Raw genomic sequence first — 144,179 nt, forward strand, 5'->3', positions numbered from 1 at the left:
TACATTTAAAAAATCACTTGATGTCATTAGTAAATGCTTTACGTTTGTCCCACCGTGAGGCTGTTTTTGCTGCACCTTGAGACAGCCCCATTACATGGATTATTGCACGGTTGCACTTCAGAGTGGGTGAACTACTTATTTTGTATCTCCCCTTTGTGCTGTTTGGCTGGCGGCCATGGCGCTCATAGTGTGAACAGGCACAACAGCATGAACTCGATCAGCGGTAAGGGAGCGCTGGTCACATTGTTCACAGTTACCTACTCATAGGCATATTTATACTCTGTTTGCGCCGAATGTACGTCAAAATGTTTGACGCACATTCGGTGTAAACCGTGCACCATATTTAAACTTTGACGCCCGAGCCTGCGGACGTCAAAATTCCTCTGTGTGAGTCATTTTTTGGATGCGTGAAACTGCCTTGCGGTAATGACATGCAAGGTAGGCATTCCCGCCCAAAAAATGACTTTAAGGCCTGTGCACCTTATTTATACTCCTGTGTCATTTTGACGCACAGGAGAGGGCGGGCCTTAAAAAACGTTTCACAGCCTGATGTGCACTGTTTTTTAAAGTCTGGGTTAGGGCAGGCGTTAAGGGACCTGTGGACTCACTTCCATAGTCTCTGACCATGGAAGGAGTCCAGAGGTGCCCTTCCCTGCCCCCAGGGACACCCCCTGCCACCCTCGGCCACCCCTGGAGGACACCCATGGATGGGGGGACCCATCCCAGGTAAGTATTTTTTTTTTAAGTGGCATAGGGGGGCCAAATTTGGGCCTTCCTACATGCAACTGTGCCTAATGACCATGCCCAGGGGACAGAAGTCACCTGGGCATGGCCATTGGGAAGGGGGGCATGACTCCTGTCTTTGCTAAGACAGGAGTCATTTCAATAGGGGTTGTGCGTCAAAAAATGGCACAAGTCCGGTTTGAGGCATGATTTTTGCCTCAAACCTGACTTGCACCATTTTTTGAGGCATAACCCCCATTTTCCCCTACGCCAGCACTGCCTGGTTTGAGTCTTTTTTTTTTACTCTGACCAGTCTGCAGCACCAGCTAACGTCATTCCTTAAATAAGGCCCCCGCCTGGTGCGTAGGAATGGCGTTAGCCGGCAGTGAAAATTTTGACGCAAACCAGCCCCGGCGCTAGTTTGCATCAAAAAGTATAAATATGAAACTCAGAGTCAATTCTTGTGGCTCTCAGAGCCAATACTACAGTATTCACGGCACTTGGGAAAACTCAACCCATAACGCTTTGCAGGGCATTACTTTCACAAAACATTTTTGCTCATAACTATGGTGGTCCTAGGACAATGGGGTCTCCACCAAAACATTCACGACAACATGCTCTTTCTTTCTACATCACATTTGGGTCACCACACTAGGTTAGTGGGGACCCCAAAATAATAACCCCTCCCACCTTTTAGTGTCTGTTTAATTTTTCTTATGGCTGGAGCTTTTTATTTTGTAGCTGAAAATAACTTGTGATTTAAGGTGCTTGGTTGCAATATTGTTGTTATAGTTCTGCTATTGCAGAATATGTGTAAAATGCTATTTTGTTTAGGAACTAAGGGCCAGATGTAGCAAAGGTTTGCGACTCGCAAACGGGCAGAATCGCAATTTGCGACAGTGCAAAATCGGAAATTGGATGCAAAAAGCCCATTTCCGACTCGCAAAAAGCGATGGGACCCGTTTGCGAGTCGCATCCGTTGCGACCCCATTTTGCGACCCGCAAACACCAAGTCACAATTTGCGAGTCGCAACCCTTATGCAATTGCAACTCGCAAATTGCGACTAGTCGCTAAAAGGCCATTTTGCATGTCCCATTTACCACGAACTCAGAGCAGGTGGTAACCATTACCAAAGTATAAAAGGAGACCCAGAAGGCATCTGGGTTACACAAGATGGCGGAGATATACCTGATAGCAGTGAGAAGGAGAGTCCACGCAGCCCAGCAGAGGAGGAGGAGGGGCCACAGACAGGAGAAGATATATAGGACAAGGCAGACTCTTTTTCAGCAAACTGAGGATGAGATCTAGGACAAATACCGCCTTAGCAGCGCAGCCTTCCTAAAATTAATAGATTTACTCAAACCACAGCTAGAGCACCAAACTCTGCGTGGCTCCGCCATCCCTACGCATGTGCAAGTGCTATGCTCACTGCACCTCTTGGCCTCAGGGAGCTATCAGGGGGTCATTGCTGTGGCAGGTGGGGTATCCCAAAGTGCAGTGTCAAGGTTCCTCAGGGCCTTCCTAGATGCCTTAGTCACGCACATGTCCCACTTCATATACTTACCAAGGAATGAGGCAGAAATGAACAGCACCAAGCTGGACTTTTACCGCATTGCCCACTTTCCCCATGTCATAGGGTGTGTAGATGGGACACACATTCAAATATGCCCCCCTGCTAATCTAGAACACATTTTCCGCAACAGAAAGTGTACCCACTCACTCAATATTCAGGTTGTTTGTGACGCCCATTATGTCATCACTGACATTGTAGCTAAGTTTCCAGGCAGTACCCATGACTCATACATATTTAGGCATAGTGGGATACATCAACGCCTGGAACGTGGGGAATTCGGAGACGGTTACCTCCTAGGTAGAGCCACAGACACTTGCAGACATACACACAGGTCACTGTGCACGACAATCTGGACTTCCTAACAGTGTGCTTTTGTGCCCAACAGGTGACAGTGCATATGCTCTCAGGCCTTGGATCATGACTCAGTTTTTAACACCCAGCAATGATTCAGAGAGGCAATACAACAGTGCACATAAGAGGACCAGGAACCTCATTGAGCGCACCTTCGGACTCCTGAAGGCAAGATTCAGATGCCTCCACCGCAGTGGAGGTGCCCTCCAATACACCCCCATTACCTCATTTCAAATTGTGGTCGCATGCGCCATCCTCCACAACATAGCCACCCGAAGTGGGCTACCTCTCACCCCTGCAGACCCAGATCCTGATGATGAAGAGCAAGAACAACCACATCGCCATCATGGGGATAGGAGTTTGGCAAATCAAGGCAGACTGAGACTGGAACACAATATTTTGGACGGTACGTGTCAACTCCAACCATACTCACCTATTAACCAAAAACTCCATTTGTTAAGTGGCAAAAAAATAACTGTTTTATTAGTGTATTAAATCAACTATTCACAAGTGAAGATTGTCCATGGGCAGTAAAATGCCAACCAGGCATGTGGCACATTAACGTCATGTGCCACATTTAATGGTCCAGGGTGATCTCTAAGACCTTCTGCCCCTCCTGTGTGGTTTCTGGAGTGTTCTGCTGCACCTGTAAGCAATTTTCAAGGTAATCGCAATTTGCGACACCTACTCGCTAATTGCGAGTTCGTTTTTTGCACACTCGCAAAAAGCGACCTCGCAATCTGCGGACTCGCACACTGCGTTGCGAGTCCGGGTGCGAGTCGCTATTTCGGAATGTTTTTTTTCCTTGCATTACAAATTGCGACTCGCATTTTGCGAGTCGCATAAACTCGCAAAATGCGAGTCGCAATTTTTTGTTTTGCTACTTCTGGCCCTAAATATGTTGTTATATTGTATCATTTATTGTCATATTAATTTTGTGGGGTTAAGTCCTTCAGGAGCTAATGATGTAGTGACATGACTGTGTTTCTTACAAATACTATTTTCATTTTGTTGTCATCAAAGGGCTGTTCTAAGCATTATAGTCTTACAGTCATATCAACATATTAACCTCTTCGCTGCCAGGCCTTTCCCCACTCAGATGCCAGGCCTTTTTTTGGCTATTTGGGGCAGTTCGCGCTTAGGCCCTCATAACCTTTTGTCGACATTAGCTACCCATGCCAAATTTGCGTCCTTTTTTTCCAACAATTAGGGATTCTAGAGGTACCTAGACTTTGGGGGTTCCCCTGAAGGAGACCAATACATTATCCAAATTACAGTGACAATTTCATTTTTTTTTTTTTAATTGAAAAAAGGGCTGCAGAAGAAGGCTTGTGTTTTTTTCCCTGAAAATGGCATCAACAAAGGGTTTGTGGTGCTAAAGTCACCAACTTCACAGCTTTCAGGAACAGGCAGACTTGAATCAGAAAACCCAATTTTTCAACACAATTTTGGCATTTTACTGGGACATAATCCATTTTTATGATTTTTTGTGCTTTCATCCTCCTTCCAGTCAGTGACCGTAATGGGTGTGAAACCAATGCTGGATCCCAGAAACCTAAACATTTCTGAAAAGTAAACAAAATTCTGAGTTCAGCAATGGGTAATTTGTGTAGATCCTACAAGGGTTTCCTACAGAAAATAACAACTGAAATAAAAAAATATTGAAATTGAGGTAAAAAAACAGCAATTTTTCTCTACGTATTACTCTGTAACTTTTTCCTGCAATGTCAGATTTTTTAAAGTAATATACCGTTGCTGGTGGCGGGGATATATATGGCTTGTAGGTTCATCAAGAAACCTAAGTATCCAGAGCCAATAAATGAGCTGCACCTTGCAATGGGTTTTCATTCTATACCGGGTATACAGCAATTTATTTGCTGAAATATGAAGAGTGAGAAATAGGTAACAAGAAAACCTTTGTATTTCCAGAATGGGCACAAGATAAGGTGTTGAGAAGTAGTGGTTATTTGCGCAACTCTGAATTCCAGGCTGCCCATACTAGCATGTGAATCATAGGGCATTTCTGAATTACACGTCTTTTTTACACACTGTCTCACATTTGGAAGGAAAAAATGAAGAGGAAGACAAAGGGCAATAACACTTGTTTTGCTATTCTGTGTTCCCACAAGTCTCCCAATAGAAATGGTACCTCACTTGCGTGGGTAGGCATGATGCTCGCGAGAGGAAACGCAGCATGGACACATCACATTTTTATATTGAAATCTGATGTGTTTTTTTCAAAGATGTAGATTTTGGCCTCTAGCTCAGCCGGCACCTAGCGAAACCTACCAAACCTACACATTTTTAAAAACTAGACACCTAGGGGAATCCAAGATGGGGTGACTTGTGGGGCTCTCACCAGGTTTTGTTACCCAGAATCCTTTGCAAACCTCAAAATTTGGCTAAAAAAAACACTTTCTCCTCATATTTTGGTGACAGAAAGTTCTGGAACCTGAGAGGAGCCACAAATTTCCTTCCACACAGCGTTCCCCCAAGACTCCCGATAAAAATGATACCTCACTTGTGTGGGTAGGCCTAGTGACCGCCACAGGAAAAGCCCCAAAAAACAACGTGGACACATCAAATTTTCCCAAAGAAAACAGAGGTGTTTTTTGCAAAGTGCCTACCTGTGGACTTTGGCACCTAGCTCAGCCGGCACCAAAGGAAACCTACCAAACCTGTGCATTTTTGTAAACTATACACTTGGGGGAATCCAAGATGGGGTGACTTGTGAGGCTCTGACCAGGTTCTGTTACCCAGAATCTTTTGCAAACCTCAAAATGTGGCTACAAAAACACTTTTTCCTCACATTTCGATGACAGAAAGTTCTGGACTATGGGAGAAGCCACAAATTTCCTTCCACCCAACGTTCACTCCAAGTCTCCCGATAAAGATGATACCTCACTTGTGTGGGTAGGCCTAGCGCCTGCGACAGGAAATGCCCCAAAACACAACGTGGACACATCATATTTTCCCAAAGAAAACAGAGGTGTTTTTTGCAAAGGGCCTACCTGTGGATTTTGGCCTCTAGCTCAGCTGGCACCTAGGGAAACCTACCAAACCTGTGCATTTTTGAAAACTAGACACCTAGAGGAATCCAAGATGGGGTGACTTGTGGGGCTCTCACCCGGTTCTGTTACCCAGAATCCTTTGCAAACCTCAAAATTTGGCTAAAAAAACACTTTCTCCTCACATTTTGGTGACAGAAAGTTCTGGAATATGAGAGGAGCCACAAATTTCCTTCCACCCAGCTTTCCCCCAAGTCTCCAGATAAAAATGATACCTCACTTCTGTGGGTAGGCCTAGTGCCCGCGACAGGAAATGCCCCCAAAACACTATCTGGACACATCAAAATGATCAAATACAAAACTACCTGTTCTTGGAGGGGGCAACCTGCATTTTTGGTCCTCGGCTCAGCAGCAATCTAGGGAAACCTACCAAACCCAGACATTTCTGAAAACTAGACACCCGAGGAAGTCCAGGGAGGTGTGACTTGCATGGATCCCCCAATGATTTCTTACCGAGAATCCTAGCAAACCTCAAAAGCTAAAAAATCACTTTTTCCCACATTTCTCTGTGGTATCACTGCACCGGGACACATTTCCTACCACCCAACGTTCCCCTCAGTCTCCCAGAAAAAATCATCACTCACTTGTGTTGGTGGGCCAAGTGCCTGTGACAGGGATGAGCCAAAAACATGTTGAAATTGAGGGGGAACCAAAGTGGGTCCAAAAGGGCAGTTTGAACGTGCAGCAGAATTTTTATCAGTATAGATGGGACCATGTTGGGTGGTAGGAATTTTGTCGATTCCAGCAGATTCCGGGAGGTTCCATCACAAAATTGTGAGAAAAATGTGTGATTTTCAACAAAGTTGGAGGTTTGCAGGGCATTGTGGGTAAGAATGGTGGGGGGGTGCATATGAAGCACACCACCCTGGAATCAACCAGATATTTAGTTTTCAGTTGTGTCTGGGTCTTGTGGATTTTTCTATATGGCAGCGTCCCAAAGTCAAAAAAGTGCAGCCCTCACCATTCCAAGATGGACGATTTTGAGAGTTACCAAGCTCTCATGGCCCAAATGTAAAACCAAAACCCAAAATTATTAAATCTCTTCTTGCTCGCCGCGGATAAAATGTTTTTATTGTGCGGGGGGAGATCTGAAAGACTTTTACTCCCTTCAGTTGGGGTGGAGGCATTACCAGGCCCATACAGGTTGGTAGCCACCACCCCATTATTATTTTTTAATTCCATGCCATCTAGTAGACTTTCTGACCCCCTGGGGTGTAGATCAGGGGTAATTGCCCCATCTGCCCACTTGTGGGCAGAACAACTTTGGCCCCATTTATTTGGTGCGGGGGTATGGCCATACCCCCAACCTCTTATTTTGAAAAAAAAATCCCTGGTCTCTGGTGGGCTTTTTGCCCCCCTTGGGGGTAGGTGGGCGTTTCAAAAATAGGCTGATCTGCCCCCCAGGGGGGCAGATATGGCCAACAGTAATGTGCCCCCATGGGGAGCGACCCTTTTCCAAGGGGCAGGCCCAAAACAAAACACACAAACCAATCCCTGGTGTCTAGTTATATTAGGCCGATCTGCCCACGGGGGGCAAAAAGGGCCTATAAGCAATTTGCCCCCCAAGGAGCGACCCATGCCCAAGGGGCCGCTCCCCTTATGTTCATTTCCTCCCCCCCAAAAAAAATTCCCTTGTGTCTAGTGGTTTCTGTCCCCGGGGGGGCAGGAATGGACTAAAAATAATTTAGCCCCCCCAAGGAGCGACCCTTGCTGAAGGGGTCGCTCCCTAAACATAACACCAAAAAAATAATCCCTGTTGTATAGGGGGTTTTCTGCCCCCAGGGTGGGCAGAAATGGCCTAAAAATTATTTGCCCCCCTGGGGAGTGGCCCATGCCCAAGGGGGTCGCTCCCCTTATGTACATTTCCCCCCCAAAAAATCCCTGGTGTCTAGTGGTTTCTGTCCCCCCTGGGGGCAGAAATGGCCTAGAAACAATTTGCCCCCCTGGGAAACGGCCCTTGCCCAAAGGGCCGCTCCCCTTATCTCCATTATCAAAAAAAAAAACATTCTCTGGTGTCTAGTGGGCATTTCTGCAGCCCGATCCCATTGCAATTGGGCAGCAGAAATGCTTGCAGAGACATGAAAGGAAAAGCCTTTCCTTTCCTTTCATGTCTCTGCTGGCCCCCTCCTCCCGAGCGGAAGAGAAACGCTGATCATTTCTCTTCCGCAATGCGCGATGAGAGGTGACCTCTGATGCGGTCAGCATGCTTTTGCGTGCTGACATCATCAGATGTCACTGGGGGATCGGGCATGGAAGGGGAAGCAATTCCCCTTCCAGCCCTGACCTGTGGGTTGTGGGGGGCATCCCTCAGGGGGAGCCCTAGCGCTACCCCGAGGGCCGGTATATGGACGTAATGGTTACATCCATGGCGCCACACGGGCGCAGCCATGGACGTAACCATTACGTCCATGGCGCCAAACCGGTTAAAATATTCATGGCATGGAAACTTGTCGCATAATGCTTTGCAGGGAATTACTTTTACAAAACGTTTTTGCTCATAACTCAACCTGTGGTGGTCCTAGACAATGGGACCACTTTTAAAACATTGGCCACAGTGTGCTCTTGCTGTCTACATCATCACTGAGTTCCCACACTATGTTAAAGGAAACTCCAAAATAATAACCCCTACCACCATTTGTTATCTTTTTAAGCTTTCTCATGTCTACTTGTTTTACTGTAAGAAAAAGCTATGTTTTATTGCCTTTTTTTGTAGTTTCAATGTAATAGTTTTTCTACATTTAAAAATGTTCTTTGCCCTATAAGGGCTAAATTTATGGCACCACTCCATTAATTTCTCTCATTCTTTTTTCTTGTGGTTAGGCTCTCTATGGGCTGATTGTATGGTTTCATAATCATGTTTCTTCCAAATGTTATTCTTCTTGTGGTGTTCTCTAGGGGCTGTACTGAGGATTGCAGTCAAATACTATAATATTCACGGCACAAAAACCCACCCCGTAATGCTTTGCAGGGCATTACTTTTACAAAACGGTTTTGCTCATAACATCCTGTGGAGGTCCTTGGACAATGGGATAATCTTCAAAATGCTCTTTCTGTGTACATCATCTCTGGCTCCCCACACTAGGTTAGTGGGGACCACAAACAACTCCTACCATTCAATGGGCCGCATTTAAGAAAAGGGGCCCTGCATCCACTGCAGGGCCCCTTTTCTTGGGCTCCTCTGTGCCTCACTATCACCACCATGTATGCTCCGTATTCAAGATACGACACACTATGGCGGTAGTTAGAACAATAGTGTCAACATTTTGTATGTTATTGTGGCGCTTTGCTACACTAGCATCAAAAATCAATCCAATGAGTTCTATTGATTTAAATGGGTGCGTCATTTTAAAGCCTGCTCTGAGCAGGCATTACAAATGACAGAAAAAATGGCGCTGTTAAATTTCACTGCGCCATTTTTATTTGGCCTCCTAATGTGGGAATGCCTCCTTTGCATACATTATACCTGGCGCCTTCATAATGTGGTGCAAGGGTTTACAAAGTGATGCAATGCATGTATTGTGCCACATTGTAAACATGGTGTGGGGAAAAGGCAACCTTAGTGCCAAAAAAATGAAGCAAAGGCAGTGCTAAAGTGGCACAAGTGGCTCTTAATCTGCCCAATGACTTTTACGTTTTCTCATGGCTAAAACCTTTGTTTTACAGCTGGGAGATGCTTTGTTTTAAAGGCCTAGGGGCAGATTTAAGAGCCCCTAGCGCAACCTTAGCACCGCCATTGTGATTTTTTTTTAATGCTAAGGCGGAGCTAAAGTGGCATGTTCCCTGCACCATATTTACAAAGTGGCGCAATGCATGCATTGCGCCACTTTGTAACCCCTTGCACCACATTATCCCTGTGCGAGGCATAATGTATGCAAGGGGGCGTTCCCCGTTAGGGTGGCTGAAAAAATGGTGCACGAACATCCAAGAGATGTCCTTGCACCAATCTTTCAGCACTTTTAATACCTGCACAGAGCAGGCATTAAAAGGGGGCTTCTATTATTTATAATGGGCCCCTATATAATCTGCAGTAGTAGTACCGAAAGGTTGGCGCTACTCCTGAAGAGTAAATCAATAGTGTAAAAAAATTATGCCATTGCCCCCTACCCTGCGCCTTGATGCACCACATTTTAAATACAGTGGACACATGGTGGCAGTAGAAGGGGGCACTAAGGGGCGCAAGGAAAGTGCCGCTGCACTAGGTGCAGCATTACTTTTCTTAAATCTGCCCCCTTGTTTGTAATATCATTGCAGTAGTCCTGCTAGCCCCAAAAACACTGTCTAGGGGCTAAGTATATGTTCACACTGCAGTACTTGCTACTGTTTTTTTATCATGGGCTTAACCCCTCTTGCAGATAACAATATGGTTACATGACCATGGTGCATATTTATACTTGGCTTGAGCTGTTTAAGCATAAAAAATGTTGACGCTAAAATGGTGCATAGCTAACTCCATATTTAAATTTTGACGCAAGACCCACCTAGCATCCAAATATAGGTGTTAGCAGCATATTGTGGATGACCCAAACAACCTTACGCTCATTAGATGCAAGGTAGGCATGTACACACAATTTGATATCATGCTAACCCCCTACTGCCTTATTTATACCGTGGCGCAAAAACGGCATGCATGGAGCAGGCAGACCAAAATAATTGCGCTAAGCCTGCTTAGCACCATTATTTAAAACCTGGGTCTGACCAGGCATTGGGTGACGTGTGGACCCATTTCCATTGCTAAACACGATGGAATGGGCCCATAGATGCCCACCCCTAGCCCCAGATATGCCCAGGACCACTCCATAGAGACACCATAAGATGGGGGACCCCATCCTGGGTAAGTATAGTTACTCTGCATTATGGCCTTGTCCAGGAGACACTGGTCCCCTGGGATGGCCATTGGGGTGTTGGACATGACTCCTGTCTTTAATAAGACTGCGGTCCTGTTTGGGTGGTAGTGTGTCAAAAAATTACGCTAGGCTGGTTAGAGGCATATTTATTAGCGCTAACCATCCTAGCATCATTTATGACCCACAGGCACGGTTTCCCCTCCCGCCCCCCAGGCTGGCGTCTTTTATTTAGACGCTAGCCTTTCCTTTGCACCACTGTGCGCCATTCCATAAATATGGCACTCTGGCTCTATGGAATGTTGCTGTCAGGTACTATGGATTTCGGTGTAAAACTGTTAGTGCAATTTTGGGGCAAAATCTGTAAATATGCCCCCATGTTTCTTACAAATGATATTTTTGTTATGGCGTTGTTTAGGGGCTGTTTTGAGCATTACAGTCTAACGCCAAAAGTATATTTCTGATAAAGTTTTAATGATAATTGCATATTTTAATAATCTCTCCTCATTACAATTATGACCAAAATTCAGGTCCACTTAACATCCTTATTACAGGGAGTGCAGAATTATTAGGCAAATGAGTATTTTGACCACATCATCCTCTTTATGCATGTTGTCTTACTCCAAGCTGTATAGGCTCGAAAGCCTACTACCAATTAAGCATATTAGGTGATGTGCATCTCTGTAATGAGAAGGGGTGTGGTCTAATGACATCAAACCCTATATCAGGTGTGCATAATTATTAGGCAACTTCCTTTCCTTTGGCAAAATGGGTCAAAAGAAGGACTTGACAGGCTCCGAAAAGTCAAAAATAGTGAGATATCTTGCAGAGGGATGCAGCACTCTTAAAATTGCAAAGCTTCTGAAGCGTGATCATCGAACAATCAAGCGTTTCATTCAAAATAGTCAACAGGGTCGCAAGAAGCGTGTGGAAAAACCAAGGCGCAAAATAACTGCCCATGAACTGAGAAAAGTCAAGCGTGCAGCTGCCACGATGCCACTTGCCACCAGTTTGGCCATATTTCAGAGCTGCAACATCACTGGAGTGCCCAAAAGCACAAGGTGTGCAATACTCAGAGACATGGCCAAGGTAAGAAAGGCTGAAAGACGACCACCACTGAACAAGACACACAAGCTGAAACGTCAAGACTGGGCCAATAAATATCTCAAGACTGATTTTTCTAAGGTTTTATGGACTGATGAAATGAGAGTGAGTCTTGATGGGCCAGATGGATGGGCCCGTGGCTGGATTGGTAAAGGGCAGAGAGCTCCAGTCCGACTCAGACGCCAGCAAGGTGGAGGTGGAGTACTGGTTTGGGCTGGTATCATCAAAGATGAGCTTGTGGGGCCTTTTCGGGTTGAGGATGGAGTCAAGCTCAACTCCCAGTCCTACTGCCAGTTCCTGGAAGACACCTTTTTCAAGCAGTGGTACAGGAAGAAGTCTGCATCCTTCAAGAAAAACATGATTTTCATGCAGGACAATGCTCCATCACACGCGTCCAAGTACTCCACAGCGTGGCTGGCAAGAAAGGGTATAAAAGAAGGAAATCTAATGACATGGCCTCCTTGTTCACCTGATCTGAACCCCATTGAGAACCTGTGGTCCATCATCAAATGTGAGATTTACAAGGAGGGAAAACAGTACACCTCTCTGAACAGTGTCTGGGAGGCTGTGGTTGCTGCTGCACGCAATGTTGATGGTGAACAGATCAAAACACTGACAGAATCCATGGATGGCAGGCTTTTGAGTGTCCTTGCAAAGAAAGGTGGCTATATTGGTCACTGATTTGTTTTTGTTTTGTTTTTGAATGTCAGAAATGTATATTTGTGAATGTTGAGATGTTATATTGGTTTCACTGGTAATAATAAATAATTGAAATGGGTATATATTTTTTTTTTGTTAAGTTGCATAATAATTATGCACAGTAATAGTCACCTGCACACACAGATATCCCCCTAACATAGCTAAAACTAAAAACAAACTAAAAACTACTTCCAAAAATATTCAGCTTTGATATTAATGAGTTTTTTGGGTTCATTGAGAACATGGTTGTTGTTCAATAATAAAATTAATCCTCAAAAATACAACTTGCCTAATAATTCTGCACTCCCTGTACAATATGACTGTTTGAACAATCTTGATATGTTTGGGTGGCCATTCTAGTTTATTTCTCCTCTTTGGCTGTGTTGTGTCTTTTTTTTGTCAATTGTGTTATCCAGCTAGCAACTATAATGGTTGAGCGGTGAAAGTGGTATTCTATTGAAATTAGCATGGCAGATTTAAATTAGGTTGCTAAATGGCAACAATTTCATTTTTTGCTGCAGGTGGAGGAAGAAGGAAAATGGAAGTGCTTTAGTTATATGCAAAGAACCATGTGGCAGGAAAGATAAAATTATGAGGCAGGGTTGACTGATTTATGTGGCAACCAGTTCAGACATGTGGCAACTAGTTCGGAATTGTCTATTATGCCCTGGAATTTAGCAGGGCTTGACAGGAAGCTGGGAGACCACGAGTGGGTCAACTACTTCAATAACCATGATATTTGTCTTTTTCAGGAGACTTAGGCTGAGGATCAATTTTTTATAGATGGGTTTCTATCATACTGTGTTGAGGCTCAACCAGCAGAGAGGGGCTGATGTCGTGCTATAGGGGCCTACTGGTATTGCTAAGCAAGAAACTACAGTGTGATTACTCTGTATTAAAAATTGGCTCACCCGATTTACTGGGAGTACAACTTATATTTGATTCAGATTTCAAGATTACCATAATTAACGTTTATGCTCGGTCTGTCCCACGGTGTCCAGAGTCTTAGACTCTGGCGCAGCTGTCTGAATTCTTGGATACCTTACACACTCTGACTCATTTAGTGATTGCAGGAGATATGAACTGTACTTTTGAACCTTCCTGTCTAAATAGTGGTCTAATGGATGAAGAAGATGAACTTTGGGGTATTCCACAACTAATGAATTAACAACAGTGTATTCGTTTATGTGCTGCTTCCCAGTTGGTATCCCTCTGCTTTAAACATGGACTTAGGGCCTGCAATGCCTGCAATCACTCTGATTTGAGCACTGCGCCGACCTTTAAGCGAGGCATGTCCTCTAGTGTAATTGATTACTTCTTCTTCGTGGATGACAGGTTATGGCCTTCCTCAAAAGATAGGAAGGTGGATTTACGTTATGAGAGCGATCATAATCCTTTCCTCCTCACCATGCACAGTGATGTATTTAGGAGATCACAGAATGACCATCGTACTGTGGTCCCAGCACCACTGTTGGGTAATAGTTTTACTCAGGTCTGCTGGCCAGAAGTGCTGTCCAACCACTTTTTGATAAAAGGGATTTATTAATTGTTTGTTGATGTAATGGCTGTATATGAGGAGTACGAAGTTAATAACATTCCCATTCTTAGTATTCACGAAGACCTGTTGAAGAAATTGCAGAGCTTTTTTTCATAAAAAGACCAGCATTAACTATTTTGATGGTAACTCCAAAAATAATGTGTGGTTTAACAAGGATTGTTCTAAGGCAAAGTTAGCATTAAAAATAGCTATTACGACCCGTTCTCAGGGGTGATACAATCAGCTAGACAAGCTTATAACAAGATTACAATACAAGCTAAAAAAAGTTGGGACATTCTGTTAACGCGTCCCTTTATGACTAATTTACTCACTTTGGGACTCGTTTTAGGCCAATGAATCTTTTGACCCTGATTGAAGACACCTTAGGACGAGATAGCTAATCAACATGTCAATCAATATGTCAATAATGTCATCAAAGTTCACAGTAATACGACAATTCAAATTAATCAAAGACATTTAATAGAACTCGCAGACCACCATGACCTTTCAGTCATGAATAACCACACCAGTTTAGTATGATTTTGTGAAGTTCATTCCCTATTGATCACAATTCTACTAATAAGTTTATTAGTCTCAAAACCAAGAAACACAATAGCATAGTCACAATATGGCAACTCTGATAAGATTACATCAAAGCAAGAATCAAGAATATTAGAACATAACACGGCGTCAGCATAGGTTATCCTTAGCAGAGTATCATTAGCGCATCATTCAACAAAGCATAGATTCAGTCATTTGTCTATTTGCATCGGTTTAGTGAACCCCTCTTCTAACCTCTGATTAGCATTGGCATGTTGGGCTTCATTCAAAACAATTTAGTAACACCAATTTGGAAAACATCTAACTATGGTCTCTGTCAAAATAAGCAGTTGGTACCTAGAAAGGAAAAGCAGACAATCACAATATCATTGTCATATAGTTACCCTCCGTATTTGGGTCAGCACTCAGGTTCGGTCTTCGTCCTCAGGACATCAGTTGATTTGCCATCAGCCGGGAACTCAGCAATCAGGTAAAAGGGGCACTTCCCTCATAAGGAGGTAAAGTGTGAATGGGCAATATAAGCAAGAATGGTTTTAAGAACCAAACACCAAAGTCTCTATGCAGAGTGATAAAGGGGGTCATTCCGACCCCGGCGGTCAAGGACCGGAGCACCGCCAACAGGCTGGCGGTGCCCCGCAGGGCATTCTGACCGCGGCGGTTTGGCCGCGGTCAGACCAGGAAGACCGGCGGTCTCTCGGCGGTTTTCCGCTACCCTGGGAATCCCCCATGGCGGCGCAGCTTGCTGCGCGCCATGGGGGATTCCGACCCCCTCACCGCCATCCTGTTCCTGGCGGTTCCGACCGCCAGGAACAGGATGGTGGTGAGGGGTGTCGTGGGGCCCCTGGGGGCCCCTGCAGTGCCCATGCCAATGGCATGGGCACTGCAGGGGCCCCCGTAAGAGGGCCCCACTTTGAATTCCAGTGTCTGCTTTGCAGACACTGGAATTCGCGACGGGTGCCACTGCACCCGTCGCACATCCTCCACTCCGCCGGCTCCATTCGGAGCCGGCTTCCTCGTGGGGAGGGGTTTCCCGCTGGGCTGGCGGGCGGCCTTCTGGCGGTCGCCCGCCAGCCCAGCGGGAAAGCCAGAATGGCCTCCGCGGTCTTTCGACCGCAGAGCGGCCATATGGCGGCTCCCTCCAGGCGGGCGGCTCCCGCCGCCCGCCGGGGTAAGAATGACCCCCAAAGTGTCTGGGTCATAGCAAATCACATCAGCATCTCCCTAACTCTCTCTCCTATTCTCTCCTGTTCTGCTTTACTTCCTGGTGTCAAGGGTTTTCATCCCTTTTTCATTGTACATTCCCCTAAATTTTGGTTGGACGAGGGGTTGCACTATCTTTAACCAATTGTCTTCAAATTAGCTCATCATATTTGTCACCCCATAACAGTTCTCATGTATTTTATTGGTCCTTATGATTGACCTCTTTAGCGGGTGGAATGTCCGTTATGATTTCATACTCTTGTGGTCCTTTGCACATCTTCAGTCAGTGGCTCCATTGTCTGTACCGGTTCAGGTGACCTTGTACCTGCTACTGGTTTACAGTGTTGCATTCAGCTAAAATGTTTCTACAAGCAAGTTGAATTTCATGAGAACGGATCTACTACAGTTACATTCAGCTTCTAGTTTGAAGAGAACAAGAGCTTATGTCCTTCAGCAAATCAGTACACTGCACGTTAGAAAAACACATTTAATATGAGAGTCAGGCATCTAGGCCTCGACTCATGCTAACTAAGGTCTAATGATTTATTAGCAAACTTTAGCATGTGGGTTTTCAATATTAATGCAAAATCACATTTTTAATAAAGCATTTCAGAATTATTAGTCATTTCATTAGTCTCTGTGTATATTGGCGGCCACTCCCCGTGGGCACCTGTCAAGCGCACGTTTTAGCAAAACATTATTAATACATTTTCTATGTGCCATTATTACATATTAGTTCATAATCATTTCATGTTAATATTGATTATAAAAGCTACGCTCTCTCAGTCCCTCCTCTGATGACACTTGTCATCACACAAACCTTTCCCTTTTCAACCTTTCACTTTCCGCATTATGCGCATTTCAACATCTTGCCCTTTGTGTGAGCTTTCCCAAATTTCATTAAACATTTTCTCCCTTTCATTTTCTTTGTTTCTTTTGTTTCGTTTTGTCAGATTTCTTTTTATTCTTTCATTAACTTTGCATGATAACCATAATCCCAATAAACAAATCAGGACAATCAATAGACCCCCTAATATTTTTGCAAGAACCCCATTCCAAATATTACTAAACCAATTCCCTACTCTGGTAATTCCTTTCCCAACTTTCTCCCAAACTCCAGGTTCCTTTAGTTCTTTCAAATCTGCACTATCTCTTGTTAGGTTAGGAAGCATACCTCTAATCTTTTTGCTGTTATCTGGTATGAACGCACAACAATGGCGCTCATTAAGCATCTTACAGACTCCGCCACTCTTTGCTAAAAGAATGTCTAAAGCAAGCCGGTTTTAAAGAGTCATAGCTCTTTCCGCAGCAAGTTCAGTATCCATCAGGAGTATAGCCCCTGTGAAGTTTGTCAGCATGTTATCCACAGTAGTAGACAACTTTCGAATCTTTATGGAGTTTAAGATAACCACTACTGAAGGAATTATTGCTCCAAATATGTCACCAACGACATCAGCCGCTGTCTCTCTCTTTTGTCTAGCATGTTATAATTCAGACATTTTAGGAATTTGCTTTAAGTCATCAATCTGGTAGATCTTTGGGAAAACTATTCCCAAATAACATGTCCCATACCATCCTTTAGGAAGATGGTAATAAGCATTAAGTCCACATATATAATAGATCCCAGAGTTCGCTGGATCCTGGCCATTTAACATGAATGTCCATTTACTCTGAAACAAAAACACATGCCTGCATTCACTTGTTCCCACAAATAAAGGGGGTGATTCTGAAGCCGGGGCCAGGGTCGGCGGCAGCACCGCCAAGAGGCTGGCGGTGCCCCGCAGGGCATTCTGACCGAGGCGGTTCAGCCGCGGTCAGAAGAGGAAAACCGGCGGTCTCCCGCCGGTTTTCCGCTGCCCTTCTGAATCCTCCATGGCGGCGCAGCTCGCTGCGCCGCCATGGGGATTCAGACACCCCATACCGCCATCCTGTTCCTGGCGGTTCGCCCGCCAGGAACAGGATGGCAGTATGGGGTGTCGTGGGGCCCCTGGGGGCCCCTGCAGTGCCCATGCCAATGGCATGGGCACTGCAGGGGCCCCCATAAGCGGGCCCCACTTTGAATTTCACTGTCTGCATTGCAGACAGTGAAATTCGTGACGGGTGCAACTGCACCTGTCGCACCTTCCCACTCCGCCGGCTCAATTCTGAGCCGGCGTCCTCGTGGGAAGGGTTTTTGCACTGGGCTGGCGGGCGGCCTTTTGGCGGTCGCCCGCCAGCCCAGTGCAAAAGCCAAAATACCCTCAGCGGTCTTGCGACCGCGGAGCGGTATTTTGGAGGGGGGAAGTCTGGCGGGCGGCCTCCACCGCCCGCCAGACTTAGAATGACCTCCAAAGTGTCATGCTCAGATTTCGGCCTATATATACAAACCCTACCTACATGTAAAGCATCTATAGCCAATTTGCCCTGTGTCTTTATTGCTGTGAAAGCATAATCATTTGCAAGCGTACGTTATTCTAGCCCCTTTTCTAGCCTTTCCTTTAATGCCCTTCGTCTATCATCAGTATGATCTAAGAAGCTCTTCTCTACAGGTGTTAGTAAGTAGGTTAGAATATTGCGGTGCGCATAAGCTGTTCCAAATGTCAGTGTTGGCTCAAAGAAACCCCATACTAATGTTATGCTATGTTCTTTAGCTAATTTGTTTAGAAACTCTATCACAGGCACAAAAGAAAATACTACATCTAAGTTAGAGTAGAAGTATTGCACATGTTCTTGATCATAGAATCCTGTTAATAGCAAACTACAGCTTATCCCATAAGTTAGAGGCAGACTATGATAAGTAACCCCTTCTTGCACTGATGAAGGAATCTTTGTGCGCACATAACAGTTCTTTGCATCCATTGTGTCAACATACTCATTCAGCAAGCGATAGAAGACATTAGTAGATATTTCCCCTTTTGGATTAGTTCCCTCATGCAAGTACTTTGCATCCTGCTCAAATTCTCCCATGGTGTTAATGTAGCTGTCTCAGGCTTTGAAACATTGTTAGTCACTTTCTAATCTATCCATGGCTTTCCCACAATCAAACCTATAATTATTATTGCACACACAATACCTAGCATGGCACTCAACCAACCACACATCCTACCCTTTTTACTATTACTTTTAGTGTAACTCATGATCTGTAAAGAATCAGATAGCAGAATAATACAAAGCAAACAATCAACTTGAGGACGATATAAAAGCTTTTTTTTTTCAATGTAAAGTCTCTTTTTCTCAGCAAGTATTTACAGCATTCACTTACTCCAGGACCCTTTTGTCAAATCAGGTTTAGCAGCTTGTCATAATTGTTTTTTCAGAGTCAATTCAGGTTATCATTGTCACATCCGGTAATTTATCAGTCTCTTTTCTCAGCTTTTCAGCTTTCAATTTAAATTTCAATTTAACACAGTCTCTTTCTAAAGTTGAATTTAGGTGCCGTAGTATTGACCTGGTCCCTCCCGATCAAAACAATACGCCAAGAATTCTTGTTGCCATTCAGCTGATGTTGCATACGCCCATTCAGGACCTGCGTACCTTCTGTTTGCGACTCTCTTTCTTTTCAGTTTGCATTCACTCTGCAACTCTCCTTCACTGAGATCCTCTTTTCTGGTTGTGTCAACTTCTTCCTCTATTGTTTCACTAGGGATCACTTTCTCTATTGCAGCTTGTGGCTTCGGCCAGTTATCTCCTTTATGAGTTTTCTTCCTCTTTGGCCTTTCAGAACGTTGAACAGTGCCCTCCTCTTGTGCTATGGTGTTTTCTCTTGATGGACCTGTAAGTGGCTCAGGAGGAGTCAGTGCACTTTGACCTCTCTCTGCTTCTTCCCCCTCGCCTTCAGTGTCTGTCACGGGCTCAACTTCAAACCTGTATCCGTCTGCTTCTGGGAGAACCTCTCTTTGCGTTGGTTCCCCTGTTACCTCAGCTGAGATAGGCTCACTGTCACCCCTCTGGAACTCACTTTGAGTGACTAAGCCGTCCTCAGTGGGCTCTCCTTCAGTCTCACTTTCCCTTTGAATACTCTCAGGCCCTGAGACTTCCTTCTATACAGCTGTTGTTTTGGACACTTCAAGTTCCTCATCAGTTGGACACGTCACCTTCTTTGTGTGACTGGCATGTATCCAGTTTGGAAGGGCTGCACATTTCACAGCAGAGGTTGTTGTCAGTATTACTTGATGTGGCCCCTTCCATAGCGGCTCCAAACACGACTTCCTCACGTGTTTCTTGACAACCACCCAGTCACCGGCTTTCAGGGTGTGACTTGGATCACTTATCGGTGGCAATGTGGTAGCCTCCACCTGGTGAGAGAAAGAGCGGACCACATCAGCCAGACCCTTGCAGTAGTCCAACACCATATCATCCCTGATATTCACAAGAGCATTTGCTTGTACTGCGGGCAATTGCATAGCTCGACCCATTAGAATCTCGTGTGGAGATAGTCCTGTTTTCTTGTCAGGTGTGTTTCTCATTGACATCAGGACTAAGGGCAATGAATCTGGACACTTCAAATTGGCAGCTGCGCACATTTTTGCCAATCTCGACTTCAAGGTACCATTAATCTGTTCCACTAGTCCTGATGCTTCAGGGCGATAGCTACAATGCAGCTTCTGCTCAATGTTCAATGCAGCACACCAGAGCTTAATCACCTCATTTTCGAAGTGTCTGCCCCTATCTGATTCTAAAGAGATCAGGAATCTGAAACATGGTATTAACTCTCTAAGCAACAGCTTTGCTACTGTGAGGCTGTCATTTCTACGTGTAGGGTAAGCTTCAATCCAGTGACTGAAAACACATACAATCACCAACACATACCTCAGTCCTCCACACACAGGCATTTCAATTAAATCCATCTGCATCCTGCTAAATGGACCGCCGGCTCTCCCAACGTCGCTCATATTTACCATAGTCCCTTTTCCTGCATTCATCTGCTGACAGATGATGCACCTGTGACAGATATCCTCTGCAGCTTGTCGGAATTTTGGATTGAACCAATCGATTTTAAACAACCTGATCATTGCATCTCTCCCTATATGGGATTGGCCATGATAAAACCTCGCAAACTGTGACAAAAGAATGTTTGGCAAAACCATTTTCCCTTCCTCTGAGACAGATAAGTCATCAGCTCTTTGTACACATTGCATTCTCTGCCAGGAGCGTTTCTCCTCTTTGCCGGCACATCCCTGCAGTGATCTCAGCTCATCTAATGTATCAACAACTCTTTATGGAAAGTTTAAGCATGTTTCATTTGCAGTTTCAGGTAACAACTCCCACTGATCGCGGAACGATATACAGTTCAATGCGCAAAACCTTGCGACTTGATCTGCATAGCCGTTTCCCATTGATACAAAGTCTTGTGACTTAACATGAGCATTGCATTTCACCACGGCAATTTCAAGAGGTAACTGAATCGCATGCAACAAATCCTTAATCTTTTCGCCATTTTTTACTGACGAACCAGAAGAGGTCATGAAACCCCTCTGTGACCATAGTTGGCCAAAATCATGTACAATTCTGAATCCGTATCTGCTGTCAGTATAGATAGTGACTTTCAGATTTGTAGCTGTGCGGCATGCCTTAGTAAGGGCAATTAATTCAGCCACTTGAGCAGAGTACACTCTTTCGAGCCAGGAAGCTTCTAAAATACCGGTGATTGTACACACGGCATATCCAGCTCTCAGTACTCCTACTGAGTCTCTCAAGCATGAACCATCAACAAACATAATGTAGTCATTTTCTTCCATTTGGGTATCTTTGATGTCAGGTCTTGATTTGGTGCATAGTTCTATTACCTCAAGACAATCATGTTCTACTTCCTCACCATCATTAAAGTCCGCATTTTCAATAGGAAGTAAAGTTGCCCGGTTCAATACAGTACATCTCTTGAGGGAAACATTTGGTGACCCCAGTATGATTGTCTCATACTTAGTTAACCTAGCATTTGTCATATGCTGTGTCTTGGTTCGGGTTATCAGAATTTCAACTGAATGGGGAACCATTACTGTTAAGGGATGTCCCATAACTATGCCTTCACACTGTGTGGGGCTTTGACCAACTGCTGCCACTGCACGCAAACAACCCAGTAAGGCTGCTGCGACTGGGTCCAAAGTAGCTGAAAAATATGCTACTGGGCGGTTTGCACCTCCATGGACCTGTGTTAAGACAGACAAAGAACAAGCATCACGTTCATGACAAAACAGTAGAAAGATTTTTGTGTAATCAGGCATACCTAAAGCTGGTGCCCTGCACATACATTCTCTCAATTCCATGAATGCCTTCATCTCTTTGTCGGACATGGTTATGGTACCCGGGTCATCCCGGACCTCCTTGCCTGTCAGTTTCACCAATGGTTTAGAGATAATCGAGAAGTTGGGAATCCAACGGCGACTGTAGCCCACCATTCCCAAAAACATCCTGACATCTCTCTTTGTTGTCGGGGGATTCATCTGCAATATGGCTGTTACTCTTTCTTTGGATATTTTTCTCGACCCCTTCTCAATCATGTGACCTAAGTATTTCACCTCTTTCTGACAGTATTGCAGCTTCTTTGGGGACACTTTATATCCATTCTTTCCCAAATGGTTCAGTAAGGCAATTGTGTCGTACCTGCAGTCATCTTTTGTTCTGCGCGCAATTAGCAAATCATCAATGTACTGCACTAGAGTCGAACTGAAAGGCAGTTCTAATGACTCCAAGTCCTTCTTCAATATCTGATTGAAGATGGAAGGCGACTCAGAAAACCCTTGAGGAATTCTGCACCAACTGTAAACCTTATCCAGGAATTTGAAACTAAAGAGAAATTGGCTGTCCTCATGAGGAGGCACTGAAAAGAATGCTTGAGACAGGTCCACAACTGTGAACCATTCTGCATCACACGGAACCTGAAACATAATCACAGCTGGATTTGGCACTATTGGGCAGCATTTTACCACAATCTCATTTATTTTCCTCAAGTCTTGCACAATTCGAACTTTCCCACAAGGCTTTTTCAAACCCATTATTGGTGAATTGCACAGGCTACTCAGCACTTCATTCAGATCCCTTGCTTCACAAAGTCCGCAATTATCTGTGCTACCTGAATGAGGACATCTTGTGCCATGTGGTACTACGGTACCTGAGGAAACACTGCATTCGGCTTTACCTATACTTTGACCGGTTCTACTCCTTTTATCAGTCCCACTTCTTTTCCTGTCAGGTCCCACACTTTCTCTGTTACTGTTCCCTGCAACTCGGGTGGCAAGTCAAGTACTGTAAGCATCGGGAATAAGGTTATCAGAGGGTATTCTTCATTTGTGGTCTCCGTCTCTAACTCTGAAAACTGGCCATCGTCCCCTTCATCATCACTGTTTGTCTGCACTTCAATCCCTTCATTTGAACATGTAATCGAACATCTTGTTTTGCACAATAGGGGCCTGATTACAACTTTGGAGGAGGTGTTAATCCTTCCCAAATGTGACGGTTATACCACCAGCCGTATTACGAGTTCCATAGGATATAATGGACTCGTAATACGGCTGGTGGTATATCCGTCACTTTACCGTCACTTTTGGGATGGATTAGCACATTCTCCAAAGTTGTAATCAGGCCCTAAGGGGGTCATTCTGACCCTGGCGGTAAAATCCTCTAGGGCCAACGACCGCGGGAGCACCGCCAACAGGCTAGCAGTGCTCCCTTGGGCATTCCGCCGCGGTCAGAAACGGAAAACCGGCGGTGTACCGCCGGTTCTCCGCTGCCCTGGGGAATCCTCCATGGCGGCGCAGGGGATTCCGAGCCCCATACCGCCATCCTGTTCCCGGCGGTTTTGGCCGCCAGGAAGAGAATGGCGGTATGGGGCCCCTGGGGGCCCCTGCAGTGCCCATGCCAATGGCATGGGCACTGCAGGGGCCCCCGTAACAGGGCCCCACAAAGATTTTCAGTGTCTGCCATGCAGACACTGAAAATCGCGACGGGTGCAACTGCACCCGTCGCACCCTTTCCACTCCGCCGGCTCCATTCGGAGCCGGCATCCTCATGGAAGGGTGTTTCCCACTGGGCTGGCGGGTGGCCTTCTGGCGGTCGCCCGCCAGCCCAGCGGGAAACCCAGAATACCCGCGGCGGTCTTTTGACGCCGGCCAGGGTCGGAATGAGGCCCTAAGTCTCTTCCCAGTAGGGATACAGGACTCGAATCACAGACTACAAATTTGTGTAATCCCTGGAAATTGCCAATCTCAATTTGGACCGGGTCTGTAATTCGGTTTGTCAGGAACTGATTTGCTACTCCTACCACTCTTATGGTACGCCCTGAAAGTGGCAATTTCGGAACCTCTGTACTTCTGACTGTAGCGCGTGTAGCTCCTGTATCAACTAGGAATGAAACCTTATGACCCATTACCCTTCCCTCTACATAAGGACCCCTCTGATCTACCTCTAGGGATGCTGCAAGCCTACACTCTTCACTGTCTGAACAATCATCCGACCATTCATCGTTTAATCCATCCTCACCACGCAATGGGAACTGTTGTACTGTGTTATTTTGATTCATTGTTTGGCCTGTGACCTGTTGAGGAAGCATCACCTGTTGCTGTCCAATTGGAGCTAATGGCATTTGCAATTGCTGTCTAGGTACCATGGGAACCTGCTGTTGTACCTGCTGCATTTGGGCTGGTTGAACACGCAGCATTTGTATTTGCTGCACGACCTGTAACCCCTGCATCTGAACCATGTTATTCTGGAAGTTCGGATTTTGGCCCCTCATCTTTGGACCCCTCACATTTTGGAATATACCAAGATAATTGCTTTGTTGAACAACACCATCCTGTACCACCATTGGGCATTCTCGCTTCCAATGCCCCACGCCCAGCACGTGTGACATGGTGACACTTTTCTCATCCCCTGCACATCGTTTTGAACCACAACAGTATTTAGGTCTGGACCACGGTTCACAAAACCTCGACCTCTACCTCTCTGTTGTGCCTGAAACATGCCATTTCCTCGCGGTTGCTGTTGTACCACCTGCTGTATTCCATTTCCCTGCATCCCTGCTTGCGCTGCCTTAATCTGCATCACATTCTCTTTCAACTTTCTCTGCTTCAACTCAATCTCGTCAATACAGTATTTTGCATACTGCAATACCTCATCAATCGGCTTTGCTTGCCAACAGATCAAATTATTTTTAATCATCTGACTAATCTCTGGCCTCAGCCCCTCAACAAACCTGAACACAAGATGATTCATGTCTTTTGGCTCAATGACCTCAGTGCCACTGTAATGTTTGAATGCTTTCAACAATCTCTCACAGTAGGCATGAATCGATTCTTTGGCCTCCTGTGAAGTTCGATCGATCTTCTGCCAGTCTGTCACTTTCGGCGACACTTTCTACTTCAAAAACTCAATCACTTTATGATAATACTTCATCACCTCCTCAGATGGTGCTCCAGTCACCTTATCCCTTGCCGGTTCCTATGTCGGCCAATCCACACCTCTCTTGCATTCAAGCCATAAGTCAGGTGGAACTATATTCTCAAACAGGGTATTCAAGTCCTCCCAGAGACATTTCACAAGCTTCACAAACCTATCTGTCCGTCTGTTGGTACCATTCTATTGGCTTCTCCCTCAACCTGGGGTAGTCATTTGTGAATGACAGGATGTCACCCCTAGACCACGGTACATGGACTAGAACCCCTCTGGCTGTTTCTCTCATTGGTAACATTTGTATTGTACTCGTGTCTGGTGTGGCTTTAGTCTGCTTTGGTTCCGGATCAACTACCTTTTCTTTATCTCTTTTCTTTGCACATCTGCCTTCCCATTTCTCTAAGGCTCCCCAAATTTGCGCACTTTGCATTATTTCTTTAAGATGCGCTTTCATTCCGGTAGACCTCATGTGATCAAACTCTTTAGAATCAAAGTCTAATCTGTAGCTTCTTTTCAAATGTTTAGTATTCTTAATATCTATGCCGTATTTGTCTGCCAGGTTTGCCAACCTCTGATGCACCTTGCCCACTTCTTTAGTGATTTTTGGGCACAGATACCTCAATTCTGCTTCTGTGTATGACTCTAATGTGTTCACCCCCATTGTTCCTTCCACTAGTTCCTTAGCTTCTATACCCAGTCTTACAAAATTTAAGTATTCATCCCTCCCTGACCTCTCTGCGGTCACTGCAGTAGTCTGTGAAGCGTTGAGCTTTTCTAACCACTCATGCAATTGTTGCGCGGAAAAGCCTTGTAACGAAATGTTTCCTGACTGCATCAATGGTGTCTGTGTCATATTTGTACTCATTATTTGTGGGTGTAGCACACCTAACCCTGCTTGCCTCATTGTCTCCAAAGGAGTCCAAATCGGACTAAGGTCTAACAAAGACCTGAGTCCTTCTGCTGTCTGTTCTCTTAGTGTCATTACTTTGGGAGTTCCTGTGAACCCTCCTCTTATTGCCTCTTGGGTCATTACTCCCTGATCACACATGCCAGGCTTACCCTGCGCATACAGCGGTACTGGTGGACCGACAGTAATTGGCAATGATATAGCAGCTGGTGACTGTCTGGGTCCCAAACCCTGTGGAGCATTAACTCCCATAGCTTGATTCATCATTGGTGCTGTAGCTACTGACTGCGGTCCTGCAACTGCATTGTAACTCGGAATCAGCTGTTGCTGTGGCAGCAATTGCGGAGTTGGCTCAATCTGCACTAACTTTGATCTCGCATATATCGGATCAGACGGCACCATCAGACTCGTATTTGTTTCCAGTACTGGGACGTCTGGATAAATCCTTTGAATCTGTGGTGGCTGCAACTGTATCTGCGTCTCTGGTGCAGTGGGTACACTGACACCATTCTGTATCAAAACTGTATTGCTTGTCTGCACTGTACTCAAGACGCCCTTACTCTGTGCTGGTTCTTCTGAACTCGCACTAGTGCCCTGTACGTTATCATTTATGGCATATGGTGGCAGGCGATAATGTAACAACTGATTAAGAAATTCTTCGTCGTCTGAATCATCTTCGTCTACCCAAGACCTCTGAGTCTCTTTTGACTTACTAGAGCCCTTGTCTGTCTTGCAGGTGGCTTTCTTTCCCTGTGTCTCATCTTCCTGGGTTATTGCTGGAAACAATTTAAGTCCGTCAACTATTCTTCTTCTCCACATCCTGCTCTCATTGTCCCATCTAGCCTCAGCTAAAGTCTTTTCTGCTCTTTTCATTCTCCTTTCACATTTCTGCTGTCTTTGTCATATGGCCATTAAATCCCAGACTGCTAATGCCTCATACTGAGCTGGTCTCGGAGGTGACTTTTGTACACTTAACATCCACCTTAAGTTCTCTAAAATTCTTGTATTAAACGTTCCATGCTCTGGAAACGCTAAACATCCTTCCTTCTCCGTTAATTTTCACCACTGCTTTGTCCAAAGACATTGCGCAACTCCCTTTTCCTCCATTACAATATAGGCTGGAGTACCCTCAGGCAATGTAGGCTCCCCTTCACTCGCCATAATATATGTATCTTCGTTCCAAGCACTTTTTGGCGCCTTAAAAAACTTCATTTTCGTGTCTTTTATATTGTTTAAAATCTAATCTGAAAGTGACTTTAATTCCCAGAACACTCTTCACCTACCTTTCTCAACCAATTGCCTCTCACGGGCGGCTGCCAATCCGTGTGCAACCCCTCTCAGCAACTGACCTATCCCAGCGCGGCACCACTGACGTCAGACTCACACACACTGCAGCTGACAAAGTCTTGTGGCTTGTCCTTCTCACACACAAACTAATGCAATATATTGCGAGCACCTTCAACAACAATAACTCAAATTTGCCGGTTCACTACAGAAAGGGTAACACAATCGCTTCAGAACTTTATAGAGATTTCACTTGAAGCCTCGGCCGCTACACTCTCCTTCTCAGCTCCCGCACTCGCAAGCAGAATTCGACCCGCAAATCCCACTCTCAACTTGTCAATGGTTTGTTCTAGTGCACTTTAGAACTTGCTAAATCTCCATCGAAGGTTTCACTCACACAATTTGACTCAAACTCGACTTGTCAACCACGCCCGATTGACCTATCAAACCGCACAAATTACAACATAAACCCGAGTGTCTTCTACACTTGTCAATATACTCAAGAGTCTTAGACCACGACGGGTCCCTACATCACCAACAACCACGTGGATACTTTTTTAGCACAAAGCGCCACACTCATATGAAGTTCGCCAACTTCCCTACTCTCATACTGCGGAGTACGCCCACTCCTACTAAACCAACATTACCTGGCCTAAATCCACACAATCTTCACATATCACCTGCAATATGCATAAGCTGAGCAAGCGCAAATTCTACACCAGACATACTAAAACGCCAAAAACATACCCAACTCACTTAGTCAGTCTCTGAGATTCCTGGAAAGTCATGGTGAATTTAGAAACGCATCATACCTCCAATTTGCATTATCTCGAAAAATAAATTAAAACAATAATCCTCCCTCCTAGTGCCCCAAAGGGCCTAAACCATCGCTCTGCTACAAGAACTGTTAACGCATCCCTTTATGACTAATTTACTCACTTTGGGACTCATTTTAGGCCAATGAATCTTTTGACCCTGATTGAAGACACCTTAGGATGAGATAGCTAATCAACATGTCAATCAATATGTCAATAATGTCATCAAAGTTCACAGTAATACGACAATTCAAATTAATCAAAGACATTTAATAGAACTCACAGACCGCCATGACCTTTCAGTCATGAATAACCACATCAGTTTAGTACGATATTGTGAAGTTTATTCCCTATTGATTACAATTCTACTAATAAGTTTATTAGTCTCAAAACTAAGAAACACAATAGCATAGTCACAATATGGCAACTCTGATAAGATTTAATCAAAGCAAGAATCACAAATATTAGAACATAACACAGCGTCAGCATAGGTTATCCTTAGCAGAGTAACATTAGCTCATCATTCAACAAAGCATAGATTCAGTCATTTGTCTATTTGCATCGTTTTAGTGAACCCCTCCTCTAACCTCTGATTAGCATTGGCATGTTGGGCTTCATTCAAAACAATTTAGTAACACCAATTTGGAAACCATCTAACTATGGTCTCTGTCAAAAGAAGCAGTTGGTACCTAGAAAGGAAAAGCAAACAGACAATCACAATATCATTGTCATATAGTTACCCTCCGTATTTGGGTCAGCACTCAGGTTCGGTCTTCGTCCTCAGGACATCAGTTGATTCGCCATCAGCCGGGAACTCAGCAATCAGGTAAAAGGGGCACTTCCCTCATAAGGAGGTAAAGTGTTAATGGGCAATATAAGCAAGAATGGTTTTAAGAACCAAACACCAAAGTCTCTATGCAGAGTGACAAAGTCTCTGGGTCATAGCAAATCGCATCTGCATCTCCCTAACTCTCTCTCCTATTCTCTCTCGTTCTGCTTTACTTCCTCGTGTCAAGGGTTTTTATCCCTTTTTCATTGTACATTCCCCTAAATTTTGGTTGGACGAGGGGTTGCACTATCTTTAACCAATTGTCTTCAAATTAGCTCATCGAATTTGTCACCCCGTAACAGTTCTCATGTATTTTATTGGTCCTTATGATTGATGTCTTTAGCGGGTGCAATGTCGGGTATGATTTCATACTCTTGTGGTCCTTTGCACATCTTCAGTCAGTGGCTCCATTGTCTGTACCAGTTCAGGCGACCTTGTACCTGCTACTGGTTTACAGTGTTGCATTAAGCTAAAATGTTTCTACAAGCAAGTTGAATTTCATGAGAACGGATCTACTACAGTTACATTAAGCTTCTAGTTTGAAGAAAACAAGAGTTCATGTCTGTTAGACCTGACAGCCTTAGGGTAGTCACCCCTAACTTTTTGCCTGCCTCCCTCCACTTTTTGGACACTGTTTTTGCTGGTTTTTAGACTCTGCGCACTTTACCACTGCTAACCAGTGCTAAAGTGCATATGCTCTCTCCCTTAAAACATGGTAACCTTGAATCATACCTGATTGGACTATTAATTTACTTATAAGTCCCTAGTAAGGTGCACTTCATGTGCATAGGGCTGGTAAATTAAATGCTACTAGTGGGCCTGCAGCACTGGTTGTGCCACCCACTTAAGTAGCCCCTTTTCCTTGTCTCAGGCCTGCCATTGCCAGGCCTGTGTGTGCAGCTTCACTGCCACCTCGACTTGGCATTGAAAAGTACTTGCCAAGCCTAGAACTCCCCTTTTTCTACATATAAGTCACCCTTAATGTGTGCCCTAGGTAACCCCTAGAGCAGGGTGCTGTGTAGGTAAAAGGCAGGACATGTACCTGGGTAGTTATATGTCCTGGTAGTGTAAAACTCCTAAATTCATTTTTACACTACTGTGAGGCCTGCTCCCTTCATAGGCTAACATTGGGGCTGCCCTCATACACTGTTGAAGTGGCAGCTGCTGATCTGAAAGGAGCAGGAAGGTCATATTTAGTATGGCCAGAATGGTAATACAAAATCCTGCTGACTGGTGAAGTCGGATTTAATATTACTATTCTAGAAATGCCACTTTTAGAAAGTGAGCATTTCTTTGCACTTAAATCTTTCTGTGCCTTACAATCCACGTCTGGCTGGGCTTGGTTGACAGCTCCTTGTGCATTCACTAAGACACACCCCAAACACAGGGTACTCAGCCTCACTTGCATACATCTGCATTTTGAATGGGTCTTCCTGGGCTGGGAGGGTGGAGGGCCTGCTCTCACACAAAGGACTGCCACACCCCCTACTGGGACCCTGGCAGACAGGATTGAACTGAAAGGGGACCTGGTGCACTCCTTAGCCACTCTTTGAAGTCTCCCCCACTTCAAAGGCACATTTGGGTATAAAACAGGGCCTCTGCCCTACCTCATCAGACACTTGCTGGAGAAGAAACCTGAACCAGAAACTACATCCTGCCAAGAAGAACTGCCTGGCTGCTCAAAGGACTCACCTGTCTGCTTTCTACAAAGGAGTGCTGCCTTGCTGTTGGCCTGCTGCCTTGCTGAACTCTTGTCTGGCTGTGAAAGTGCTCTCCAAGGGCTTGGATAGAGCTTGCCTCCTGTTCCCTGAAGTCTCAGGACCACAAAGACTTCTCTTTTTCACTTGGACGCTCCGTGCGCCGAAAATTTCGACGCACAGCTTGTTCCGCGGCGAGAAAAACGCCGCACACCGACGCTGATCGACACGACGCCTTCGGGACGACCGGAAATCCGACGTACGGCTTCGCAAGGACAACGCCGCCCGACCTTTAGAGGAGAAATCGACGCGACGCCTGCCGTGAGATCGTAATTTCGACGCGCAGCCCCGCAGAATGACGCGCAGCCGGAAAACAAGCAGGAAAATCCACGCACAGACCCGGGACATCTGGTAATCCCCGCGATCCACAGAAAGAGACAGTCCGCGCGCCGGAAAACGACGCCCGACTCCCCGCGTGAAAAATAACGACACAAGTCCGTGTGTGCTGGGGAGAAATCGAAGCACATACCCTTTTTCCACGCATCTCTTCTTTTGTGGCCCTCTGAGGAGATTTTCCACTCTAAACCAGGTACTTGTGCTTGAAAAAGACTTTGTTTGCATTTTAAAGACTTAAGACACTTTATATCACTTTTCAGTGATATCTCTACAATTTCACATTGCAACTTTATTCTTTTTGACCTACAATTATCCTGATAAATATTATATATTTTTCTAAACACTGTGTGGTGTATTTTTGTGGTGCTATATGGTGGTATTGTATGATTTATTGCACAAATACTTTACACATTGCCTTCTAAGTTAAGCCTGACTGCTCGTGCCAAGCTACCAGAGGGTGGGCACAGGATAATCTTGGATTGTGTGTGACTTACCCTGACTAGAGTGAGGGCTTTTGCTTAGACAGGGGGTAACCTGACTGCCAACCAAAAAATCCCATTTCTAACAATGTCCTTCAGCAAGTCATCACACTGCACGTTAGAATAACACATTTAATATGAGAGTCAGGCAGCTAGGCCTCGACTCATGCTAACTAAGGTCTAATGATTTATTAGCAAACTTTAGCATGTAGGTTTTCAATATTAATGCAAAATCACATTTTTAATCAAACTTTTCTTAATTATTAGTCAATTTCATTAGTCTCTGTGTATATTGGAGGCCACTCCCCGTGGGCACCTCTCAAGCTCACGTTTTAGCAAAACATTATTAATACATTTCTATGTGGCATTATTACATATTAGTTCATATTCATTTCATGTTAATATTGATTATATAAGCTACGCTCTCTCAGTCCCTCCTCTGATGACACTTGTCATCACACAAACCTTTCCCTTTTCAACCTTTTACTTTCCACATTATGCACATTTCAACATCTTGCCCTTTGTGTGAGCTTTGTGTGAACTTTCCCAAATTTCATTAAACATTTTCTCCCTTTCATTTTCTTCATTTCTTTTGTTTCGTTTTGTCAGATTTCTTTTTTATTCTTTCATTAACTTTGCATGATAACCATAATCCCAATAAACAAATCATGACAATCAATAGACCCCCTAATATTTTTGCAAGAACCCCATTCAAATTATTACTAAACCAATTTCCTACTCTGGTTATTCCTTTCCCAACTTTCTCCCAAACTCCAGGTTCCTTCAGTTCTTTCAAATCTGCACTATCTCTTGTTAGGTTAGTAAGCATACCTCTAACTTTTTGCTGTTATCTGGTATGAACGCACAACAATGGTGCTCATTAAGCATCTTACTCTGCCACTCTTTGCTAAAAGAATGTCTAAAGCATTAAAAATAGCTATTACGACCCGTTCTCAGGGGGCGATACAATCAGCTAGACGAGTTTAGAACAAGATTATAATACAAGCTAAAAAAAGCTGGGAAGATTCTATCTGGCAAAACTTGGTTAATGCAACCAAACACAATGACAATGCGACATTCTGGAAGTTATTGTCCAAATAGACAAAGAGGGGGATAGAGCACCATAAGTAACCATATTCAACCTGAGAGCTGGGTGAATCATTTTTCCGAACTCTACGCCCTACCCTGTAATCTCCCAATTCATGAATCCTTTCCCCCGCTGTGGGTTAGAACGAGTTATCTTTCGGATAAACCAAGACTAGATTCTTTTACTTATGAAGATCCAATTACCTTCACCTTGGAGGAAACTAAAGCAGAAATTAACTCTCTAAAATCTGCTAAAGCTCCAGGCCCAGATAAGACTCCGGGGGATTTATATAAATCTGAACCAATAGTTTGGTCCTGGTACATAAACCTAATTTTGAACAAAATCGCAGCTGGGGGCCCAATCCTGAATACTTGGAAAGGGGCTGAAATAATTCTGATTACTAAAAGGGCGATGTGAGCTCCCCAGCTAATTATAGACCTATCAGCCTTACTGATAATCTTCAGAACGTTTTTTGCTAAACAGCTTTTGGGAAGTCTATTAAGTTGGGTTCAAGACCACCAGGTGCTATCCCCTCTAAAGGCGGGTTTTTGCTCAAAACTCTGTATGGAAGATCAGGTCTTTAGGCTGAAGCTTTTATATTGGAAATATATAGTCCTTGCCAAGCAAAATCTATATGTCGTTTTTGTGGACATTCAATCTGCTTTTGATATGGTCCATAGAGAAAAACTATGGGAAGTGTTGGATAGAATGGGTACTGCTATCAATATAATCCATTTATTACAACGGTTACATGAGAATATATATGCTCAGGTGAGATGGGGCAATGAGGGAGAACTAACAGAACATATTCCCATTCAGAGGGGAGTTCGCCAAGATTGTGTCCTGGCCCCAGCCCTATTTACTTTGTTTATAAATTAGGGGGTACAAGTCTTGTCTACTTGTCAGAATGATGCCCCCTCCCTAAACGCACAGAAAATCCCTATTCTGCTCTTTGCAGATGATGCTGTACTTATTTCTAAGACCCCAATGGGTCTACAGATTCTTGTTGACAAGTTAAAATTATACTGTGCGGACTATGGCTTGGAACTGAGTGCTAGTAAAACTAAATTGATGGTATTTAGTTCAGGATCAATTAGGAGATGTACCATTATTCTAGATGGGACCCCTCTAAGCAAGGTTAGATCAATAGATTCTCTGGGAGTGATGATCTCAAATAATCTACAATGGGAGGATCAGATTAGTAAAAGTGTGGTACTTCTCAAGTATAGGTCGGGCTCTATTCTGCGTTTTTATAAAAGCTCTCTAACAAAAGCCGTATCTCCGGCCATTAAGATCTATTTGGCAAAGGCGCAGGGCATGGCCACCTACGGTGCCGAGGTGAGGGAGTTTTATAATAGCAATAGATTGTCTGTGGGCGAAAATAATTTTGCCAGGGCTTTACTTGCATTCCCTCGTAGCACACCGTTGATCCCGGCTTTTCTGGTCCTCCGGTTTAATCGCATTGCTGATTTGATAGCCCTGAGACCCTTACTCTTTTGGGTAAGGATCTGGACCACTTCTGAGCTCATTATATCCAGGGACTCACTACTTGACCTCCTAAAAAGAACGAATACATTTTCCATCCCATGGTTCAGGCATGTGTCAAAATGGTTTTGCATTCTGGGGCTTGAAAGCTATTGGGAGAACCCACAGAACTTAGAGAAAAAGCACAAATTGTCTTTGGAAGCCGCTTATTGGTCTTATGTAAGAAACAACCTCCTCCTTTGCACATCACATGGTCGGCTGACTAATCAATTTCTTGCTTTTAAGTGGTATCCCCAATTCAAACCTTATTTAGATCTTATACCTGACACACTAGGGAAGAGTTTGTATGCTCGTTTTCGTTTTGGGTGTTTACCGCCGCAGACGTTAAATGGCAGTTGGGGATCGTCTCTAACATCTGACTTATGTCCTGCCTGTTGTGACAGCATCGAATCTGTTGAACATTTTATGTCTTTTTGCCTGGCATATTCTACTCCCCGGTGCAAGTGGATTTGTACAATTTGCAGAAATTTAGGCACAAGACAATGTCGCACTGCTTTAAGGATTTTGAAAAGTGACCATTTCTGCGGTTAGCAAGTTCCTTTTGGCTGCCTTTTTATTTTAAATCTTTGTAAATAAGTATGTTGTGGGTATGAAGTGGGAGGGTTCACATTTTATTGTAATTGTTGGATGATTTTTTAATTCTCCCTATGTTCTCAACTATTTATGATTTTAAACTGTTTTATGGTTGCTTTGATGGGTATGTTGATCGAATATAGCTTGCGCTTATGTGGCAAGAAAAGTCCAGTTATGAATTTACATTGCCAATAGCTCCAACTCAAGTAAATGCAAGAAATATTGCATTGCGAAAGCTTGTTTTACAACTAGCTTATGTGCCTTTGCTCAGCTAAATAAATAATAAGTTGCCTGACAGAGGTGCAACTAATACAAACAAATGTTATAAGAGTCCACAGACAATGATCTACAGACCTAAGTGTCTGGAACCTAATCTTTGATGCTATCCCAAAATTAAAGCCCCAGAAAAATGCTTTAATGAATTTAGCTTCACGCATGGCACAGCACGATGTCAAAACATAACATGGTTCAGGCCTCGTTTAAAGTTAAGATCAGCTTGGGTTTAATCTAACAGCATGACCTGTGGGGACTTCAAAGAGTCTATGGCCCTCATTCTGACCTTGGCGGTCTTTTCGCGAGACCGCCGAGTTACCGCCGCGGTGAAGACCGCCGACCGCGGCGGTATGCCGCTGTGCGCATTCCGACCGCTGGGAGCGTTCCGCCGGGAAACCGCCAGCAGCCACACTGGAGGTCGGCGGAAAAGTGGAGACTGGTCAACCTCCACCGCCACGCCAGCAGAACACCGCCCACAGAATTACGACCCACATATCTGTGTGGCGGTCTTCTGTTGGCGGTGTTCTGTTGGCGGTCACCTCCCCATGGCTCCCGTCGCCTCCCGGAGGACCAACGCACAAGGTAAGTTGACCGTCCGTGAGGGGAGGGGGAGGGGGGGTGTTGTGTGATGTGGGCGTGCATGGGGGTGTGCGTGTGAGTGTGTAGAGGGGGTGTGTGAGTGCGTGTATGCGGGCGGGGGGTGCTGCTGTGTCTATGGGTAATGTGTGCTGTTCGGCAGGTGCGCATGTCTGCATGTATGTGTGCGGGTATGTGTCCCCGTTGTGTATGTGTGTGTAGGGGGTGTGTATATGTGCATGTTGGGGGTGTGTGCATGTCGGGGTGCATGTATGTGCATGTCGGGGTGGGGGTGGGGAGGGGGTTCGTACCACCTCTGGGGGGTGGCAGGGGGGTGGAGGGTGTGGGGGGAGGACTCGGGTGGGTAGTGGGGGGTGGGGGAGACCCCTATCAGTGCCAGGGAAGGAATTCCCTGGCCCCGATAGTGCCTACCGCCATGGTTCGCATGGCGGTTCCCGACCGCCAGAAACCGCGGCGGTAGGCAGGGTCATGATACCGTTGGCGGTCTTGGGACGACCGCCGGGCCGGAGTGCGCAAACTCCAGCCCGGCGGTCATGACCGCCGTGGCGGTCGGAGTGGGGAAGTGGCGGTCGATCGCGGCGGTGACCGCCGCGGTCAGAATGCCATTTTTCTGACCGCCGGTCTGTTCGCGGTCCGACCGCCGCCTCTCCGCCGACCGCCAAGGTCAGAATGAGGGCCTATTTGTCTTCTCCGGAAGAGGAAAACAAACATGTTATCATCAGCTGTGTACATGATAAGGTATCAAAAGCACTTTGGTGGAACACAGAATGAAAATTGTAGAAGACCTAGTCCCCTTTTTGTGCCATTCCTGGCTGTCCAGGTCTTCTTCTGTAGTGTTTTGATATGAACATAACATTGTTTCTTTTTGCATCTATCCTTTTTTCTTTATTTTGATCATAGATTGGGCCCTGGGCCATTTTATAAGCCTGCTGAAATTTTATGTTGTTTTCCTTTAGTTGTATGCATTCAAAGGATCCACGAGCCTAAGCAAAAAGGGAGAAAAATAAATACATATAATTTGTTGGCAATGGCTGAGGGTTCATCAAGTAGAAGAAAGTAATGTGGATGGTCTACTTTAATATACCTGCCAAATGCCTGTTATAAAAAATAAACCTTAAATTGATTAATGGGATGATTATCAAATCTGGTGCCAATTTGTAAGTTGATTGATTCATTTGTTTTCATAATTATCTATTTGGGGGACTTCTCAGTTTGTTATTTATGGATGCAGGTTGGGCAAAATGCAACTTCTCACTGTGTTACTGAAGAGAAGAAATCGAGCATCTTTTGACAAAATGCAGAAGGGATCGAAGTGAGTCATTTAGAGTTTGGCCTGCCAACTCCACTGCAACCCTGCCCCACTTGAAGGATAGGGAGCCCCATGTTTCCAGATGGCGGCTCCTCATTTGCAATTCATTGGTATGTCAGGTTTCGGGCTTCAGATAATGCAAAGAACATAGGCCTACATACGTCACCACAACATTTAAAGCATCACAAAGTCTGGTACACTACAAGTGCCAGGCATTTAATAGCATATCACACTTGCATTGTTTCTAGAATAAGCAGATCAGAAGCCAGGAAATTGTGCAGAAAAGGCCTATGATGGCTGTCCCATTAGAGATCATTGGACAGGATTTCCAGTTCAGACTGGTAATCAGAGTCAGAGGAAAAGAGAGTTGTTCAGTACATCTTTGCCTGCCAATGCTTTGTTATTTGCTCCCAACTTCCCGTGGGTTTGTTCTGCAGTTTTTGGCTTTTTTTTCTCTTCTTTCTGTTTCCCTTGCATAGTTTGTCCTGTTAGTGATATGTCTTGCTTCTCTGTAGGTGTTTTCTAGCTTTGCTCCTGAGTTGCCTTATCTGGGGTGTCCTGGATTTGAAGCCTTTATCTTGATGGGCTTTGGAACTTCATACAACATACCGTTGTCCAGATACTTGATCCATTTTACCTGTAACCTGCTATCTATTTACCAGATGAGGCAGAGTTCTCTATGTCCCAAGTATTTATTATGATCCAAAATTATCTGACTGCTGATGAATGCTAAGGTGATCGTATTAATCAGCTTGTGCCCACACGCACTTCTGAGGCACGGACATTGACTTTCAGCAAGTACACATGGCCATTAGTGCACCAGCAGGTGAGAATCAAACCACTCCTCCTACCTTAAGTCTTAAAACAGCTTCTGCAGGGCAGATGACTTAAGTGATATCCAACAAATATTCAGGTGATCCTCTATCTCACAGTGTCAAAGTCTCAGAATCTTTCAGTCATACGGCAAGAGATGTTGCTTTTACCCTGCTTAACCAAAGATTCTATGGCTTGGGTGACAACGGCTGCTAATACTTAATTATGATCAGGTCCTTTACCAATTGATGACTATCTTTGGCAAGGTGCAATCCACCTTAGCAGCACATACACCAATTCTTACACTTCAATAAGGCAATAATGAGCTAGGATGGTATATTAGCCCCTTTCAGCAGTTAAATGTAGAGACTGTTCTGACTGGTTATACTGCCACTCCAGCACTCTATTATGACTTAAGAAAAGAGCTAAAAGATGCCTTAGCTATAGTTGCTTGTCAGCCTACTGCAACCAGTGCATTAATAAACCGAATTCTTCCAATCAATGTAAAATACACCATTAATCTAATCTGAATAAAGAGATTATCTACAACATATTTGCAAGACAGTATCAGTAGAAACTCAGAAGTGACTCCTAATAGGGAAGAGCCTGTGCAGGTAGGATACGTGCTTAAGACCCATATCCAAGAACAGAAAAAGAGAAGAAGGACAGCATGGCCCAGTTTATTAAGTGAAAAAGTAGAATATTTTATATATCAGTGTTGCAATCTGGTGGGAGGCAGAGAGGCTCACCCCTTCCCTAGAAGACAGACATAGGGCAAGTCTACAAGTGACCCATCTTTCTACCACAACAAAGATGCATTTCCACATTTAAGTGTTACTACGTCTGAGGGGGCAGACACAGTCTTTGCCTTAGTTGATCCTGGGGTGTCTGGTTGGTTCATGATCCTCACATTTTAGACAATGACTTTTCCAACCAAGGGAAGAGACTGTTCCCTAGAGATTTAAGGCATTTACAAAATGTCCCTCTATGGAGGGCTAGTAAATAGGGAGACTATTCTGATGGTTATGGCCACATCAAATAGACATGTGGAACCATACACTTTGATGACATTGATGCATTTGCCTTTTCTTCTGTTTATAGAAACCACTTGGTTATGAATGACATAACCCCTTGATTATCTGACAAGAGCCTTCTACTATGTTTTTGTCTCTGCATTGTAAAAATACTTTCTATATCCCCAAACTAGAAAGAATGCTGCCTTCAACTTGCTTCATTCTAATAAACACCACAGAGCAACAGTTATAACAAAAGACAACATTAGAGGAGGAACTCTTACTCGGAGGATATGGTGATTTGAGGGATGTCTGCCCTTAAAAATCGGGCAAACATTTCCTCCTCTGTAAACAATATGACGTGCTATTGTTTTTGTTGCTGGAGCAAACATTCCTCATGAGCAAATGTGTCCCTTGACAATGAAGGAGGATGAAATGATATGTGAGTCCCTTCATGAGAACCTAGAGAAATGATTTATTCATCACTGTACATCACCTGCTGGGGCACCTCTTTTCTTTACACCAAAATCAAAGGGTGAGTACCAGGAATCCCCATCTAAAAACTTAACATTTCTCCTCTTATCTGTTTTAATGCTCGGATACAAGCAGCAACAATCTCTTCAATGCCCCATCTGAAAGGAGGATACACCTGATAATGATGAATGGAAGACCACTTTTAACAAGCGTTATGGACATACGAATACTCTAACATGCCCTGCTATCTTCATAATACCCTTGTTGTCTTTTGACATTTAGGCCCATATTTATACTTTTTTAGCGCCGCATTCGCGCCCCTTTTTGACGCAAAAGGGGTGCAAACTTACAAAATACAATGGTATTTTGTAAGTTTGTGCCGATTTTGCGTCAAAGAATGACACAAATACGGCGTTAAAAAAGTATGAATATGGCCCTTAGTGAATGATGACAGGTCAATTAGACACATTCTCAGTGGTAGAGTTAGACAATATATTAGTTTTTCTTAGGAACCCCAACAACATTAAGGTCATTTGCAAGAGCTTCTGTTTGCTTGAAAAGTGTGAATTTGAAGTTTCACACATCATTTTCTTTGGGTACAAGATTTTAGGAGATGAGTCTAGCATGTAATATATTAAATTGAAGGCTATTTGTGAGAGACCCAACCTACAATAGTAAAAGACATTTCATTAATTCCAACAAGTCTTTTTTATTGCTTTGGCTGTAGCTACAACAATGAATAACATTAACAATAATACCAGCAATAAAAACAACATTAGATAGATGGTGTGTAAAAAGCCTTAGCTCAGAGAGCAAATGTTTCACATGCATTGTCTAATGATTACCATCAACTCTTTTAGGAAGATTACGTCTGGCAGAGATCTGAAGTATGAGCTAGCAAGATGGTTCCTGTTGAATCAACATACTTGCATTGCTTCTAAAATAAGCAGACCAGACACCTGGAGACTGTGATAAATGGCAATGTGGTGGTTGGCTTATCAGAAACCATACATGAATAATTGTGGTCCAACTGGTGCACTTTCAGAACCGAATTACCAGAGTAAGCACAAAAAGGGAGTTTGTTCAGTATACCTTTGCCTAGCAATTCTTCATACGTTGCTCCTGGCTTCATGCTCGAATGAGCTTTTCACACACCTCTGTGTAGTTGCATTTTTGCTATTTGTCTCCCTTTCCAGGTCCCTCACATGTAAGTTTCCTGTTAGTTATATGCATTGCTGTTTTGCTTCCCTCTGAGTCTTTCCCTACTTCCTTCCTGAGCGGCAGTAGCTCAAGTCTCCTGGGTTTCCAGAATTCCATTCCTGTATCTCCTGGGTGTTGGAGCTTGTTATAGCACACAAATGCCCGGAGGCTGTTTTATTTCCAAAATGTATCCTGCTATCTAGTGCCTGAGAAGGGGGTTTGCAGTTTTGACAAATCAGATGGTCTCCTATGTCTCCATCTCTCTCTGCCCTACCCACTGATTCCCTGAAACTCTGGCATCACAGTGTTGCCATTTCATTTCCGGAAGAAATAGTATATTTTTATTTGGTAATAGTTTTACAGAATTGTTATTTTACCAAACTGTTTTTGTTTGTTTTGAATGTATTTATTGGCAGTTCTAAGATTTGCAGAGAGGGGAGGTTTCTTTAACATATTTATTTCAAGATGATTTACATCCGTTGTTAAACATTTAGGGGCATATTTATACTCCGTTTGCGCCGAATTTGCGTCGTTTTTTTCGACGCAAATTCGACGCAAAACTAACTCCATATTTATACTTTGGCGTTAGACGCGTCTAGCGCCAAAGTTCATGGAGTTAGCGTCATTTTTTTGCGTGAACACCTTCCTTGCGTTAATGATATGCAAGGTAGGCGTTCCCATCTTAAAAAATGACTCCGAAGCATATGTGTCGGATTTATACTCCCGGGCAAAAATGACACCCGGGAGTGGGCGGGTCTAAAAAACCCGCATTAGCGCCGGATTTTAGCGCCTGGGTCAGGGCAGGCGTTAAGGGACCTGTGGGCTGTGGGAATGAGCCCAGAGGTGCCCTCCCCTAACCCCAGGGACACCCCCTGCCACCCTTGCCCACCCCAGGAGGACACCCAAGGATGGAGGGACCCACCCCAGGGACATTAAGGTAAGTCCAGGTAGGTATTTTTTTTAAAAAAATGTTGTGGCATAGGGGGGCCTGATTTGTGCCCAGCTACATGCCACTATGCCCAATGACCATGCCCAGGGGACAGAAGTCCCCTGGGCATGGCCATTGGGCAAGGGGGCATGACTCCTGTCTTTGCTAAGACAGGAGTCATTTCAATGGGGGATGGGCGTCGTAAAGAAATGGCGCAAATCGGGTTGTGGCGATTTTTTTGCCTCAGCCTGACTTGCACCATTTGTGGACGCCCATACGCCATTTTCCCCCTACGCCGGCGCTGCCTGGTGTACGTCGTTTTTTTAACGCACACCAGACAGCGCCGGCGGCTAATGCCGGCTAACGTCATTCAATAAATACGGCGCCCGCATGGCGCTTCAGAATGGCGTTAGCCGGCGCTAATTTTTTTGACGCAAAACTGCGTTGGCGCAGTTTTGCGTCTTAATTTGTCAATTTGATTATTATTTATGTATTTTTTTCCATTATAAATGATTAAATAGATACATATCAGTAACATGGTAATTAATTGTTAAATGATTAATTATATTATTGATTTAGTAAATTATTTAATTGATTTTAGTGATTTGTAAATCAACTGACTGAAGTATGTTTTATACTAATTGTTTGTCAGTGTTATTTGTTCAATTAATGTGCTTTGATAACTATTTTCAAGTAATCCCTTAATTTGTTTTGTGGGTGTTGGTTTTTTGGGGTGGTGGTTTGGGGAACATGCATATGGATGGTTCAATTGGTAATTTGTTTGGTTTTCTATGATCTTAATTGTTAGTGTATTCATTTGAATTATTTTTATATATTTTGAAAAGGTAAAAAATATGTACAGTTGTTAAAATCGACTTTTGTTATTATTTTTTAGTATATTTTCCTGCTGCTTCCATACTGCTGTTTGTGGTTAAAAGAAAAGAGCAGATTTGATCCCTCCAAAGTCCAACACTTTTCCTACTGTTGCTGAAGTTGGAGTGGTAAGTAAATCTGACTCCTCAGGAGAACAAGACGCTACCTTCCAGTTCTCAGGGTCAATTGGGAATAATAAATATGACCCTTCCAAAATCCAGCTATGTTTCTACTATTGCTTTTTTGGAGTGTGAATAGCACATATGACCACTCCAAAAGCCGACACATTATGTACTGTTGGTCACTATGGCATGGAAATAGTTTACTGGACCTCTAAAATTCTAATTTTGATGTTAATAGTTTTGGTTTTATATTTTTTTATGATTTATTTCTTGTGATTTTGTAACTAAGTAATTGCATGTTTTGAAGTATTATTATTTGAATACATAAATTTTTCATTGCAATATTTTTATTGCATAATCTATTTTAAAATCTGATATCTTAATAATTGTTAATTATTAACTTTTTATTATTATTTATTTTTTAATGTTCTTTTGCGATATTTTAAAGTGCATTGTTAGTTAATGTTTTTAAGTTACAAAATAAACTTTTGTATTTTTATATAATCTTTATATCTTTATTTTTTTCAACATAACATGATATATAGATATAAGTTAAACGTTAACACACTGTTTACTATTAAATATGTGATATACGTACCAATTTTTTGACAATATTTTGGTCTCCTATAAATCTGTTATCAATATTTTGTACTTTACATGCAAAATATGGATAGGCCACATATTGTCCTCCATATGTGTTTGGCAACATTTTTGTACTTTCAATGTTCTTGCTTCTGATATTTTGTGGAGAGTAGCAGTTGAGGGGAGGTGAGGGGATCGAAATGACAATTTAGGGTCTTGATGTGATTATGCAAGACCACCCCTTCAATACATAGCCTTCCATACCCATATTGGTGAGAAGAATGTTACGTAAGGCTGAATTGTTAAGAACCACTGATAAATGTTCTTAGCACCATGTTGCAGACCATTGAATAACATATAGTATCATCAAGTATTTGGACAGTGGCTATGTGTGTGCTGCATTTAGACAAGAATCCAAATTGCTAAGAGTTTAGTATATCGTAGCTGGTTAACTTAGAAAGAAGATGAATAGAATCCTCTTTTCTACAATTTTCACACAGAGAGGACATTCAGAGATTTGATTCAGGTTATGGAAGTAATTAGGATCTGAGTTTAACTTTTTTCAATAAAGAAGGGACCTGTCAAGCTTTTAGGGAAGGGAGTAGTGCGCCTTCCCTAAGTGAGAGGTTGATGATTTTAACAACTAGAGAAATATGTCTTAGACACAGGGGGTCAGATTTACAAAGCCCTAGTGCCTCTTACTGCCACGTTAGCATTATTTATTTTATGCTAATGTGGCATTAAGGAAGCCATTCTCCTTCACCATATTTTCAAAGTGGCGCAATGCTTGCATTGCACCACTTGTAACCCTTTCTGTCAGTCACACAAGCTTTATTCGGTCTAAATAACCATCAAAGCAATAACTTACAACAGTGGAATCATGATCTTTACATAATAAATATGTAACAGCAAGACTAAAAGATAGATGTAACCCTTTCTGTCACATTATGTCTGTACCAGGCAAAATGTAAGCAAGGGGGGTGTTCCCCCATAGGGAGGCCCATAAAAATGGCACAGTGAATTTTTATTTTACTGTGCCATGTTTAGTGTAATTTTAATGACCACTCAGAGTAGGCATTAAAATAATGCACCCATTACTTTCAATGGTCCTCCATTCACTTTGCACAATTTAAAGCCACTAATCCTGCAAAGTACCACAAAAGCAGCATCAATTATGCCGCTATCGTCCGAACATGAGCCATGTTGTGCCGTATTGTAAATATGGCACACATGGTGTCATTAGGGGGGCTCAAGAAAAGTGGCGCATCACAGCTGATGTGCCACATTCTTGTAGATCTGGCCCAGGATTTAATCCGTAATGCCAGACTGGGGTCATCAGTGTATGAGGAAGGTTTTCTTGAAGCTAATATTTATATCAGGAAGTCTGCGTCGAGATGTCTGATTGTGACTATTTTGTTTTTTTTTCTCTCTGACTGACATTGGAAGGGATTGATTGAGGGCTATTTATGAGATCACTGAATTTTTCTGCTATCTTTTTACAAACGAGATTTTTTGGAGTTGAGAAATGAGAAATCAACCAAATAACAACAATTGATCTAAGACTACTCAATATCGAAATATAAACTTTCTTTTGAGTGGTCCACAAATCAAAAACTTTGGCAGCTTTCAATACAATGTAGACCACTGAAATGGTAATGATACATTATGTTGAGAACTACAATTTCTGCCTGCTTAGAACTAAGTTTGTCTTACCAATTTGATTAGGTGGGAAAGAAACCTGAAAAAACACGGCTGAATGAAAACTTAATTTTGGGCAGAAAGGGTACACAAAGCCTAAACTTGTATAAGCATACTATTGCAAGCTTTACATTTTCACTTTCCCTGATCTTAACAGTGTGACATATTTAATATATGCTTATCTATTTGTGCAGACATCGGTTTTACAATAACTGGTTCAAGCAAATAACAGTTCAACGGTTCACTTCTCTACTTCTCCTCTTTAGAATGTGTCCTTATTTCTCCTTCATTAGTTAAGATGCTCTGATGCTAAAAGCGATCTTGTAAAATGTTCCCATATCGTATGCAATTAGAAGAAAATGTTCCAATGTGTTAGATGAATAAGAAGCACATTGAGTTTAGGGAGGTTGTTAAAATGTTTTTCCGTTACTATGCAACAATGATATTTAGCTCAACTTCATAGCATTTCAACCATATTAAATGTGAATTGTAAAATAATAAGCAAGCATAAAGTCCAATTAAAAATATTCAGGAGACACTGTCATGCCAAGAAAAAAGTAAAAAGCATGGAGTTTAATTAATAGTAGTGCATTTGTTTTCATCCTTATATCAGACAATTTGGTTTACTGCTTAAGGAGACCCTTATCTGTTAAAAGAAATGGACTGAAGAGCTTTTGGCCCAGATTTACAAGAATCTGGTGCATCAGTACTGATGCAACAGATTTCTTGCGACCCCACCACCACTGAACAACGCCATGGGTGCGCTGCATTTAGCACGCTAGGCCAATAGTGTCAAAACATGTGGCGCTATTGTGGCGCTTTGCTGCACTAGCATCAAAAATGTTGACGCTAGTGCAGAAAAGTGCAAAGAGGCCGATTGATTTGATTGGGTGCATACTTTCAACGCTTACTTTGAGCAGGCGTTAAAAATGATGCCAAAAATGGTGCAATTAAATCTTGTTTTTCATTGGGCCATTTTTGCGGAACTCCTAATTCCTGAACTCCCCCCTTTCATACATTATGCCTGGCACAAATGCATGCATAGCGCCACTTTGTAAATATGGTGTGGTGATTTTTGCCTCATTGAGCCACATTAGCGTAAAAAAAATGATGCTAATGTGGTGCAAGGAGGCGCTAGGGCCTTCTAAATTTGGCCCTTAGAGTCTGGTAGAGAAGAGCCCTGCATTAAATTATTGGGGCTTCTCTCAAACCTGCACTTCCACAGCCATATTTAGAGGTGGGGAACTTCAGGTCAAATGTAAGATCCCTTTGTGCCATCTAACAACACATTAGCATCTTTTTTTACGCTAATGTGGAGTTAGATGGCCAAAAACGCCACTCTAGATTTACAAAGTGGCATAATGCATGCATTGCACCAATCAATCAATCAAATAGACTTTATTTGTCTGTTCTCGAGCCATTAAAGCACATAATAAAAGTGAACACTCATAGAACTACACACAAAAAAGGTGATAAAAACATTAAAAACATATAAAATACAGTACAAATAGTCCCTGAAATTCGGAAATTCATAAATTCGTGTGCATTCCTGCTCAACCCCAATAAAAACATTTGGGCATCTCTGCATACCCCACAAAGTATGAAACTACTACACAAAAGTCTGGATCACACAGTTTCTGAAGAAGAGTAATACATCCATATAAAATCACATTTTGGCAAATATTAAAATTAACTCATAAGACACCTCCATGGACGAAAGTATAGTATAAAAATAAAGTGTAATACATGGAGTTTGCTATCGAAAACACCACAAGAAAATCAGAACTATTTATATTCCGGGAAACTTCCTAAGAAGGCAAGCTACAATAAGTCTCTTTAGTCAAACTAGATATAGACCAATTGAGTGCAATCATACAGACAGCAATACATAGATGTAGAAAGGGAAAGCTTCCTGAGGTTCTTAAGGGGGCTAAGCCTAAAATCCAATCATCAGCTCATTCCTGTAATCTCCTCTTATGAACTATTAGATTACCAGTCATAACTAGTTATAATGGGATATGTAATAAGCATAAAAAACAATTTGAGCACAAAGGCCCGACACAAGTGCTACTTGTTATCCTGGTTTTAACGCTGTGAATAGTAATAAAATCTGATTTAAAAATATTGTGATTAAAACCATAAAATGGAGACACCGGATGAGAAGGAGGCCTCCCCAAGAACATGCCCGTCTGTAAGTCCCCAGTGATCCTACAGTCCCTCATAGTGTTAAAGATGTGGCACTGTGATAGCCCTACAACGAATAGACCACGCTGATGTTAAAAACATAGTTACCGCACTTACAACTAGGGTGGACGAGTCATATCTACATATTCTATAAGCATTAGCTCGGTCATATAATAGTAGAATTTTGCAAAGAGGAGTAATCCATCTTCCCCTTGGGTTTTTATACAGAGGACAGAAGAATAAAACGTGTTCGATAGTTTCCTCGCGTGTATTACAGTGTAAACCTTTATTGGCCTCTGAACTATTTTTCGGCCAATGGGTGGTAAAACTATTAACTGGTAGAGTTCCAGATCTGAGTTGGAGGAATAGGGCACGTGCATGGGCAGGTATGGCGAGATCCAAGAACTGTTCTGGCCTTGGTTCATGCTTGACCATCAGGAACTCTGAAGTCAATCGCCCCACCCCATTACTATGGAGGATCTCCTCGTTGGCCTTCTCCCAATACCTTTGCTTAATTAATGGGATGGCATTGGTGGGAATCACCTCCGGCCTCTCCGAAAAAAGAGGGAGAGCCAGTTAGTCCCAAGCCAATTTCATCTCCCTTAACCAGCTAACCTTATTCCAGTTACACTGGGACTTAGTAAGATCTTTGATTGCCTCTCGAAAGGGAGCCAGTTCTCCCTTTTTCCATATTTGTATCCAGTATAAAAGGGGTTTCAAGCCTGCTATATCTTTAATGCTGTTTGTTCCAAGGTCGAATCTAAGAGGGATCAACGGCGTGCCCTTCCCCAACCTAGTTATATATATCTAATAAAATGATTCTCTTTGGTTTGTAGGGCATCCAACTGCCTATGAAACCCCCAGAGCTCTGCCCCATACAATGCTGCACCTCGGATTTGAACTTTATATATTTTGAAAATGGGGTTTAAAGGTGGACTAACTACACTTCTTACTTTGCGACCTAAGACCCCCCTCTTTGGCATAAAGTGAGCCTCCCTTTTCTAACGGCCTCATGCCAGCTACCTGAATCCATTAATCTGATTCCCAGATAATCGTACTCAGCAACCCTTTCCAGAGGAATAGTGTTCATTAAAATAGTCACTTTTGTTTTAAACTTCCGTGGAGTATATATCATCAACTTGGTTTTCTTAACATTGACTTCCAGGTCAAAATCTCTGCAATAAAAATAGAATTGATCAGCCAGATTTTGCAGTCCCTTAGGTGTTTTGGCTAATAGGATGGTGTCGTCCGCATAAAGCAGACCTGGAATCTTCTTACCTGGCAGTTTAGGTGAATCATTGATACAGGTATTTAAATATTTTATCCAATTATTTATATATTAAAGAAAGAGGGTTGGAGCTAAAACACAGCCTTGCCTGACACCTCTTTCAATAGCAACTGGGTCTGTTAATTCACCATCTTTGCCACACCTAATCTGAGCAACAGTGTTTTCGTGAAGTCGGACTATAAGATTTAAGAGGCCTTTGGGGACACCCATATTCAATAGTGTTGCACCACTTTGTAATGATTTATGCTACATAATGCATGAGCCATGCATAATATATGCAAAGGGGGTGTTTCCCCATTAGGGTGCCCAAAACAATTAAGCAAAGAAATCCAAGAGATTTCTTTGCGTTGCTTTTTTGGCACTTGTAACGCATGCTCAGAGCAGTCATTAAACGGAGGTTACCATTAGTTTCAATGGACTTTGCAGGATTACCGTCCACATTGTTTTAACTCTAATCCTGCAAAGCGACAAACTAGCATAAAAAGTTGTGATGCTAGTTCTCTAACTACCGCCATGGTGCACTGTATATTAAATACAGCACACACATTGTGGCGTTAGGGGGGGTACTAAGGGGCGCAAGAAAATATTTTATAAATCGGCCCCTACATGTTTTCCAATTAGAAGAGCATTTGCTGGTTCTGACATCAAAAACCTATCAATCAACAGCCTATATGCCACTTTGTCAATGTGTTGGAAGGCCTGCCATACATACAGCATGTCTTCTGGCTCATATGTTTCCTTCCTAGGATGGCCATCAGTGGCATGGTGGACCATGGCAGAATAAGGGCCTCATTATGACTTTGGTGGTCTTTTGGAAAGACCGCCGTATTAAGAGTCACACTGTGAAGACTGCTTCAAATCAGCAAAATATCTGACACCGCCAGGACACAGCACCCACAGGCCGACACAAATCCAGCCACCAGATCACAAGCCACAAATCAGCACAGCAGTTTTCCCATGGCGGTAAACCATTGGCGTAGTGAACCGCCATGGTCAAAACCCACTACTGTCAGAACATAACACCACATAAGATAGTTTGACCACACCACACCTGACACACTTCCACACACCAGACACACCTACTCACTGCACTATATAACACACCCCCACACAACCCACAATCCTTTGCAACTAAAATGAAATACACAGAGAACAGGCAATCACGGAGTGAGAACACACTCACACTATAGGCACACACACCACACACATCACATATCACACACCAGCACAACTAACACACAACACACATTACAAGCACCCACAAATCACCACAAGCACCCATCACTCACAACGCACCACCCACATTCCATCAATCACCCAACATTGCACCCTTGAACACACACAACACTCCCCCATCAACACAACCACAACCATGTCCCCACAAAAGCACGCACAGTTCACAGATGACAAGTTAAGGGTCATGATGGAGGAAAATGTCAGGGTAGAGCCACAACTGTTTGGAGCACTGGTCGAACAAACTTCGATTGCCAGGAAAATGGAGTCGTGGGAAAGAATAGTCAACAGGGTCAACTTAGTAGGCAACCATCCAAGCACAAGAGAGGACATCAGGAAGAGGTGGAATGACCTAAGGGGGAAGGTACGTTCCATGGCATCAGAACACCAGATCGCCGTGCACAAGACTGCCGGTGGGCCCCCATCAGTTCACATCTTGGGAGGAGAAGGTCTTGAACATTCTGCATCCCGAGGACCTGACTGGAATACCTAGGGGACTGGACTCTGGTAAGTACCCACAACTTCCATGTCACACAATTGTTGTGTCCTGTATGCTTCCTCACCACCCAAATACTCCCCAGTTCACTGTATGTTTCACTACACCTCCAACTTATTCAACTAATGCACCTCTCCTGCATACCACACCTCCAGCCCGCTCAACTGTCCAAACAAAACTTGGCAAAGGCACGTATAGCATTGGCTAATACTGTAACTACGACTTCCACAATGTACTAGCCCATCTGCATTAAAACCTGGAATGTGCACATCACATCTCTTGCATGTATGACTATTGTAAGACCTTCACCAACTAGATGGTACGACTGAGGACCGCCACATGGCAATGACAGCAATGTAATGACATACGACAATGCCAACCAAGGCTAAACACAGCTACAGCTCTGTGACTAATCCAAATGGCCATTCATTCTCATCTCCAACCCTAAAATGGACTCACCATTGTATGGAAAGTAAGATGGCAGACTCCATGCACATGCACGTCATGCACAGACAGGACAATTAAGCTTGCAAACTCACATACTGTCATCCCACTGGGACACCATGGTGCAATGTCCAGCCATTTCATGTCACATCTAGCAAGCCTGACTATTCACCAGATAACAGTGTTGAACAGTGATGTGAACTATCATACAGTACCTGAACCCATCCGCAGTGCTTTATGTACCGCACCTGAATGACAGCACCTAACATGGAGTATGGAACACATCACAGACTATTATGAACCACCAATGGTATGCTATGCAGCATCTGTCATTGTCATAGCTGGGATTCCTGTTAAGCCACTGTATGCATCTGACAAAGAGATAACCAAACTTACTTTCAAAATGTAACTCTGTGTCTCACTCCATCCACAGGTACCCCTGCCAGTGCCACCATGGAGAGGATACCAGAGACTCCCAGCCCTCCTCAGGATAAAGGTCCCAGTGAGGACAACACGCCTGGATGTCTGGACACTGATGACCTACCTGGCCCATCTGGGACACCTGGTCAGTCTACGACTCCGTGCCTCATCCTGCCCAAGTCTATTCTCCCCAATCCTATAGCTACAAATTCACAGTCATCCCTTCGTCCCCAAACCTGTGTCCCAAGGACTGTTCAAACTATTGTGTGCCCCACAGTACAGGGACCTGAGTCGACCCTTCATACCCCAGACAATGAAGGTCCTGCTACCACTGGTAGTGGGCACATTGTGCCATGGGCACAGGCACCTGGGGGCAGGGGCATGGGAGAGAAGCTGTGGGCCAGAGGATGGGGCCTCCAAGAGACTCCACTGACGCAAAAACCATCTCTCAAGTCCTGGGAGCCTACCAACAACCCCAGGACAGGATGGGCCAGATATCATCATGTTGTGGGAAAACAAAAGGCTGCAGAAAGAATACCACCAAAAGGTCATGCAACAATGGTAGTCCCACAAGGCCACCATGGCCTCGATTGCAGGGGTGCTGAGGGACGTCAATACCACCCTGCTTGCTTCCTTGACCCACCATCAGACCCTTTCCACTGGCAACCTAACATCTGAGCCATCTACATCAGCAGCAGCTAGTGGAATAGAGGCCCTGCCAGGGGAACCACAGGCCTCAGACACTCCTCCCTCTGTAGCTGGAGGTTCACCCAGACATCTTGCTGGAGCAGATGCCAAGACCAAATCCACTGCTAGGTAGTGAACATCACCTGATTTGTCTCCCTGGTGTGCCACTGAGACACCCTGTTGACAGTTCAGAGCTATTTACTCCAATTTCTAATGGCACATGGACACTCGACCTGTGCAACCAACTGCTGTAGCAGCTATTCTGACGATTCCATTTACCATGACCTCACCCATCACCTATTGGACAATTTACGCATCTTTATTTTGCCTTTCTCAGTCATGAAATGCACAATAAACACCATTGAACACAGCTATATATACAGCTGTTTGTGTGTCTTTCATAAAACATCAACAATTGTCATGCTTGCCAACTGTGGTCTGGTAATACCCCCCTACACCGAGCAGACAGTTTAATGGACAGCAGAGGGAGGCACCCTCAGCAGGACACACATTACAACAGATATATCCCAGGACAGGTGTCAGGGAGGTTGAAATCCAGGCCCACACAAGAGTATAGTCAGTATTCCAACCTGCAAAAAGAACATGACATAGAGTACCATCAGGATGGAAGGCATGGTGCCACACAAAGCACATATGCAGGTCATAGATGTTGTGCCCAATGTAGTATACCTCCTAAGCAGGGCCCCCCCAGATATTACCTATACATCACCAGTTACAGAATATTCACACAAATCACCTTACCTCCCATCTATCATGTAGAACCCTCATTTCAGTAAGCATTTACCAATGGCTAATGACTTTGAATGACCCAAGCCATAGGTTGTAGAGGCACAGATTTAAAAACCACAGTCAGTGGGTGGAATGACATGAGAACAGGAGAATGCAGGACACATAGCTCAATAATTGTCTGTTCTTTTGAGACATGAATGTAGGAAACTGCAGTGAGAACACATGTTGCAACTGAACCATTTTTACTGTGCACCTTACATTCTATCAGCCAGCTTCCACAACTCGCACATATGGATAGGACCATATTACACCCCCACTGATGAATCACATCATGAGGACTATTGTCACCAATAATTGAACACATACAAGACTTGAAAGAGCCCACTCAACCTACCTGTATGTCACAGGAAGTAGATTGATGAGCTCCTAGAGTCAGCTGCAACTTCTTCCTCTGGTTCCTCATCACTTGCCATTTCAGCATTTCAGTCACTGGTCCAGCTGCCTCACCCTCAACAGATAGCAATGGTATCTGACGTCTCAGGGATGGAATGTGGAGCATGCAGCTGGCAATGATGATTTGACATACCTTTTGGGGCGAGTTGAGGAGGGGAACTCCAGAAAGGTCCAGGCACCTGACTCTGGCCTTCAGTAGGCAAAATGTTTGCTCAATTACACACCTCATACTCCGTGGGCCTCATTGAAATGGAGTTCCCCTTCTGTAGAAGGGTACCTCACTAGTGTTAACAGCCAAGGAAGGTTCGGATAGCCAGAGTCACCTGTGTGCGCAAATGTGGGGCAGTGAAAGAACAGGTACTGTGACTGGGTAGAAGGTGAGGGCAGGTCTCATAACACCTTAATATGTATGCATACCAAGGAGCCAGGCCCTCTCTGTGTGTAGCCATGCCATCATGTGTGGAACATTGCTGTTCCTCAAAATGTAGGAGTCATGCACAGATCCTGGAAACTTGGCAGTGACTTGTGGGACTCTGCCAGACACACCCCCTGAACATTTATGGAGTGGTAGTTTTTCCTGTTCCCATACACCTGTTCATTGGCACCTGGAGGGACCAAGGCTACATGGTTGCCATAAAGGCCCCTACCACATGTGAAATGTGTCCCATATCATAAAAGTCTGCCTTCACGTAGGCCAAGACCGCACATTGGGGGAACCTGATGTAGCTGTCCAGGTGCCTTAACAATGCACACAGTACATCTTTCAACACCACACTGAGCATGGGCTGAGACATCCCTGTTGTAAAGAAAGTATAGCACTGACAAGACTTGTACTATGGGAGGGATGCAATTGGGATTGTTTATGGCTGGCAACAGATCTGGCTCCAACTGCGTACATAAATCCATGATGGCCTGACAATTCAGATGATATGTCTGTATTACATGCCTGTTCTCCATGCCAGCAAGGTCAACTAGTGGACGGTACACTGGTGGATGTCTCAATCTCAGGATATCTAGATTGAGAGGAGAAAATGTACAATAAGTAAAGCAGTATGCACATGTAAGCAGCACATATTACTTTAGCATACACCTAACACTGTTGGGAATGAGTTAAACTGCTGAAATATACAATAATGGCCATGCTTCTGCGCATTAGATACCCTCATTGCTGCACACTGGCTTACATGTAAGTCGTGTAGAGAATATGTCACATGTCATTGTGGCTTACTGAGCTGTCCTGCACTTATCAAACGATATGTATTGGAATTTACCAATATATAGCCCTTGCCTATGTGCCTCTGAGTATCTTAACATGGCTATCAACAATTATACAGCCACATCAAGTCATTGTGACACAAATGCCACAAACTGAAACACTACCATAATGGAACAACATAGGTTTATACCACCATTTGGGTCAGCATGTGTATGCCGCACTTATTTAGGCACATCCATCAATTATATGTGCACAAATTGGCAAGCGCCTGTCCTGATATAGTGGACAGTTAGAAGTGATCTAATTCCGCCAGAGGACGTAGTCATGGACGTAGGTGGTCGCAACCACTGTGCAACTTGGCATTGGTTAACATTGCTGCCTGTAGCGGACTAGGGCCAAAGGCGATGAATGCTGGAAGAGACGGTCCTGAACGTGACAGCTGTGAATGCCATTTTCTGCAGCCTTGCCCACTTGACTCCTGACACTGTTGCTAGCAACATCTCCATGACGTGAGCTGCTGTGTACTGCCTCTGGGAGCCATCATACGGGTCCTGCAGGTGATAGGACCCTTGCCTTCATACCAGAAGAGCTGGAGAAGCTGGTGGAGGAGGGCCAATCCCTTTAGGAACAGCTATTTGGGGCACCAGAGGAGAGGGTGAGTCCTATGCCATAGTCATATGTGATAGGGGTTGTGTGTGACGTTGATTGGGGCAAGTGTACTGGGGAGTATATGCATTTAGAGGGATTAAAGTGAATGAGTGTGAGCAGAGAGGATGGGCATGGGTGGACACTTGCTGTGACAGATGTATAGTGTCCACTCCTGTTGATATGGTGCATGTGTACATGACTTTCTCCTTTTGTCTGTGTCATCCATGCAGGTGAACGTCCATCAGAAGAAAGGGATCTGGCGTGGAATCACCAAGCAAGTGCGGACGCTGGGGGTCCACAGCCGGGGGAGCTCCCATTGTTGCAAGCGATGGGAGGACCTGAGATGCTGGGCCCAGAAGACCGCGGAGGCCTAGCTGACCTCCCTAATGGCCCATATTTTGGCGGTGGCCTACACTGAGGTGGATGGGCATTTGAGGGCAGTACAGCAGCCACAAGGGGGTGAGTGCTGACTGTATTCTGGTAATTGGCTCTGGTTGTATGGTTTTTGCTGCCTCACTGTAGCTTTTGTGACAATGGAGTAAGTGCAACATGTATGTAGACTAGTCGACATTTGTAGCTCCCACTTTGCCTGAGTATTAAAAGTAAATCTGGCTTCATGGGTTGCTATCAGTAGATTTACATCTCCTGTGTCTTAACATCTCCATGTGGAGATGGTCAAATGACTATGACATTTGTGTGACTCCATCCTGCCTATTTATCCTGCCTATTCTATGGATGTGAGCTTGTGTATCGCCCTACACATTGAGTATGACCTGGTCCATCCATCAGCATATGAGTGTTAGTGGCTCTAATGCGTCTGAACACCTTCCTGCACATAAGCGATCATTCACTGCGATGCAGGCACCCTTGCACAATGGTGAAAGGGTGCCTGCTTTGGCACTAGGCAGCCAATTTAGTGCCGGCAGGGTAGAACACAAGGATACACTGTATTCTTGTAAATCCGACTATTCTTGTAAATATGACCCATCCTTGCGTTCCGGAAATAAGGCATCTCAACGCAGAAAAATTGCTTGTGGCACCGAGCTGCACCATGTCCTAGTGAATGAGGACCCTTGACTGTGGAAAGCCATGAAATATCTAGGTCAAACTTGAGGGAAAATGGGAACTTACTAAGGGGCATTCACTAACCCACAGTAATTCTCAATTTTTTAGGGAATTTGAGACAGCAGCTTCTAACATGGGGATATTTAATGGCCCAATCGCAAGATTTAGCTCCTGAGTATTTATTATGCACCAAACGCAATGAAGTTATACCAAATCCAGGAAAGGAGTTCATTTGGGTGATTCAGTGGCTTCACGGCAGGATTTTCTCAGATTTGCAGAGTACTCCATAATATATCCTCTACTGATGATCTTGTACATTCAGTTAGTCGAGTATAAGACACACCAACATATATCCATAAACAAAGGTGTGCATCACTGCAAGAACTCATTTTTGCCATGTGTCAAGTGTGAAGTCTTCGTGCAACTAATGCTCACTGAAATGTATCATCAGATTGTCAATATGTGCAGGCATATTCCCTTTTTTTAATCAGTCGGTGGCACATGCATACACATTGGTCAATTTCACCCATTCCTTCTGATTTTCTCATTTCGTACCCCGAGGAACGCAGGGAACAAGGAATTCTCATGTCGGCCACCACTGACAGGTGCCAGAAAATATCATTATCTTGAAGTTAATTAAACTGTTCTCCCCTGCCAGTGCATTGAAACAAGGGCCAGATGTACAAAGCATTTTTCTAGTCGCAAAGGGGCCGATTTGCAGAATCGGCCCTTTTGCGTGTACAAAAATGCTTTTTGGGATGTACAATGCCCAAGCTGTGATTCGGTAACTTGTTCCCAACTCACAGTTTGGATTTTGCGATTCGGTGTTAGGAAGGGTCGTGTCAAGGGCTTCCCTTCCTAATACCAAATCTAAATGGTATGTATGATTGTTTTGTGACTGCAAATGCGGTCACAAAACAATTGCAATTAGCACCAATTTCAAATTGGTGCTAACTCATTCACAAAAGAGAAGGGGTCCCCATGGGACCTCTTCCCCTTTGTGAATGCATGCAAAAAAAAAAATTAATGGGACCACTGCCTGCTCTGAAAATATGAAAAGAAAACTTTTAAATGTGTTTTTTCGAAATGAGTTCCATTTTCCTTTAAGGAAAATGAGCTGCATTTCAGAAAAAGAATACTGTTTATTTAAAAGCAGTCACAGACATGGTGGTCTGCTGACACCAGCAGGCCACCATCCCTAAGAGTGCCGCCATTCATAATGGGTCGCAAATTGTGACCTACCTCATGAATATTAATGAGGTAGATCATTTGCTACCCCATTGCGAATCGCAGACAGTGTTGACACTGTTGCATATTGCGAGTCGCAAAACCGGATCTTCTTGCATGTGGCCACAAGTTCCCAGCAGGAGAGCATGCTCATGGCACGTGTATCATAGAGCTCTAGGAGGACACCACAATGAAACACTGCACAGAGGCTTTCTGCTTGGGAAGTTGCATTCAAGACCACTATCATGGTCAACGCAATGCATTTACTTTGAAGTAATATCATTAGATATGTAGTCCAACCCCTAACAGTGCACGTGTAATTCCACTGGGCATTTTTTTACCACCTGGGAAGCAGTGGAGCAACCCCACGTCCGCTTCCACTCACATGTGGAAAGAAAAGCATGCCAATTTTGCATGTTTAGGATCTCATCAGTTTTTTTGCAGACTGTTGCCCTCAAGAGAGAGTAAAAATAGGTAACCAAAAATATTATTTTAGCAGTCTATTTTATTTGCATAAAGAAACTGTAGGGGATATGAGTGCATGAAGTGAAACAGATGTGGTGAACATAACTGGCTTTCATATTTGTCAGATTAGAGTAAAAAAACATGAAAGAAAAGGCATCGAACTATGCATTTTAAAACCGTTTGGGCGAGTCTTGGTTGTTTATGAGCAATGCAACCGAACTCAAAACAGTTTTGCATTTTGGCGCAAAGTTTTGTCCAGGACTAATATTGACTTGAAAAGGTCTTTGTATTCCCAAAATGCAGTTGCAAGTGCCAAATTAGGACAGGGCATGTTGACCGGAAACACTTCGGTTAGACCACGTCAGAGATCTGGACTTTTGTCTTTGTCTCTAAAACAGCACTTTGCTCAAGGGAACAAGCCGCCCATTGTAAGTAATTTAAAAGTCACCAGAGTCCATAATTTAAGACACATAAGGCAGCTTATTTGCAACTGAGGAGCATATTTATACTCTGTGCTGAATTAGAGCCATGTTTTTAATGCAAATTCAGCGCAAACTTAACTCTATATTTATATTTTGACGTTAGACCCGTCTGGTGCCAAAATATTGGAGTTAAAGTAATTTTTGGATTCATGAAACCACATTGTGTCAATGAGATGCAAGGTAAGCGTTCCCGTCCAAAAAATGACTCAAAGCCCCAAGCGCCTTATTTATCCTCCCATGCAAAAAAGGTGCATGGGTGGGAGGCGGGCCTAAATAATGGCACTAAGCCTGCTTAGCACCATTATTTAACACCTGGGTCAGAGTCGGCGTTAGGGGACCTGTGGACCCATTTCCATGGTCAAACACCATGGAAAGGTGTAGGAATGTAACCTCTTTTTGGCATGTTACCCCGAATTTCTGCCTGATGTCAGTGACTGTGTCACAGGGATCCTGCTAACCAGGAACTAAGGGCCAGATGTATTAAAAAGTTTTGCACTCGCAAACAGTGCGAATCTGTAAATTCTGCCGTTTGCGAGTGCAAAACCGTGGTCTGCGATGCATGAAATGCATTCGCAGACCACAAATAAGAAATCGCTAAAATAGCGATTTCTTGCATTACGACCTGGAAATTGCGAGTCGCAATTTGCGATTCACAATTTCCAGGTCGCAAGGCTATGCTGGAAAAAATCGCAAATTGCGATTTTTCCAAAAATGCCATTTTGCACTTGCAAAATACCATGCTTTGCAACCAGGTGGTAACCTGGTGCAAGATTTAAAAATACAGTTAAACTGCATTTTTAATTTAAACATGTAAAGCACACATGCCCTTTTGGCATGTGTGTACCTTACATGTTGAAAAAAAGGTTTTTGGGGTGCAGAAGAGGGGGCCTTAGCCCCTCAGCACCCTGGCCTTTTGCATTTCCAAAATTGCGATTTCTGGTTCAGAAATCGCAATTTTGGAAATGCAAAATATTCGCAGCTATGGGCCAACAGGCCCATAGCTGCGAATGGGGCCGGTATCGCAATTTGCAATTCGGTAATAGCATTTGCGATTTTTAAGAAATCGCTATTACCGATTCGCAAATGTGATACATGGCCCTTTGTGAGTCGGTAATATCGATTTCTTAAAAAATCGCTATTACCGAATCGCAATTGGCCGTGATGGTACATCTGGCCCTAAGTGCTTATGCTCTCTCCTCTAAATCCCAGGGCACGGGGGCTCAAAGGGATCCCTATGGGCTGCAGCATTTCGTTTGCCACCCGTAGGGAGCCCATACCAAGGCTTCTACAGGACTGCCATTGCAGCCTTTGTGAAACAGTGCATGCACCCTTTCACTGCCATTTACACTGCACCAGGTCACTTATGTCACCCATAAACTAGGCCTTCCAACCTTGAAGGCTGGGTGCAGAGTACCTGTGTGTGAGGGAACCCCTGCACCAGCAGAGATGCTCCTACGTCATCTAGGACCATTTTCACGGACTTTGTGAGTGTGGGGACACCACTTTACGAGTGCACTGTACATAGGCCACCTCCTATGTACATCTTCACAATTGTAACTCTGAATATGGCCACGTTTGGTATCAAACATGTTGGAATCATACCCCAAGGCTTTTGCAAGCATTGGTTGTATGATTCCATGCACTCATGGGGATCATTAGAGGACCTCCAGTACTGTCATTACAGCCTTCTGAGGTTGTCCAGGCAGCCCCAGCTGCTGCCACTTCTCAGACAGGTTTCTGCCCTCCTGTTGCTCAAGCAGCTTGAGCCCAGGAAGGCAGAACAAAGCATTTCCTTTGGGAGAGGGGTGGTACACTCTCGCCACTTGGAAATAGGTATTACAGGCATTGGGGGGGTAGCCTCCCAGAGCCTCTGGAAATGCTTTGAAGGGCACAGATGGTGCCCTCCTTGCCTAATCCAGTCTACACCAGTTCAGGGACCACCAAGTCCCTGCTCTGGAGTGCCCAGAGCGCCTCCAGATTGTCTCTGGGTTTTCTCATCTTGGATTCCAAGGTGGTGGGGCACACTGGGAGCATCTGAGCGACCAGTACCAGCAGGTGACATCAGAGCCCTCTCCTGATAGCTGCTTACCTGGCTAGGTGACCAATCCCCCTTTCAGGGCTATTTAGGGTCTCTCTCTTGGGTGGTTCTTCAGATTTGGATTGCAAATCAAATCAAATCAAATCAAATCATTAACATTTATAAAGCGCGCTACTCACCCGTGCGGGTCTCAAGGCGCTAGGGGGTGGGGGGGGTTACTGCTGCTCGAAAAGCCAGGTCTTGAGGAGTCTCCGGAATGCGTAGTGGTCCTGGGTGGTCCTGAGGCTGGTGGGGAGGGTGTTCCAGGTCTTGGCTGCCAGGTAGGAGAAGGACCTCCCACCCGCCGTGGAGGGGCGAATGCGAGGGACGGCAGCGAGTGCGAGGCCAGAGGAATGGAGGAGACAGGCGGGGGCGTAGAAGCTGAGGCGACGGTTGAGGTATTCCGGTCCCTTGTTGTGGAGACTCCAGCAGGTATCCTCTGCATCTTTACTTCAACTTCTTGCCAACAGAACTGCATCTGGACCCTACAGCAACTCTACAAAATGCACCAAAGTAGCAAAGACGACTTCTGCAACATTGTATCTTCAGCTCCTGCCAGCAACTGCAACTGTTTCCAGGTTGTGCATCCTCTGAGAACTTCCTGTCTTCAGCCTGCACCAGAAGAATGAAGGAATCTCCCTTGGAGTGAAGGAGTCATGTGCCTGCTTCAGCAGGCACCTGTATGCAATGGAGACCGGTGGCTTGGGCCTCTCTCCTGAAGACGTGTGTATATCCAGCATCAAGGGTGGTAGACTGAAGTGGTCCTGACAGTCCTGATTTCCAACTGTCCAAATTTGGTGGAGGTACAAGCTTGGCTCCCCACGCAAGGCAGTACCCCCTTGCACCATGGTTTTTGCATTTGCCAAGGTTTGTTGGCATTCTTCCACAAAGTTCTTCGTACACTGTGTAGCTCCGGCCCCCACCATTCTATGCTACGATGCACAGCTTCCTGCATGGTTCTCCGGCAGCATGGGATCCCTTTGTGTAGTGCTGTGTGGGCCTCCTTTTTCACCTTCGTTGTCCCCATGCTGTGGGACTCCTGTGCATGCTGCCTGGTCTTCTGAGTTGCTGAGAGCCCCCTCTGGCTCTCCCTCCTGGGTAGAGTCTACCGGGTCCCTCCTGGTCCCAGGCAGTGCCATTTTCTGTTAACTTTAAGCTTTGCATGTGCCAAGGCTTGTTGGTGGAATTCAGCGACGCAAACAAGACTTCAATCATCCATCCGGCGTGAGACATCATCTGCACCAACCAGGTACCTGCATCCCTCTTCTTGGGTGCAGTTGTTCTTCTTCACCGGTGGTTCTTTTTTGCACCTTCATCTGGGTGAGCAGGGGCTCCTGTTCTCCCTGGACTCTTCAGTGCTTCTTGGACTTGGTCCCCTTTTTCCACAGGTCCTCAGGTCCAGGAATTCATCGTTGGTGTCTTGCAGTCTCTTCTGGTCCTTCCATAATCTTCTTTCTCATGTTCTTGTGTGTTCTAGGGAAGTTCCTGTGATTTGGTCCTGCTTTCTTGGGCTCTGGGTTGGGTACTATTAAATACCTTTGGTGTTTTCTTACACTGTCAGTGCCCCTCTACACACTACACTTGTCTAGGTGGAAAACCGACTTTCACATTCCACTACTTTAGTATATGGTTTGTGCTCCCCCGAGGCTCATTTCTAACTATTGTGATTTTCACTATTTGCACTGTTTTCTAACTTCTTTTACAGCTGTTTCTGCATTCTAATGTAAATACTATGTATATTACTTACCTCCTAAAGGAGTATAGTCTCTAAGGTATTTTTGGCATTTGTGTCACCAAAATAAAGTACCTTAGTTTTGTAACACTGAGTATTTTCTTTCATGTGAGTGAGTACTGTGTGACTACAGTGGTATTGCATGAGCTTTTCATGACTCCTAGTTAGGCCTTGGCTGCTCGCCCACACTACCGCTCAAGAGCCTGGCTTCCAGACACTGTCTACATTTCACTGAAAAGGGATAACTGGACCTGGTCTAAGGTGTAAGTACCTTTGGTACCCACTACAAACCAGACCAGCCTCCTACAAAAGGGCACACAGGTGCCCACCCCAAGCCCCAGGAACGCCCCACCATACCCACACCAGAGGGACACCAGAGGATGGGGGACCCCATCCCAGGTAATTAGGGTAAGTATAGGTAAGTATTTGAAAATATTTGTTGAAGTGCCATTGGAGGCCCTGAAATGGGCCCCCGACATGACACTGGGTGCAATGGCCATGCCCAGTGGACCCTGGTCCCCTGTGTTGGCCATTGGGGTGGTGGGCATGACTCCTGTGTTTTCTAGGACAGGAGTCATGTGGTGGATGGTTTTGCGTCAGAAAATGAGGCTAGGCTGGTTAGAGTCACATTTTTTTACTCTAACCTGCCTAGCATCATTTTTTGGTGCAAAACCCCCTTCTTCCTACTGCCAGCCCCACCTGGCTAACGTCATTTTTTTTTTTTTACGCTAGCCTACTCTTTGCACCGGCTTGCACCATTCCATAAATATGGTGCCCGGGTGGTGCTCAGAAATGGTGCAAGCCAGTGCTAAACTTTTTGGTGCAAAACTGCGTTAGTGCAGTTTTGCCCCAAAAAGTATAAATCAGGGCCTATGTGTCCTTCTGCAAGAGTATATAAATCACTAGAGCTCCTCTACAGTTAAGGCATTTGGCCGCTAATGTATGCTTGAATATATTAAGGAGCTAAGATTGTGTAATCATTGAAATATTTATGAGTCTCATTGTTGATTGGTTTTTGTGTTCATAAATAAGAAAACATACAACTGTGTTCAGAAGCATTCATCCACCAAATAATACTGTGTTCAGGGAAAAGTTCAACCATAATATGTGACATTTATGGTGACTTCTAGCCTGTCTCATTGAATGAAACACATAAGTGCCACCCAATGTATTTCAATTGCTGCAGCAACTAAAAGTGGAATTTGTGTTGCACCTTAACTATATAGTGGAGTAAACATGACTGTGATATTTTTACGAACTGCCATAAAATGGTAAAGCGCCTCTCAGGAGCGTGCACCTCAGGACGATGCATCCCTCTACTCCCATCAAGTATTTAGAAAGAATGTCCAGTAGGATCAATAAAGAATATAAAAAATCAACATTATACAGACACATTAGCATAATGTTTCCAACATTTTACATTAATGATACAGGAAAAACAAATATAATTCAATTGTGTAATAAAGTAAATATGCACCACAACAAATATACACACATAAAATACTTGAAAATACTTGAAAAACAAGATTAGAGAGACTGATTATATCTCGGCAGCCACATTCCAAAGTAGTCTGTTTTGCAATTTGTATTTATTTTTTATCTTTATGCAGCAGAACCGGAACGATTATCAGTATTTGTTGGACCTGGCTTTTTGACAGGGTCATCCCCAAACTTTTTGCCTCCTTCCTCCTATTTTTTCTGACCTGTTGTTGTTGGCTTTTGAACTCTGGGCTGTGCTAAAGTGCATATGCTCTCTGTGTAAATTGTACTGTTGATTGGTTTATCCATGATTGGCTATTTGATTTACTTGTAAGACCCTAGTAGAGTGCACTATATGTGCCTACGGCCTGTAGATTAAATGCTACGAGTGGGCCTGCAGCACTGGTTGTGCCACCCACTTCAGTAGCCCCTTAACCTTGTCTCAGGCCTGCCATTGCAAGGCCTGTGTGTGCAGTTTCACTGCCACTTCGACTTGGCATTTAAAAGTACTTGCCAAGCCTAAAACTCCCCTTTTTCTACATGTAACTCACCCCTAATGTGTGCCCTAGGTAACCCCTAGAGCAGGGTGCTGTGTGGGTAAAAGGCAGGACATGTACCTGTGTAGTTTATATGTCCTGGTAGTGTAAAACTCCTAAATTCGTTTTTACACTACTGTGAGGCCTGCTCCATTCATAGGCTAACATTGGGGCTGCCCTCATACATTGTTGAAGTGGCAGCTGCTGATCTGAAAGGAGCAGGAAGGTCATATTTAGTATGGCCAAAATGGTAATACAAAATCCTGCTGACTGGTGAAGTTGGATTTAATATTACTATTCTAGAAATGCTACTCAGCCTCACTTGCATACATCTGCATTTTAAATGGGTCTTCCTGGGCTGGGAGGGTGGAGGACCTGCCTTCACACAAAGGATTGCCACACCCCCTACTGGGACCCTGGCAGACAGGATTGAACTGAAAGGGGGTCTGGGGCACTTCTTAGCCACTCTTTGAAGTCACCCCCACTTCAAAGGCACAATTTAGTATAAAACAGGGCCTCTGCCCTACCACCTCAGACACTTGCTGGAGAAGAAACCTGAACCAGAACCTGCATCCTGCCAAGAAGAACTGCCTGGCTGTCTAAAGGACTCACCTGTCTGCTTTCTACAAAGGACTGCTGCCTTGCTGTTGCCCTGCTGCCTTGCTGAGCTCTTGCCTTGCTGCTGAAGTGCTCTCCAAGGGCTTGGATAGACCTTGCCTCCTGTTCCCTGAAGTCTCAGGACCAAAAAGACTTCTCTTTTTCATCTGGACGCCTTGTGCGCCGAAACATTTGACACACAGCTTGTTCCGCGGTGAAAAATTCACTGCACGCCGATCCGGAAAGACGGCGCTCGACGCGACGCCTGCTGTGCGACCGGAACTTCGACGCACGGCCTCGCCTGGACAACGCCGCCCAACTCCAGAAAGGAAATCGACGCGACGCCTGCCGTGAGGGAGAAGATTCCACGCACAGCCCACCGGAACGACGCGCTGCCGGAAAACAAGCCTAGGATTCCACGCACAGACCCCGGGACATCTGGTAATCCTGCGAACCACAGAAGGAGACAGTCCGCCTGCCAGTAAACGACGCACGACTTCCCCGCGTGAAAAATAACGACGCAAGTCCGTGTGTGCTGGGGAGTAATCGACGCACACACTATTTTTCCACCTTTGTGGCCTTTTGCGGAGATTTTCCACTTTAAACCAGGTACTTTGTGCTTAAAAGAGACTTTGGGGGTCATTCTAACCCTGGCGGTCCAAGACCGCCAGGGCTAAAATGACGGGGGCACCGCCAACAGGCTGGCGGTGCCCCGCTGGGCATTCTGACCGCGGCGGTTTGACCGCGGTCAGAAGTGGAAAACCGGCGGTCTCCCGCCGGTTTTCCGCTGCCCATTTGAATCCCCCATGGCGGCGCAGCTCGCTGCGCCGCCATGGGGGATTCTGACAGCCCATACCGCCATCCTGTTCCTGGCGGTTCGCCCGCCAGGAACAGGATGGCGGTATGGGTTGTCGTGGGGCCCCTGGGGGCCCCTGCAGTGCCAATGGCATGGGCACTGCAGGGGCCCCCGTAAGAGGGCCCCACAAAGAATTTCACTGTCTGCATCGCGACTGGTGTCACTGCACCCGTCGTACCTTCCCACTTCCTCGTGGGAAGGTCGTTTTACACTGGGCTGGCGGGCGGCCTTTTGGCGGTCGCCCGCCAGCCCAGTGTAAAACCCAGAATACCCGCAGCGGTCTAATGACCGCGGTGCGGTATTCTGGAGGGGGGAACTATGGCGGGCGGCCTCTGCCGCCCGCCAGGGTGAGAATCACCCCCTTTGTTTGCTTTTTAAAGACTTAAGACACTTTATATCACTTTTCAGTGATATCTCTACAATTTCATATTGCATCTTTATTCGTTTTGACCTGCAAATATCCAGATAAATATTATATAATTTTGTAAACAGTGTGGTGTATTTTTGTGGTGTTATATTGTGTTATTGTATGATTTATTGCACAAATACTTTACACATTGCCTTCTAAGTTAAGCCTGACTGCTCGTGCCAAGCTACCAAAGGGTAAGCACAGTATAATTTGGATTGTGTGTGACTAACCCTGAGTAGAGTGAGGGTTCTTGCTTGGACAGAGGGTAACCTGACTGCCAACCAAAAACCCCATTTCTAACAGTAATGCAATCACTGATTTTACACAGCACAAAATAATGAGCGCAAGTAACTTTACACAGTAGGTCGAAGTTCAAGACATGAAGACTAAACAATAGACAGTAAGGTACAGAATGAACCAACTGGCTCTCGCCTGCAACGTATCACACATCAAAATAGATGATTAACCAGGAGCGGCGCACCGCGGGGGCGGGCGGAGCGGTGGAGAAAAATGTATAATTTAAAAAAAACTTACCTGAGTCTGCAGCCGCCACCACCGCACAGCTCCCTGTGGCCAATCTGAACGCTGCTGTGATACTGCTAGCAGCATCACAACAGAGTTCAGATTGGTCGGATCATCCAGCCAGGGTGCTTCCAGGCCGGTTAAACATACATGCGCACTGAGGCGAAGTGCTGAGCTCTCCCCCCCTGTGCTCGTAGTATCCTGTGGCCCCTCCCCTTCTACAATAAAGCGATAATAAACACAGTTTATTTTTATTGTAGAAGCTTGGCAGCTGCTGCTGCTGGCGGGGGGTGACGCTCCTCCGCCCTAACATACACCCAGTCGGGCGCAGAAACACCTCTTCAGCATGCTGCACAAGCCCTTCCCATCATGGGCAGAGCACCAACCAGAGACCGTAATGCGTCTGCTGGGAGCCTACACAGCCATCCAACTTGCAGGCAGTGCTGTTAAACACTATCCCAGCATGGCGTCCCCTACAGATCACGCCACCTCATCAGTCTCTGCTCAAGCCAGATATACTCTGTATGGTCCCCAAATGCTGCCCAGTCCATTTCTATTTGGCAGGAGATCACTATAGACATCTGACATGGTAGTAAAGAACATCATGTCTGCATGCCATGCCCTGATTGTGGATAGGAGCCCCTTCGCCTAATGCATGGCAATCATATGCTTTGCGAGTAGCAGGCCAAGCTACATATTTAAATGACATATTTAAAGTGGATCAGCCTATAACAGATGCTCAGTGATGCCTACTTAATTACTGAACATCAATATGTCCATTGTTTATCAGTTAGGGCCACCCCTAACTCACATTGACAGTCCTGTCTCACTTTAGCAATACCAATCGAGCGTGCAATCTGTAAGTACATGTAGAGCTTCATGATGAGATTCTGTGGGGATTCATTTTGCAGCAAATATGTTAGAGCAAACAACTTCAGGGCTCCCCCAGCCCATCATTGAGTCGCTCGCACTTGGTGTGCGCAACACGGAAATACTGAAACTTTTCCAACGTGTGTACCGTCTTGTCACCCACTGGGTCCAAGCTGTGCAGTACCCATTATCAGTGGCAGCCGGTAATTTTAGGGAGGGGCGGCAGGTGTGACACACAGGCACACATGTACACTCATTTATTTGCACACATATCCATTCACAACACTCATTATCGTATATTCAAACATACATGCATGCACACACACACCAAATGTCTATTTAAAAGAAAAAAACTCACACACACACTTAGCTTGAGCTCTGCCTCAGAGGTCCCAAGAGGGTTGGGACTGATGCCTTCCCTCACAAGCTAACCTAAAGTCAGCCAATGAGGGAAGGCAACAGCCCAACTTGTGACAGAGTGTGATGGCGTCAGTGAGATTGCTAACCCCACTCCACTCTGTGACGAAGTGTCACTGATTGGCATTCAGCTATGGGTGCTTCAAGGCTTAAAACTGAAGTGCCCAGGTCCGAAGCATTCAGTGACGTTCCCCCATGTCATAAGGAGGAGTGCCTCGAGGCACCTTTGCTAGGCTGAAGAGGTCACGCCCACAGGGCTGTGAATTCTTCAGCCCAGCAAAGTTCAGCTCAGGCATCCGTGAGCCTGCGCAAATAGCGCATGTCTCTTTTCTGGCTGCCTGACCTGAAAATGAAGAGTATCTGTCAGGCTGACCTTAGCTCAGCCTGACAGACACTCTTCTTGAGGTGCAAAAGGTGTGGGGCCTGGCCCCTCAGCCCCAAAGGGCGGGCTTCGGCTGCCCATTACGGAACAAGTCCCCCAAGTGCCCCAAATCCATGTGATGCAGTAAGGTCACCACTCCTGTCTCTTGTCCCATAGTTCTCAAAATTGGAGGTTTCTAACCCCCTGTTTTATAAGGAAGGGTCAGAGTATCCCAACTAATGCGCAGCGGTTTGTCTGTCTATGTCAGCCATGTTATTTGTTTCTGTAAGGTGTTGAAGACAGCACATGAGAACAAAATACAGATATTCATAAATGTATACAAGAAGCAAAGCAACAACACAATTTTCATGATCCCTGCTCACAATCTAAGTGAAAGGGGCTTGATCCAGATGTTGATTGCCTCCATCAACCTAGTGACCAATTTCCCATAATTTTCTAACAGAACCACAACTGGGTCAGTATGAACCTGGATTCCCAGGTACCTCACAGCATCCACAGTCCACTGTAAGGAATATTCTGTAATTTGTTGGGAATTAATTCACATTTTATGGCAGCCATTTTTTTTGTTCGCCAATTCTGTTCAAAGTCCTGGAAATGGAAATCCATCGACTTTCACATCTGTCACATAATGGTTTGGTATCCACACCTTGGGGTGGTAATGTCAACTTTTTCAACCACTTGCCAAAGGATGTTACTATTTTTACACTGAATAGTAGGTTCTTTTAAAATTTGGAATGTCTGTCTTATGTAAATCAAATCACATTGGCACCAATTTGCATGCTCCATATGAGTTATAATTGGTATTGTGCCTTAATGTGTGTTTGATAGTGGTGTACCATAATGCCTTAGTGTTGATTGTCAAATTACAAACTGAGCATTTTCCACTTTTCTGATGTCCTTTTATTTGAGCCACCCCCCCATTCAACCAGTAATATAGTCATCAATTGGCGTCTAATTACATAATTTCATATGATACTCCATTACATTCCTGTATTTCTAAAAAGATATCAATAGTTGCTAAGTGACTAAGGGCCCAATTATGACATTGGCAATCCAAGGACCGTCAATGGTGCTGTCAGACCGCAGTGGTTGCGGCGGTCTGACCACCACATTACGAGGTTGGCGCGCAGACCCACAACTCTACTGTCCTCCCCGCCAGGACCTTTGATGCCAACAGGCTGAAGGTGGGTGCAGGTTGTAATCAGCCAGAAGGTGCTGAACGCAGTGCCATCCTGCTGATTACAACCTTCTCCGGCACCCTTTTCATGGCAGTACCACCGCCATGAAAAGGCTGGTGGAGAACAGGTGCAGGGGATCTCAGGGGATACCTCTACTTCCTATGCCTGTGACATAGGAAGTGCAGGGCCCCCCCTGCCCAGCACCCTCGAAGTGCACACTGTATGCTTTTTGATGAACATTGTGATTTTATTGGTGGTGGGGCTCAAAGAGATGACGCAAGTGACCTTACTGTTTTTCTTTTTGTTTGGGGTATTAACAGATCCTCACATGCACAGAAACATTCTCTTTTCATTGCTCTGTGGACAATCTAGCAAGAGTAAACATTGCCCATCAATCTATCCCACAAATGTTCTGCTTCTTTAAAGCAATCCTCTACCTGTGATAGTGTACTTATCATGTGAGAAATTAATCCATAATCTGATCCTTCTGAAAATGTGTATCAGTTCACTCTGTAGTTTGGAAAAAATCAGTATGCACTGTTGGTACTAAAAGTATTGTTGAGGCCTGATCCTAGCTTATGGTTTGGCCTTAAGTACAGCCAAAGGTTGTAATTCAAAATGATGACTTCTTACAGCCAGTGAATGAGGTGAGCGGCCACTAGGTCTCTGATACCTCATTGATTTAAATATGCCATGGGCTAATTTGGGGCCCACTGAGCTGCAGGAGCCTATTTTCTATACCTATATACAGCCCGTCAACAGTACTAGATTAGTATTTTTACCTCAACATCTTTGATCATCCGCTTTCCATCTCCTCCTCGTTCCACAAAAAAGCAACATCTTTGACCAACCAGCTAAGAGAAGCTCTCTATTCCATTTCATTGTAAGCAAGATAATTTTTTTCCTCAGACAAAAGTAAGGAGCATTGTGGCAGGGATCTCAAGATGTCTTGCAATAGGACAACAAATCCACCTTTTTAGAAAAATATTAAATTTCCTTTTTACTATAACATTTTTACAAATATAAATATTATTTTCTGGTATTTTATATAAAATGTGATTCATGAGCTCTGCTGTGAAGTGCACATGAAACGGATTTATGGTTTATGTGCAAACCAGATCAATAAAAATATATGGCACAACATGCAATAAAATAGGTGTCAGAGAGGTAAAGAAACATAACACGGTATTGCTTATTGCATTGATGTCAGGATTGAGAACATTGAAACATGGTCATGGTTTTTTCTTTTATTAAAAACATTTTTATACAGAAATGTGATAGTATGACAACATCTTATTCTAAATACTGTTGGAAAATCAGAATCTATTTAAAATCTGGACTGATGATAACAGCTCTTCTCTGTGGAGGACAATAATAGCTTGACCCCTTGGTCAGGGAAAACAGAAGTGATGTCAACTTTTGACCATTTAAAGATGAATGCACTGATTTAAGAAAAGTGGCTGCAGCACCACTTTTCTTGCACCCCTTAGCACCCCCAAAACACCCCCGTATGTGCGCTGTATTTAATATATGGCGCACCACAGATGGAGTTTGGCACTTTACAGGATTAGTTTAAAAAATTGCGATGCTAATCCTGCAAAGCACTTTGAGGCCCATTATAAATAATAACATTCATTTCTCTGGGTAACTGCTAGCAATCTATGCCATAGCTGCCAGGCTTTTAACAATTGTGTTACTACCCAACCAGTGTTTGCTAAGTTGGTAAGGGTCAACTTCCCAAATCAATAACCCACTTTCTAACAATATCTATGTCTTTAATTTATCCTTGAACACCACGTTCAAGTTGTTAATTAAATGTGCTGTGTCTGACAGATGTAGATCTTGTGCATGCCCTGAAAACCCAGATACAGTGTTGGGAAGCAGTAGATGGCATTGCACATACCTTGTAGATTGATTGAATTGTTCTGGTTCCTGTTTCAGTACATTTGTGCAAGGTCAGCAGAAAATCTATTGTGATATTTGTATAATTTAGGGCATCAAGACATGAGTGAAACTGGCTATCCTAACCTAGTTGTACAACGGGCCTGGTGTCAAGAAATTTCTAATGCTGTGGTGTAAGGGTCATGAAGGGTCATGAAGGCTTCCAAGACACTGGGCAGATATACAGGCAATGCGGTTTGTGAAACACAACCTACTGCTGCCCACGTGCTCTGCACTGAAAGGAAACCGAGAGCAGCAGACTCAGTACACCGAATATGTTCATATACAATGGTCTGACAAGTGAACTAGCTGTTGTGGGCTCTGGTGATGTGGCACTTCTTTCAAGACCGTCTATTATGACTGGTAATCGAAAATGTAAACTCCCCCCCTCCACCCCCCCACACACACACTCCGTACATATTGTCAGACTTCTTGATTGATTTGGAGCCTATTTCAGCACCCTGTGCCTTTTAAGCCGTATTACTACATCTACTTTGTGTCAGCAATATCTGAGGGTGGTAGGGTAGTTTCTGTATGTAGGTCTAATTATTTCCCATTGTTACTCCCGCTTTTGAATGGTGCAAAGGTATAGCTTTATTTCTGTATGTAATAGCTAGTAAAACATAGAATTCCATTCGTGAGTGTAACGAAACTAGCTATAGTGATGATGGCGAGTGTGTTATTTCTACCAATCAATTTGTAAGGGTAATCGGCATTTTGACGCAACATAATGACATTTTGGGCAATACCAAAAAACTTTTTTCACGTTCAGTGGTTTAGATAGGGTTACATCATGATGCTGATTCACAATTCACACTAATAAGTGCATTTCAAGATATAGGTTTTGTGCTCATTGGGTCCCAATGTGACACAGGCTTATTGGTTTATAGGAAAATGATTTTCGGAGTAGCGGGAATTATTTGCCTAGTTTCGACGCGTTAAGCAGATAACTGACCTGTAGAACTCAGAAAGATAGTGGGCGGTATCAATAACGAGGCCTGTGACATTATACTAAATAAAAAATAATAGGGAAAGAAGTTTACGCTAGAAGAATATTTGTCCTCTTTTTTCACTGAAAAAAGGTCCACACAGTCTAAGGATGTATATTCTAACTCAACGTCTGTTGAAAGACTTTTATACAGTATTTGGTTTTCCAACAGTATTCTAGATGATGTGTTGCTATACCTTCCCAATTTTGTATAAAAAAAACTATGACCATGATTCATTGTTTGTAGTAAAGTATTGGCATTGTCAATGTAATAACCCATTCTGTATTGTGATTCTTTTATTGTTCTTTTATCATGGAAATCTATTTTTTTATTTATTGTTTTATATAAATCTATTGATATAAAATGCACAAAATCATGAATCAATTTAAATCACTCATGTTTTAAAAGTAAAAAGCATAACAGTCAAAATGAAAACCAGACTTTGGATACTGGTCCTGGATAGCTTCTAACCCTGCCGTTATTCTCCTTACTTATTTATGCCTTTGGAAAAGATTAATCTTCCCAACCCAGGCAATTGAAATGGAGTATAAAGATTCCCTAAACTGCTTGTCAGAGGTATCGCTTATCATCCAATGAGGATGTTAAAGAAAGGTGGCGATCTAGCATGTTGAGGTAAAAATACAATTCAGTAATGTAGGATGGCTGCATGCAGTGCTTCATTTGTAAATAAAAACGTGCCGGTGCTCAAAGCCCTCCTCTTAAGCACGCGGCTGCTGCAATTAAATGTGAGAACACGCAATACCGAGGAAGCCTAATCCTGAAGCCATCTCGAGCCTCTTTAATCCATTTCAAGCCAATCCCACCCTTTCAGTTCACTCTTGCAGCTTTCTGCTTTCTCCCTTTGTGAAGCTTTTTTGTTTTTCTCTTCCTCTTCCGTCTTTATTTAATTGTCTTTTGCTCGCAGAAAATGCTTGAGGCAGAAGAATAAGTGCCGGCCCTCTAAAATAAGTGCAGGTGCTCCGCACCGGAAACAACAAGCACAAATTAGGCACTGGCTGCATGCAGGGGGGCAGATCTTCCAGTCCCACCCCCATTCAGCCCAAGACTTATGCATGAGGTAAGTAAGTGAGTGATCGGACTGTTAGGGGGACCTCACCACATTCAGTGGGGAAGGTGGTTCATATTGTGGTGTGCACCCTAAATATGGACCCCAGAATATCAGTGGGACGCTATATTGAGGTAAAAGTATCAACAACAAAAATTTCAACAAGTAAGTAAGTCTAGAGTTTCTATATCTAACTGCACATATATATTCTGCACTGTACCTATATCTTCAAGGTACGTTGATGTGAAGTTAGGAATAACCAATCTATAATTCCTTATATGTACTTACCTTTCAATAATTTGTTCGTTGATGTGCAGTCCTCAATATGCTTGTATCATGATAATCTGTGGGTTGGTATTCAGTAGTATAATCTCATTTTCCAGTATGCCACTGGCTTCAAGGCCAAGACAAGGTTATGAATTGCCATTTTAAAATGTAATGGAATGGGTAGAGCTAGAATGGTGAATGGATATGACCTGTTTAGTTGTACTCCATCCGGAGCTGGCTGTGAGATGTGGCAATAAGAGGTCGGTGACCCTGGTGCTTGCAGGGGGTGCAGCACTATGTCAAAGAGGAGACATTTGGAGGAGGCCTGTGAAGGCTGTGGATGCTGCCTGATGGAGTGAAAACACATGAACTGAGTAACAAAAAAGAGGGTGGCTGCTGCATAGCTTGAAATTGCTGTATTCCCAAGGGTCCTGTAATAGAGTACTGAGAACTGCTCAAACAAAGCTGGGCATGGACCGATATGTCAGAATGATGGAGCTGCGCTTGCTGAGAGGCCAGCCTGAGGGTGGCCTTGGAGGCATCCATGCATGCCTGTGGGGCTCCGTAGAGAGCTCTATTCCTCTTCTGACTAGCTAGGACTGGCCAAAGCCCCAGGCCAAGAAAACATGTATGAAGTGGTGTGTCTGAGGCTGGTGACAGGGGCAGAACAGCCTCAAACTCACAGGAGAGGCACAGGTGCCTCCCTAGGCCTCTGGCTAGTGCTATGGTAGTCAGTAACTGCCTCTGCATAGAAAACAACCCTGCCTGTGGACAACAGTGGAACAACGCCTGACATTATAAGTAGGGAGGACACACCCATATAGATGCACAAGAGGCAACATTACAACTCTGCCCTGGGGGCTGTGGTGGAGGGCAACCAGGTGCCCTCCAAAACAGTGCACAAAAATTAGGCAGCATCCTGGGCAAGGGGCTTGGGCTTCCTAGAAGCAAACGAGGGCACTTGGTGTGTGGGGCAGAGGACCACCTGCCAGGAAGCAAGCACGTATCTCCAGCTGAAAGAGCTGGCAGTGCCACACTTTGAGAAACGCCTTCAAGAAAAATAAAAATATATTCAACCTCAGCGACATGCTCATGAGATTTACAATGCCCAAACCAGACTAACGCAACAAGGAGGAATCGTTGCCTCACCTCCCAGCAGAGGTACATCTGACCACCTGTCAGAGGATCATGCCCCTCATAATGAAAGCATTAATATAGTCTCTCTGTGAGTCCCTCAGGACTGACATGCACATAGTGAAAAATGACTTTACAAGAGAGCAAAAGGATGTAAAGTGAGACCTCAAAGACATAGACAAAAGAGTGCCCACGCTCAAGGACAGTGGTCTGGCCTGTGACAAGGAAGCTGAAACACTCCATCAAGAAATCCTGACCCTGAATGAATAGCAACTAAATATACTGCCTACACAGAAGACATGGAGAGACGCTTCTGCACATAAAATATGAGAATAGGGGAAGTCACCTCAAATGTGAGAGGTTTAGCTATTGAGCATTAAATCCAGGGGACCTTCTAAAACATACTTTGTTGATGGTACCCTCAGTATTAAATTGGATAGAGTTTACAGAACTGGCCTCATCTCTGAAAATGAACTAGAGCTCCTGACATTCATGCATGTGTTTAAAAGTTGAAAGAAGAGATCCTCCAAGCAGCCAGAGTTACAGGACCAATTATCTTTTAAAGTTCCAAAATCCTGCCAATTCAGGACCTCTTGGTGATCACTCTCTGAAAATGGAGGGAATTTAAGCCAGTAACTTGTGCCCTAAGGTAACTATAACCACTGCCCTCACCTTGCACTGGTAATTACCCCACATATTACATCACTCATGACATCTTCTATGACATTATTGAATATATCCCTGCAATATTTGCAATGAAATTATTGATGGGAAAACTTTGCATGGTTGGGTGCGTGTGTTATGATTACGTTAGGGCACAAGTTATAGTTACTGGAGATAAATACAACTAGTGAATTCCTGTGTTTTTTTTGTTTAAAATTTTACATTGTCAATGAAAATTTCATGTGTGTGTGTGTGTGTGTATATATATATATGTGTATGTATATATATATATCTTGCAAAACACTTCCAAAGGAAAAGATGGTCACTCATGGGGCAATATCTCAGTAATTCATTTGGCAAACATGATTCAACAATCCCACATTTATCAATGTCAACTGTAGTGAAACACAAACACTTGTAATGGTTGCATTTAAATTCATCTTGACACGCTCACATTGGATGATACATAAACAATAAGAAAGGACTGCTGCCATCAAAGAAAAATACAGTTTTTTACAGCCACCATATTTGCATGTCAAAGTGTTGTCAATCCAAATCGTTGTGATCACCTTCCCTCGATGGATATAAACGAATAAATTGTTCCAATAAGTCATTAGCCTTCAATAGAAGTTTTGTGGGGAAGTGGCAAAGCACCATATTATTAATCTGACATGCAAATGGGAAACACAATGCAGCTTTCTCATAATTGTGTCTTGAATAGACTGACACTCATATCCAAAGGGGCATTTTTCTCATCAACTAGTATGTGATGTTTGGTCCCATTTAGCGTGTCCCTTCACTTCAATAAATGACTCCAGATATTTCCCTTGCCACAACCCCAGATGATTTAAACATAATTTATAACCGCAGGAAAGCACCCAATTGCACAAATCCATTAAATTCCATAATCCACAACCATATTGTGGACGACATACAGGCTTATAATCAAATGTTGCGGATTTTTTTCCTTTTTTTTTTTAAAGTCTGATTTCCTGTCCTTTTTTTTAAGTAGCCCTCAGGTGGGCCAGGTCCCGGGGGCATTGGGGCCTTTGAAAAGGATGGGGCAAATGGGGCCTTCCTAGGGCAGTTATTAGCCCTGTGGACCACCTCCTCCCCTGGGCAATCAGAAAGAAAAATGTGTAGGGGCTGCGTTGCCCCTCAGGCCCCAGTGACCACCTCCTCCCCAAGGAAAAAAAATACTTTGAAATGGGAGAGGCCATATTGCCACACCCAGAGCCCCAGGCACAACCACCACCCCAGGGCTATTTTAAATATGCATGCAGAGGGGGTGCGTGGCCCCTCGGCAGCCCTGGGAACCACCACTTCCCCAGGGCAGCATAGAATTGAATATGGCGGGCCATGTGGCCCGCCCACAGCCCCAGGGACTGCCACCTTCCTAGGGCAAAGATTAATTTGTATGCAAGGGCACACAGCTCCCACCTGCAGCCCTGGGGAGCACTCACTCCCCAGAGCAAAGATTTAATTGTATGTGGGGGGCCATGCGGCCCCCTCATGCCCCAGGGACCACCTCTTCCCCAGGACAAAACAATAAGTTGATATGGGGGGGGAGACCATATGTCCTCCCCACAGAGCCCTGGGGACTGCCACCTCCCTGGGGCTAAATTAAATATGCATGTGGGGGGGCTGGGAAGCCGTCTGTAGCTCTGGGGACTGCCACCTCCTCGGGGCAATGATAGAATTGTATGCGGGGCCCACACAGCCTCCACCACAGGCCTGGGGAATGCAACCTCCCTTGGGCAAAGATAGAATAGTATTTTAAGGACCATGTGCCCTCCCTGCAGCTCTCTGGACTGCCACCTCCCCGGGGCAAAGATTCAATTGTATGCGGGCCGCACTACCCCCCATAACCCCAGGGACCACTAGCTCCCATAGGCAAAGATTCAGTTGTATGCAGGGCACTGCATGGCCCCGAAGCCCCAGGGACTATCACCTCCACTGGCCTAAAAGAGAAGAATGAAAGGGGGCCATTGCGGACCCCAGGGCCCGGGGTCCACAACCTGCTTGGTACAAATACAACAGTGTAGGGGGGCTGTGTGGCCCCCTTTGAGGAGCAATAGATGACCCTGGGAAATGCCAGCCCCCAGGGCCGGCTGCTGCTATGTCTTGGGGTGCACACTCCCAGGGCATAGCTGTTTGCTTTGGCTTGGTTGGAGCCCACCAAGCAGAAGCAAACTCCACTCTCTGCAAGCGGGAGCAGTCAAACATCTCCTGCTTGCAAAAAGTGGAATTTTCATCTGTTTCCCTGCACACAAATATGTGTGCAGGGAAACAGATTAAAACACTGACCCCACAAGCAGGCAACAGCTATTTTAAGCAGCTCCCTGATTGCAGGAACCATGCCTGCTCCTGCAGGTCACGGGGAGCTGGCTAGGACCGCAGGGGCCTTGAGGCTCCCCCTGCAGTCTTGTCACTCTCTCACTTCCATCCCATTACGGGATGGAAGAGAGAGAGAGAAAGATTGTTATTGTAATGGTTTCTCCATACAATAACTTTAAAGTGTCGCGTCAGCAAGATGTTTGGTTCAAACCTTTAAGAAAATGCCACTTCTGGCCTACTAGTAAAGCTTTGGACTGTCACTCAGTAGGTTGAAGGTTCAGGTCCTGGTATATTATGCAGTGTCTGTTTATTTACTAGTGTTTTACATTTTAAGCATTGTTTTTCATGTAATATTTAACTGTTTTTCAACCACAAAATCTTTGGCTTTAATGTCAAAGTTATGTCTGGATGCTATACCGTAAAGAGTCATCTATGAATTAGGGTTAAGGTCTCTGACATTCACACTGAAGGTCGAGAGTTCCACTCTTAGTGTGTCTCTGGTAATTTAATTTATTTTCAACTTGAAATGTTCAAGGTATATGCTGAAAGGTGATCTCATTATTTTGACTTGACATTGGCAAGTTTCCTTCCAATTTTCCTAAAATAAATAATGCTAACTATATAATTTATTAAGGTTTCTAAAAACTATATGGGTGGTTATGGGGAGTTGGCCACAAGGTTACAGTGAGAGTTATTTCAAGTAACTATAACTCGTGCCCAAAGGTAACGATAACTGCACAGTTCTCTGATAAATAATTGTTCTGTAGATTTTACAGTGACATTATCAATGATTTTATCAAAGATGTCATGAATTCTGTGATTTGTGAAGTAATTATCAAAACATGGCAATGGCACGAGTTAAAGTTACCTTAGGGCGCAAGTTATAGTTACTTGAAATAACTCTTACTATAACTGCTGAATTTCCTGGATTTGTATATATATATATATATATATATATATATATATATATATATATACATACATATACATATTACCTAATGGCAGTTGCCAGTAGGAAGCTATACTTAGGACCTAGTTTCCATAGGAAAAGTGTTTTTTAGTTGTGCTAATAACTTTGGCGTTTGACAAAACTTTATGAAATGTTCAAAACTAGTTTTCAACCCAATTCCAAAACAATAGGGTAGTAATGGTATAGGAATAGCACCTCCCATTGGTATATGATATTATGAGGAAAATTATACTGAGCACAAATCTTTATGCATGGTGCTAACCAGGTATCATGTACCCTACTACCAAAGGTACAAACCACAATAGGCCTAGAAGGCCCACTGTCTGTAGCAATCACAAATGAAGATATCCCAGCACACAAAGTAGAAGTCCAGCAAATAAAATTCCATAGTATAAGGTTTGTGAAACAAAGTCCACGTATATGGATTTATTAAAACATGAAGAATTTACTAGTCCACAGTCTATACAACAGCTGCTCACAGTTCCTATAACAGCCAACACCTGTTTTGTCACGATAAGTGACTTTTTCAAGGGTGTAAGTGCAAAATCACAATCCAAAAGTATCCAAACATGGATAATAGGTATAACATCACAGGATTCCTCATGGATAATCATAGAGCACAATAAGATGAGAAACCGGGAACCTGTGAATTATAAAAGAATGCAGGATTTAAATAAAAAAGATAGCATACTGTGGCATACCAGAGTGAAAGAAAAGAGAAGGAAAATATCTAATAACTTCTACTGTAGCCATTTCACAGGAACTGAGTCTTCCACCAAAAACCTGTAAATATGAATGAAAGTAAAAAAACAGCCATTGTTGCACCATCAACCCATTGGTGAAGTCAAGTGAAGTAGCTGACAGAGGAGTCATGTGAGGTTAAGTAAGAAAAGTATAAATAGTAAATATTAACCCAATGGTAGTCAACTGAGTTGCAAAAACACAATAAAAAGTATAAAGAATCCCCAAAATCAAGGTATGGAGAAAAGAAAATCATAATCAATATAGAGTAATAGGGAGCCCAAATAGGAGCTTGATATTAAATATTATGTCAAAAGACCAACCTAAACTAGTCAGAACTTTTCCATTCCAAGATAAAAAAAACTTAAAGCAATGTAAGCCCTGGATTGTGGGTTGAAAAACCTTAGGTAATATGTTTGACCCAAAGTAGATGGCCAAGCTATATGAATACAAAAAAAACAATGAATAAAGTGAAACATAACATGATTGAAAGAAAATAAAATGGAGCTTACACAAAGTAACTACCAGGGAAGACAATTTCAACCAAACACCCTCAACAGAAGTGGAGTCCACAAGCACAATAAATTTCAGATGTGGGGGGCACGTGGCCAAGATGGTGGCATGAGCAAACATGCCTCTAGGGTTCTCTGCAGTCTGGGCATGAAAAGAGGGACTTAGCGAGACCAGGAGCATCGGCAGACACCCCACAAACGGCAAAAACAAGGGCTGATGAGGGGGTGTTGTTGAGGAGGCGATCCTAATAGCGGGCGCAGCCTGAAGAGGAGCCCACTGGGCCAACGGCGGAGCGCAGATAAAAAGGAGGGATAGCGACCTACAAATGGCAGAGGCCCTAGCGCTCCCCGTCAGGATCCAGGAGGATGGCAGGGACGGAGTGGCCTCCCAGATAGCAGAGTGCCTGCACCCGGGGCCCGGCACTGGAGGTGAGTGATACAGAGCTGCCGGTGGGGGGCCACGCTGGATATCAAGGGCGCTGGCAGCAGGGGAGTGAGCCCGAGGCTGGAGCAGGATCCACGCCCGCGCTTGGGAGGTGCTGGCCATGGACTGTGAACAGGGCCAGAGGGGCCGCGTGGCCTTGCAGATGATGGCAGAAACACATGAGACCATCACCTAAAGAGCAAACACCAGAATGACAAGCGGTCCTAGATAGTATCGCCTCTGGCACCAATACTTAGACACTGAGAGATAACACTCATCATGAAGGATAGGTCCTGTAGCTAAATTTTGAGTTCTGTTCTGCTGTGCTGCGACAACTAGTCCTGGAGCGGTGGAGCCTGCAAGCAGTTTAACCACACCTCACTGAACGCCCTTGAGCCCAGATTGACCCCCTCCCCATGGGTCACCTCGAACAGGGGACTTTGTGACTTGTTTGGTCGTGCACCTGTTGTGCTATACTGTTAAATGCTTTACTTTCCTCTCTCTCTCAACATAGAAAGAACCATATAATCTGGTGAACCCAAAACATAGGCATGCTATTGAACATCACCCCCCACACCCCTCCACCTATAACACACCAGTGCCACTCACCTCCCCTATCTCTAAGCACACTTGACACTTAAATGTCTGAGCCCCAATGTCCGTGGCCTCTATAATCCTGTGAAATGGCTGGCAATCCTCGCCCTACTTGAGCGCACAGAGAGCCATAACTTATTATTACAAGAATCAGACACTCTTGTTGAAATATGTCTATCGAATGCGCTTCAAATGATTCCCTCAAAAGTATTGGCCGTCTGCACACATGAAACACATTGGAGTGGCAATCCTTGTCTCAAAAGCATTTCCGTGGAAATTCCTCACCAAAATACACAAGATAAGCACAGATATCTGGCGTATAGAGTGTGAGTAGAATAATTCCACTTTACATTAGCGACAGTCTATGCCACAAATATGCACCAAGAAGCATTCATCACACAAGCCCTTACCCCAGCATTGACTACCCCCGACACTGCGATCCTTGTGGGAGGCGATCTTAACTGAGTCATGGACAATGACCTAGACTGGTTGGGACATAGATAGGGTGGGAAAAGTGTTCTCTCCCCAGCAGGGCTTCAGTGGCTTCAGGACTGTGGCTTTACAGACATATGGCTGGAAGTGACCCCGAACTCTCGGGACTACACCTTCTACTCAGCAGCAATGAAAACATACACCCGCATAGACTACTTTCTAGCCTCCTCATCTTTTTGAGCTCACATTACAGAGATGACCTTCAAGCCCAGATCCTTATCAGACCACGCACCCCTTACATTAACAGCCCAACTTGATCCAAGCCATTTTCGGTCTCCTAGCTGGAGATTCCGGGACACCATAGCACGATGGAAGCTTTGAGACGATCGATAAAGATGACCTTAACCAAAATGATAAGGACTCTGCCTCCTTGCTGACTATCTGGGATGCCCTTAACTCAGTAGTGCGGGGGGGAGGTGATTTCCATATCTGCAGCAGAGCATAAAACTCAGAAAGAGCGACAACTTCAGCTTCTGCAGAAAGTGGCGGAATGGAAGCACATTCACAAATGCATGTAGGCCCCCAGAGTCTGAAGTGAGTTGGAAAGAACACGTCTCCAACTGAGGTGTTTAGATTGGGATTGAGCAGAATATGGCATTGTAAGACTAAAACTTAAATATTACATTGGGGGCAACCTCTGCGGTAAGCTTCTAACCCATAAACTAAGGGCTCGTGTCCAAGCCAATACCATCAGAATGGTATGCTCCCCGCTTTGGGAATGGTGTGTACAGATTCCTAAATTGTGGCTACTTTCCACAAATTCTACCAAGCTTCATATATGACCGACATCTCTATTAACACTGACCCCTCCCCATACATATATAACTATGCCCTTGTTCGCTCCCACCAGACGACGCAACCTTCCTCGATAAGCCAATCCAAGTATATGGCGTGGTCTTGGCTATTTCACGACTGAAAGCTGGGAAGTCATCGGGCCCAGATGGCTACACCCCACTCTTCTATAAAATCTTCTGCTCAGAGCTAGCACTGATACTCACAAGACTATTCAATTCGTTATCAGAGACCAACTCCCTTCCTGATAGCATGCTTGACGTGACAATTAGTGTAATCCCGAAACCGGGCAAAGACCCAGGGGATTGTAGCTCCCAGTGGCCCATCTCGCTTCTTAATATAGACGCGAAACTGTTCACTGGCATCTTGGCGCATCGCCTAAATCCTTTCATGCAGGGCTTGTGGACCCAGACCAGGCAGACTTTATCCTGCATCGGCAATGTGGTGACAACACAAAACAACTCATGCATCTGATAAATTAGACACATAGATCGTAGAGAGAGGCGCTGCTGCTGTCTATAAAGCTTGAAAAAGGTGTTTGATAGGGTCCACTGGCACTAACTATTCAAAGCATTAGAACGCTATAGCCTCAGGTCTACATTTCTGAGCTGGAAAAAAGGTGTCTACAAAGAGCCCAAGGCAGCTGTCTGGGTTCATGGCATGTCATCCCAGCCTTTTCACGATCCGGCGAGGGACGAGACAGGGATGACCCCTCTCCCCACTTCTATTCACCCTCTACATGGAACCCCCGGCCCAACGAATATGTACAAACCCCACCATAACTGGCATTAAATTTGGGGCTGACCACCATCTTATTAGTCTCTATGGAGAAGACGTGATACTAGCCCTGTCTGATCCACTGGTCTCACTGCCAGCCCTCGCCGCAGCTCTACAGGAGTTTGGGAATGTTTTGGGACTTAGAGTGAATATGCAAAAAGCCCAAATCCCGAACCTCCTGGTTACCCCCCACTCACGAAGAAAAGCTTTGCTCATGGTTCCCCTAAATATGGACTTCCTCTCTCATCCCCTACCTAGGTATTGAACTAGCAAAAATGTCTGCAACAACTGCCAATAGAACCTATGCTGCCCTCTCTAAAGCTGTGATAGCAGATCTGGAAACCTGGAGCAAACATAAGCTATCATGAAAGGGCAGAGTGGCAGCGATTAAAATGACAATCCTACAACGCATTCTATAAATTTTTCAAATGATCCCCCCGCCGACTAAATCACTAAACCCACTGCAATCAGCAATCCTAAAATTTATATGGGGCCGGAAACCTTTGCGTATACCTAAGCAAACCCTAAATCTTCCCAAGAATAAAGGGGGGCTAGCGGTCTTATGCCTTTTGAAATACTCTCCAGAAACCCAAATATGATTCATAATAGAATGGAGTTGCCCATACTCCAAAAAGCATTGGTGCTTTATGGATCAAGCAGACACGGGGTCCCATATTTGGAAGGAACCTTGGTTACCACACAAACATAGGGCCATGGGACAATACTGTTCCCCCACCACTAGCATGACACTTGATGTCTGGGACTCAGTCGTTATTAAAAGCAGACTTACATCCTTCCAATCTCCCATGACACCGATCTGCGCTAATCCAGACTTTGCCCCTGGCCTGAATCCTGAGCGCTTTCACAGATAGCAGGCCTGATGATGCAAGAGAGTAGGGAGCTTATTTGATTTACATGGCATTATTCCTTTCGATCACCTGCAAGAAGACTATGGGCTTACAGAGGCAGACAGAATGACATATCTACAGGTTAGACTCTGGGGGCCAGATGTAGCAAAATGCTAATTTGCGACTTGCAAATTGTGAGTCCCTGCGACTCGCAATTTGCAACTCGCAAATTGGTATGCAGTACGGTGTCTCAGACACTGACTGCGACTCGCTATCGGGTCGCAATGACCCACCTCATTAATATTCATGAGGTGGGTCGCTAATTGCGGCCCCATAGCGAGTTTAGGCACTCGCAAACATGGAGGCCTGCTGTCGTCAGCAGACCTCCATGTTCGTGACTGCTTTAAATAAAGCAGTTTTTTTTTTTTTAAGTGTAGCCCGTTTTCCTTAAAGGAAAACGAGCTGCACTTAAAAAAAAAAAAGAAACCTTTAGTTTCGGGTTTTTTTCAGGGCAGGTAGTGGTCCCTTGGACCACTACTTACCCTGAAAAAATATTTGTGGGTCCATTCACAAAGTGGAAGGGGTCCCATGGGGATCCCTTCCAATTTGCGAGTGGGTTACCATCCACTTGAAGTGGATGGTAACTGCGACACCATTTGCGACCGCATATGCGGTCGCAAATGGTATTGCATACCACTCAGAATCGCAAATAGGAAGGGAACACACCTTCCTATTTGCGATTCGGAAATGCATATTGCGAGTCGGTACCGACTCGCAATATGCATTTCTGCATTGGGAAACGCGAATAGCGAGTCGCAAACGGCAATTTTTGCCGTTTGCGACTCGCTATTTGTTTCCTGCATCTGGCCCTGGGTGCTTTAGCCGACAGTCAGACCCCTAGTAGCGAGACCACTCACAGCATTCGAAAAATGGTTAACACTTAAATAGGGTGATAAGCGATTGATCTCTGAACTATACACACATCTAACTGTCATAGCACAGGTACACAAAACTAAGGGACAACGAAGGTGGGAGGCTGAGATAAGGAGAGTACTGACAGAAGAGGAATGGGGAGACATGCAATATAGGTCTCACCATACCGCCTAGAATGTGTCAGGCACAGACATAGCCTACAAAATTGCCTCATATTGGCATTATACCCCAGCGCGAGTCCACGCACAGAACCCTTCCAAAACAGAGGCCTGCTGGAGATGGTGTGGTAACACGGGCACACTATTACACTTACTATTGCATTGCCCCAAGCTGAAGAGATACTGGAGTAGCATCTTAGACGAAATACACAAAGCATTCTACACAGAGATCCCTAGACTGCTGACATATGTTATACTCAGCTTATCTAACCCATTTACCTTTTCTTTACGATCACTCAGAGGTCGTCAGATGACTCTCACCCTTTATGATGCCCATCAGACTATACTGTCATACTGGTGCAAGGATAGAGTCACAAACCACTTGTCTTCGCTACATAAACTATGGTACTTGCTGGGGATGGAGAAACTCTTCCTAGCAGCGGAGCAGTGAACAGCAGACGGTACCACCCTATGGGCACTCTTTATACAAATCCTGTCTGCAGAATTCACTGAAACCACACGCCCTACATACCTAGAAGTCCTACGATTGCTGGGGTAGAACATGGGACTAGTACCTCACCTCCAAAGCTACATACCTATCTGCTGATTGTGAGGAGGCTTGACAATCTCTCCAATTAGCACACAGGAATATTGATTAGGCGTTGAACAATTATGGGCAAAATGGGGAGGACACCAGTTTTACTTTGTGTTGTTTTACTGTACGTTATTTCAAATACAGTGCTCATTCTGATTGGTTACGCTGCTGGCCTCAAGTGTATGGCATCAAAGCTGTGTTACATTTATCCTCAGTACTACTGTCACTGCTGGTCTGAAAGGTTGTAGGCATATAGCCGTGTTCATTTTTCTGAACCTAAAAAAGCAAATAAACAGAATTGATCCATAAACTTCAGATGTGCAACAGCAGACTTCCAATCGATACCCCAAAGAAGTATATAAAAAACTAATTAGAAAAGTCATAAGAATATATACATGGTACCAAAGTGTTTCATACGATATACATAGTAAAACATACCAACTGGGTCTGCAAAAACGGACGAATGTTAGCGGTCAAGACTGGCACCAGGTAAGTACCCCAAATAACAGGTTTAACAGATGAGCTCCTATCAAAGGAAAAAATTTAAGTTAATGGATTGCCTAAGGTAAACACCAAAAACTCCTCAATTGTTAAGTAAATTGTCCCATGAATACAAGCTGGGTAACTCTCATAGTACCAATCAGTTAAAAAGTGTCAAATAACAAGATCTCCCTAAAATATTGAACAATTGAGATACAAGTTTAGTTTCCAAAGTTCAAATTTATTTTAATGTAATTTAAGGAACTCACAGAGTAAAGATATTATAGATTTCAAAACTTATAAAATTAACAAATTCTGTAGAAGACAAATGGGCCTCAACCATCTTTGACGGTCTTTTAAGAGTGCCAGGCAGGCAAAAAGGACGTGGTTCAAATCTTGAATCCCATTTTGGCATAGATCACATTCAGCAGAGCTTCTATATCATTTAGCATTAATGAGATTTAAAGGAAGCAAACCCATCCTCGATAAGCTCCAAAAAGTCTCACCCCATGGCATTATATATGCTCCAGCATATATAATGTTGTGCTCTGTTTGCTGAAATGGAATCTATAATACTTTGAAATCCCCTTTTTTTGAGGCACGTTTCTCTATACAGGCGAAAACGTAGCTCTCACGAGGCCTGTTTTAGGCTGGCCTTCAATTGAGACACAGATAAAGTCAAAACGAAGTCTGGGTCTAATTGAAGTTGTGTGACAGCATGAGAGAGACTTCTGTAGTTAAGGGCAAGATGAGGATACAGAGTCTTAAAAAGTATCACATAAGACATCATGTTGGCACTCCAAGTCGCACAAGGGATCGATACACCATTCTTTAAACGAAAGCAACAATTGCTCCCAAAAACAAACCCATCAAAAGGTAGTGTAAAAAAATGTTTCATTGTTACCGACCCTTTATACCAATCGGAAGAGAAGGTAAAGGAAACAAAAATTAGTTAAAGGGAAAAAAGGAAAAAGGGAAACAGAAGGAGTAAAAAGAAAGTCACCACCACAACTGTTGCAAGTGTCAACGATATCTCTCTGCTGACCCATACAGCTCTGTCAGTGAACATTCACCATCCTAATTTAGTATGCAGCAATGTCAACATGATGCACAGATATGAAATGTTAATTAACACGATCATGGATAAGAATCATCTCATATTGCAAAATTAGGTGCAAATGTAGACATAAGAACAGCTTTACATTTTCCCCAGGGAGGTAGCAGTCCCCGGGGCCATAGGAGGCCACCAGAGCCCCCGCATTAATTTAAGTATATTTACCCCAAAGATGTGGTGCTCCCCAGGGCTGCAGGGGGCTACACAGCCCCTGCATTAATTTAACAACGTTTGCCCCCCGGGAGGTGGTAGGCCCTGGGGTGCGGGCAAGATTACATAATCTGTAATGCCTTGGGAAGTTGCCAGTCCCCAGGGGTTTTCATAAGCCCTCAGAAGTGGGCCCTTGCGCCCCCTTCCTATATTTTGGCAAAGCCCCTGGGACATGACCTACCCAGGTGCAAAATGAAAAGAAATTGTGGGAGTCCACGCTTTCTATTTAAAAAAATAAAATAAAATAATGGCAGAATTTGTGAATAGCTGCGATTTTTGCTGTGATTTATTTTAAAAAATGCTTTTAAGACCTGAGGGGAGTCCCAAGGGGATCTTTGCATCAAGGCTAGGGAATACGGAATAGGGTAACAGTACTGTGCCTCTTTTTCTTTTTTTATGTTTTTTTTTACACTCTGCTGAAGCAGAGTCTCAAAATGGCTGCTAACACTTCCTGGTTGGACTGTTGGCAGCCAATCAGATCTCTGCACAAAATCAGTAGTACACCCCTGCATTTGGATTTCCTTTAATTTCTCCTACGTTATGAAACGGATTTACACCAAATGTTTAAAAAGCTCATCTGGGACCAAAAGCTAAATTACTGCAGAATTTGGTGCCATTCTGTCCAGCGGTTCGGGCTGCAGGCGTGTCTAAACAGTCTATGAGAATTAACATGGGAAACTCACTTTTTTGGACCACGTCATTTTTCTCTGCCCCACTTGATGGATCACCCTTAAACTCCCCATGCCCAACAACATTCTTGGGTGCCCTTCTTTTCGAAAATGTCATGAAGATTCGTCGAACAGTGCCAAAGATATAAGCAAGTCAAAAAAACGCTCTTTCATTGGAAACTAGGTCCTAACTATAACAGCCCACTTGCCAGTCCTGCTCCAGATCTACGACATCTTGCCGCTCGGTGTGGGAGACCCCAGTGCAGTGAAGCATGCTGCCCCTCACTCTTCCAGCACAAGTTCTGTTCAACCAGGAAATATCCTTGCTGGGTACACTGACACCTGCTGTTAACATGAGGGGGAGGTGGTGCTGCGTGACAAACACCACAAAGCCACTTCCTTCTCCCAAATACTGTTACATAGAGCAGAACCTTTACACTGACTTCATGTGTTTCTGAAAACTCCTTGGGTGCAGTGCGTGGCTCTGCCATAACTGATGGGGGATGGGTGGGTGACAACAAAAACGAAAACAGACATGCAGCGGGAAAAAAGGAAAAATAAAAAACGGTAACAGGAAAACTACACAAAAAGTGCAAATAAAGTCTGAACAATTTAGAGGGATGGAGATGGACAGGAATTTATGGAATGGAGCTGGTTAGAATGGGGAACCCAAGGGACACTGCTAGTAGGGAGCTAGTCAGGAGCAAGCTAGAGCCAGAGTGCCACGAACTAACCAAAATATCCATGCACAATGTCACACATCATGTTGTTTCACTGTATTTTTTTCAAAGCAAGAATGCGTCTTCGTGTCATTTTTTTACACGAGGTAGCTGAATTTCGTTTGATTTTGTGTATTTTTCTTTACGCTACTGACAATTACGGAAATTTCGCACACCCTCAATGATAGGCCATTGCACATTACTCCAATGTCCTATTGGGCCGAGCCTGTGTTACAGAAAAAAACACAAATAAATAACTTCCCAAACGGCAAATAAATATTTAAGCCACAAAGTGGCCTTGATTAGGTGTCATGGACATGAAGGGAAAATTATTTATTTATGTATTATTGCTGCCACCACATACCACCCATAGTAAAAAAAAAAAAAACAGTAATAAGCATTTGAACCATGAATATTTGAACACCACTGTCAACAATGGTAAATTCATAAATCGTTGATATTTCAAAATGCATTGGGGGATGCAGGTGATATGTGTAGACAAAATAATTGACACAGCACATTCCAAATTGGCAGAAAGACAACAAAAATGTACTATAGAGAGAAAATATATTAAACTCACTTTTTCAAAATCACTGACTGACACATTCGACCTCCGTGTGGAATTTGGATCAGATATGGGTCTACCGCCTGGCGCTTTTCTTCAGAAATTCAGAATTCTGTGTTTCTGACTGTCCGTCAGCGGCAGACGGTCGGCCGCAGCTATCAGTACGCCCTGGGTTTTACACTTTGTCTTCGACTCGTAGGCGGCAATGTTTGCCCATTTTTTTTTCAAAATGTCACGGATCGGCAGGTTAATGATGGGTGTAGAGGAGATATGAATGGAAAATACATCAATTTCCCCGCGAGTTGCCTGCTATCGGTTTGTGTTTACGCGGTGTAGTCATTGTCAGCAGTTTGTTTTTCAAGAATTCGTAAAATCTCTCTCCTTGGTAGGGAAACAAATACCTCATGATTATGCCATCACTTCTAAGTGACCTGGGTGTACTGATTGTCAGAGTGAATTATACGGTACTGATTGGGCGGAGATTGACTGCAGCTGCACAGTAACTTGCTGCTTGTTATGATGACTGCGTCATCCCGGGGCACATTCTGCCTTTCATCGTTTCTTCTGGTCCCCTAACTGTGGTCAGGTGACAGATTCTCTATTATTCGAAGGTAAATAGCAGATGTTTTTTTCTTGCTATACAGATAAGCTGTTTCACTGAAAATCTGTACAGAAGGTAAAAGGAGATATCTTGTGACAGCAGCATTCAAAGGGCATTTTGTTCTTTTGACATTTTGCTTTTGCAGCCGAATGTGGATGTAAAGTCAGATAAGGTGAACCGCCAAAACAATTTATCTGGCTCCATGCACAAGGACGCAGGGGCCGTGTATTAGGAAGCTCTCACTTATTCAATATCTCGACACTTAGGATTAGTTGAGTTACAAATGAATACCACTGAGGCCTATAAAAACGCAAGAAATTTGGTCATTGTACAGTATTACCATTCTCCTGACTTAACAGCTTAACTGCTGAGGCGTTTCCACCCCAGTGCAAAATACTTTTCCGGCTATTTGGGGGTCTTTGCGCCTAGGCCTCTATGGTTTTTCCACACATAAGACATCCATGCCTTTTTTCACAACATCATGGGTATTCTAATCGTACACAGGGTTTCTGGATTACGCTGGAGGGGACCTACAAAGTAACCAAAATGTAGCTAAACTTTGGGGTTTCAGGGAAAAATAGGAAAAAATGCTCCATAAAAAGTGTCTCTTTTTTCCAAAAATAGAATCAGTGAAAGGTTTGCTATACTAACATCTGCGCAGTATTTTGGAACATGCAGATCTGTATTAAAAAAATGCAAAGTTTTGGCATGTTTTAAAGAGTTAGCCCATTTCCCTAATATTTATAATTTTAAACTGCTTCCAGTTTGTAGTGGGAACAAGTGGGAAACTCACAGGAGATATCAGAAAACTATGCATTTCTGAAAAGTAGACAACATTCGGAATTCAACACTGAGTAGTTTCTGTAGATCCCTCAAGGTTTTATCAAAGAAAAAAAACTGTTGAAATAAATAAAAAGAAACATGAATAGGATAAAACAGCCATTTTTGAGACATTTTCATCTGTAAATTGTTGTCACAATAGCCGATTTACGAAACCAAAATACCGGAACTTCTGCTGGACTTTTCTGGTCGCAGGAATACAGTATATATGGTTTGTAGACTCACCAAGAACCTAAAATACCCAGAGCCAACTACTACAATGTTTTTTCATTATCTACAGAGTATAGAGCAATTCATATGTGTGAGAAATTGGGTTGGTGGTTGACTGGGGTATGACCCTTGGTCAAGCAGCAGCCACAATCCCTTGCAGAGTGAACCACAAAAAGACACTAATTTAACCCGTGCTTAACCCTGGGTACCTTGGCACAAAAAGCAGTCAGGCTAAACTGAGAGGCAATGTGTTAAGTATTTATGCAGTACACAAAACAGTAACACAGTGAAAACACAACACAATAAAAATATCAAGCCAATTTAGAAAAATAGAGACCATTTTAATAATTTATTTGACAACAAAACCATCAAAATCCAGTTAATAGAACCAGAGTTATTCATTTTTAAACTTTTGAGTGTAAAATAGCACTTAAAAACAAAAAGCACCAACCGGGATCATCCGGTCTCAGTAGACCAGGGCAAAGTCAAAAGTTAAGACCAACTGCAATGGAGTGCAGGTCGGATACACAAAGTGAATTCAGCCTGGTCAGTGCTTACAGTCGGACTTAAAAATGTTTTTTAAGAAAAAGTCTCTGAGAAGGTAGATATTCAGCAGGGCAACCCTGCAGGAGTGTCCGAGGAGGAAGCAACATCGTCGGATAGCTATGGAGTGAACCCGCAGCAAACAGTTTTACCTTGAGACTGTCGACATGGAAGTAAAAAATGTCCTGCAGGATGAGGCAGAAGGCTGTAGCCAAAGACAATTCCACAGGGTCAGATACTCCATTCGCGAGGAGCCACTGAAGAGAATTTGCAGCTGCAGAGACAAACTTAGCATGAGAAGCCACAAAGTTAATCTGACCGGCAATGCACTTTGGGTGGACAGTTGAGCAGGTTGGTCACGGTCTTCTCCTGGTTCTCAGATTACTTTTGAGTTCTCACTTTCGAAAATCTTTAATACGACACCCAAGATCCAGGTGTGGCTGCAGACCTCTAGGGGGTTCAGGACTAACACAGGCTCCAGGTGCAGGTTTCAGATGGTGGGAGCCTGTTATACCCCTGTGGTTCAGAACAGGAGACCAGCTGAACTAGTCCTTGAAGTCACTTCTGAAGACTTGTGTACAGATGGTGATAAAGGGCTCTACAGCAGGGCTGGATTTTGAAGGCTCTAGGCAACAAATCAGTCTTTCCAGGTACATCAACAGTCTGGCAGAGTGCATAGCAGGTCACAACAGCCAGCAGTCCTCGGAGAGTTCTTGGGCAGGTCCAGTACTGAACTGAGGAACAGGTCTGAGAGCCCTACTTTTATACCCTGATGCTTTGCTCCTAGAAGCTGGGAGAAGTTTCCAGAAGAGTTCTCTGAAGTTCCAGGAATTTCCTTCCCCCGTGCCCTTACTTCTAGCTCTCTGCACTGACAATGCAGAATAACTGACTCTCAAGCCTTGCTAATCAATGTTCATGTCTTAATCAAGCATGTGGGTCCTTTTTTAAGTTTACGCTAAGGGTGGGTAGTAAACCCTTTTTACCACTCCTTCAGATTCATAAGATTAAGGCCCTCATTTTGACTTTGGTGGTAAAAACCACCTACCGCCACGGCCGCAGCTGCCAAATGACCATCGGGGCGGCTACCAGTTTGAGGTGATCCTATTCCAAGAAACCTGGGCGCAGGAGTTGTGTACTGTGGATGGCTATGAGTGTTATATAATCCCTGTTACCCCTTCCCCTGGTCATAGAGCACGGAGGGGGGTCTAGCCACCCAGCTCTGTATTTCTGTACACCCAAGGGTCATACAGGTCCCATTTGTTCATAAAGTGATCCAGATATTGTGGGTTGTTTTTTTCCAAGATTTTCATTTTTTCCTAGTGAATTTTAATAACTCGATATATGACTTGGGCTGTCAGATCGAGACCTTATTCCAAGCACTGTCCATTTTGGAGGCTAGGTCAGATTCAAAGATGGGTTGTTTCAATGTTCTCCTAGCTGGAGATTTTAACACTAAATTGGGCATGACCCCCACCATTTTAGACCATTTTGAACCAGGTGCCATTGTCCTGTGTCTCAAGGCTCCTGATTCAAGAGGAAGGCAGCTGCTCAATGCTCTTGGGCAGGGTGGCCTCTGTACATTTCATGGAACTGGTGGGAAATCCTTCTCTTAGTAGGCCCATGTTTGTTAGGTGGGGAAAGGGATCACTACCAATTATATATTCACCTCAAAAGAGTGCCTTTTTAATAGTGGACAGGTACGTGACTCACCCTATAGTGACCATAATGCTATTGATGTGTGGATGGTAATGCCAGCTGTCGATTCCCCGGCTGGTGTCATAGGATTGATCCCAAAAGATCAGGGCATGAGGCTTGGATGGCATAGTATCCTGATTCCTATTTTGAAGGAAATTTAAGTTTGGTCAACCCTAAATATGTTTTTAAGTTCACTACTAACGTGTGAGGCCCCTTCTGTTGTTGTTCTGACTGACTTTCAGAGATAAACAACACTATCATATCTATTATGTCAGATTTATCTGGGCCTCCCACAATTCCTTTAGCTGGCTGATCCTACAAAAATTGTAGAGTGGCAATGAAGCACCTACATAACAACTCTAAGGCTAATCTCGCAGATCAGCAACTTGTCAGGCTACCCAGGACTGCCTCTAAAGAACATGTTGGAAACAGGAAGCAACTTCTTAAGGAAGAAATGTGGGAGAAGTTACTGAGCACTTGCAAACTGGGTAATGCAAGGGTGTTTTGGCACAGAGTTAATGGTAAACCAGCCTATCAAACCTCTCCCAATGATATAGCAACTAACATCCCCTCCCTTAAATGGGTGGCTCATTTTAAGAAGGTATATTTATTGGGTGTAGGCGCTCCTCTGATTGAGGATGAAGACTCGCCACCATTCCCACTGGGTATACATTTTGGAATGGAAGAGGTTCACTTGGCCGTCATGGGTAGTCCTTCAAATAAAGCACCAGGGCCTGATGAGGTCCATATGGACCTCTAAAAGAGGAAAATCTGTCTCTGGGAACCATTACTGATGAATGTTTTTAAATGCTGCTGCTCAAACTATAACCCTTAATTCTAGGAAATCTGCGTTTATCATCCCGGTTTGTAAAAAGGGATATAAGCAGGACACAGGTTGCTACTGCCAAATCTCTCTACTTGATTAGGCTGTTAAGATTGTGGGGCATATAATTTTGCACTGCATTGAAGAATGGGTTCAAGGTAACAATGTCCTTTTCCCAGCTCAGTATGGTTTCAGAGAGGGTAGGGGGACAATGGGGCAGTGCCTGAACCTAAATCTGTTAGTGGGAAAATATGTGGCAGCAAAAAGGGATCAATTTACTTTGCCTTTATGGATTTGAGTTGCATGTTTGACAGGTTAAATTTCTCAAAGCTCTGGAGCATTTTAGAGAGTCTTAGGCTGTCACAACCGCTGATTAACTTACTCTGTGCCCTACACATAGGTATTAATGGTTCAGTCAGCTTTGGCAGTGTGAGAGGAGTGTTCTGACTCCTTCACTTTGTATAGGGGAGTCAAGCAAGGGTGTGTTCTGGTGCCGATTTCATTTTTGCTATATATAAACGTGCTGAATCCCTTTTTGGTTACCAATGGTAAAGATATGCAGAGGATTAAGTCCACCTCGGTGCTTTCTCTACTATTCGCAGATGATGCAGTGTTACTTTCTCACACACTTAGGCCCTCATTACAACATTGGCGGTAAAAGCTGCTTACCGCCTTGCAGAAGACTGCCAACACACCGCCGCCACAGCGGAATTCTGCCACGGTCATTATGACCCACTGCTCGGAATCCGCCAAAATTGAGACACCCACACAAGTCCGCCACACCAAAGGTCAGTGATAAACTGGCGAAAACAAAACCTCCACCGTCACGCCAACAGAAATACGCCCACACTATCACGACCCACGAATCTACGTGGCAGTCTTTCAACCGTGGTATTCCATTGGCGGTACACACCGCCGCACTCAAAATACACACATATTTACAAAACACTGCCACATTGGACAATTCTAAATACACACACCTGATACACATACACACACTACTCCCACACACCATTACAATATAAAACACACACCACATCACCCACAAACCCCTACGACCAAAAAACCAAAAGAAAGTCAGAGAGAGACACTACAAACTACTACCAAGCATCCACAGGCACACAATACCATCACCCACATAACTTCCACGCACCTCACACAACACACCACTAAATATCATCCCACTTATGACTACACACACCACCCCACACATCACCCACACCACCCCATGGCACGGCGAAGACACCCCAGGTTCTCTGAGGAGGAGATCAGGGTCATGGTGGAGGAAATCGTCCGGGTAGAGCCACAGCCATTTGGATCACAGGTGCAGCACACCTCCATAGCTAGGAAGATTAAGCTATGGCGAAGAATAGTGGACAGGGTTAACGCAGTAGGACAGCACCCAAGAAACAGGGATGACATCAGGAAGAGGTGGAACGACCTACGGGGGAAGGTGCGTTCCGTGGTCTCAAGACACCACCTTGCGGTTCAGCGGACTGGCAGCGGACCCCCACCTTCTCCCCCACAACTAACAACATGGGAGGAGCAGGTCTTGGCGATTCTGCATCCTGAGGGCCTCGCAGGAGTAGATGGAGGAAGGGACTCTGGTAAGGCAATGAGTTACTACTATATCCCCCACCCTACCTGCATGCCATCACATACCCCCACCCTCGCCCTCACCCCCATCACTCCAACTCCTCACAAATGTCCCAATATCACAAACCACACATCCCAACACCAAGCCCTGCATGCAACAACAAAGCATGGACACCCATCACCAAAGCATGGCCACTGTACATACCCATACACCCCCCTAAACCACCATCACACATGGTCCCACACAGGAATGCAAGCACTCGGGTACACAATCACCCACCCATTGCACACCATGGCACATACAGATGCAATAAACATATTTTTATACCCCTGCACGACCCCTACCCAATGTCACCGGACAGGAGGGTCCACACATGTCCACACCACCAACAGAAGAGGCCTGCAGTGATGACAGCAGCTCTGTCAAACTGGATCTAGATGGCCAGCCCGGCCCATCTGGGACCTCGGGACAGTCGGTTCCCCTCACACAGTCACAGAGCTTCCCCCCTCTGAAAACACCAGCACAGCACCCACCCAGCAGGCCCATGCCTCTGTCTCCAGGACACGTCAATCAGCAGTGTGCCCAGATTAACCCACCACCACAAACAACAGGGACCCGGGGGCAGTGGCAGTGGGCACACGATCCAGGGGACAGAGGCCCAGGAGCACAGGGGAACTGGGAGGGCTGCTGTGTGACAAGGGGAAGACAGGCCCAGGGAACCCACTCTCCACGAGGCCCTCTCCAACATCATGGGAGCCTACCACCATTCCCAGGAGACAATGGAAATGGTACTGGCCAAGTTTCAGGACACCCAGCGGCTGCAGGAGGAACAGTATTTGGGCTTCAGGGAGGAACTCAGATCCATCAATTCCACCCTGGGCACCATCATAGGGGTGCTGAAGGAAGTCCTCAACACCAAGAGGGACACTGTGGCACAACAAGGGGCCCCTGACACTAGCCTGGACGATGAACTGCTCACCACCTCCGCCGGCGCTAGTGGACAGGAGGGACCGCCACAGGACCACCAGACCAGAACACCACCCCCTGCAGAGGGGGAACCACCCCGAAAACGTTCCCTGAGATCCAGGACAAAGAGAGAGAACGATGCCAAGACCCCGCCAAGAAATGAGACCACCCTGATTGTCATCCTTCTGTCCCACCTTGTCACCCTGTCCATCCTCAAACTGCCCCAGCTCCACTTCCTATGCCCATTTGGGCAATGCACCTGTGAGACAAATAGAATGGACTCTGCCATGGACATTCCTCCACTATCACCCCTCACCATTTTACAGCACCCTCCAATATTGAGCACTTAAATAAACACCCTTAAAGCACAAAACAATCTGGAGTCTGTCTGTGATTTCGAAATAGTGTATTAGCAATTACAGAGTCAAAATGTTCTTTCAATTGTAATGTCAACATACCTATGTCACACAGCTCTAGTCCATGAGGAAACAAAGCAGAAGTCACACAGTGGAACCCACATCTGTGATATCGTAAGGGAAAGTGACAACTCAGTGACCATACACTGGGTGAAAACGACAGACAGTAGAGAGGTAGTAGTGTTAAAGTACATGTAGTAGGCAGGTTTGTATTCTTACCTGTGTCTCACTGGAAGTACTGCAGGATCACAGAGTTCCTGTTGTCGATGTCCTCTTCTTCTGCTTTCTCGTCTTCACTGTCAACAGGCTCCACAGCTGCCACAACACCTCCATCTGGACCAGCCTCTGGCAGAAAAGGCACCTGTCGTCGCAAAGCTAAGTTGTGAAGCATACAGCAGGCCACGATGATCTGGCACACCTTCTTTGGTGAGTAGAATAGGGATCCACCTGTCATATGGAGGCACCTGAACCTGGCCTTCAGGAGGCTGAAGGTCCGCTCTATAATCCTCCGAGTTCGCCCATGCGTCTCATTGTAGCATTCCTCTGCCCTTGTCCTGGGATTCCTCACTGGGGTCAGTAGCCATGACAGGTTGGGGTAACCAGAGCCACCTGCAAATGGCGAGGGACAACTGTTAGACACACACTAACCTGTAGGGATATCGCGAGACCCAGACAACCATTCCCACTGACTTGCTTCCAGGTGCTCACCTAATAGCCACACACAGTGCCTCTGGAGTTGCCCCATCACATAAGGGATGATGCTATTCCGCAGGTTGTAAGCGTCATGCATTGAGCCAGGGAATTTGGCATTCACATGGGAGATGTACTGGTCTGCCAAACAAACCATCTGCACATTCATCAAATGATAACTCTTCCGATTTCTGTAGACCTGTTCACTCCTGCGGGGGGTACCAAAGCCACATGTGTCCCATCAATGGCACCTATGATGTTGGGGATATGTCCTAGGGCATAGAAATCACCTTTCACTGTAGGCAAATCCTCCACCTGAGGGAAAACGATGTAGCTCCGCATGTGTTTCAGCAGGGCAGACAACACTCTGGACTACACGTTGGAAAACATAGGCTGGGATATCCCTGATGCTATGGCCACTGTTGTTTGAAAAGACCCACTTGCCAGGAAAGGGAGTACTGACATCACATGTACTAGAGGGGGGATTCCTGTGGGATGGCAGATAGCTGTCATCAGGTCTGGCTCCAACTGGGCACACAGTTCCAGGATTGTGGCACGATCAAGCCTGTAGGTGATGATCACATGTCTTTCCTCCATTGTCGACAGGTCCACCAGAGGTCTGTACACCGGAAGATGCCACCATCTCCTCACATGTCCCAGCGGACGGTGCCTATGAAGGACAACAGCGAGCATAGAGTCAACCAACTCAGAGGAACGTACCCATAGCTTACACCGAACACGATTCATAATCCGAAATTTGCATGTATGAGTGTTGATGCAAGGCCTAGGTATATGTGACGCAGTTAAAAATTAAGCCACGTGGGACCCTGAAATGGCAGCTGCCTGACCTGTAAAGTGGGACAATGGGATGTGAGGTAACTGCGCTGGCGTTGTACATCGTAGCGGTAGGCGGTCGAAGACCGCAACGCAATTCTGCATTGGTTAACATTGGACCCTATGGGTCCCAGGAGCCAATGACGATGTACACCGGCGGTGATGGTACGCACCGCCGTGGACGTGACTGCCATTTTCTATCTGTTCAATCACTCAATACCTGATCTTCAACAGGAGAGGACCTTCACTGCAAGTGCTGCTGTGACCTCAGTCTGGAAGAGACAATGGCTCGTGCATCTGGGGAAAGGGCCCCTGCCTTCACATCAGAGGAGTTGGAGAAACTAGTGGATGGGGTCCTCCCCCAGTACACGCTACTCTACCGTCCTCCAGACAAACAGGTAAGTACACTGGGAGCATGCTGTATGGGCTATGCCTGTGTGGAGTGGGGTGGATGAAAGATGGGGGGGAGATTGAGGCGTGCATGAAACGACGGTGAGTCCATGTGCTACATGGCAAGGGTAGGGATGGGGGCCAATGACTGTGATGGTGCAGTTGGTAATAACTTTTGTTTTTCCCCTGTACAATTCATGTAGGTCAGTGCCCACCAGAGGAAGGACATCTGGCGTGCCATCGCCAAGGACGTCCGGACCCTGGGGATCTATCACAGACAGAGTACCCACTGCCGTAAGAGATGGGAGGACATTCGCTGCTGGAGCAAGAAGATGGCGGAGGCCCAGCTGGGGATAGCCTCCCAACGTGGGAGGGGTGCACGTCGCACCATGACCCCCCTGATGTTCAGGATCCTGGCGGTGGCGTACCGGGAGTTGGATGAGCGCTTGAGGACATCACAGCAGCCACAAGGGGGTGAGTACACTCTCATTAAGCTGATTCAACGCGCAGTGGAGGTGTCTGGGTGGGGGAGGAAGCTGTGGGTTTCCCTAGGCCAGGGCGAGTGTGCTAGTTAGGTCCCCTTCTTCTGGCAGACCCAGTGGCACCCCACCCCTCCTGAGTACAGTGCCAACCACACCTAGTCAGGCTCCTGTGACATCCATGTGTGCAGAAGTCGGCCATAGCCTTGTAGGCCATGTCCTAGGGATTGAACAGTGGACCCCAAGTGTGCGGCGTAGTGCAGGGGGCTTCTGTGTCTGTCGTGTCTGCCAACGGTAGCGGTAATGCATGCACTCAACAAGTCTTTCTTCTGTCGCCCCCCTTTTTGTGGTCTCCCTGTTCTTGTGTGCATTAGCATCATCAGGCGGAGGAGCAGTGGCACCGGAGCAGGAGGGAGCTGCATCCCACATGGCCCTGGAGGGTGACACTATGGAGTCTGAATTCACCAGTGGGACGGAGGGCGAGGGGAGCTCCACGGCGGGGACAGGAGCTGACACCAGTGATACGGACTCGTCCTCTGGTGGGAGCTCCCTTGTGGTGGCGGCCACATCTGTGCCTCCTGCATCTACAGGTACAGCCGCCACCCCACCTACCAGCACCGCCCTCCCAGCAGCCCCTCAGCCTTTGCCCCGTGCCCGCTCACCGAGGAGGGTGGGCATCACCTTTGCCCCAGGCACCTCAGGCCCTGCCCCAGTCTTCCCTGCTGCCCTCATTGAGGAGGCCATTGACCTCCTCAGGTCCCTCACTGTTGGGCAGTCTACCATTTTGAATGCCATCCAGGGTGTAGAGAGGCAGTTGCAACAAACAAATGCATTCCTGGAGGGCATTCATTCTGGTCAAGCAGCCCTTCAGCGAGCTTTTCAGACTCTGGCCTCAACACTGATGGCAGATATTGTCCGTCTCTAGCCTCCCCCCTCCAACTTCCTACACCCAGACCCACACCCCTGTACCTCAGCCTACCCCAAGCACACCATCAGACCAGCATGCACACACCTCAACACACAAGGGAAGCTCTGGCAAACATAAGCACCACAAATCCCACAGGCACTCACGAAAGCATCACACACATGTAGACACACCAACATCCACTGCCTCCACTGTGTCTCCCTCCTCCTCATCTCCCTCCTCCCTCCCAGTCTCGTCTCCACTCACACCTGCATGCACTACTTCTACAGCCACTACTTCCATCACCAGCACACACACCACCACACCCCGCTCACATGCAGTCACCACCCCCACTACCATTCACACGTCCCCTGTGTCCTCTCCCAGTGTGTCTGTGACGCCACCTCCCAAGATACACAAACGCAGGCACACACCCACCAAACAGCCATCCACCTCACGACAGCCTCCAGCGCATGCACCTTCACCCAAAGTCACAAATGTACACCTCCTACAACCACAACCTCTTCCTCCACTCCCAAACCCCCTCCAGCTACCCGTCCCAGTGTTCCCAAGAAACTTTTCCTGTCCACCCTTGACCTCTTTCCCTCACCTCCCCCACCCCGTCAGTCTCCTAGGGCCCAACTCTCCAGTTCCCAACCTAGCACCTCAGCCACAACATCTCTGAGACCATTGGTGCCAGTAGTCACCGGATTCTGGAGTGCACCAGGCAACAGGACAGCCAGTGTGGCAAGGAGCCACAGCACGGACAGTCCCCCACCTGTCAAGCATCAAAAGTTGGCCAGAGCCCGGCGGGAGAGGGGAAAGACTCCAGCCACCAAAGCCGCTCCCAGGGGTACAGGTGGGAGTGTGGAGTCAGCTGCAACACCTTCCAAGGTGGGGAAGGGGCACAAGAAACCCGGCAAGTCTGGGAAGAGCATCACAGCGGAGAAGACCGCCATCATCCCCGCTGCCCAGGAGGCCACCGCCATCACCCCCGCTGGCCAGGAGACCACCGCCATCAGCCCCCCCTGGGCCAGACAGGACCTCCAGCACCAGCCCCGCTGGGCCAGACAGGACCACAAGCACCATCCCCGCTGGCCCAGACAGGACCGTCAGCACCAGGACCGCCAGCACCAGGACCGCCAGCACCAGCCCGCTGGCCCAGACAGGACCGCCAGCAGCGGAGTCACTGCCAAGGACCCCGCCGCAACAAGCACCGCTGAACAGGACACCCCCGCCACAAGCACCGCTGAACAGGACACCGTCGCCACAAGCACCGCTGAACAGGACACCGCCGCCACAAGTACCGATGAACAGGACACTGCCACCACAAGCACCGTTGCCAAGGACACCCCCGCCACAAGCACATCAGGACACCACCGCCACAAGCACCGCTGCCAAGGACACCCCCGCCACAAGCACCGCTGAACAGGACACCGCAATCACAAGCACTGCTGGCCCATGAGGGCCAAGGGCACTGTTGCTATAGAGTCCGTAACAAGCATGATGAAGCACTCTGGGGACAAAGACCCCTCCAGAACCAGTGGAGAGATACATCCACTACCTCTGTCCTTGGCAGGATGAAGCACTCTGGGCACAAAGCCCCCTCCAGAACCAGTGGAGAGATACATCCACTACCTCTGTCCTTGGCAGGATGAAGCACTCTGGGCACAAAGCCCCCTCCAGAACCAGTGGAGAAAGGCATCCACTCACACAATCCTTGGCAGGATGAAGCACTCTGGGCACAAAGCCCCCTCCAGAACCAGTGGAGAAAGACATCCACTACTTCTGTCCTTGGCAGGATGAAGCACTCTGGGCACAAAGCCCCCTCCAGAACCAGTGGAGAGATACATCCACTACCTCTGTCCTTGGCAGGATGAAGCACTCTGAGCACAAAGCCCCCTCCAGAACCAGTGGAGACTGTTATCCACTTGTGAGACTGTGGCCATGCAGTCCCCAGGATTGAACAGTGGGCAACCCACCCACTGTAGAGACTTGAGAGACTGTGGCTTTGCACTCCCCAGGATTGAACTGTGGGCAACCCACCCACTGTAGAAACTTGAGAGACTGTGGCTTTGCACTCCCCAGGATTGAACAGTGGGCATGGGGCCCCCTCGTGGATTTGGCATTGTGCACTCAACCGGCCGAGGTGCCCCCCCTTTTCCTTCCCCCTGAGGTGCCTGTTTTATTGCTATCTGATGCCCCTGCAGTGTTCTCTCCATCATGTTCGGGTATTGAGTGTGGGCCTCGCCCATGCCGTGTGGGCCCAGTGTTCCACGAACTTCAATGGAGCAATACCTGGCCTACTATCTTGGTGTATATATTTGTTTATAGTGTATATATATTTTAGCGTACTGGATTTTAATATATTACAGTGCTTACACTCATTTCCTTTTGTCTTTGCATTCTTCGGGGGGCTTTGGGGGGTGTAGCTGTAATGTAGCAACATGTATTAGTGTGTGTGTTGTAGTGGGTGAGGGTGAGGGTGGGGGTGGGGGTGTTGCGTGTGTGTGTCCCTGGTTTTTCCCTCCCCCCTCGCCTGTATCGTAGGAGCAGTACTCACCGTGGCCTTTGCCGCCAGCGTTTGTGCTCCTGGTAGAGGAGCAAGAAGATAAGGGCAGGGAAAATGTGAAGCTCTGGTTCCATGGCGTCCTGGTTCCTCGTGGGGTGTGTAGAGGTGAGCGTTTTCCCTTCGAAGTCCTTTCTCCGCCGTGTTTTTGTTCGTGGTGAATCGGCCCCGGAAAAGGTGGCGGATTGGTAGGTTGTGATACTTTGGGCGGTACATTGTCCTCTGCCTGTCTGTTGGCGGTGACCACCATGCTGTTTGTTTGTACCGCCGTGGTGGTCGGAGTGTTAAAGTGGATGTCTTTGTTGGCAGTTTCTGCCATAGTCGTAATTCCATTTTTTTTTTCCGCCAGCCTTACCGCTTTAACACCGTCCTCCAGGGTTGTAATGACCACCTTAATGTTTTAAAACATCTGGTGGACTTGTTTGATAATTTCATGGGGAAGCTGGAGTTATTTCAAAGACTCATTTTATTGTTCATGGGAAGTGACTTTCTAAGCTCAGACCAATCCCCATCAAAGTGCAGGTTGTTACAAAGGTGGCCTCATTTCCTTACTTGGGGGTGACATCTGATCAGCAGAATAACTGGCTCTCAAGGCTTGCTAATTAATGTTCATGTCTTAATCAAGCATGTGGGTCCCTTTTTAGGTTTATGCTAAGGGTAGGTAATAAACCCTTTTTACCACTCCTTCAGATTCATAAGATTAAGACCCTCATTTTGACTTTGGCAGTAAAAAACGCCTACCGCCACGGCCACAGCTGCCAAATGACCATCGGCGCGGCTACCAGCCATCCGCTGTATTATGACCACAGATGGATTTCTGCCACAAAAAAGGCGGAAATCCGGCTGTGACCATGCCGGCGGATGGCGTGAGGTGGCACTGCTGCCACCAGCAGCGCCATGCCAGTAGACCACCGCCAGCCATATTATGACCAATAATACTGCCTGGCGGTGTTCTGCTGGCAGGCGCTGCTGGTGGCAGCAGAGCCCTGTCCCGTCTCCTGCCGGTGGACCCCCTGAACACAGGTAAGTCGGGTCTCTGACAGGGGAGTGGGGTGGGGGATGCTGTGTGTCTGTGTGTGTGGGGGTGTGTGAATGTTCGTGTGTGCGTGGATGCGTGTGTGTTGAGTGATGAATGCGTGTGTGCATGTATGGAGGTGTGAGTGCGTGTATGTTGTGTTATGTGAATGCATGCCTGCATGTATGTTTGAAAGTGTGTGCGGATGTGTGCGTGATTGGATGAATGCATGCGTTGATGCATGTGGGAATGGGTGTAGGTTTGCATGTGTGTGTGTGAAGCTGGTGTCAATGTAGGGGAACTGTGGGGGGGCTTCAGAGAGGTAGGGGATGTGAAGGGGCTAATTGGAGAGGGGGGGAAACCCCTATCAGTGACAGAGAAGGAATTCCCTGTCATTGACAGTGCCTACTGCCATGGTTTTCGTGGCGGTAAGAGAGCCACGGAAACCATGGTGGTTGGCGGGGTCATAATCCTGAAGGTGGAACAATGACGGCCACCGGGCTGGAGATGGATTTCTCCAGCCCGGCTGCTGTTACCACTGTGGCGGTCGGAGTGGTACGCCAATGTCATAATATGGCGGTAAGTATCGCCAGCCTGTTGGCAGTACTTACCGCCATATTAACGCTGACCGCCGGGGTCGTAACGACCCCCTAAATGTCTCTCAGTATCACTATAGTGCTGCTATTTGAGGATATCGTAACTGGCAGGCCATTCAACTGGAAGAAAATCGATTTTGCAGAAGGTTGTTGGGCTTGGGGCCTTCTAGTTCTATTCTTTTTATACATGACAAGTTGTATCTCAACCATGTTGAAGAACGTGCTTAAATTGCCCTGTTGCTTTTGTGGATGACTCTCTGGAGTGGTGAACACACTGCCTTCAATAGGGTGATAATTGAGGATTGTCTTGGTTGTGACCAAGGACTCAGATTCCTGGGGTTAGATTATATTAGCAGTATTACATTTTCCCTAGGGCATCCTGAGTTGTTTTTTAGCCTGCAGCTGATAACCAAGGCTGACAAAAAGCTAGTTAAGGAGCACTTTTTTCAGCAGGTTAGAGAACGCAGAGAGAACTTGGCCTTGGGATATCCATAAATGAGAGCCTTCTTGCTTTTGGAATTTAACGCCCGCCCTGAAGCATATCTTTCCTTTGTCATAAATCTGTGGGAGAGATCGCTCCTTCTGAGGTTTAGTCTGTGTGCTATTCGGGTTAAACTTTGCTTTCCTCAGGACAGTAAGAGCTGTCTTCCATTAAGGTTTGCCCTTGTGATGGTTGCTCGCCCCAGACCCTAGAGCACTTGCTTTTGTTTTTTGGGTATTATGATCCTCCAAGAAAGAGATATTTGTTGCTGGTCCTTAAAGGAAGGGTTTTTGTCAACTTTGACCTGCCTTTCTTTATCTTCAATTGTTAAATGATTATACTGTGGCCACTGTGGTTTATTTCTTCCTAAAGAGTACCCTTTATTGGAACAAAGTGATGAATTATGCGTTTTCAATATACATTTTGGTGCCTCATCCATTGAGCATAGCTATGAATGTCATAATTCCTTTATTATTTATAAATTGAAGTTTTAGGATTTTTTAGATTTTTTGTGCTGAGATCATTTTATTGTATTATGAGTGTGTTATTTATGTGGTTGTATTCTTTTATGATTATACTTATAATTGAAATAAAGATACTCATTCTTTCATTTATAATGCTTGACTCTGAAAGGGCATGTGATCTAGTGAGCTGGGATGCTTTATTTTTTATACTGCTTAAGTTTGGATTCCCAGATCCAATAGTTTGGATGCTCCATAACTTATATCAGGGTGCTGAGGCTAGTGTTATTGTTAATGCAAGAGAAGTTGATCTAGTAAAGACCCGTCAAGGGTCCCCTAAATGTTGCCTATGCTTTATTTCTCAAGCCCTGGGCATCAAGAATTCGGAGCACCGATCCTGCCCAGCCCCCCTGAGGGGTATGTCCAACATTAAGTTGTTCGCTGATGTCATCGTCCTCTATTTGAAAGTCAATAGAAAACTGTCAAATATGCTATTGGTCCACTCCAGGAGTATACAAAGGTAGGGGGGATAAGATTAACCCCAGTAAGACTGAGTCCCTTCTGTTTAAAGCTCCATCAACTGTTTTACTCCCAAACTTTCAGGATCAGTTTATTCTCTGTTCCTGGTTCGGCATTTGGGGATTGTTGTAACCAATAAGTACTCTGACGTATTCGATCTGACCTACAGAGCTATGCTAGTTAAAGTTAGAACTTTACTGGCTAGATGGGTGCTTCGTCCATTAACGTTAGGGGGGAGAGTATATCGTTACAATGTCGATTTTGACTGCTATTTCTCCTCCTTTTTTCAAGTTAAGGACATAAAATGTAATGCGTTTTTTTTCAAGAATTAGCTTCCCTTTATATTTAATTTATCTGGAATAGTAAATCCTCCTGGGTGAAGTACGTGCTTTATCAGTTGGGTAAAGAACAAGGGGGGCTGGTGTTACCTGATTTTTTTCATATTACCGGGCTGCGTGGCTTGACATTACATTTCATAGGGAAAAGATCTTGGAAGTTGGCATTGATTGAGCTCCCTGTTTTTCAGAAGATGCCCAGGCTTCTGAAAAGTACGAGGTACAAGGTGTTCACAGATTCAGAGAGTATGCTAAAGCTTTTGTTTAAAGCCTGGCAAGTGCAGGCCTACCATAGGTTCATTCGGTTATTTGTAATGTTGTAGTCCTGCAGAACTCTAGAGCCGTGCTTAGTTTTTGGCTCTCGCGGGGGTGTCGTGTACTGAGTGTTTCTTTTTTTGCAATAGGCTGATAACCTGGGAAGAGCTGCAGCAGCGTGCAGGGACCCAGTGCCTTTGCTTCTGGTATTAATTTTTGTAGATCTCCAGATTTATGTCAAATATTTGCCTGGCAACTAGTTTTACGGCCGAGTGAATGGGAGCATATTTCAGCGGTTGGGCACAAATCTCTTAGAGCTGCAAACTCTAAAAGGATGGGGTTCTTATCAAGGTGGCTGACTCACTATACTTCTTATGCAATGCACAAAATATTTCCGGGCATTCCACATCAGTTCTGTAGGTGTTCTCAAGATGACAGAGGAAACTGGTTTCATGTTCTTTCCTTTGTCCTAAGTTAGTTTCCTTTTTGCAAGAGGTTTTTCGAAGTTTTGGTCAGTGCCAGAACCCACGCTAGTTTTATTTTAGGTGTCCCAAGGTACTTGAAAACTGGGTGTGCAAGCACAATATTTTGTCCGCTGTGGATGTCGGTTAAGCGTATTGGTCGATTTTGCCCTGCACGGAGGGCTCAGGTGGTTTGTGTTTTGCCCAGAAGGAGGCACATCCAGAAGCAGCGGGGGCTAGTCCTCCATGACATTCGTAGCTCCGGCAGACCAATATCTCTGGCTCTGCTCTTCATTCAGTCAGGGAATCAGAAAGGAGATGTCGCGGGCAAGGTGTTCAACCAGCTCGCTCCCTCACCTCCTCTGCTTTGGGGCATCTGCCACCACCCCTCCTGGGTAATATATCTCCTCTGCTTCGCCCCAGCCGCTGAGCCCACAGTATGCCAAAGGGATGGAGGAGGGGATTGGGGGCCCCGATTGAGTCTCACTGCACTTCACCAAGCCTCAACCCGACCAAGGCAGGACAGTGATCACCTTCCAGCTAGTCCCTGCACCATCCTAGGCCACCAGGGTCTTCGGAGCCATGGCCCAAGAATGGCCACCAGGTATTCTGTAGCCCTTCTCTGCAACTGAGGCGGTCCACAGCAGAGGGTTGTGAGTCAGGGGGACTGCAGGTTCTTACATTCCCCAAGCAGGAGGTGCCCACTTGGTTGCCAGTCAACTTTGCAGGTGGGTCAGGAAGAGCAATAGATCACCACAGCGGAGGAGGCTACAAGGTCTAGGCGCATTCCAAACCTGGAGTTGAATATTTACAATTTGTTAGTTTTAGTTAGCCCTTTTCAGAGGGTTAGCATACTGTTTGTCAACTGTACTGTACTTTGGTACACATTTGTAAAGTCATGGCTGGATTGCTGATGGTTGTCCGTTTATTTACCATACAGAAGGCCTCAACTGTTTGTGGTTATAAGGCAATATTGAAAGCTATGGGATTGATCATTTCTAAAGAGATTTTACAGCAGATAGTGTAGGGCTGGTGTGTTTCTTTATGAGACATTACAATTGTAGTAGGCCTGACTGGCTTTTTGTGAGAAATGTTTGTTGAGGGCCCATGCTCAGCTCCTGCGGCAGTGCGACCTTACTGTTGCTCTCTGGACACAACCCTCTGTCCCGACATCCAGGCCATATCCTGGAGTCTTCCATGGCCCAATGAAGTCTCTGATCCCAGAGCAATTTCTCTAATGCCTGGGGGGAGGTGGGAGGAACCACCAGGGTGTGTGTGTGCTGGTTCAGTTACCTGGGCCCTAAAGGTCTGTCACCATCATGGCCCAGTCTGGCCGCCGAGTTCTAGCACTCACTTCACCTCCTACACTGCCGGCAGGTACCTCCAGGCCAAGTTGCCACGGCCAGCAGCACTTGGGTAGCAGCCTGTGCTGGTAGCCACCCCTGTGAACTGACCTTCAATGGGGAGCCACAGGTAGTGATGTCAGTGCACTCTTCTGCACTGCCCACATGAGAGCTCCCCTTGATCCCTGGGGGTTCAACCAGGCAACCCAAGGTGTGGTCTCTAGCAGCCAGTACCAGACTACAATGCCTTGGGATCACTCGTCGTGGGAGATCTCGGTTTGGCCGCCTCTCAGGGGACAACAGCAGATCATGGATGTGACCCTCAAGCCTTTTTTCACTCAGTGCTCATTTTTGCAGCTCGGCAACATGTTTTCTGGATGAATTAGGGCAGATAAGGTTTGGGGCACCTGGAGCTCAGCTAGAAAGCAACCGCCATATTGCACGGTCAGTCCAATCCCCTTGTATGGCATAATTTACAACATGTCGGCACACTTAAGCCAGGATAAGAAGGACACTCAGGACAGTACATTAGACTCTCCCTTCATACCCCTCTTATGTCACAGATTCTGCATCTTTGACAAGCAAAGTCTTTTTTACCTGTATTATGGCAAGCTTTCAGTGTAGAAACAACCTCCACCACTCAACGCTAGAAACACTTACCTTCTAAACTGAAATAAGGCTACCTCTTACAGACTGCAGAAACTTTACATAACTCATCTAGGATTCTGGAGAACGATCTTTGAAAACAATGTAAGCATTGAAAGATGCTAAATGAAATAAATGAACAACAACTTCTTGTACTAGATATAGGACTTTTGAGCAGCACTGTGAGGCTCCAACCTTTGTTCTACTCTATCTACATCTCCCATGTGCTTGTAGTCCAGAATGCACACAGCTTTGCTCCTATTAGAAACCTGACCCCAAAACAGTCCCAGGTGCAGTACTTTCAATATGAATAGTTGTGAACATGTGGATATCTCTTTTAGCTGAACATTTCACAGCAAGACATTCATTACAACACAAAGCACTGCTCTGTCCCCTTTCAGGCATTTTTACACACAAGCTCTTTAGGATAATGTTTATGGTTAGAGCGGATTGTGCCACATGCCAAATGCCAAAAAATTGAACACTTGTGTAGAAATTGTCCATGTATAAATGATGACCTTTGTGAAAGAGTGCTCTGGCAAGTACCAGCACAGTTTTCTCACTAACTCTGAAAGTGGGAGGACCACCAGGGTGCAGCCTCTTTAAGAATCCCTCCCCGTGTTCACCCTGAAACTATATGCATATTCAGCGGCACTTTCACACAGCATATACAGTTTAATACCATAATGGGCTCCCTTGCTGGGAATGTATTGTCTGAAACCCAAACAGTCCTTGAAGAAGATCAGAGACTCTTCCGCAGATACATGTTTCAGTGGTACATAGATCTCTGAGAAACGATCTACGAAATGTTCAAGGACAGGCTCAATCTTGAAAAGACGGTCAGAATCAGGGTGATGTTCCGGCAATGCTGTAGTGTTAGAAATGGGGTTTTTGGTTGGCAGTCAGGTTACCCTCTGTCCAAGCAAGAACCCTCACTCTAGTCAGGGTAAGTCACAAACAATCCAAATTATCCTGTGACCACCCTCCTGTAGCTTGGCACGAGCAGTCAGGCTTAACTTAGAAGGCAATGTGTAAAGCATATGTGCAATAAATCATACAATAACATAATATAGCACCATAAAAATACACCACACAGTGTTTAGAAAAATATATAATATTTATCTGGGTATTAGCAGGTCAAAACGATCAAAGATGCCATATAAATTTGTAAAGATATCACTAAAAAGTGATATAAAGGGCCTCATTCTGACCCTGGTGGTCCTAAACCGCCAGGGCCGCGGGCAACGGAAGCACCGCCAACAGGCTGGCGGTGCTTCAGTGCCCATTCACCGCCGCGGTCAGAAAAGGGGATCCAGCGGTTTCCCGCCGGAATACCCCTGGCAGGGCTGAACCTCCATGGCGGCGCTTCAAGCAGCGCCGCCATGGGGATTCCGACCCCCTTCCCGCCAGCCTGTTTCTGGCGGTTTTGACCGCCAGGAACAGGATGGCGGGAACGGGTGTCGTGGGACCCCTGGGGGCCCCTGCACTGCCCATGCCACTGGCATGGGCAGTGCAGGGGCCCCCTAACCAGGCCCCAGCATGATTTTCACTGTCTGCATAGCAGACAGTGAAAATCGCGACGGTGCAACTGCACCCGTCGCACCCCTGCAACACCGCCGGCTCCATTTGGAGCCGGCCTCTGTGTTGCAGGGCCTTTCCCGCTGGGCCGGCGGGCGCTCCTTTGGCGGGCACCCGCCGGCCCAGCGGGAAGCCAGAATGGCCTCCGCGGTCTTTTGACCGCGGAGCGGCCAAATGGCGGTGACCGCATGGCGGTAAGAATGACTTCCAAAGTGTCTTAAGTCTTTAAAAAGCAAACAAAGGTGGTCATTCTGACCTCGGCGGTCTTTCTTCCAGACCGCCGAGGCCGGGGGAGGCCGAATACAGCCATTGCCGGCGGTATCCATGCCTCCCTATTCCGACATTTCCGCTGGCCCGGCGGCAATGTTGATGTGCAGCGGGTGCAGTTGCACCCGTCGCGCATTTCACTGCCTGAAATGCGCGACGGGGCTACGCCTGGGGGCCCCTGCACTGCCCATGCCAAGGGTCGGAATGACCCCCAAAGTCTCTTTCAAGCACAAAGTACCTGGTTTGGAGTGGAAAATCTCCGCAGAGGGCCGCAGAAGAGGAGATGCGTGGGAAAATGGTGTGTGCGTCGGTTACGCCCCTTCACACACGGACTTGCGTTGTTATTTTTTACGCGGGGAGACGTGCGTCGTTCTACGGGAGGAAAAATGGTGTGTGCGTCGGTTGCGCCCCTTCACACACGGACTTGCATCGTTATTTTTCACTCGGGGAAGGTGTGCGTCGTTTTCCAGCATGCAGACCGTCTCCTACTATGGATCGCAGGATTACCAGATGTTCCAGGGTCTGTGTGTGGATTCTTCGGCTTGTTTTCCGGCTGCGCGTCGTTCAGCGAATCTGTGCATGGAATTTTCTCTCTCACAGCAGGCGTCGCGTCGATTTCCTCTCTGGATGTCGGGCGGCGTTGTCCATGCAAGGCTGTGCGTCAAACTTCCGGCCGACCCGTAGGCGTCGCGTCGAGCAGTGTCGGTGTGCGGCGATTTTCTCGCCGCGGAGCAAGCTGTGTGTCGAAATGTTCGGCGCACGAAGAGTCCAAATGAAAAAGAGAAGTCTTTTTGGTCGTGAGACTTCAGGGAACAGGAGGCAAGCTCTATCCAAGCCCTTGGAGAGCACTTTTGCAGCCAGACAAGAGTTCAGCAAGGCAGCAGGCCAACAGCAAGGCAGCAGTCCTTTGTAGAAAGCAGACAGGTGAGTCCTTTGAGCAGCCAGGCAGTTCTTCTTGGCAGGATGTAGTTTCTGGGTCAGGTTTCTTCTCCAGCAAGTGTCTGAGGTGGTAGGGCAGAGGCCCTGTTTTATACCTAAATGTGCCTTTGAAGTGGGGGAGACTTCAAAGAGTGGCTTAGAAATGCACCAGGTCCCCTTTCAGTTCAATCCTGTCTGCCAGGGTCCCAGTATGGGGTGTGGCAGTCCTTTGTGTCAGAGCAGGCCCTCCACACTCCCAGCCCAGTAAGACCCATTCAAAATGCAGATGTATGCAAGTGAGGCTGAGTACCCTGTGTTTGGGGTGTGTCTGAGTGAATGCACAAGGAGCTGTCAACTAAACCTAGCCAGACGTGGATTGTAAGGCACAGAAAGATTTAAGTGCAGAGAAATGCTCACTTTCTAAAAGTGGCATTTCTAAAATAGTAATATTAAATCCAACTTCACCAGTCAGCAGGTTTTTGTATTACCATTCTGGCCATACTAAATATGACCTTCCTACTCCCTTCAGATCAGCAGCTGCCACTTCACCAATGTATGAGGGCAGCCCCAATGTTAGCCTATGAAGGGAGCAGGCCTCTCAGTAGTGAAAAAACGAATTTATGAGTTTTACACTACCAGGACATATAAACTACACAGGTGCATGTCCTGCCTTTTACCCACACAGCACCCTGCTCTAGGGGCCTAGGGCACACATTAGGGGTGACTTATATGTAGAAAAAGGGGAGTTCTAGGCTTGGCAAGTACTTTTAAATGCCAAGTCGAAGTGGCAGTGAAACTGCACACACAGGCCTTGCAATGGCAGGCCCGAGACAACGTTAAGGGGCTACTGAAGTGGGTGGCACAACCAGTGCTGCAGGCCCACTAGTAGCCTTTAATATACAGGCCCAAGGCACATATAGTGCACTCTACTAGGGACTTACAAGTAAATTAAATAGCCAATCATGGATAAACCAATCAATAGAACAATTTACACAGAGCATATGCACTTTAGCACTGGTTCGCAGTGGTAAAGTGCCCAGAGTTCAAAAGCCAACAACAACAGGTCAGAAAAAATAGGAGGAAGGAGGCAAAAAGTTTGGGACTGACCCTGTCAAAAAGAGCCAGGTCCAATATGTAGCATTATCCAAAAAATGCAGCATTCACTGCAGAAGCAAATACTGATCTTGACTTATAGTTGCTGGAAACATAGCAGTTGCCATCAAGGGACTGGTAAACCAATAGAAAGACAGTTGTGGCTTATTTATCAATCCCGCAGAACTGCTTAATCTCATGGATATTTGTGGGAGCCCACTGGATAGCTCTAGAGTAGGTCTTAAGTGTAAAAATGTTCTGGATATATATTGATCTGCTCAACAATATCATCCAAAATCCATCATCAAAAAACAATTATAAGAAATTGATAGGCAAAATTTTTTATGTATTAACTGTACATTCTGAAAGACCACTACAGACAAAACAGGCTGCACCATGTTTGTGGCAACCTAGGGTTCAGCACTTCCAAACGGAAACCTTCTAGGCCCTGGCTGCAATCCAGCTTGCTCTTGCTGTCCCATCCAGCATACTACTGTCCTCCTCTAAAAAAGGCACTTTACCAGCTCCAATAGTAAATATCATCAAATAATTCCTCTGAAACAGAAAATTCACTTCCAGAATCTTTCACTCGGTCCTGTGCTTCAGATTAAGGGGGTTATTACAACTTTGGAGGAGGTGTTAATCCGTCCCAAAAGTGACGGTAAAGTGACGGATATACCACCAGCCGTATTACGAGTCCATTATATCCTATGGAAATCATAATACGGCTGGTGGTATATCCGTCACTTTACTGTCACTTTTGGGACGGATTAACACCTGCTCCAAAGTTGTGATAACCCCCTAAGAGTCCGCCTCAAACCATGTTCAGAGGAAGATTTACAAAGCAAACCTACAACCTGCTGGGTGGTCAGCTTGCAGGCAACCATAATAGTTGCTTATGAAACTTACACAACAAACAAGACAACAATAAACAACACTGTGTCAAGTTAGAACTCCACAAACTCAGCTGTATCAAACTAAATATAAATAGTGATATATAAAATCTGGGAAAAAACAAGGCACACAGTGAACTTTATACTCTAAAAAGAAACCTCTCACTTACAACCGACAGCTAGACTGAAGATCAACTGCACCTAGTCTGCACAAACACATCAAGCACCAAATATATCCTGTAGGAGGTTGACTCTCTATGTAGTGTGCAAAGCTAGGCACACGGTGCAGAGGGTCCAGGCAAACACACTTTGGTTTCCAGAGACAAAAATTAGATCACCTAATGCTCTAATTCTTGAGGTAGCTTGGTCAAGTAATTAGGCTAATCTTGAAGTGCGAAGCATTTGTTGTACTCGCAATGTAATCATGTGACCCACACACTCAAAGGAATAACTCAAGACCAATTTAAAATACTTCAGATTTTTATATAATTTTTAAGACCAAGATTACCAAAATTGGTTAAGTACTTTTTAAGATATGGATTTTTGAAGTCTCAATAAATGCAGTCTTTCTGCGCGTAATTACGTCCAATAGGAATCGCTAAGCAGTCATTTAAAAAAATGCATATAAAATCACACAGTAGCTTTAGCAAGTTCCACTTTTGCAGGTTGGTCGAGGTCTTTAGTGGGCACACTATGCCAGTCGGAGAAGTTCAGGCGGCTCCCGGTTCCGACGGGAGCAGTGCTGGAAAGTCTCTTGGAGCTGGTGCAGGGCCACTGAGTGGGACCACTTGGAAAAGGTCTGTTCTTGCAGCTTTAAAGGTGGTGCCTTGGGGTCCACTTGGGTTGTCCAGGTCGCAAGGGGTAAGGAACCCTTAGGGCACAGCTGGTTCCTCGTTACAGGGTGCTGGACTGCCAGGTGCAGGGTGAGTTGGTGATCCAAGGGCTGTGTGCAAAGGTGCCTCTCAAGTGTGGAGGTAAGTCACTATCAGGGTCACTTGCAGGACAAAGGGGGCACTCTGGTGGGAGGTCCAGAGTGTTCCTGAAGTCCCTTGACTGGGGCTGACTCCTGGTCTAGTGTCGGCTCTGAGGAGCTGGTTTGCTTCGAGTTCGATGTCCACTGACCAGTACCCAGGTTACTAAGACAGTCCGGCTAATGGAGGGTGCCGTGCCCCCAAACTTGGCACAGTTGCGGAGTTTGTCCTGTTGGTTGTCAGTGTGTCATTGAGTCTGGCTGCTTCTTCTGGTTCAGGAGATATCAGCAGGTCAGTGAAGTGCCCCTCACTGGGTTGCTGGTTCTTGGTTTGTCACAGAGTGATACCTCCACCCTGTAGGGAGATCTTGGGTGCTTTGAGAAGCCTGGAGGTCCTCTGGGTTTCTTGAGGTCAGTGCAGTGTCCAGCTCCTCCGAGCAGCAAATGTCGAGTCCTGGTAGCAGCAGGCAGGGTTTGGCGCATTTTTCTTGTGCAGCAGGTCCACTGTTTCCGTGCCTTGGTTCTTCTTTGGACTGGTCTTTTTTGTCCTTTCGAATTGGATTCCTTGGTCTAGGGATACCCACTAAATACTGAATTTAGTGGGCATTTTAGGGGAGGTCCTGGTAGTGTCCAATGGGTCTTACCTTCGGGTAGCTACATCCACTATAGTGACCACTTCCTGTGGCAAGGGTCACTCCCCTAAACCTAATTGGCCATTTTCCTTCCATCTAGGATGCAGGAAACTGAAATTGAGGGCCCACCTTGCAGGCAACACTGTAGGGGTGGTGCATTCCAGGTGAGGCCACTCCTACTACCCTTTGTGAGATTTCCCCCTTTTGCTCCTGCCGAAAGTGGGGGATTGCCAAGGGGGAGGCCAGCTGCTGCTAGCAGCAGGCTTGGAGGTCGAGTTTAAAGGGTGGTAAGCGATTTGAAGCTCACCGGCAGGACAGTGCACATTCCTGAGGGCGGGGGTGTTAGCTCCTCCACCCAGGAAGGGCATTGTCTTACAAACCGGAGAGACAGGGCTTTCCATAGGGTTTGTATTTTGGCTGTCTGGAGGTGGCAGCTGGATAGTACCAGTCAACAACCATGCCAGGATAGTTAGCTTTTGCAGGCGGTACCTCTAAGGTGAACCCTGGGTGCATTTAGGGATAAATCCAATACTGCCACCAGTTTCGATTTATAATTCGGAGTTGTTTGATACCAAAAAAAATCAGAATGGCCATCATGTAGCTGGGGAACTCATGTTTACCAGTGACTAGCACATGTATTGAATTGACTGATCTGTTCATTCACTATGTCCCTGGTTTAGCAAAGACATAGTGGGGGGATATTGCTCATGCATAGAATATTGAAGACCCTGCTGTAGGGCTGTAAGGCCTGCCAAAGGGGTGTCTTACCCATAGTAAGTGCAGTGTATGGTGGACAGCGCACACAGCTAGTCTGCCATGGCAAGTTTGTGTTTTAGGTTTGCACCAGGAAACTCAGCCTGCAATGGCAGTGCTGGGTGCATCTATATGCATGGCCCTAGAGGGTGGCACAATCAGTGATGCTGTCCTCAGGGGCCTACCCTTAGTACTCCATGCCCTAGGTACATAGATACCCCCTTACTAGGGACTTGTAGTGGTAGCTAAGAGTGTATCCAATTGTGCCAATGCATCACAACAGATTTAGGGAAAGAGCTCTGGCCCAGGGAACCTGGTTAGCAGGGGCCATTAGCTCTACAAGTTCTATGACACATAAACATCAGGCAAAAAGTGGGGGGACAACCATGTCAAAAAGAGGCCTTCTCTCACATATCCCAGTAGAAAAGAAAACACACAAGATAACATAATACAGATCTTGCCCAAATCCAAATGTGAATTTGAAAACAAATACATCCTAAGCTAAATATGATATGATTATTACAACCATTCAAAAAACATTCAATCAGGGCAATGATACTCATCTGAAGTAACCAGTACAAAAAAGGTTCCTTACCAGATATATGCAACTAAACAAAATGCAGACCTGCCAGTGTCAAAACGTAAAGCATGAGTCATCACTGAGGAAATTAAAAAAGAAAAGTGCAAATGATTAAATAGAACAGTTAATATTATCAAATGTGAAAACAGTTAACATTATAAAACACTAGGAAATCTGCCCCTAGGAGCAGATTGGAAAAACAGATTTCGGATCTGCCCCCAAGGGGGTAAAAAAGCAAAGGCAAGAAATTGGCACCCCAGAAGGGAGTGACCCTTACACCAGCCATCAGCCAAACACAAGTCAAACACCAGTTTAGATACACTGCCACGAAATGCAAGCCAGACTCATCTCCAGTTAGAAGCCAGTCAAACCACTTTGCAGAAGCTCAAAAACAAAGCAAAAACCCCAGTTTTAACACAACATCAGCCACCCTTGCCCAAGGTGTCATTTCCCAACACCATAAGCAATACACTCACTGTGTCTTGTGAGTTTTCACCCCCCTCTGGGGGCAGATTGGCCTACAACATGGCTGTTCCGACCCCCCAGAGGGGCTAGAAAGTGGCCAAAACGTGTTTTCAGAAATGTGGAGAGGCCCATGCTCAAGGAACCACTCAAAACATGAATTAATAGTACAGAGGGCCATATTGGCCTACAAAATGGCCAATCTGCTCCCAGGGGGGTGGAAAACAGATAAAGCATGTGCCCAAAGATTGGAGAGTAACCCTTGCCCAAGGGGCAGCTCCCCCCAACAGAAAGTCATCCCTGGTCTCTAGTGGGTGAATTCCTGCAGCATGATCACAGTCCCATCCACAAGCCTGCAGTAGAAATGCACTACAGACATACACTGGGGGAAAGTAAAAACGTTTTCCTTTCCCCCAGTATCTCTCTGCCCCGCTGATCCATCCTGGGAGCAAGACCTTATCATGATATATGGTTATGTTGGAAGCAAATTACTTCCACCGTGTCCTCTGAACCTTTTGATGATGTCAGCAGATTGTTGGGGGAAGGGTCAGGAGTGGCAGTGGAAGTGCTTCTGCTGCCATCCCTGGTCAGGGTATGAGGAGGGATGGCCTGCCAGAGGAGTGCCAGCGCTTCCCCTCGGGTGGAGCTAGGACATGATGAACATGTCCTCAACATCTGAGTGCTAGTGCTGAAGGCGCGTCCAACACGTCCTTAGCATCCAATTTAAAGTAAATTACTGATAATGATATTTGGTAAACATTGCAGTACTTTTATTGGTACTAATGATTGTGTTTATCGATTCCAGTGAAATTATGGTACTTTCTAACTTGTGAGTAGTGTTCCAGGTGACATCTTGACAAAGCCACAAGGCCTACTTGTCTTATACATTCTGATGTCATGCCTGTTTGACAAAGCCAACCAGCCTATTCTATTTCAAATCACACCCCATTATATTGTGATGTTGCTTCTTGTATAGTTGGGGGTGTTATAATTATCATGATCCTATAGTAGTCAACTGTAATTGCAGAATATCACCAAAGGTATTTCCACCTACCTTATGTGCAAATTTGAAATTGAATGCATAGTATTATAGTGTGAGTGACAAATATACTTTTCCTTTTTCAAATAAAAAACACTGACTGACAATGACTTATTGAGTGTTGGTATTGTGTGCCACTGGACACAGATTACTAGCCCACACCACCCTCACTGAGTGAGCCCTGGACTGTTCTTTTTTGCTAAATTAACAGAGTCAAGTGCTACAATGGGGTGCTTGGTTACCAGTAAGGGCACTATTGTGGACCTATTACTTGCCCAGGCCTTACACCCTGCACAACTAATAAACTAATTTCTTACAGATGTTTTTTCCTGCACTACACAAATGTGTGTTCTACCCCTGGAAATTTCCACTTGTGTATATGAGAGAAACCTGTTTTTGTTCGGAAGGAAACATATTTTCTAGTGAAAGCCCTTTGCAGAAACCCTGTTTAAATATGAGAATGTTCACTATATTATGATAACGCAGAAAAGAAGGTCTAACATATATTCATATATCATATAATCAAAATCGTATAAGGTAGTGTGATTTTAGCAAAGAAAAATAATGTACGTGGGAAATTGAGCCCCCGGAGTAGTTCGCCACTATTATAAACGAGCTTAATTAATCATGACGAATAGGAAATGTAGTAATCCGTCATAATTGCAAATGTATTCTATGATTTTCTTGTCAAAACTGTCATATGCTTAGCTTAAATTTAGTAGGGGCTTTGGCCTAGTCGCCTGGTCTCAAATTTAAATGCGTGGTTTTTACTTGCATTAATAAAGATAGTATTTTACTTTAAAGGTTGTATTTTTCCAGTAGAGATGACTAATACTTTTATCTCAAGGTTTCGTGCTAGGCTGGTTTCATCCCTTTTTAGCAAGGTCAGACTCTGCAGGTGAGGACAATAAAAGTACTGATACCGGAATAATTGGCAAACTTTGTTGCAACTTGTGTTCCAAGGCTCCAAGGACAATGTATGCATAAATGAGTACTAGGAGAAAGACACTTTTCATTGGTCAAATTGAAGCCACCCTATGAACCCTCCAATGGAAGACCCTGAACAATTTGGAATGTTTCTTACTTAAACCCACCGGACAAAGAGAAGTCAGCCATTTTCCTCGATGCCATTTTGAAGCCCGATTCAAGACGCCATCTTAGACGACATCTTGATGCCTTTCTCTATTCCAGAGAAAGAGACTTTGAAATTCTCACCCTAGAGACTTTAACTTTAATTTTGCCCCGTCCTGTCCATGTAGTAACTTTTGCCCCATTCTCCTTGCTGCCGCAAGGAAACTTGCCCTTAACTTTGCCCCTCTGAAATCTGCCCCATGCTGATCGGACCGATACCTGAAGGACGAAGACTTTTCTTGAATGCTGATTGTATTTGGTAAATATGAAAGGATAATTGTATTATGCATTGTGTTTTCCTTCCTAGGTACCAACTGCTTATTTTGATAGGGCCCAAGCTAGAAGTTTTCTAAATTTGTGTGGACTAAATTCGTTTTGCATGAAGCCCCACATGCCAATGCTAATTAGAGGCTAATCGAGGTATTCATCTGATGCACCATGCTAAATTGGAATCTTGTTATGCTGACCGATGTATGAAATTAGTCAAATTCAATTGCTTATATTAGTGATTTGCATTGCTAAAACCGAGTGCATTATAATTCAGATATTGCGTAGATTGCGTTTCTTCCGCCGTTATGGACAGCTAGTAATGTTCGTATACATATATCATTTGATTTTGAGACTCACTTATATGATGCTAGCTTTTGTTAATATAGGGAAATAAATTCATTAACTTCAAATAAACTGGTGTGGTTATTCATGACTGAAAGGTCATGGCGCGTCAAAATACAGATTGTTATTGATTCCTAATGTGTTTATTGATTATTAATTGATTATTGGTTATTGATTATAATTAGTTATCAATGATTGATTTGAGAGATCCGACTATTCTTGGATGAGGAGAGCCCGACTAGGTTAAAAGGTCCACCGACATCCAGCGTGTCCGAGTACAAGTAATTTATAAGGACTGGATGAGCTGGATCAGTAGATGGTAGCAGAGATTGATGGTTCGGCGCTTTGGGACCCCATTCGAACAATAGGCTGAGTCAAGTTAGAATTTTCTTTGATAAAACAAGTTGGAGAGATGATGATGCCCTAAGTCCCCAATGACTTTCCCGGAATCTCGGAGCTTGCGAATGGAGGAAATGGAGGTGTGAGAATGTTTTCGGCGTTTCTAGTGACGGTATGAATGAAGTTAGGGTTTCACGCTTGCACAGCTTATGTCGCAGATGAAATTGTGAAGTTTGGGAGGATTTTAGGAGGTTGCGAACTCCAGTTGAAATTTTAGAGGAGTGATACTCCAAAGTGTGAGAGTAGGGAAGTCGTCGAACTTCACATGTGTGTAGCGCTTTGTGCAGGAAAAATTGTCCACGTGGTTGTTGATGTTGAGAGGGGCCCTGCGAGGTCAAGAGACTCCGGAGTATGTTGAAAAGTGTATGAGACACTTGATTGATGTTGTAATCTGTTCGGTTTAATAGGTTGATTGGGCGTGGTCCACGAGTCAGTACGAATGTTGAGGAATGAAAGAAAATTTTGACTTTGAGATTTGACGAATTCTAAGGTGCGCTAGAATAGTTCATTGATCAGTTGAGAGTAAAGTTTGCAGGTCAAATTTTGCTTGCGAAAGTGGGAAACCGAGAAAGATGGAATAACTGCAGAGGCTAGTGAAAAATCCCTAAGGTTTCTGAAGCGATTGTATTACCTTTCCTGTAGTAAACCGACAGATTTGTTTTCTTCTTTTTGGTTAGTGCTCGCGATATATTGCAGAAATTAGTTTTGAGTGAAGCTGAATGAAGGAGGACAAGCCGCGGGACTTTGTCAGCCGCAGTGTGTGGGTGTGACGTCACTAGGAGCCGCGCTGGGATAGGTTGGTTGGTGAGAAGGGTCGCGCACAGATTGGACGCAGTCCATGGAGCGCAATTGGTGAGGAAAGGCAAGCAAAGAGTATTCCGGGAATTAAAGTCGCTTATTGATTACATTTTTTCAGGAAAAATAAAAGACGGAAAGATAAAAATTTTCAAAGCATTTAAGAGTGCCTTGAGGGGAGATGTATATATTAAAGCAAATGTAGGAGAAGAAACACTGCCCTGAGGGTACGCCAGCTTACATTGTGATCGAAGAAAAGGGTGTTGCACCATGTCTTTGGTTAAAGCAATGGTGTAAATTAACAGAAAAGCATGGAAGTGTAGCGTTCCCTATCCATGGGTCGTTTAATTTGAGAGTTTTGGAGAATCTAAGATTCGCGCTATACAACATGAAAGTACCTCCATGACCAGCACAATTTGAAGCGTGAGCAATTTGGGAGCTAATGGCTAGAAATCAACAACAAAATAAATTTGAGACAAGAGTGAGAAAAGTAGAAAAGACACTAGCGGATGCTAGTTGGGATAGTACTCAAAAGGTTTGGAGATCAGACGTATTGCAGGGAATTAAATTGTTTCCAGCAATTACTGACGAGGCAGAGACGGAAGGAAGGAAAGCTACCTATAAAACAAACAGGAGTCAGTCCAGAGATAAAGAAAACAACAGAAATCCGAAAAGGTCAGATGAGTCAGACGATAAGGAGTTCATTATGCAATTGTTAAATGACCGCCCGCCACCATATGTGGAAAGCGAAAATGGCCCAAGCACCAGTACTGCCCCTCCAGAACCAGTACAGGGTAATGTAACACCGAATTTGAGAATATCACAGAGGCAGACCAGTTCCAATATGCCTTTCTCACCACAAATTCAGAGAATATATCCTGACGTGCCTAAATTGAAACCTGTCAATGATTATCAACCGCTGGTTCAAAGGCGCTGTTGCGATGAGCATAATTTGGAAATGACTTCTAGGTTAATGGCGCAGGGAGGACAGAATTATCAAAGACCGACATTGATTCAAGCCGAATCAACACAAATTTTGATGCCTCAAAAGCAGATGCAAGAAGCGCCGAGGTACATTCAAACAGCAGAAAACCAGTTAGACATGCCAGCAATAATGAACCATAATGTGGGAATTAACAAGCCACGGAATTCGGGGAACAGACAGAATCCAGATGCAATATCTCTGCCTATCACTGTAGGTCCGCCAGTACCATTGTACATACAGGCAAAGCCGAATGTATGCGACCAAGAGGTAATGACACAAAATGAGACAGGAAGGAGATGCTTAGAAAATACCCAAGAAACGACTCCGGTAGGTACACTGCTAAATAGATCTGGGTCCTTGTTGGAATTTAGTCCAATTCCAGCTTGTGCTCCGTCAACTGTGGTATGGTCAGGTCCACCACTAATAGTACCGCTAACTTCAAAAACAGAAACGTTACAGACACCATCAGTAGCAGTCGATGTAAGTGCTACATTGATGGGACTGAACGCGCAACAGTTGACACAATGGTTGAACAGCCTGAACTCCCCACAGAGTACACCCAGGGGAAAAGGAGAAGAATATTTGAATAAAATAAGATTGGGCATGGAAGCAGACGAACTAGTAAAGGGAACAATGGGTCTGAACAGGTTAGAATCATACACAGAAGAAGAGCTGAAATACATGTGCCCTAGGATTACAAGAGAAGTAAGCAGCATACATAAGAGGTTACAAGAAATTGCAGACAGAAACGAGATCGATATAGGTAAGACCAAACACTTGAGCAGAAGTTACAGGTTAGACTTTGAGACAAAGGATTTTGAACACATGAGATCTGCAGGGATGAAAACACACATTAAAGAGATACTGCAAAGTGTGCAGGTCTGGAGATGTTCAGACAAGTGGGAGAGCAGGTGGGTTAAGAAAAAGGACAAAAAGAAAGAAAGTACCCCAGATCGGAACGAAAAAGCACAACAGAATGACGATCTAATAACCATGTTGCCAATGAGAGAAACAGCAGGGGGAAAACTTGTACACGTACCGTGGCACAGGTGCATCCTTTACGGATGATTTCCCTAAATTAAGAGAGAAACCAGTCGAATGGTATCAACAAACAGGTAGATTTGTGAAACTCGCAAAATGTCTTTGGGAAGACCTGAACACTTTAATCGAAATTGTGGTTCCAGCAGATTTGTGGGAAGATTGTAAGAGGGCTGTAGGTTGGCCAACAAGTGAACCAGGAAGAGACAGAGACACAGGTGCACCATCGCCTACGGTAATGAGTTTGTACCATAAAGTGATGGAACATTTGAAAACAAAGGTTGCGTCGAAAAATGTAGATTGGCAGAGAATTGACAGAACAGCACAAGAAGTTAAAGAGTCGATACATGCATACTATGAGAGATTGTTGAAAGTGTTTAAAAATTACAGTGGTACGGAAACGATTGAGGCAAAGGACATGCTCCACTTTGTGTTCAGATTTGGGGAAGGGTTGAGACCCGAAATCAGTCAGATTATTAAAATGCATTTGATTTGTTGGCAGTCAAAGTCGATCGATGAGGTGTTGAATTATGCAAAATTCTGCAGTGATGAGATTGAGACAAAGCAGAAAAGGTTGAAGGAAAAAGTGATGGTAATGCAGCTTAGAGCAGCTCAGACAGGTTTGCAAGGTTTCCAACAACAGTTGCCACAGCAGCAACAACAGGGAAATGCTGTGTTTCAGCCACAAATGAGAGGCAGAGGCCGAGGAGGTTTTGTGAATAATAGTCCTGATTTAAATACTGTCATGGTTCCGAATGGTATACAGGCAGTGAAGAAGGTGATGCCATGTCACACGTGCGGAATCGTCGGGCATTGGAAGCGGGAGTGCCCAATGATGGTGCAGGAAGGTGTAGGTCAGCAAAACAATGATGTCAATTCATTTCAGAATATGAGAGGACCGAAATTGAGAGGTCCAAATCCAAATTTTCAAAATAATATGAATCAGATGCAGGGTTTACAACCCATACAACCACAGCAGGTGCAAATGCCCCATGTACAAAAGGCACAGTTGCAGCCAATGCAACAGCAGTTTCCCATGGTACCTAATCAGCAAGTGCAAATACCCTAAGCGCCAATGAATCAGCAACAGGTAATGCTTCCTCAGCAGGTCACGGGTCAAGGAGTGAATCAAAAGGACACAGTACACCAATTCCCCTTACACAGTGAGAATGGAATAAACAATGAATGGGAGAGTGAAAGTTCAGATGAGGAGGGAAATTGTATGCTTGCAGCATCTTTGGAAGTTGATCAAAAGGGACCGTATGTGGAAGGGAGAATTATGGGTCACAGAGTTTCATTCTTGGTTGACACAGGAGCTACACGGTCTACAGTCAGAAGTATCGAAGTACCAAATTTGCCACTTTCAGCGAGAACGGTTCAAGTAGTAGGAGTAGCAAATAGGTATCTGACAAAACCAATAACAGATTCAGTGCAAGTCAGAATTGGTAACTATCAAGGGTCGCATAAATTTGTGGTGCGTGACTTGAGTCCAATATCCCTGTTAGGGAGAGACTTAGGGGGTCATTCCAACACTGGTGGTCGGTGTTAAAGCGGCGGCCAACCCGCCAACAGGCAGGCGGTAATAAAAATGGGATTCTGACCCTGGCGGGAACCGCCAACACAGGCTGCCACTTTAACACTCCGACCGCCACGGCAGGACAAACAAACAGCGCGGCGGTCACCGCCAACAGACAGGCGGCAGACAATGTACCGCCCACACTATCACGACCCACCAATCTGCCACCTTTTCCGGGGCGGGCGCCCCGGCGATAAAAACACAGCGGAAACAGACTACGAACGGGAAAACGCTCACCTATACACACTCCACGAGGAATCTGGACAGCATGGAACCCGAATTAAACATCCTACCAGCCATTGTCTTCCTGCTCCTCTACCAGGAGCACGAACGCCGGCGCAGAAGACAACGGTGAGTACTGCACCTACGACACAGGGGAGGGGGGAGGAAAAAAGGTTACGGGCACACACACAGGCGACACCCCCACCCCCACCCTCACCCCCCAATCCCTACACACCAATGCAGAGCAACAAGTCAGAGTGACACCCCCCAAACCCACTAGAATAATGCAAAGACAAAATAAAATGTTCATTAAAATTGAAGTATATTAAAGCATATTTGAACTTAAGTGAAATATGAAATTTATCAAATAAATATATTACAACATGAACAATCTATACAAAGTCCAAAAGTCCGGCATATTTTGGCTACATTCCATTGTTCGTGGGCCAATGTGCATAAACACATGGGCAAAGCCCACACACGAGACCCGATTCCATTGGAGAGAACACTGCTGGGGCATCAGATAATAAAAACACAGGCACCTCAGGGGGAATGGAAGGGGGGGCACCTCAGCCACATGAGTCCACGACGCCAGATCCACGAGGGGCCTCCATGCCCACTGTACCATCCTGAGGAGTGCAAAGCCACAGTCTCTCAAGTCTCTACAGTGGGTGGATTGCCCATTGTACCATCCTGGGGAGTGCAAAGCCACAGTCTCTCAAGTCTCTACAGTGGGTGGATTGCCCATTGTACCATCCTGGGGAGTGCAAAGCCACAGTATCTCAAGTCTCTACAGTGGGTGGATTGCCCACTGTACCATCCGGGGGAGTGCAAAGCCACAGTCCATCAGGTGGATTACAGACTCCACTGGTTATGGAGGAGGCATGTTGGCCAGAGTGCTTCGTGAAGCCCTGCCCGACACAGATCCGGCCCTGCCAATGGGCCAACAGTGCTTGAGATGAAGGGCCAAGCGGAGCGGTGCAGAGACGGCGGTGCCCAGCGGAGCGGTGCTTGAGATGAAGGGCCCAGCGGAGCGGTGCAGAGACGGCAGTGCCCAGCGGAGCGGTGCTTGAGATGAAGGGCCCAGCGGAGCAGTGCTTGAGATGAAGGGCCAAGCAGAGCGGTGCTTGAGATGAAGGGCCCAGCGGAGCGGTGCAGAGACGGCGGTGCCCAGCGGAGCGGTGCTTGAGATGAAGGGCCCAGCGGAGCGGTGCTTGAGATGAAGGGCCAAGCGGAGCGGTGCTTGACATGAAGGGCCCAGCGGAGCGGTGCAGAGACGGCGGTGCCAAGCGGAGCAGTGCTTGAGATGAAGGGCCCAGCGGAGCGGTGCAGAGACGGCCGTGCCCAGCGGAGCAGTGCTAGAGATGAAGGGCCCAGCGGAGCGGTGCAGAGACGGCGGTGCCCAGCGGAGCGGTGCTTGAGATGAAGGGCCTAGCGGAGCGGTGCTTGAGATGAAGGGCCAAGCGGAGCGGTGCTTGAGATGAAGGGCCCAGCGGAGCGGTGCAGAGACGGCGGTGCCCAGCGGAGCGGTGCTTGAGATGAAGGGCCCAGCGGAGCGGTGCTTGAGATGAAGGGCCAAGCGGAGCGGTGCTTGAGATGAAGGGCCCAGCGGAGCGGTGCAGAGACGGCGGTGCCAAGCGGAGCGGTGCTTCAGATGAAGGGCCCAGCGGAGCGGTGCAGAGACAGCGGTGCCCAGCGGAGCGGTGCACACATAGGTGTGCCCAGGCCATGGATAGCTGTACTTAGCACCCTACAGAGGTGGGGGGTGGGGGCACAGGGCCATGCCAAACGGAGGGGCCTAGCCTACAGAAACCGCCCTGGCCTAGAGATAGCCACAGCCCTCCTCCCCCACCCAGACACCTCCACTGTGCGCTAATATAGCAGAATGTGCTGATACTCACCCCCTTGTGTCTACTGTGATGTCCTCACGCACCCATCCAAATCGGGGTAGGCCACCGCCAGGATCCGGGACATCAGGGGGGTCAATTGCCGTGTGGCACCCCTCCTAGGTTGGGAGGCCATCCCCAGCAGAGCCTCGGCGGTCTTTCTGCTCCCGCGGCGGATGTCCTCCCACCTCTTGCGGCAGTGGGTGCCCCGTCTGTTGTGGACCCCCAGGGCCCGGACGTCCTTGGCGATGGCACGCCAAATGTCGATCTTCTGATGGGCGCTGACCTATGTGACATGTACAGGGTGGAAAAAGAAATATCATCACTTTTCTGCTTGGTCGATGTGAGTGGCCACCCCTCCCCAACCTTGCCATGTGGCACATGCTCTCATCTGTCGTGCGTTGCACTCCTCATTCGCTCCCCTCCCCACCATCTTACATCCACCCCACTCAACACAGGCATAGCCCATACTACGTGCTCCCTGTGTACTCACCTGTTGGTCTGGAGGACCGTAGAGTAGCGCATACTGGGGGAGGACCCCATCAACAAGTTTCTCCAATTCCTCAGATGTGAAGGCAGGGGCCCTTCCCCAGTCACAGCAGCCATTGTATCTTCCAGACCGAGGTCACAGCAGCACTTGCAGTATAGGTCCTCTCCTGTGGATGATCAGGCCTCGAGTGATTAAGCAGTTAGAAAATGGCGGTCACGCCCGCGGCGGTGCGTACCGCGGCAGTGCGTACCGCGACCGCCGGCACACATCGTCATTCGCTCCTGAGACCCATAGGGTTCAATGTTAACCAATGCTGCTATGCGCCGCGGTCTTCGACCGCCTACCGCCACGGTGTGACACGCCAGCGCATTGACCTCACATCCCATTGTCACACTTTACAGGTCAGGCAGCCGCCATTTCAAGGGCCCACATGGCTTAATTTCTACTGCGTCGCACAGGCCTAGGCCTTGTATTGCCACTCATACAAGCCATTCAATGCATAGCGAATCGTGTACTGTGCAAGCTGTGGTTACGTACCTGTGGGTTGCTTGACTCTGTGCTCCATGTTGTCCTTCCTAGGCACCGTCCGCTGGGACTTGCGAGGAGATGGAGGAATCCTCCCGTGTACGGACCGCTGGTGGACCTGGCGACAATGGAAGAAAGACATGTCATACTGACATACAGACTTGACCGAGCCACTATACAGGAACTGTGTGCCCAGCTGGAGCCAGACCTGATGTCACCCATCCGCCAACCCACAGGGATTCCCCCACTGGTGCAGGTTCTGTCAGTGCTCCATTTTTTGGCAAGTGGATCATTCCAAACAACAGTGGCCATATCATCTGGGATGTCTCAGCCTATGTTTTCTAAGGTTTTGTCCAGAGTGTTGTCTGCCCTGATGAAATACATGCAGAGCTACATTGTTTTCCCTGAGGTGGGCGATTTGGCTACAGTGAAGGGTGATTTCTATGCCCTTGGACATATCCCCAACATCATTGGTGCCATTGATGGGACCCATGTGGCTTTGGTTCCCCCCAGTGGAAGTGAGCAGGTGTACAGGAACAGAAAAAGTTATCATTCGATGAATGTCCAGGTGGTCTGTTTGGCTGACCAGTACATCTCCCATGTAAATGCCAAGTTCCCTGGGTCAGTGCATGATACGTACATCATGCGAAACAGCAGCATCCCTTATGTGATGGAACAGCTATAGAGACACCGTGTGTGGCTAATAGGTGACTCTGGTTACCCCAACCTGTCGTGGCTACTTACCCCAGTGAGGAATCCCAGGACAAGGGCAGAGGAATGCTACAATGAGGCCCATGGGCGAACTAGGAGGATTATAGAAAGAACCTTCGGCCTCCTGAAGGCCAGGTTTAGGTGCCTGTATATGACAGGTGGATCCCTAATGTACTCACCAAAGAAGGTGTGCCAGATCATCGTGGCCTGCTGTATGCTTCACAACCTGGCTTTGCGACGCCAGGTGCCTTTCCTGCAGGAGGATGGTCCAGATGGTGGTGTTGTAGCAGCTGTGGAGCCTGTGGAGAGTGAAGAGGAGGAAGACGACGGGGACGACACAGACAACAGGGACACAGTGATACAACAGTATTTTCAGTAGCACACAGGAACAAATCAACCACGCCATTTTACATTTACTTAAAGTCTCCTGCCTCTCTACTGTCTGAGTTCCCCCCCAGTTCCTGTTAACTGAGTTGTGACTTTCCCTTCCGTTTTCAGAGCTGTGGGCCCCACTGCGTGATCTCTGCTTTGTTTGCCCATGGACTACAGCTGTGTGACAGTGGTATGTTGTCATCACAATGTAACTGAACATTTTTGCACCGTTATGTCTAATACATTTGTTCAAAATACAAGCAGACTCCAGATTTTTTAAGTGCAATAAGTGATTTAATTAAAGTGCTACATTTAGGAACATGATTGTAAAACGGTGATGGGTGATGGTGGAGTAATGTCCATGGCAGAGTCCAGTTCTCAGTCTCACAGATGCATTGTCCATATGCCTGTGGAAGGATGGAGCAGGGGCAGTTCAAGGTTGGACAGGGTGACAATGTGGGACAGTGGGATGACATCAGGGGGTATCGTTTGCTGGCAGGGGTCTTGGCATCCTACTCTGTCTTCTTGTGAGATCTCAGGTTCCGCTTGCGGGGTTCTTCTTCTTCTGCAGGAGGTGGGGTTCTGGTGGCCTGTCGTTGTGTGGGGGCCTCCTGTCCACTAGCGCCGGCGGAGGTGGTAGGCTGTTCCTGGTCCAGGCTAGTGACAGGGGCCCTTTGTGGTGCGACATGGTCCCGCAATGTGGTGACTATCTGGTTAAGGGCCACGACGATGGTCCCCATTGCGGAACTAATGTTCCTCAGTTCCTCTCTGAACCCCATGAACTGTTCCTCCTGCAGTACCTGGATCTCCTGGAACCTGGCCAGTACCGTAGCCATCGTCTCCTGGGAGTGGTGGTATGCTCCCATGATGGAGGAGAGGGCCTCTTGGAGAGTCGGTTCCCTGGGCCTGTCCCCCCCCTGTCGCACCGCAGCCCTCCCAGTTCCCCTGTTTCCCTGGGCCTCTGTCCCCTGGACGGTGTGCCCACTACCACTGCCCCCAGGTCCCTGTTGTTGTTGGGGTGGTGGGTCAACCTGGGTGCCCTGTAGTGGTGGACACACCGCTGATTGACGTGTCCTGGAGACAGAGACATGGGCCCGCTGGGTGGGAGCTGTGCTGGTGTTCCCAGAGGGGGTTAGGTCAGGTGTAGCCTGTGGCTGTCTGTGGGGAACCGACTGTCCCGAGGTCCCCGATGGGCCAGGCTGGTCATCTGGGTCCAGGGAGACAGAGCTGCTGTCGTCACTGGGGGACTCTTCTGGGGGTGGGATGGACATCTCTGGACCCTCCGTGGCGGTGTGGTGGCGTTCGGGTCCTGCAGGGGTATAGGAGTATGGTTATTGCTTCTGTGTGTGGCATTTCGTGTAATGGGTGGGTGGCCGTGTACCCCAATGCTGGCATTCCCTTGTGGGGGCTTTTTTGACGGTGTCTTGTGGGGGTGATGGGTGTGTGCAGTGGGCATGCTTTGGGGATGGGTGTCCATGCTTTGGGGACGCATGCAGGGCTAGGTATTGGGATGGGTGGGATGTGATGGTGAGGCATTTGCAACGAGTTGGTGTGATGGGGGTGGGTGTGAGGGTGGGGGTATGATTTGGCATGCAGGTGGGGTGGGGGGAATGAAGTAGTGGAGATTTGCCTTACCAGAGTCCATTCCTCCGCCTACTCCTGCGAGGCCCTCAGGATGCAGGATGTGCAAGACATCCTTCTCCCATGCTGTGAATTCTGGGGGAGTATGTGGGGGTCCGCCGCCAGTCCGCTGTACCACGATGTTGTGCCTTGATTCCATGGAACGCACCTTCCCCCGTAGGTCGTTCCACCGCTTCCTGATGTCGTCCCGATTGCATGGATGCTGTCCCACAGCGTTGACCCTGTCCACTATTCTGCTCCATAGCTCCATCTTCCTGGCAATGGTGGTGTGCTGCACCTGTGCCCCAAAGAGCTGGGGCTCTACACAAACTATTTCCTCCACCATGACCCTGAGTTCTGCGTCAGAGAACCTGGGGTGTCTTTGGGGTGCCATGGGGTGGTGTGGATGAGGTGAGGGGTGGTGTATGTGTTGTAGAGTGTCGTGAGTGTGGTGGTGTATGGTGTTTTGTGCGTGGAAATTGTGTGGGTGATGTTGTGATTTGCCTCTGTGTGATGGTCTACTCTATGCTGTGCTGTCTCTCTCTGTCCTTCTGTCGCAATTGTGGTCGTAAGGGTTTGTGGGTGTTGTGGGAGTGTGTTTTATATTTAATTGGGTGTGTGGGAGTGGTGTGTGTATGTGTCTCAGGTGTGTATATTTTGATTTGTCCAATGTGGTAGTGTTTTCTAAAGGAGTGTGTATTTTGAGCGCGGCGGTGTGTACCGCCAATGGAATACCACCGTTGAAAGACCGCTGCGGGGATTTGTGGGTTGGAATGGTATGGGCGTATTTCTGTTGGCGTGACGGTGGAGGTTTGGTCATCGCCAGTTTCCCGCTGACCTTTGGTGTGGCGGACTTTTGTTGGTGTCGGGTTTTTGGCGGTTTGCCAGTTGCGGGTCAGAATGACCGTGGCGGTTTACCGCGACCGCGGCAGTGTTATGGCGGTCTTCTGACCTGCGGTAAGCGCCTTTTACCGCCGAGGTCGGAATGACCCCCTTACTGTGCAAATTGGGATGCTCAATTATGTGCTCAAATGATGGAATTAAAATTCAGACAAACAGTGATGAGGAAGAAGAGGACAGTTTAGGAGGGGACGAAGTGGAAACTGTCGACGAAGAGTATCCCCTGATTACTCTTTATTCGATGCTCACTGAAGCAGATATTCCTTCTGAGTTACAGGAAACAGTTGGAAAGGAAGTGTGAGACATGACAGGGGAAGAAGTAGGCTTGGTTAAAGGAGCAGAACCAGTGAAAGTGACCGTAAAACCCAATGCAAATTTTCCCCAGACACCGCAATACCATGTGTCACAAGACACCCTCATGAAAGTCGCCCAACTCATTGATGAGTTCGTGAAACAGGGGGTACTGAAAGAAGTGTTAAGTAGTCCATGTAATTCACCAATCATGGGACTAATAAAACCGAGTGGAAAGGTCCGGGTTGTTCAGGATTTGAGGAAAATAAATGACATAATAGTCAAATGTTGTCCCATAGTACCAAATCCAGCATTGATAATGTTTCAAATTCCCTGTGATGCAGAGTGGTTCTCAGTCATCGACTTGTCACAAGCATTCTTTTCTGTGCCTCTTTATGAGGACAGCCAATTTCTCTTTTGCTTCAAATTCCTGGACAGAGTCTACAGTTGGTGTCGAATTCCTCAAGGGTTTTCGGAGTCACCATCAATATTCAATCAGATTCTAAAGAAAGATTTGGAATCATTGGAATTGCCTTTTGAATCAACCTTGGTACAGTATATTGATGATTTACTGATCGCATCCAAGACAGAAAATGACTGTACAGTTGACACTATTGCCCTATTGAACCACTTGGGAAGGAACAGACACAAAGGGGGTTATTACAACTTTGGAGGAGGTGTTAATCCGTCCCAAAAGTGACTGTAAAGTGACGGATATACCACCAGCCGTATTACGAGTCCATTATATCCTATGGAACTCGTAATACGGCTGGTGGTATATCCGTCACTTTACCGTCACTTTTGGGACAGATTAACACCTCCTCCAAAGTTGTAATAACCCCCAAAGTGTCTCCTTCAAATTTACAGTTCTGCCAGAAGAAAGTGAAATATTTGGGTCACCAAATAGAGAAAGGGTCGAGAAGAATATTGAAAGAGAGAGTAACAAATGTACTTCAAATGAGTCCACCCAAAACGAGGAGGGAGGTGAGAAAGTTTTTGGGAATGGTGAGCTACTGTCGCCAAAGGTTCCCTAATTTCTCAGCTCTAGCCAAACCTTTGCTGAAACTGACCCAGAGAGAAGCACTGGATGAAATAGTGTTGAAAAGAGATTAAATGGATGCTTTTATTGAATTAAAGGAATGCATGTGCAGAGCTCCAGCTTTAGGTATGCCTGATTACACAAAGCCTTTTACATTGTTTTGTCATGAACGTGATGCATGTTCCTTGTCTGTCTTGGTGGTGGCGTAAACAGACCAGTAGCATATTTTTCAGCTACTTTGGATCCAGTCGCAGCAGCCGTACCGGGATGTTTGCGTGCTGTAGCAGCAGTTGGTATCAGCCTAAATCAGAGTGAAGGAATAGTGATGGGACATCCTTTAAAAGTCATGGTCCCCCACTCAGTCGAAATACTTTTGACACGTTCCCCAACACAGCACATGAAAGGTACTAGGCTTACAAGGTACGAGACAAAAATTCTGGGTTCACCTAATGCGCAGCTGAAAAGGTGCACTACTTTGAATCCAGCAACCTTGTTTCCCAGTGAAAATGTTGAAATTGAGAACGCTGAAGACATCGAGCACAACTGTCTTCAGGTGACTAAATTTTGTACAAAGCCAAGACCTGATATCAAAGACACCCCACTGGAAGAAAATGATCAAATTATTTTTGTTGATGGTTCATGTTTAAGAGATGCACTAGGAATATTGAAAGCAGGATATGCTGTGTGTACAATAACAGGTGTTCTGGAAGCATCTTGGCTTCAAGGAGTTTACTCTGCACAGGTAGCGGAACTAGTAGCCCTTACTAGAGCTTGCCAACTTTCTGCGTTAATGAAAGTTACCATTTACACTGACAGTCAGTACGGATTTGGAATAGTGCATGACTTTGGACAACTGTGGTCACAGAGGGGTTTCATGACCTCTTCGGGTCACCAGTGAAAAATGGTGAAAGAATAAGAGAACTGTTACACGCTATCCAGTTGCCAGGGGAAGTGGCAGTGGTAAAATGCAGTGCACCCTCGAAATCACAGGACTTCGTTTCTCTGGGAAATGGATATGCAGATCAAGTCACAAGGTTTTGCGCATTGAACTGTATATTGCTCAGAGACAAATGGAACTTGATAAATGAGCCAGAACTTGAACAAAGTGAAGCCTTCGCTCTAAAGGTTGTAGATACGATTGATGAATTGAAATCCCTACAAAATAATGTCAGTAAGGACGAGAAACTCTCATAGAGTAAATTACAATGCATTAAGAAACCAGATGATTTGTGGGTTTCAAGTGAAGGGAAATTGGTTCTGCCAGAAAGTCTTTTAACGCAATTGGCCAGACTGTATAATGGACAAGCCCATCTTGGAAGGGATGCCATGATTAGGCTATTCAAAATTGATTGGTTTAATCCCAAATTACGTCAAGTTGCTAAAGCAGTTTGCCATTGTTGCGTCATTTGCCAACAAATGAACGCTGTACTGCCATTTGATGGAGTTTGTTTTGACCAATGACTTTGTGTTTCACCACCGCGCATATTAGTTGCTCAATGTTCACATTGTATGTTTTGTTCAGTTTAGCCGCCTATGGGCTTTGACATTGCATTAGCCATTACTTTCTGTATTCAGTTTAGCCGCCTATGGGCTTTGACATTGCATTAGTCATTACATTCTGTATTCTGCCTATTGGCTTTGACATGCTGTATTCAGTCTAGCCGCCTATTGGCTTTGACATTGCATGCCTATTGACTTTGACATGCTATTAGATATTCTGCCTATTGGCTTTGACATGATATCATATATTACATTTTGTATTCAGCTCCGCTGCCTATTGGCTTTGACATGATATTATACATTGCATTTTATATTCAGCTCAGCTGCCTATTGGCTTTGACATGATATTATACATTGCATTTTGTATTCAGCTTAGATGCTTATTGGCTTTGACATGACACTAGACATTGCATTTGATATTTAGGTTAGCTGCCCATTGCCTTTAACGTGGAGTTAGACATTGCAGTTGAGAATCCAAGCTGTATTTTTCCAAGCTGTGTTTTTGCACCAGATGAACCAAGATGTTTTTCTCACAGTAGACTAGACCTGATAAGAGAGGGTACATGGGTGTTGTTTTTCTTCGCTTGAGCTTGGGAACAGGAGTAGTCTTGGAGACCTGGCCAGTCTCCAAAAGGCTTGCTCAGTTTCCCAGGTCTGAGAGGAGGGGGCACACCTTGGTAACGAATGTAACAGGCTGCAGAGAGTCAGATTCGAATCTGCCGGACCTCGTGCTGGAGCTTGGCGCCAGCTGCCAGCAATCCCGTGTGGGTAGATGAATCTCTTTCTCGCGGCTGACAGGGGTCATCAGCTTGCAGACCTTAGAAAGATGAAGCTGTAGATAATTTCCCACACGGTGAAGTATTTGTTTTGCTTTGCATTCAATATCTTATAAATATAACCTGCTGTGTATATTGCAAACTGATATATTTTGTTTGATTAACGCGGACTTGAAAGCTACTAATTCGTCATACATAAAAATTGTGGTTGGGGAAGAATTAACAACAATAAAAGTCTTCTTTGACCTCACAAGTGCATTTCTAGTGTGTTATGTTAGTGCTTTAAAAACTAGATAAGAGGAAAGCACTACAAACGCAGGGAAGGGAACAGTAGTAAATTTGAGTCACATTGGAAGAGCGGGGGGGCCATGCGACAGGATGCAAATGGATTTCATTGAGATGCCTGTGCATGGAGGCTTGAAATATGTGTTGGTGATTGTGTGCATTTTTAGTCACTGGATTGAAGCATACCCTACAAGTAGGAATGACAGCCTTACAGTTGCCAAATTACTCTTGAGAGAACTAATAATACGTTTCAGATTCCTGATCTCTTTAGAATCAGATTGGGGAAGTCACTTCAATAACGAAGTAATCAAATTGCTGTGTGCAGCGCTGAACATTGAGCAAAAGTTGCATTGTAGCTATCGCCCTGAAGCATCAGGACTAGTGGAGCAAATGAATGGTACATTGAAATCGAGGATGGCGAAAATATGCGCATCCACAAACTTGAAATGGCCTGACACACTGCCCTTGGTGTTAATGTCAATGAGAAACACACCTGATAGAAAAACTGGACTGTCGCCGCATGAAATCCTCATGGGCAGAGCCATGAGACTTCCAGCAGTTCCTGCAAATGCTCTTGTAAATATTACCGATGATATGGTATTGGACTACTGCAAAGGTCTAGCTGATGTGGTACTCTCTTTTTCTCACCAGGTGGAGGCAACCACCTTGCCACCGATTCAAGGTCCAGGACACGACCTGAAAGCAGGTGACTGGGTCGTGATCAAGAAACACGTGAGGAAGTCGTGTCTGGAACCCCTTTGGAAAGGACCTTTCCAAGTGATTCTGACAACTACCACCGCTATGAAGTGTGCGGGAGTTCACAACTGGATTCACGCCAGTCACACGAAAAGGGTGACGTTTCCCACAGAAGAGGAAGTTGAAGCGCTGAAATTACCAGTGACTGACAAGAGAGAACCAGGCACCGAGACAGGACAAAGAGAACCTGGAGGCGAACAGGCAGAAATAGAGGAAGGGGAGATATTTTCTGAAGACGAAACAGCTGATCCATTTGAGGAGAACCGAGGAGAAACATCAGAAAGTGACGAAGATCCTGAGGGTGACAAAGAGCCTGCGACAGGTGAAGAAGCAGGAAAGCCTGATCAGAGGAGGGCTTTCCCAGAAGCAGACGATACAGGAAAAGAAAAAGAACACCTGATTGTCCTCCTAGGGGGAGAAAAGGAGGCGGGACAGGGTAAAATCATTCAACCTCTTCCAGAACCGGTTGCAGGTCCATCAGGTGAAAACAGTGCGAAACGGAGACAAAGCATATCGCCAGTGAAATTAAGGACTAAAGAAATATTAAACGAAAGTGAAGGGCCAAAGTTGAAAGAGAAAAGAAAAGAAGTGTCTGTCGCAATAACAACACCAAGTGAAGAGAAAGACCCAGCCAAGGAACAGGGCACCAGCGAGAGAGAATCAAAAGGAGATGCAAAATTGAAAAGGAAAAGAATACAGAGCAGAAAATATTCTGGTCCAGAGTGGGCATACTTAGCCACTAACGATTGGTCAGACGAATTCCTATCTCTCAGCCTTGAGAACGGAGAAGCAGAACGTCACTTTGGCACTTGAGAAGTGAAATTCCATGAACATTACCGAATAAGACATTGACAACCTGATTGACTTTTGAACTGGATAAGACATTGCTAACTTGATTGACTTTTGAAACCGATCTTGAGACAAAGCTGCTAACCGATAAGAGTCTAAGCTGCTAAAGAAAACCGTTTGAACGTTGAACTCGTTCAGCTGTATATATATATATATGTGGAAATCTGATTTGATAAAGTGTCTTCAACTTTCTGATTCTATATAGATCATGCCAGTCAATAATACAAAGGGACATAAAATGAAGTGTTGTAAATACATATGTATAGGCTTAATAACTGCATTTGTACTAAAAATTATAGCAATAGTTCTTGGAATGCATGGAAAGAATAAAAGAGACGTGAATGATGCTTCTACTTCTAAACCTACTACTACTGAACTAACTCCTCAACGGAAACTCGAACAAGACGAGAAATATTTGCTTGATAAGAAGGAACTTTCCTCAAACGTTTTCTATCACTTGCTGAATGCGTATGTTGAGACAATGGATGCGAAAGATTGTTATGTGTGCACACAAATACCTACCTCAGTAAAGGAAGGAGGGACATTTTATAGCATGCCTCTTACGTATGGAATTTCATGTACTGTAGTTTATTAATGACCTGAGTTTATGGCCAAGAGTATATTCACTACTTTTATTCCAATTATGATGTTGTATTTGCATATATCCCCATAATAGAGCTCCTGAGTAAAACAGCAAGAGATTATTATATAAAGTTAGTTAGGGGCTTCTTTGAGCCCCTGTCACCTTTTCACACAGCTCACGCTCACAGAGAAAACCTTACATGCTTGCTTTCACCGATAGAGAAAAGCTTTTTAGATCACACTGACAATAGGAGGAAGGAGGGGAAGGAGAAAATAGAAAGGGAATTACACAAGAGGACATCTGTAGTTAATTATGCTTTTGCCGCGATAAAGACACAAGGGAAAATAGCTTTAGATGCAATACACGTAGGGAGGCTCTGTGTATATAGACCTAAATCATATTATGACACGATCTTTTGGGAACGAGTGAATGTAAACATACGTTTTTGTTTCAAGATAAGTGGACGTTCATTCTGAATGGACAAGACCCAGTTATTCCAGGGGTAAATTATATTTGTGGACTTAACGCCTATTATCGTCTTCTAAAGGGATGGTATGGGAGATATTATTTGGGAATAGTAATTCCAAAGATTTATCAAATAGACGACTTCAAGAAATTCCCAAAGCTGTCTGAATCACATCATGTTCAGAAAAGGGAGACAGCTTCTGGTGTGGTAGGAGATATATTTGGAGTGACAATTCCTTCAGTAGGGGTCATATTGAATTCAATTAAAATTCGAAAGTTGTCTGCTATTGGGGATAACATGTTGACAAAATTCTCAGGAGCTATAATCCTGATGGATGCTGAACTTGCTGCAGAAAGAGCTATGACTCTTCAAAATCGGCTTGCTATAGACATTCTTTTAGCAAAGGATGGCGGCGTTTGCAAAATGATTGGTGCACGTCACTGTTGTTCTTATATTCCAGACAACAGCGGGCAAATTAGAAAAATTATTACAAATTTAACTAACAAAAGTACGGATTTGAAGGAATTGAAGGAACCAAGAGTATGGGAAAAGGTTGGAAAAGGATTTGCTTCCGTGGGAAAATGGCTCAGCAACATTTGGAATGGATTGTTACTGAAAATAGTAAAAGGAATATTAATAGTATTAATTTGTTTATTAGGTATTTGGGGAATATGGAAAGCTATTAAAATATTGAAAACAAGAAACAAAAGGAGAAAAGAAGAGAAAGAACAAAATAAGATGGTAGAAATATACAGAGAAAAATCAAAGGGAACCAAAAGAAAGAGGGAATTGACTGAAATACCAAATTACTAAAACAGAATTTTAATGGAATAAAATTTGTGGTGGAAGATTTGATGTGATGACATAATTAGTCATCAGAGGAGAGATTGATGACGCAGAAAAGAAGGTCTAACATATATTCATATATCATATAATCAACATCGTATAAGGTAGTGTGATTTTAGCAAAGAAAAATAATGTACGTGGGAAATTGTGCCCATGTAGTAGTTTGCCACTATTATAAACGAGCTTAATTAATCATGACGAATAGGAAATGTAGTAATCCGTCATAACTGCAAATGTAATCTATGATTTTCTTGTCAAAACTGTCATATGCTTAGCTTAAATTTAGTAGGGGCTTTGGCCTAGTCGCCTGGTCTCAAATTTAAATGCGTGGTTTTTACTTGCATTAATAAAGATAGTATTTTACTTTAAAGGTTGTATTTTTCCAGTAGAGATGACTAATACTTTTATCTCAAGGTTTCGTGCTAGGCTGGTTTCATCCCTTTTTAGCAAGGTCAGACTCTGCAGGTGAGGACAATAAAAGTACTGATACCGGAATAATTGGCAAACTTTGTTGCAACTTGTGTTCCAAGGCTCCAAGGACAATGTATGCATAAATGAGTACTAGGAGAAAGACACTTTTCATTGGTCAAATTGAAGCCACCCTATGAACCCTCCAATGGAAGACCCTGAACAATTTGGAATGTTTCTTACTTAAACCCACCGGACAAAGAGAAGTCAGCCATTTTCCTCGATGCCATTTTGAAGCCCGATTCAAGACGCCATCTTAGACGACATCTTGATGCCTTTCTCTATTCCAGAGAAAGAGACTTTGAAATTCTCACCCTAGAGACTTTAAATTTAATTTTGCCCCGTCCTGTCCATGTAGTAACTTTTGCCCCATTCTCCTTACTGCCGCAAGGAAACTTGCCCTTAACTTTGCCCCTCTGAAATCTGCCCCATGCTGATCGAACCGATACCTGAAGGACGAAGACTTTTCTTGAAGGCTGATTGTATTTGGTAAATATGAAATGATAATTGTATTATGCATTGTGTTTTCCTTCCTAGGTACCAACTGCTTATTTATATAGGGCCCAAGCTAGAAGTTTTCTAAATTTGTGTGGACTAAATTCGTTTTGCATGAAGCTCCACATGCCAATGCTAATTAGAGGCTAGTCGAGGTATTCATCTGATGCACCATGCTAAATTGAAATCTTGTTATGCTGACCGATGTATGAAATTAGTCAAATTCAATTGCTTATATTAGTGATTTGCATTGCTATAACCGAGTGCATTATAATTCAGATATTGCGTAGATTGCGTTTCTTCCGCCATTATGGACAGCTAGTAATGTTCGTATACATATATCATTTGATTTTGAGACTCACTTATATCATGCTAGCTTTGTTAATATAGGGAAATAAATTCATTAACTTCAAATAAACTGGTGTGGTTATTCATGACTGAAAGGTCATGGTGCGTCAAAATACAGATTGTTATTGATTCCTAATGTGTTGATTGATTATTAATTGATTATTGGTTATTGATTATAATTAGTTATCGATGATTGATTTGAGAGATCTGGCTGTTCTTGGATGAGGAGAGCCCGACTCGGTTAAAAGGTCCACCGACCTCCAGCGTGTCCGAGTACAAGTAATTTATAAGGACTGGACGCGCTATCAATTACCATCACGAAAACGCATTTGCTCATGCCTTTTATAAGAGCAAATTTGTGTTCTTTTGGAGAATGAGAAACTGACTAAGTCGGGAAGCTTCTCAAGAGCTTTAATAAAAGTGAAAGATTATGTTGTCTGGAGATTCGCTTGTTGAAAATGGAACGGCGCTAACTGTTTAAACGGAAGGATATCACCTCGCTGAAAATTGATCAGTATTTGCAGCTAAAAAGAAGATTGACAAAGGAAATTAAAAAAAGGGCTACTTCTACTACAATGCTACAGGTGCTTAATGAAGGAAGACATATGTGATACCATATGTGCTTTGCCTGACCTTTACTACAATCTATGTTTAAGCTAGTATAGGGAATTGATTAGCCACAAGGGTTTATGTGGGTTCACCTACTTTTACAAGTTGCACTACTAAGTATTGTTCAGAATGCCATCCAGAATCCTACCTCTCACTCAAAACATATGATTGAAGCACTTCTGCCAAGCTTTCCGATTTGCTTCATTCTTAAGTGCACCTTACAGATATAAATCTCTACCAGTATTAATTCTGTATATCCCCCTAAAGTGCATAATTGCACACCTAAATCAAACTTAGGTATGACAATCCTGTTCCTTTCCACATTAAAGAAATAAGACATTGGGGCACATTTAGATGCCCCTGGTGCCATGGGAGCGTCACTTTTTGTGACGCTATGGTGGCGCTGTGCACTGTGCCATATTTACAAGGCAGCGCTATGCCACTTTTTGTGGCTTAACGCCGCCTAATAAATGTGGGCCCCTCTGATGCAGTTTTCTGCTGCAGAGGGGGTTGCTATGGGTGTTGCTGTGGGCGTTCCACTACAACAACCATTGCTTTTGAAGCTGCCCCAGATTTACAAAGAATGATAAATCTGAGGTAGTTCCAAAAACTAACGCCACTCCAGGGATGCATGTTGCAACAAGAAGAAATACTTTTATTTCCCCTTGTTTGTGGTTTTTCCATGTATACTGCATTCTGCAGCTCACATAGAAAGAGCAAAACACTATTCATGATTGTGTGCAGGAAGGTGTCCCTCCCTGCACATAAACAATCATCCAATAATGACGATTTGCTACTTCTATATGTGCTGCCAAACCGTCATTGTAGATTGTTTATGTGCAGTAAGGGACACCTTCCTGCACAGAAACAACATTCCTTTCAACGCAGGATGCCTGCATTGGAGCTGGCAGCTAAATTTAGCAGCAGTGCTAGGGGAAACACAGAGGTGCACCGTGTTTGTAAATACAGTGCATACCTTTGTTTCTGACACAGTACATCAAATGTTTTGCAAGGTATGGAAGACTGTTTTGATTTGAGCTTGCTGCAGGATATGTTTGTTTTAATACCATGGAAAACAAAATTAAAACAAGCCCAGCAGACCATAAAACAGGTCCACAAACTACCAAAAAAAGCGACCACCACACTGACCTATCAGATCAGCCCACCGGGCCCTCCCTGGTTGTCCTACAGGCCAGTCTGCTACTGCTAATAACTAAGTATCTCTTGCATCAAGAAACGCCCAATACTTAATCTATGTCTTTACCGCTGTTTAGCATCTACAATAAAAAAAAACAATGTTGTCTGTTAAATCCGATGTGCAGTGCTTTCTTTGCAAAGTGCAGGGGTCCAAAGTTTTTCTCATGAATGTCCCTCCGCCCCTCCCCCCCCACTGAAGGATATTCAATTTGCTGGCTCCTTGGCCTGTCTAATTTCGATTCCGCCTCCTACCTCCTTCTTCTACAATCCTCCGCTTCCTCCTTATCCCATGCTTGTAGTTTACTTTTGATCTTGACTTTCCCTCCTTGTCACTGCCCTCCTGTCATTCTCTTTCTCCTTTTCTGCCTTTCTCTATCCTCTTCGGGTTCAAAGTCTTATGATGAAAATTCCACACAAAAAGAATGCCGGTGCCCTGCACCTGCAACCACCTGCACAAATTAAGCGCCGAACATGTCTTGCTGCCAAATTATCCATATTCTGATAGCACAAATGTCCACGGGGTAAAAAAACACCCACCTACTTGACATTAATTGGTTTGTCCTCTGTCAGAGCAAGCGCAAGGGTCAAGAAAGGAACGCTCCAGATTGGCATGTACTGGCAGGGCACCTTTGAGAAGCCTTTAATATAGTTGTCTGCAAAGCACCTGATTAGTACAAAATGAAAGGTCTCAGGTTCCGATCCTGCCAACCTGGCACCCTTTTCAAAATTCGAAAAAGAAATTGCAGCAAGCTTGTCGCGTAGTCGGTGACAGCACTAAATATATACTCTGAATAGTAAACATTGAATAGCAAGCCATGCGGAAAATAGCAATTTTTTGGCAGAGCTGCCAAGGCCTCCCTGATTCATTCCACCCTTGAACTGGCGATCCTTTCATCATCTCGACATCCTTTCCATCTTATGCGAGACGGAATCAGTGTACCTTGGCAACATCCAGCGGAAACGACCAAAAACATTTTCTGTCAGAAGTTCTTTCGTTTATTTCAATATTTTCTGTTAACCCAGAATTCTCTCTCTTTAAGGATGCCATGTTGGAAGTTGAAAAGAAGAGCAAAATATACTTTGATTCCCCCCCAAAAACTGTTTCAAATTATAGGTTCAAAAGCATTCCCTAAAGTAATGATCTAACTATGTGTTTGTTCTTGGATTTCAAAGAGTTATTTTGCACATAGAAGGACTTTCAGAGCCTTTACCTTTGGTCCCTGACCACAACAAAGTATTCTGGTATTTGTTGCTTCGAGGCTGGCGTGAATCTTGATCGACAATCGTTCAAACACAACTTGCAGCAATAAAATGGGACAGATTCATCAAAAATGTAATGCGGCAAAGTGACATAATTTGATGCAAAGTCTTGATGAAGTATTTACTTTCTAGCTCAAAATGTTTTGGAAAGTTCTCCTTAAAGTACCAGAAGTATTCCCATCTGCTCCTTTGCTTCAAGAGGCATTCTTTGAGTTAGACTTGGGCATGTCAGCGCTACCGCCCACGTATTCTGGAGCAAAGCCAGGGGTTGCCATACCTGTCTTTGCATAAAAAAACACATCCTTGGGTCAGGCACTAAGTAAGAGAAAAGTATTTATTTCTCCTTCCCTTATACACATGGCATGTGTGCTGCTATGTAAAGTAAATGTGAAATATATTAAAGTTCGTCTAAGCAATGGCTTTTGTTCTAGAAGAATGCCCTTCCAGTGCAAAATATATGATTGATATCATGAACACATCTTTAAACATGAGTGGTAGTAGGTAGCCTATTTGAGCATTAGTGCAGCGGAAGAGAGAAGCAACAAACAATATTTAGTAAATAGGTCTCTGCACTTCTCGGTCAATCAATGCAACATAGCACAGCAACTTTAAAAGTTCCAGAAAAGAGAGATGCACAAGCTGTGGAAAAAGCACTTTTGGGGCCAGATGTAAGAAAAAATCAAATTGCGACTTGCAATTTGCGAGTCTGTGCGACTCGCAAATTGCAAGTCGCAATTTGACATGCAGAAAGGTGTCTCAGACACCTTCTGCAACTCGCAATGGGGTCGCAAAGACCCACCTCATAAATATTTATGAGGTGGGTCGCAGTTTGCGACCCCATTGCGAGTATAGGCACTCGCTAACATGGAGGCCTGCTGACGTCAGCAGGCCTCCATGTTAGCGACCTGCCTTTTAAATAAAGTTTTTTTTTTTTTTTGAAGTGCAGCCCGTTTTCCTCACAGGAAAACGAGCTGCATTTCAAAAACATCCGAAACCTTTTGTTTCGGTTTTTTCAGGGCAGGGAGTGATCCCTTGGACCACTCCCTGCCCTGAAAAAATAATTTGGGGTCCATTCACAAAGGGGAAGGGGTCCCATGGGGACCCCTTCCCGTTTGCGAGTGGGTTACCATCCACTTCAAGTGGATGGTAACTGCGACTCCATTTGCGACCGCGTACGCGGTCGCAAATGGAGTTGCATACCACTCCGACTCGCAAATAGGAAGGGAACACCCCTTCCTATTTGCGAGTCGCAAATGCATATTGCGAGTCGGTAACGACTCGCAATATGCATTTGTGCATTGCAAACCCACGTTTGCGAGTCGCAAACGGCGATTTTCGCCGTTTGCGACTCGCAAAAGGGTTGCTACATCTGGCCCTTGGTTACTTACCATAGTGTACTACGAGAGAAGAAAAAATATGAACAGGGAAATGCAGCTGCATTATAAGTCACAGGGTAAACATGGGTTTTTAGTAATGCTGCTAGATGGCATTGCAGTGGGATTACTGGAAAATTACAACGTTTAGATCTGGATGGGGAATAACCTACTGCATCCAGCATAACCTGCTCGTTTAGCACATTTCTCTTGTATTCTGGGTTGATTTATAGTCATATATTATCCATGATATTTTACCAGGTGGCAAATGAAACTGAAAAAACATATGGTATTACCAGCTGCAGTG

The sequence above is a fragment of the Pleurodeles waltl genome, chromosome 7, assembly GCF_031143425.1.
Source record: "Pleurodeles waltl isolate 20211129_DDA chromosome 7, aPleWal1.hap1.20221129, whole genome shotgun sequence".
In the NCBI taxonomy this organism is placed as follows: domain Eukaryota; kingdom Metazoa; phylum Chordata; class Amphibia; order Caudata; family Salamandridae; genus Pleurodeles; species Pleurodeles waltl.